General features: G+C 40.6%; 2 protein-coding genes across 6 annotated transcripts; both read right to left on the bottom strand.

Moving 5' to 3' along the window:
* Positions 1 to 32,309: 32,309 nt before the first annotated feature.
* On the bottom strand, positions 32,310 to 143,448 carry kitlga (kit ligand a). 5 transcript variants are annotated; one of them, XM_042108869.1, is made up of 11 exons: positions 143,037 to 143,446; positions 96,795 to 96,865; positions 48,949 to 49,056; positions 48,601 to 48,657; positions 38,770 to 38,925; positions 38,349 to 38,529; positions 36,121 to 36,171; positions 34,863 to 34,960; positions 34,649 to 34,761; positions 33,362 to 33,428; positions 32,310 to 33,256 (listed from the first exon to the last, which is right to left on the bottom strand). In XM_042108869.1, exons 3-10 carry the CDS (start codon positions 49,048 to 49,050, stop codon positions 33,389 to 33,391), a joined length of 798 nt encoding a protein of 265 aa, XP_041964803.1. In that variant the 5' UTR covers positions 49,051 to 49,056; positions 96,795 to 96,865; positions 143,037 to 143,446; the 3' UTR covers positions 32,310 to 33,256; positions 33,362 to 33,388. The 5 variants fall into 5 exon arrangements, with proteins under 5 accessions (XP_041964803.1, XP_041964805.1, XP_041964806.1 ...); XM_042108871.1 differs by lacking the exon at positions 96,795 to 96,865 and having other exon boundaries at positions 38,379 to 38,529; positions 143,037 to 143,448; XM_042108872.1 differs by lacking the exon at positions 96,795 to 96,865 and having other exon boundaries at positions 36,121 to 36,168; positions 38,379 to 38,529; positions 143,037 to 143,448.
* Positions 115,624 to 117,213, bottom strand: LOC121723323 (mitochondrial fission regulator 1-like). The gene is made up of 2 exons (XM_042108931.1): positions 116,223 to 117,213; positions 115,624 to 116,103 (listed from the first exon to the last, which is right to left on the bottom strand). Exon 2 carries the CDS (start codon positions 116,068 to 116,070, stop codon positions 115,627 to 115,629), a length of 444 nt encoding a protein of 147 aa, XP_041964865.1. The 5' UTR covers positions 116,071 to 116,103; positions 116,223 to 117,213; the 3' UTR covers positions 115,624 to 115,626.
* Positions 143,449 to 144,179: the final 731 nt, after the last annotated feature.

The following is a 144,179-nucleotide window of genomic DNA, read 5'->3' as shown; positions in this document are numbered from 1 at the left end:
CTGCTGAAAACAGATGACAAGAACTGGATGACAGTCTGAGAGGTGGCATGGGAAAGAAAAGCCACTTCAGGCCACTTGCTGTGGTAATCAATCAGTGTAACTGCAAAGCGACAATCTATGGGTGCCCTTTCAAAAGGCCCCACTATGTCTATTGCCACCTTCTCCCAGGCACCATCAGGATATGGCACAGGCTGTAGTGGAGGAGTGTGAGTGACCGCTGACTTGTCATGGGACTGGCACGTGATGCATGATTTGATAGCAGTCTCTACCTGAGCATCCATGCCAGGCCACCAGTATGCTTCTCTGAGTCTTTGCTTTGTCCTCACTATGCCTTGGTGTGTGTCGTGGGCCAGGGAGATGAATTTCGACTGAAGACTGTCTGGCACCACGAGTCTGTGTGGGCCACGTACCACACAATCACCCTGTAGGGAGAGTTCGTATCGAAGTTTGAAGAATGGCTGCAGGGCTGGAGTGAGGTGTTTTGCTGAAGCAGGCCATGTTGAGGTAAGAAGTCCACGCAACTGTGTTTGAACAGGACATGAGGTGCATGCAGCCTTAAACTCAGCATCGGTAACAGCTGTCAGTGTAGAGGTAAGTGCAACTTCTATATCTTCCTCTAAACTAGGCTCTGAGTGAGGGAGTGGAAGCCTGGATAGACAGTCTGCTGTTACGTTCTCCCGTCCTGGCTTGTACTGGAGGTCGTATGTGAATGAAAGCAGTCTAGAAGACCACCTGGCGATCCGCATGCCTGCTCTACCTTGGCCTTTAGATGCAAGCAGTGTAGTCAAAGGACTGTGGTCGGTACGTAATGTGAAATGTCTTCCCCATAAGTACGTTCTCCACTTTTCAGTTGCCCACACACACCCCAAAGCTTCTTTTTCTACCGTGGAGTATTTCCTTTCTGCCTGGGTGAGTGTGCGTGATGCAAAGGCCACAGTTTTCTCTGATCCATCTGGGTGCATCTGGGTAAGTACCGCGCCAAGGCCATAATCAGAGGCGTCTGTAGTGACAACTGTAGGTAGTTCTGGGTTAAACAGGGAAAGTGCAGGGCTATTCACTATGAGTTCTTTCACAGTGTCAAAACTCTTCTGAGCCTCAGGTGTCCATGTGAATGACTCAGAGCCACGGAGAAGTGCTCGGAGAGGCTCAACAACAGCAGCGTAGCCTGGTATGAACTTGGAGTACCAGGATGTGAGCCCCAGGAATGAGCGCAGTTTGGGAAGGTCTGTAGGTGGTGGTGCTTGAGTGACAGCTGTCACATGTGTGGCATCTGGCTGAAGGCCATTTTCTGACACTGTATGGCCCAGGAAAGAGAGTTCTTTTTGTCTTATATTGCATTTTGACAGATTCAGCATTAGTCCAGCCTCCTTGATGCGCTGGAGCACCACAGTCAGCCTTTGGTCATGTACCTCAGCTGTTGGTCCTGCTATTATGATGTCATCTAAGTAGCACTGGACCCCTTGTATGTCTTTCAGGATCGATGACATCATCCGCTGGAAGCAGCTGGGCCCGGATGCCAGTCCGTATGGCACCCGCTTGAATCGAAACAGGCCATCATGGGTGATGAATGTTGTCAAACTGCGGCTGTCTTTGTGAAGAGGCACCTGGTGATAAGCACTCTGAAGATCTAATGTAGAAAACAGTGTCGATCCTCTCAGCTCTGTAAACATTTCTTCCATGTGCGGCAGTGGAAAGCCATCCACCACTATAGCCTTGTTAGGCTCTCGCAAATCAACACAGAGCCTCAGTCCTCTGCCCCCTTTCTTTGTGGTGACAACTATGGGTGAGATCCACTCTGAAGAATCTACAGGCTCTATGACATCCTGCTCCACCAGTTTTTTCAACTCCTCAGACACTGCTTCTCTAACAGCAAAAGGCAACCTACGCAGTTTCTGGTGAACTGGTGTGATCCCTGGCCGTACTTTAACCAGGTGTGTAAAGCCCTTAGCACATCCCAGTGTGTTCCGCTTAACGTTCTGGACAGTGGCTGTAGACAGCTTCGTTGTAACTTGGCCATCTATCACTTGCATTTGTAATGCAGAAAACAAATCCCTGCCTAGCACTGCAGACCCGCGTTTTGCAATGTAGAGGTCTGAGACAGTACTACTGCCACCAAAAGTCACATTCGCTTTCAGGCAACCCAGCACAGAGATATCATTACCCCCATAGTCTTTAAGTCTGTAGGCAGGCTTTTCAAGTACAGCTGTAGTGAAGAGCTTTGTGTACACAGTCTCTGGTAAGATGGACACTGCTGAGCCTGTATCTAGCATTAAATCAATGTCCTGGCTCTCCATCCCTTGTGTACTCACTTTAACGGTGCACATGATATTGCAAGCATTTCCAACACTCACATTCAAAATGGTTACCTCAGGCACAGCGATCTCCTGAACCTGTTGGCTACCCCTGCATACTTTTGCAAAATGTCCTTTCTTTTTGCAGGCATTGCAAAGTGCTTCTTTAGCAGGACACCCCTGGAAATTAGCTGTGTGTTGAGCAGAACCACACCTGTAGCATGTTTTTCCTTGTACTTTTTGAAAAGACGGAGGCGGTTGACTTTTTCCCTTCCTGAACTTGCCATGCTGCTGTGAGCCTTCGACTTGAACTGCATGTACCGGGCCATCGGTACTTTCTGTGCACATAGCTTTAGCCTCTGTTACAGCCGTCTCAATCTGGCGTGCTATTGTTAAAGCTTTAGATAGAGTCAATGGTACCTCTAGAAGCAAACGCTCCCTGATGCGCGTTGAATTTGTCTTTTCGACAATCTGGTCCCGTAACATTTCCTCTTCCATTGCTCCAAACTGACATGTTGCAACTAGCTCCCTCAAAGCAGCCACGAACTGGTCTGTAGTTTCGCCCGTGCGCTGACCTCGTTGTCTGAAGCGGTAACGTTCAGCCACGACGTTTACTTTTGGTGAAAAGAAATCCTGAATAGCCTTCAAAGCCTCTTCGTATGACTCGTTTGCAACTGGAAGTGTGTAAAAGACTCTTTGGCCCTCCGTGCCCAAACAGTGAATCAACAACGCGCGCTTTCTGGCTGCAGGCAAGTCCTCATCAGACATAGCCAGAAGAAAGTTTTCAAACGTGCGAATCCATGCCTTGAAAGGTATCGGCGGTTCACCAACGTTTTGTAGAAACGGCACAGGCTGGCTTAAGTGCAAGGTCGTCATCCTCGTCGCCAATATGTTGTGTAGTAGAATAGCACGACTTACTTGCTTTACTTGCTTTATTCAAAACCAGCGTTAACAGCATACAGCCAACTTGAGCATTGCACAGTCTATCCTTATCACTCTACTTCTAGGCTAGGTAGCATATCCTTATTAACCAATACATGACTCCACCTAGTGGCATGGATGAGTATCACATATCTCACAACTTCTTACATAGCTCAATGGGTGCAAATGACAAATGGGGCAGGCTACATAGCTGTCATTGAGAACTTCAATTGACCAAACCTGGTCAGGGCCCAATCAGTGCATTTGTTTCTCCTGTGTCATCAAATAATACAAAACCACAAAGCATTACAGAAGCATCACTGTAGTTCTTACATCCATCCAAAAGCCTATGGGCATACGATCTTTATTAGGCTACTTGCTGGCGGCAAGCTTCTCTATTACATTTCTCCTGATGAGTAAACGACCGTAAGTGAACCTCACCAAATCGTATTGCACAGAAATCTTGTCAAAGAACAAAAAAATAACGGTGTTAACCGGTTACCATTATTTTAGATAAACGATTCTGTTCCGGAACATAAAAAAATGTAAATGTTTCTGGTTTCATTTCTGTTCCTAGCAAAACATCAAAAGTTTCTGGTTTTCGCTTTCGTTCCGTGAACCGGTTCAAGGCCTTGCTACAGGCTATAATCATAGACAGTAAAAGATATGGACAGAGTCATCACGTAGACGTCAATCGAGGTGGGTGAAGCAAATTTCAACCGTTTCCTGTTGGTCGACGAGGCTTTCTGCGCAGGCTCAGGGGACGTAAATGTAACATAGGCACATAGTCTGACTTGTGTAACTCTTGTGATAGCTGCACCGAGAGATTGGGTATGTAGCCACTTACTTCGTTACCACCATGTCTACATTACTGTTCTAAATGTCCTAGTTTTTCGTAGATAAATGTGATTTAATATAAACAGCACTCGCCACATTCATAGCCTAGGCTACTGTCAATCCATCAAAACTTCGCTGAAATGTTGTGCTCCGATGCTTTCGTTCTTATCCAGATAATACGGTTATTTTGCTCCTGTGCGACGCTTTCACCCGCTCTGGCTGTATGCTTATTACGTCACTTTAGCATTGATTTCGGAAAAAAGTTTATTACTCAGTCTCTAAGTCAGTTACGAGGTTATGACGCCAATCACACAATGTTGTATTACTCCGGAAATAGAAAAAGTTCATATAAAGGCTTAAAACGCTTCAGCTGTAACGTTATTTGATGTCAAAGTGGCGCCCAAATTGAATGGGCTTCAATGGGGGTGGCTAGGTGAACTGGTCTACTATTTAGCCTCAGATCCGCCATAGTGTCTACGCTCTCTGAACGTTCGCCTGCCCCCTTGGCTATAAACAATTAGGGACTGTTCGTTATTTATTTAGGGGGCTATCGGAGGAGTTTTGGGAGCGTTAGTCAAAAAAGACGTGACCCTCCCTCGCCAGCAAGAAATTTTTCTACGACCCTCCAAAGTGATTGAGAAAAAACGCATGACCCTCCCCAGTCCCAACAATTTATTGATGCCTTCTGTAGGCTACTGGGTCAATTTGGGAGCATGCATACGACACCTTCCTTGAAATGCCTTGAAAAGGCTGTCGTTTGCACAATTTCACAAATAATCACCGAGACCGAAACAAACCTGTCAACTTTTCCCGGGTTTATCGCGTATTTTAACTTTTTCCTCGCTGTCTTAGGAGGAGCTGCAGGGCTGTCGCAAGGGGGTGCGAGGCCCTGTGCGAACTTGACAGATGGTGCGAGGCCCTGTGCGAACTTGACAGAGGCATGAACTTACATGCATTAAATCATGCGATAGCTTACTTTACACATAGCCAAGGCTACCGTCAGTGCATTTTAGTAGCCTAGTCTAATAAGCTACACCAGCTTGTCTTTAAGAGGGGAAATTGTATAGCCTATAACATTAGCTGAGTCACATATTTGGCCATATGGTGTTTATCATAGGCTACATCACGAAACCAAATAGTGTAACAAAGGCGAACACTTTAACAGGGAAAATTAATTGGGCATGAATCATTGTGCTGAACGGTATGAGCAGAAACACACACGACATTCAAACTGTTGATAAGATGTGCACTATGGAAACTGGTCTGTAGGCTAACATTGGACAAATAAATTACACTGACTCGCCATATCCTGACTCTGAAAAAACATTGTCTTGCTTTGCCGCAAACTCAGCAATGAAATCATAGGCCAGTTTGCAGGTAGCCTAGCATAACGTCTTTTTCAATTCATAGAAGGGAGAGCCCAGTCTCCTGTGACATTGAGGTGCGCAAATAGTTTTTAATAGCCTGTTGAACTTCGAAAAGCTTCACCCAATGCCAGTCACTGATCGCAATTTCAAATTTCGGGAAGCTTCGTTCAATCTTTTTAAGTTTTAAGTGCAGTAGGCCCCTATCTGCCCCCTTTGGAATTATATCTCGAGCCTATTATAAGGTCCATGCGTTATGGCCTGGGATTCGGACGTGCTCAAAAAGAAAAGAAAAAACACTTTTTTTATAGATGGTTATGAGGAGCAATATGAGTCTGAACTCCGTGTCATTCAGACTCAACCCTCTTGTTGCTTTGATATCTTTTTCGCTTGAACGTCGGCAAGCAGGCATGTTGCGGTTGCAATTTAAGTGAAATTTCTACAGTAGGCCTACTACAACATGCAACATGCTTGTTAGGCTGGGCTACTGTCTTGTACAGGCTATAATCAATTAGCTACATCATTTGTCCAGCTGTTTAAAAAAAATCGTGCTACATTCAAACGCAAAAGGTGCTTTGATATCTTTTTCGTTTGAACGTCGGCAAGCATGCATGCTGCGGTTGCAATGAATGAGGATAATTGGTTTTATCTGCAGATTTATTTTTTTCATTATTTTGAATATGACTCGCTCCAGTCTCAACAGCACGTCTACTTTTTCCACACGCATCTAAGTTCTAACACACATCCCCTCTCGCTTTCTCTCTTTCCATCCCTGCGCACGGGGCTTTTTTAAAGGAGCTGCACCATTTTACAACAATTGCATCTACATTTTCATATTAGAATGTTTTGTCTGTTTAAGTGTAAGCTTAAACTACCGTGATCAATTTAAGTTCCCGTGCCCCCGCTGAAAGTCTCATGCGCTTATCGTTACACTATCACATCTATAAGTAACCGTGACAAATAGGGTATAAGATATATAAACTCACGCTATGGTATTATCATATGTGTTTGGTAATGGCTAGAGGATTTTATCATATGTGTTTGCTAATGATTACATCATTATCATATGTGTTTGGTAATGATTAGAGGACTTAATGAGACGAACAGCATGCCGATTCTATTTAACCCAAATGCTCCAGCAGCAGCACGGGAGAGGAGAGCTTATCTGACAGATCTGCATTGTCTAGTGAGGTAATGTTAGATTACATTGCAAAAATATCACAATGCATTCATAAGCTCGTGATTCAGTGACAGTGATCCCAAAACATAGGAAAGTGACATTTCTGTATTACATTTTGTCAAGAGGAAAAATCAATAGCAAACTGTTCACTACTGACTATAGCACTGTGAACCGTTCCTGGCAATCCGCTATGGAACAAGCGTGCCTGTTGTTAAAGGGAATGTGAGATGACGCTCTGATTGGTTTATTGCACGTTACGCCCAAACCACACCCATGAATAATGTACCTGCTACAGACCACCCCATTTTAGATTTGCGTCGGGCGCAACAGTCAATTTTCCGCCGGTAAAATGGAAACAGCGCCCAAGATCCGCCCACAAAGCGATTTGCGCGAAGTCAATTGCGTTAAAGTGCAAGATATAGCCCCATATGTCAGTTTGTGTGTAATGGTTGCTGCTGGACTACTGCAAGGGCTGGGTTGCAAGATGGCCCATCAGTCTATGTTGAGGTGAGCTGTAGAGAGCACCATAGACTCAGCTTTTGACTATGTGGAATATTGGATTGGATAATTCTGAGTTTGTAATTTATTTTGCCTATGATTAATATTTTGTTTCATTTCCTAGGGTTAGAGTTAATTATTGATTATTTAAATATTTTGGAAGTTTATTTTATTTTTACTTTTGGCTGAATAAAAGAGGGGAACCCTCATTTGGCCTCTTATCTGGCGCAGTCTTCCTGCTTTTCACCATACTGCACGGCTATCCCGGGCACAACATATATAAAATATATGAAAGGGACAACAAAAGAGAGAAATTGGTGAAAAAATCACTTACAGAGTGGGCCTTTAATATTTATGAAAAGCTAGGAATACCCTACCTACACAGCACATTATTTCATCAGGAAGCTTCTCCAACACTCATCCCCAACATACTTACAGTACACTGCCCCCCCCCCCCCCCCATACACAGCACATTGTCCCATGAGGAAGCTTCTCCAACACATATTGCACACTGCCCTCTCCCCACATACACAGCACACTATCCCATCTCCCCTGTCATCCCCCCAACAGACACACCAAGACCCCTGGCAGTTGGGTTAGCCCCTTGAGCCATGGATCTGCCCAAGGTTTCTTCCTGGGTAAGGGAGTTTTTCCTTGCCCCTGTTGCTCCTTGTTGGTGCCCCCCCCCCAATCCCAATCCTCCCCCACTTTTCTTATGCAGCCCTTGCCACTTAATCTACTAAACCCCTCTTCTACTGCACTTTTTACCCCCCCCCCCCCCCATAAATGCACAAATAGGCTGACACCAGACATAATTTCACTGCATTTCTTACTATATGCATGTGACAATAAACTTCCTTGTATCCTTGTATATATAATTACATTGTAACAATTTAACAATTCGTCCTGAATTGTTAAAATTCAGGTCTGAAAAGTCTGATGAAGAGCGTGTAGCTCGAAAACGTTCACTTGGTGAAATAAAAGATAAAGCAAAACGGGAGCAAGTGTGCGGACATTCAATTTTGTTTTTTTGATTGTCTGACCCTTTTGTCCTGCACCTGCGTTTTGGATGTGCGCACCTCTACCTTAGCTACAATTCGTCCTTATGAAATCCAATGCAGCACGGTTGTCTTGAAACGCAATAGACAGTATCGCCTAGCAGTTGAAAACATTCGGGGCTTAGCCCATAGAGTCTGGTTATCACTTTTGATAAATTAATCCACCGCCTCTAGCCTCATTTGCGCCACATTGATTGAATATTTTGTACAATCATATTTTGTCAATTAAAGAATGTAATGACCTGTTGCCATCTTGACATTTCTGTTTGCTATTAAAAACGAACTATATAGCCTACGGATGCCAGCTAGCTTAGCTGTGCTTGTGGAACGTTAAACCTCCGACGCCTCAAGAGTGCTGCTGGCATGCGAGCCACCTAGCAGAGTGGAGTTTTAAATAACAAGATGCATCGGTTCATGTATGCTTAGCTTAAGGAGAACGAGTCATTGAAAACTCAAATTCGATTCTACAAAGGCTACAAAGTAAGTAAACTCCAAACTGTAGGACATTACATTGTAGGACAGGACATTTATATACATGCCATTTAGGCAACCTTTATTGCAACGTTGGCCCGGCAAGATGTCCATATAAGTGCAACAGTAATTTTCGTTTTTTGCATCCTGCATGGCCTCGTCAGGTTGGACGTAATATCGCTTTCGATGTGAAGGATCGCAAGAGAAGAATACCTGGCTGCTCCCATCATCAACCGCAGCCCGTTCCTTATATTGTTGTTTTGTGTTATTTAAATTATTTTTAAATATCTGGTCATGCCAGACTTATTTCACAATTTTTTTAAACAATGCAATTACCCGTTTCCACCGGGGGGGGGGGGGGGGGCACTAACTCTGCGTACATGCTCATCAATCAATGTAAACATTTATAAACATTTCTAAACATTTGAAAGTAGATTACATAGTAGAGTAAGCCTGTGGAGAATACATAGGGCCCTATCATGACAGTCTAAAGCGCATGATCACTAGTCAAAAGCTTATTCAAATTTAGTAGGATGTCCAGTCCACACTGGGAGTGTTTTGTCGGGCGGATGGCGCTAAAAGGGGTTTCTAGGCACAGGCCACCCTTGAGATTCGATTGGCCACCAACACGCTTGCCTTAATAGGCCTACAGGCTACTGCTTGTGCTAACACGCAAAGATATCTATTTACCTATTGCATCTGCCAGTGCCTATTTATCTAATCACACACTTGCCGACATTTTCTAGGTCATTAAGTGTAGGCCTATACTTTTGTAAAAGTGTTTAATGACAATAATGTCCTAATGTAATGTTAATTGTATCTCTGTCAAAGCTTGCATGCTACCAGTCCTTCCTTTTCAAATGTGTTGCGCCTGTTTGCACAATTTCACAAATAATCATATGTGATTAATAGTATGACAAAAAATCCCTGTGCACGGGGACCGAAACAATGCATGCCAACTTTTTCCGTGTTTATCCCGTATTTTAACTTTCCCCGCTGTCTTGCCGTTTTAATGTTTTCCCGTAGAATATCCCATATTTTAATACTCTCATAACAGCCCTGCCATCGGGCCTGTCTCTGTGTTGCCCTGTTGCTACCCCTTGCCCTTCCAACGAAACAGATGTCTTCAAATCATCGTTTTCCTTGCTTGAAGGCGAACTTAGAGTGATGTTAACCTATTTAAGTTTAACATCACTCTTGCATGTTCGGCCTTATGTCTACGTGCGCACCTGAGGCTACTCAGCTGCAAGAGAAATAATTTTCCCTGTTTGTATGTTCACTGCAGGTTGGCCTACCATAACTTACCAACTCTGCACTGTAGACTGGCTATTTATATTTTTCTGTGAAATAAGCAAATGTATTTGTTCAACTTTATGAAGTAGAATTACGCATAGGGTACTTGGAACATAATACATTTGACAAAGGACAGATGAATGTTGCTAGTGACAAAATATTAACTTTCAGTGTTTTACGATGTCTTTGTCATGGGGAAGTGTTTTTCCCCATGCATTTATTCTAGGTTACTGTCAGTGACTGCCGTGAGAGAAGCGGGTTCTGTGTTTCGTTCATGTCAGTGACTGACGCAAGAGAAGCGGGGTCTGTGTTGTGTTGTGTTGCGTTGCGTTAATTTATTTTCATTGGGCATACCGTGCCGTGTCGTCCACAGCTCTTCAGTTCTGACAAAGCCAAAATGACTCCTTTTGAAACAATGAGTGCAGGAAGCGCGTTTGTATGGTTATATTGCTTGACGGGGGGGGTCCCAAGCAGCTTTCAGCCATAAGGCTACTTTGAGCACATTTCAATTCACCCGACACTAATATTCAAAATGTTGAAAACTATTTCGGCATAGCCTATAAAGCAGTTTAATTAAATGGAATGTTAGTTGTAAACAAACGAGCTACTTGGTGAGGCTTGGCCTCACAGATGCGCTCGTGCCTTAGATGGCAGGAAAAATCTTCACGATAGGCCTATTAACTAACCACCCGATTCACGTTGGCTGGGGGAAAGGGGGGGCCATCAGACAATTGTGCCCAGTTAATCCGGCCCTTCCCCCAAAAAATCACACCTTCCCACCTCTGACAGCTTAAAAGAAGTCAAGAGGACTCCTTACTCACAGACCTATTCACAAACCTGCGGTTTTGAAATCCTATGCAGCTACAGGAGCTTCCAATCGCGAGGAAGCAATTTTGCATTGTAGGCATAACTAACATGCAATAACGCCGCCAACAACAACCAAAACTAGGCTAATCATTGTCAACATGTAAATTAAATGTAACATTAGTGTGAATCAAATTAAAATGTTCTCTTTTGCAAACGTAGGCATAGTAACAGAATAATTTAATAATGTTACAAAGATACTACATCAATCCGTATGTTTCATTGGGCTACTAGGCTATTTGTTTTGCCTTGATTCATTTAGGCTAGGCCTTTTTATTCAGGGGCCCTATTCACAAAGAATTTTAAGGCTAAAAGTAGCTCCTAACTGGCGAATTTAGGAGCAACTCCTAAAAATAATGGGCGTGTCACTCCTAACTTCAGGACTCCTAATTTTTTCACAAAAAGTAATTCACGAAGCATTTTAGACCTAAATGTAGCACCTAAGTCTGGGACAGCTTAAGTCGAGAGGACTCCTAACTCACTAAGACCTATTCATAAGCAGCTTTTTTGTGGCATTTTACGTTGCAATGTTTTGAAATAGCCTATGCGCAACAGGAGCTTCCAATCGCAAGGGAACAATTTTGCATTCATAAAAGGGATGCAATAACGCCACCAACAACAACCAAAACTACTCATTGTTAACATGTAAATGAAATGTAACGTTTCATTGTGAATCAAATGAAAATGTTCTCCTCTTTGCAAACGTAGCCTAGGGATATGGTGACAGATTCATTTAATAATGTTGCAAAGGTAGGCTACTGCATCAATCCATAGGCCCATGTTTCATTAGGCTACTAAGCTATTTGTTTTGCCTTACTCTTTATTCATTTAGGCTAGGCCTTTTTATTCAGTTATTAATCATCTTCCGTCCTTCGCACTACTTGTGTAGCGCACACATTCTCCGACCTGTCACCTGTCAGTCATCATCGGAAGAGAGGTGTTTGGAATTCCCGCGTTACAATCGTCAGCCAATCAAGGTGGTCACTTCAGTCAAGCTCGTGCATGAGTAATGACGTCACCCATAGCCACGAAGACTCACTCCTAGTTTAGGAGTTGTCTGAAAGGCTTTGTGAATAACTTTTAAGAGAAAACTCCAATCTAAAATCTTTAAGTGCGATTTAGGAGTAGCCTACTCCTAGTAGTAAGATAAAAGCCTTTGTGAATAGCCTACGACCCCAGTTATTCATCATCTTCCGTCCTTGTGTAGCGCACGCATTCTGAGACCTGTCACTCATCATCGTAAGGGAGGTGTTTGGAATCATGCCCGCGTTACAATCATCAGCCAATCAGCCAATCAAGGTGGTCACGCTTGCCCATTTACCCAAATTAATGGTCGAATATTACTGATGATCATTGTTATTTAAGAACATGCAGTGTGCGTAGGGTACCAAAACATCTTGCTCGTAAAAAAGCATCATAACGCACATTCTGGCGGGTCTGTTATTTACTGTAGGCTGCGCAAACCACATGCCTTTATTTTGGGCAAGCCTGCATTCATTCATTCATTCAACCTTTATTTATTCTCGGAGGGTCATTGAGGGAAGCCCTCATTTTCAATGAAGCCGAAATTACAGAAGCGAAGCAAAGCGCTCCACAAACAAGACAACATTCGAGGCCTTCTGTTGAAGAATTTTATATAAAGCCTGCGCTGACAGTAATCCTCCTGCCCCTGATAGGCCTACCACAGCTGTGGATAGTGTGGAGTGTTCAAGTAATAACACAATCCAATGTATTTCTCAATTGTCCCCCGCTGACCACCTCACACATTTCTCTAGATTTTGCAACGAACTTACATGACACAATGCCATAAAATATGCCAGTTTTAGGACACAGAATAATGTTTGTAATGATACCAGGTAGGCCAGGTATTGTCGAAGGTGCATGGTGAAGTGAAATTCTTACTTTGGAAAACAAACATTTGCCGATATCATCGCCGATCATCAGAATATTGCAACGGATTCTGTGTTCTGGACTGTAGGTAACTTGTTAAGCCAGTGGTTCTCAAACTTTTATTTCATTCCCCACTTTGATCAAGGGGCATGACTGACGATAGTGGAGATAACGTGTTATCCCGAGGCTTTTGCAAGTCAGCATCTTCGACGGTAGTCTATTAAAAATATAAGTTTTCGATGTCCCAAACGGAGAGCCATACTTTATTGTTTTTAACGATCTCTATGTTACTCACAAAAATGTAGGCATGGGGACATGATGAAGTAGGTTATCCAACTGTCGTGTGTTAAATTATTGTGATTACGAGCCAGTGGTTTTCAAACATTATGCGTGACTCGGACATCTAACTAAATGCAACAGGCTCATATCGTCCTCGCATTCGCAAAATGAGGACCAGTGTTTTGTCAAATTGCAAATAGCTATTCGTTTTAACTATTTTTTTACAAAAAGCACTTAATACTATCTTAATCTTGGAATATGGGGAGGGAAGTGGCGCGTCTGCAGTCAGCCAAATATGAATGTAATTCTGCGGCATAAAGCAGATGTAATTGTTTATTGTACAGAAAAATAAAAATGACATGTCAAGCAGTCAATTGACTACATTGCAGTCAAGAAGTAGGCCAAATTAATTTACGAAACCAAAACGTGGGTCATAGTTGTCTAAGCCTCTATTGCGTAGCCTGTTAAAAACGTCGCCAGATAGTATTAAATCGGCAACAACATTGTTTTCTGCAGAAGCCTACCCAAGGCTACAGATTAATTCTGAACAGTTATTTCTCTACTGGCTCAATTATCACACCACTGTTTTGATTTGCGTAGTTGCGTTAACCCCAACACTGACAATAATGTAGACAGCAAATTTCGATTTTCGTGTAGTCAAGCCTTAAGCCATACCCAAGTAGCCTAAATCGAGGTAATGTTTAATTATGCCTGATTTATTTTGTTATTGAATTCGTAGGCTGGGATTACTCTCGGCAACAATTATGTAAGGGACGGCAGGCAGAGCGATGTACAGTGGCAGAGCGACGCACAGTGGCTGAAAGTGGTACTAAAGCTTCACGCAGCTTCACGCCGCGTAATGCGCGAATGAAGTGGTCATTTGAAAGCGATGCCCACTGTACCTCCCTGAAATGACTTTTGGCAGGTTGGGATGTCTGGTTTTTGTCAGTAAAAAAAATCCAATAATTTAAAGCCAAACTGTGTCTGTGTGTGTCTGACAAACCCCCATCCTTTACAATAATGGGACAGCCTATCAGGGTCTACTCTCTTCATGAAACATACACCTATCTTGGCCATAAATTCAACATTGCAGGTGAGTGGGGTGAACAGGTACAGGAGTTATCCTGTGCCTTTAAGAACAGGATCGATCTGATCAACTCCTCCCCCCTACCTGTAGCCATGAAACACTTCTTTGCAAACATTCACATCCCACAAAATGTCCTGCGGCAGGGTAGGCCTACCCGCGGAGTCTTAAAAGTATTAAAAAGTATTACATTTCATTTTCCTAAATTAAGGCCTTAAAAAGTATTGAATTTCACCTCAAAGTCTGGAATTTTTTCACGGAGGTCTTAATTTTTCAAATGATCAGTAGATTTAGTCTAATATCCTCACGTAGCGTAAATCAGACAAGGATTAAAGTTCTCCGTCGTACGACGGATTTCCGTCAATTTGATTTTAGAAATGTCATATTTGAGATCGATGCAGATCCGGTGAGAAAAACAAATAGGAGGGGGGTCTATCACCTTTTCTTTTCCTTTTTTTAAAACTACAAATATTAGGTCCGATGAATGAATGTGTGTGATGGTAAATGTTTAAATACCTAATAGTGTTCTTGAGAACTTTCTGTGTCTCAATCAGAGACCGCTCAAGAAGATACGTCAGCCATGAGTTTCGCTTTGTTTATATTGTAGCTACACGCTTGTCTCATTGGCCTGGGGCGGTTGCTTAAAAAAAAAAGAACACGTCTGGAGGACGGTCAAAGTTGGATTATAGTGACAACATCGAGACAGCTGATGAGGTTGCCCAATCCGTTTAACTTTTTTGGATATGATATTGTGAGCTCTATGTGCGAATTTGGAGGCTGTGTTCTTTCCGTGCATCAATGTAGACAATTTATTACTATCGCAAACTCTTGTCAGGGGAGGTCATTCATTTTGGGTGTCACCTATGACTTGAACAGATAGCCTGCTGCCACCCGATGTAGCCTACTATTATTGTTACAGTTTTTGATCAATGCAACTAACAGTATGTGTAAAGCGACGCAATATAAACCGTAGCCTATGCCTATCCCGTCTGTTTTTCACAATTTGCGACGGAAGGTTTTGAGCATGTTAACATAAAATAATAATATCGCGAACTGTTGAATAAGGGGGTCAGTCGTGTTTGTGACGCACAGACCACCTTGTAGCCTATTTTGCTTAGGCCTCATTTGAACGACAGTAGGTTGTGAGCGTATGTTGACAAAAAATAACCATGCAATTAAAATAGTCAACTTAAAACTTTGCTATTATTAATGTATAGCACAAAACCATAACCAGTAGGCCTACCAGAACCTTGCATATTAGCGTCATGATTTGTGTGCGTCTATTTGGCAAGGCCACTAGCTGTCATGGATGCGTTGCTAAAGTCAAGTCAAGTTTATTTATATAGCGCATTTCATACACAGAGGTCATTCAATGTGCTTTACATAAACATCAATGTGCTTTACATAAACAACAATAAAGGAAGGCACAGGTGTCAAAAGTTAAAAAATAAATGGAGATGGGCGGCTGTTGGAAACGGGGGAGAACTAACAAGCCATGGTGTAAAAAAATAAAGTGCCAGGGGTTTGCTTTTGCGCGGTTTGCTGCAAGAAAATTGTTTATGGATGCAATAGGAAAATGTTTTAGCACGCCAACAATCAGAAGACCGCCATAAGGTTAACGTTCCACCACTACAGAGGTAGGCTACGTTTATCTATGGCTGACCGTGTTTGCGCTCAGAAAGTAGGCTACGCATGTTCTTTCATAGCGCAACACGATTGTCGTTATCAGATGCGCAGACCTCCTGCATGAGCACACACAGTATTGCTGCTCATTGGAAAACTTGAGTTGTCTGTAAAACTCAATTACCATGTTTTCATTAAATGCAGATGAGGCAACAAATGGAAATATGAACAATATCTAGACTGTTCTGATTCGTTACTTTGATGAGGAAATGTGAAGTCTTGCAAACTTGATTTTATAGATTTTTACTTAGTGTTGAATTGCATATTAACAAGAAAAAAAATCTCCCCTTTAAACACTTTTGGCCTGAAGTAATTAAATAAGAGTGTGTTAAAGCCTTTCTACAATATTGCTGCAGTAGAAAAGAACAGCAATGGCTAATCAGCAATGGTCAGGGATGGTATTGAAATATTGTTTTGTTCAACAGGAAAACTCAATCTCAATCAAGAACACTCTCAATTTGCCTTATTCACATGGCTAAAACGAGGCTACAGGGTACACAAACCATAGGATTGTTATGTTCTATGCATTCACCTGTAGGTGGCATTAATTACATAGTAACTTAGTACCCTGTAGCCTCGTTTTGGTGTTTATTTGGTGCTTTACTTTGCTGTTTGCATCTTTTTGTACATTAAAAACCAATATGTCGCGATAGGGGTGCTATCTCTATAGGTAGATATGAACAACGTATGACTTATGACCTGAAAAAAGTTCAGTCAAACGATTTTTTTTTTCACTTTAATCCCTGAAATCAACTAGGTTCTATTCCGTGTAAATTTGTCCATGAAGCGGGACATTCAGTCACGTTACTACCGCAACAAAGCTTTGCGTTGCCACTGCACTGCTGTCATGTTCATGTTGGCATGTTCAAACACTTGTAAATAGTAATTATTTGAGGTTTAATCTTACCTTTAACATTATTTATTCTATCCGAATGGGTGCGATGTAGGTATTAAATTTCATCTGAAGTGGTATTAAAAAGGTCTTAAAAAGTCTTAAATTTAGGTCTGACAATTCTGGGGGTACCCTGTACGGGACATAAATAATAAAACAGTTGAGGCCGTCAGGAAATGGCTGGGACTGAACTCTCATTCCACCAGGGACATCTACCTTACCGCAATCTTCCTAGGGGTCCCAAATGAGGAATGGACTTACTCCACTACAAGACTAACAAACCTAATCAGCATGTTCAACAACATCAGCATGCTTTATGTACAGAAATGCTGCAATAGGAGAGGATATTCTTTGCATCACTGTTAAGGCCAGACTACAGGTGTTACCTACCAGATACAACCTAGCATTATGGTACCCTGAAAATCACTATCCACACTGTATAATGCATTCTAACTCTGATCACCTTGAATCAGTTGCTCATATTGTAAATGGTTGTAAAGGGTTATATACAGCACGCCATGACCGTATTGTTGATTTCATTGCCAGCTCTGTTCAAGACGTATTTCCAAAAAAATATGCCTATGGATAAACACTCACGAGTAATACCAGACTGGTTCAACAGCTCTGATGATGTGTTTTGTAACATCCCTAACACCCCTGATGTTGTGTGCGTAGATACAGACAGAAAGGAGGGGCTAGTCCTTGAAATAGGTTGTGTGTATGATCTGTATATGGACATGGCCTTTTTGGAAAAAAAAAATACTAAATACCAACCCCTCCTTGCAAAGATCAGTGACCTAGGCTATGCATGTAAGTTTGGGGCATTGATATTTGGCAGCCTGGGACATGTCCATCAACTGACTGTTACTGGACTAAGACTGGCAGGGCTACCAAAAGGAAAGTCTAAACAGCTGGCAAAATTCTGCTCCATATCAGCTGTGATAGGCAGCCTTGCTATGTGGCATAAGCGATGCTTTATGTACCCTTGAATGTCAAAGCTGTGTCATCTCTGAGAATATTTGAATCCTTTCTGTAAGAAATTTGATTGGCGGATTCAAATAAAGAAATCAAATGTGTGTGTGTGTGTGTCTGCGTGCTCTAACTACTGCACAATGAATAATCTTGAGCCTTAACTAGGTCTATTCCTATAATCTTACACGTTTTTAAGTATTCTCTATAGCCAAAAAGAAGACGCCCATGCAAGACCAACGGATGACTGCCCAAGAGGAGGTTCTCGCCTTCGAGAAAGAAAAAGTTATTTTAATGAAGGAGCAACTGGCAGTAGTGGGAGAGATTGACACTGGACAGGGAGAAATTTTAATTTATTAAGGCTAATTATAAAACTAAAGGGCACACTCAGTTAGATTTTTGTGAAATGTAAGAACACGTACAGATTAATTCATGTATATATTTGTTTAAATTAAATGATTGAAAATCAAATTATGTTTCATTGGCTTCAATATCTTATCTTGAGAAATAGGTTGCAATAAGATGTTGTCTAGTGTTACTGCCAGTCTGTGCATCATCGTTGCCTTCCTCCTCATCTCCAGCAATGGCAGCAGGGATGTCTTCAGGATCCGGGAGGTTACCCCTCCTGCAAATGTTGTGTAACACTGCAGTGGCTTTTATAAACATCACCACCTTCTTTGGGGAATACTGCAGATAGCCCCCACTACTTGTTCTAATTATTTGTATAGTCTCCCTCTCTACATACAGTATATAACCTGTGTATTTGTAGATGGCTATTGAAATGTAAAAGGAAATGTAAAACCTTCAGAGGTTGTACACCCACTTCCTTAGGTACCCCTTACAATTAAGGCTGCACCACACAAGTATTTTGCCTCACCTTCCTTTCCAGATGCCATATGGCCTCTCCTGTCTGCTACGACACTTCTTATGAGATACATTATATCTCCTCTCTGCCTCTGTCTGCTCATTAATGATCGGTGTCATTAGGTATGGCTTCAAAGGGTAGCCTGAATCCCCAAAAAGCCAGGCCACTTCGCCACCAGATGCCGTATGACCATGTTCTGGTCACTGATGGCCTGAACATTAATAGCATGATACCCTTTGCGGGTAACAAACGCTGGCTCATCAGGTCCACTCGGTGCTTTGATGGGGAAAAGTGAACCATCGACAAGGCCGATTACCCCTGGCATCCCACTCTGCCTGAAAAAATCTTCTTTAATATGAAGCAGCTCTCCTCCTTGTGGAAAGATTATGTACCGCGGTGCCAGATTACAAATGGCTTGGGTGACTTCCATGAGGTTGCGTGACACAAAAGGCTGTAACACAGAAGATAGATCTGCAACCTCAGTCTGGAAGTCACCCTTAGCAAAAAATCGAAGCACATTTATCACCTGTAAAATGACTGGCAACGCTCCATGCCTCCTTGTAGGCCTCTCCAGCATCGGACGAAGCATATCAACTAAATTCAAAATTAATTGACGTGGCAGTCGATAAATAGCAATTAAAACATGATCCAGAAAATTCAAGATATCATTATTTGGTCTGAGTAGCCTTTCAACCATTAAATTTATGTAATTATGGTTCTCTTCATATGGACCTGAGAATAGTGCTGCTGCCATTTTGTGACAGTTTTTGACTGTTATTTTGAACTTAGGACAGGGTCTGTTCCATCCTAGGTTAGGAAATTCTTGAGTTAGGATGGTTCTGTAATGGCCAAATTCCTATCTTAAGTTAAGATAGGACTGTAATACCAAACATCCTAAATGCCAACCTAAACTAAGATAAGATAGGATTTCAGAGTTAGGAAGTTTCTGTAATGAGGCCAAATTGGCCTACCATACCTTCCCAACTATGCACAGTATCCCATTAGCTGCATGCCATCAGGCTATTTACCATTTTCTATTACGTAAAGTTAGTGAACACGTTATCAAAATTAACGTGCACACATTTGAGCAGGAGAGAGAATACGTACGCAGGCACGCAATAGGCTACTTGTTGTTTTCTTTTACTCGGCTATCTACACTGTAGACTTCTCTGCATAGTCTGTCTGCCTCTTCACCCCCTCCATGTTTGGTACTGTCTGTCCACTAGCCACTTGTACCACTGTCTTTATGCCTCACTGTTTGCGTGCTATATTAGCGCATTAGCACATATGCATAACCCCCCCTCCATGCCACAGCCAAACTGTGGCCACACTTATACATTTTCTTAAATAGTTAAATATATAGATATATAGACTTTACTTTACTTTATTTCTGCATTAGTGCAAATGAGTAAGTCCAACAGTGCAACAATGCAGAAATAAAGTAAAGTAAAATGGTGATAGTGGTCATGGTGATAGTGCAAATGAGTAAGTCCAACAGTGCAACATCACCATGACCACTATCACCATTGCACTACCACCATGACACTCATTCACACAGAGCACCTTAGAGCACCTTACCATACCTTACTATGCACAGAGAATCACAGGCTCAGTCCCATTGCAAGCGCCTCTGATTGATTAATCACCACTATGTGGATACTGTTTTTATAATTTATTTAGATTAAGTGTTAGTTAGTATAATTTATATTTTTGTAATTTGTATTTTAGTATATTTTTATATATTGTATTAAGTGTTAGTTAGTATAATTTGTATTTTAGTATATTTAGCATATTCTTTATCTTTTACTGTCCTTATTGCTTAGTTGTGTTTTTATATTATATACTTTAATTAATCTTTCTGTTGTTAAAGAATGTGTTTGTGTTGTATGCATGCTGCTGAGACCTTGAATTTCCCCTGGGGATCAATAAAGTATCTATCTATTTATCTATGTGTGAAATATATATGGGCAGTTCCAGCATTATGGATGTGACAATTGGACTCATATTGGTAAACAAAATGTGGGGGCAAAATTAGTATCAGTGAATTAATTTGCATAACTTTTAATGTAACCTCTGTCCTCTGAATACTGAGAAATCCTCAAATTTCATATAATCAATTTCATCCTAAGAATACAAGGCATTTTTTCAGCGTTATGGATGTGACATGAAATGGATACACTTTTGTGAGAGATTACAGGTTTTCTACAAACTCTGTGAATTTTGAAGGAAACTGCCGAAACTATGATATATGTAGCATGAAGGAGACTTGAATGAACACAAAAAGTGTGTTTTTGAAGCTATGCGTCATTTTCGTAATGCATTATGTAGGAAAAACCTGCGTTATGGATGTGACGTGTCTGAACCAGTCCTCGACAAACTACATAAAACACATAATTAACCCTTAGAACCCGATTGACGCAGTGCGTCAAAAAACACACCCTTTCTTCTCTGTTACATTGCTCCGCGACTGTTCATCGCCATCAATGTTCATAAAACCTTTATTGCATGACAGAGAAGTGGGGCTTTCCAAAGAGACTACGCACTTGTCTGTACGATCAAGTATGAAAATAAAAAAAAATCATGAAATTAAATCAAATTGCATCATATTTACAGTCTATACTTCTCTGCGTTCACCTGCGCACCCATTACTCTCGTTTGAATTACTCGCGAACCCGTGATCGCATAGATATGGCAAGCATATCAGATGAAAGAGGAGAAACAGTGCTAAATAATAATCCCTGTGCAAGGGGACCGAAACAATGCATGCCAACTTTTTCCGTGTTTCTCGAGTATTTTAACTTCCCCCCGCTGTCTTGACGTTTTAATGTTTTCCCGTAGAATATCCCATATTTTAATACTCTCATAACAGCCCTGCCATCGGGCCTGTCTCTGTGTTGCCCTGTTGCTACCCCTTGCCCTTCCAACGAAACAGATGTCTTCAAATAATCGTTTTCCTTGCTTGAAGGCGAACTTAGAGTGATGTTAACCTATTTTAAGTTTAACGGCGTGATTGTCGTGAGAGCACGATTCATTGGCGCTTGCATGTTCGGCCTTATGTCTACGTGCGCACCTGAGGCTACTCAGCTACTAGAGAAAGAATTTCCCCTGTTTCTATGTTCACTCCAAGTTGGCCTACCATAACTTACCAACTCTGCACTGTAGACCCTAACTGGCTACTTGGAACATAACACATTTGACAAAGGACAGATGTATGTTATAGTGACAAAATATTAACTTTCAGTGTTTTACGATGTCTTTGTCATGGGGAAGTTTTTTTTCCCATGCATGCATTTATTCTAGGCTACTGTCAGTGACTGCCGTGAGAGAAGCGGGTTCTGTGTTTCGTTCATGTCAGTGACTGACGCGAGAGAAGCCGGGTCTGTGTTGCATTGCGTTAATTTATTTTCAATTGGGCGTGCCGTGTCGTCCACAGCTCACTGACAAAGCCGAATTTACTCCTTTTGAAACAATGAGTGCACACATTTGTATGGTTATATTGCAAGAGGACTCTTAACTCACAGACCTATTCACAAACCAGTTTTGTGGCATTTCGCCTGTTTTGAAATCCTATGCGGCTACAGGAGCTTCCAATCGTGAGGAAGCAATTTTGCATTGTAGGCATAACTAACATGCAATAACGCCACCAACAACAACCAAAACTAGGCTACTCATTGTCAACATGTAAATTAAATGTAACATTATTGTGAATCAAATTGAAATGTTCTCTTTTGCAAAGTAGGCATAGTAACAGATTAATTTAATAACGTTACAAAGATAATACATCAATCCGTATGTTTCATTAGGCTACTAGGCTATTTGTTTTGCCTTACTCTTGATTCATTTAGGCTAGGCCTTTTTATTCAGTTATTCATCATCTTCTGTCCTTGTGTAGCGCACGCATTCTCAGACCTGTCACCTGCCACTCATCGTAAGGGAGGTGTTTGGAATCATTCCCGTGTTACAATCATCAGCCAATCAAGGTGGTCACTTCAGTCAAGCTCGTGCATGAGTAATAACGTCATCCATAGCAAAGAAGACTCACTCACTCTTAGACTGTTAGTCAAAGATTCTAGAGCGCTCAGCTCCAGAATCTGTTCAGGAGTTGTCATTTTCCCTTACTAAGAGTAGCCTACAGTGGGCATCGCTTTCAAATGACCACTTCATTCGCGCATTACGCGCAGTCCCGGCGGCATGGGGGGGCTTTGGGGGGCCAGGCCCGTCCTGGAAGTCATCTGTGCCCGCCCTGGACGAGCTTGGCTGCTCCAACCAACCCCAATCCCATAGATTGATTTTGAACACTTATTAAATGTAGGCCTAGCCTATACGTTTGTCAATCTAGCAAGTAGCAAATAAAACTTGTAAAATCTGTATTATTCCGTAGCTAATCAATCAGGAACATTAGGTAAGCCCATCACCTAAATGGAGAGGAGGTTACGTGGCGCAGTGTACTTCACTTCTGCACTAACCCCTGTCATCCGATGACAAATATAGCTTATCGGCTCGCAGGTAGGCTATATCTCATATGGTAGTTAGTAAAAGTATGCCTAGCAGTTTCTGGGTTTGTTTGATAGCGTTAACCTTTACAGTTTTTTTTCTTCTGACCTAGTCGGAGAACAGGGAGCTTACCACTCCAGGGCCCACTTCCCCGAAAGCATCTTAAGCCTAAGAGCGTCTTAAAGTCCCTCTTACGAACGTCTTAAGATTTGCCTACTGTTTCCCGAAACCATCATAGCTTAAGAGCATCGTGAAAACACTCGTAGATCTACGAGTGCTCCAGAGTACTCGTTACCGGCTAAGAGCGTCTTAACAGTACTTCTCACTGAGGTCACCAACAGGACATACAGAGGAATTACAACTTATAATACATAATCCAATTTACTTCCCATTCTTTATTGTGTTTACCTGTGATGAATCAGATTTTAGCTGCAAAATAGCCTACATTTAATGGTCATAATAATGTGATGACAAAAATGCAATCAAGTTATGAAACGAGACGTTGCCAGAATAGTTTGACATTATCTTTGCTAAGTGAATATTTTATTAGCCTATGAGGTAAAAAGCAGAGAAAGCAACATGTGGTTTAGTCTGTAGCCTACTGCATCAAAATCTAAGCCTACACATTTCCTCTCTTTCTTACTCGACTGCTTTCTTATCTTCAAACGTGTTCTTAAGTGGCACCGCAAAAAAATATTGCATGGTGCAACAATCTAATCTTAAAATAATTACAATTATTTATGTCTATGTGTGGTATATAACCTACTTGGGATGCTTACATGCAGATGTCAAAGTGTTTCTATTTTCGTATTGATGTGAATTAATGTGTAGATCTGAAGTTTAAATAGTAGGCCTATAGCTGTGACGTGCAGTCACCTGACATCACAGTCAAATCAGAGGATATTTCAGAACTATTAACGTGGACAGCTCCCCTTAAGAGCATCTTAAGAGCAGTGCACGCGCGTTCACGCTACGAGCATGTTCGGGAAACAGTCGGAAAAATCAAACGAACGATCGTAAGATGAATCGTAGAAAACCCTCTTAAGAGCGTGTCTCCGTCGTTATCGGGGAAGTGGGCCCAGGGCCGAAGTTATCCGTAACTTCGGGGCTAACCCTAACACTCTATCTGAAAGTGGTTAGCAAATGAACGAGGATTTTGGTTTTATCTGCGGATTTATTTTTGCATTATTTTGAATATGACTTGCTCCAGTGAACAGCACGTCTTCTTCCACACGCATCTCAGTTCTAACACACATATTCCCTCTCGCTTTCTCTCTCTTCATCCCTGCGCACAGGGCTCTCTTAAAGGAGCTCCACCATTTTACAATTGCATCTACATTTTCATATTGGAATGTTTTGTCAAGTGTAAGCTTATACCGTGATCAATTTAAGTTCCAGTGCCCCCCCTGGAAAGGTGTAATGCCCGTCCGTGAATTTGTGTCTGCCGCCGGGTCTGATTACGCGGCGTGAAGCTGCGTGAAGCTTTAGTACCACTTTCAGCCACTGTGCGTAGCTCTGCCACTGTACATCGCTCTGCCTGCCGTCCCTTCTGAAAAAGCAGGATCTACCATTAAACATAATTGTTGCCGAGAGTAATCCCAGCCTACGAATTCAATAACAAAATAAATCATGCATAACTAAACATTACCTCGATTTAGGCTACTTGGGTATGTCTTAAGGCTTGACTACACGGTGGTAGCGAAAATTGAAATCGAAATTTGCTGTCTACATTATTGTCAGTGTTGGGGTTAACGCAACTACCCAAATCAAAACAGTGGTGTGATAATTGAGCCAGTAGAGAAATAACTGTTCAGAATTAATCTGTAGCCTTGGGTAGGCTTCTGCAGAAAACAATGTTGTTGCCGATTTAATACTATCTGGCGACGTTTTTAACAGGCTACGCAATAGAGGCTTAGACAACTATGACCCACGTTTTGGTTTTGTAAATTAATTTGCCCTACTTCTTGACTGCAATGTAGTCAATTGACTGCTTGACATGTCATTTTTATTTTTCTGTACAATAAACAAATACATCTGCTTTATGCCGCAGAATTACATTCATATTTGGAACTTACATAGTCCAATGCATCGTTCCACTACGTTAGTGTTTCCCAAAACCATTGTAGCAACGAACTACACCTCTCGACCTGTGGTAGAATGCTAGAAGCATAGTTCCAGGGATCTTCATGGCAAAGACGTCACTGACGCCAGTTATTTGTTTGCAAATTAATAATTATAAATATATTTAGGTTTCTAATTGATATTTACACTTCTAACCACCATACATCCATATTTTAAAATGCCCAAGGCAGAAAATACATAAATTAAAAGTCAATTTGCAGCCATGTGCACGTAAGTAAAAGTCACACACTTGCAGATAAGGTGGTGCGCACTTTTTGACGAGTCAGCTGAGAATATGTAGCCTTTGATTTTCATGGAGGGAGGGGTGGGGGGGGGTCCTAGTTAGTTTACGCAAACCAAGCCAAGAAGGCTGATTCTGATTTTGATAATATGATCTGCACAAAAGATAAACTTAAGTAAACAACGATGTCAATATTGTTGTCAACGTCTTAACCCAGATTCGAACTCTTGGACAGGGGACTGGTAACTGCTGTGCAACGGCGGCTGTCATCTGCCGGCCTTAACGCAATGCGCCACAGAAGTATGTGCAGGTGCCCGTTCACGTGCTACTAAACGTCATTAACCACCTTAGTCCAGACTACTGCAGTTTGGAAACTATCATGGTCCAAACTTACAGTACTATGTAAGTACGACAGTTTTGGGAAACAGTCGTAACTTACATGTTGGTTAGTTGAACGATGCATCCTGTTAGTAAAAAGCTAACCTCCGTAGTTGTACGGGAAACGCCCCCCAGATCAGCTTGTAGGCCATTAGCAATCTGTTTATTTTATTTTATGAAGCCTACACAGTATATCACATGCCACATTCTCACTTTCAATAGACAGATGCAATAGCCATTGGTCAAGTATTGAGTATAAAGCAATTAAGATAGTACCCTATACAAAAAGTACTTCATACTATCATAAAAAATCGTCAAAACGAATAGCATTTTGCAACTTGACAAAACACTGGATTAAATATCGTAGGCACAGGAGAAAACTTGTACATCCATTGGCCCGTGGGGAGATCACATGCCAGTTGCCTCTCCCTGTGTATGACTTGTTCGGCTGTGAGCTTGTTTCGCCCAAAAAAAAAAAACTATTGCAGATATCAATGCGTCTTTGTTCATGGGTTTGGTCTCACAGCAGAGGCTTAGACAACTATGACCCACGTTTTGGTTTCATAATTTGCACTACTTATTGACTGCAATGTAGTCAATTGACTGCTTGACAGGTTATTTTTATTTTTCTGTACAATACACAAATACATCTGCTTTATGCCGCAGAATTATGCACTTGGATAGCCTATAGAACGGGCACATTTTGGAGAGAACGCACGCAAGAATCTGTAGGCTATTTGTGGCTGGTTACCAGCAAACAATGTTTAATGCATTAACTCAAGACGTCAAACATTTTCTAAACAATACAAACAGAAAGGATGCAGCAGGCAGCAAATGTAGAAGAGTCATTTCCAGTGGAAGAACAAAATGCTGAATGAAGCCCAAATTTATGAAGGCATATCTGGCAAGTTGTTATTTTTTGAAGATGTAAATGGTTGGGCTATAGGCCTAGTTTGCAAGAAGGAGACATAAAGTGTGAGCATGCCACACTATCCACAGCTGTGGTAGCGGGGGTAGGAGGATTACTGTTAGCGAAGGATTTATATAAAATTCTTCAACAGAAGACCTGCCTTGAATGCAGGCTTGTGGTTTGCGCAGCCTACAGTAAGTAGGTCTAGTGCGTTAGGAGTCCTCTAGACTTCTTTTCAGCTATCTCAGAGGTGGAAAGTTGCGTTCGTTGGGGGCAGGGCCGGGTTAACAATTCATAGACCCTTGGGAACAAATGTCTGATGGCCCCCCCTGCCCCCCAGCCAACGTGAATCGGGCGGTCAGTTAATAGGCCTATCGTGAAGATTTGTATTGCCATTTAAGGCACGAGCGCATCTGTGAGGCCAAGCCTCACTAAGTAGCCCATTTGTTTAGAACTAACATTACATTTAATTAAACTGCTTATAGGCTATGCCGAAATAGTTTCAACATTTTGAATATCAGTGTCAGGTGAATTAGGAAATGCCTTATGGCTGAAAGCTGCTTGGGATCCCCCCTGTCAAGCAATAACCATACAAAAAGTTAAAAACAGATGACATGATGCGCATCACTGACATAATGCGCAAATAATATAGCCTAGATATTCCAATATATATTTGAATACATGTGTTTATTTTAGAGGGGATATTCAAACGTCATTTTTGAGCAATTTTGACAGCCCTAGTCCACTGTAGGCTACGCCAATCGTCTATTAACACCTTCCACTAACCCCGGTGAGTGGGGGCCGCTATAATGCGTGTGAAATAGCACCATTGAGTAGCCTATGCGAAATAGCCTTAAAATCGTTCCGGTGTTGTATGCCTTCTGGTTTTTCCACCTACTGGTTTCCTTGCGCGTGCATGCGCTGCAGCAGTTGTCAGACATTCACAAACAAGTTGTTTTAGGTGGTTTAAAGTCGCTTTTTTTTATACGCCATGAGCGCTCGGCTACATTACAGCCACTCGGACAAAAGACATGTCAAAAATATATGTTTTGAAAACTAGCATTAAACTGGATTCGATCCCGCAAGAGCAACACACGCGTGACTCTCTCCATCCTGATTCCCTACTCTTTGAGCCAACTAATATGTTACGCGAATCAATTAACTATTGTAGGCTACCATTAATTAATAATGTAGGCAACACCCAGGTAACATGTTGTCCAGGCTATCTGAAACAAGGGGTTGCCTCTCATCTACAACAACTGGTTACGTTGGGCTGCTACAGTCGTCAGTGCACTGTGCACAGTAGGCCTATGCTACTCTTACTCTTTGTGGTTGATCAACTAAAAATAAAAGATGTATTTGGTGATGACGTTATTGTAGGCCTAGTAGACCTAAATTCTGAGAAATTAAATGGTACGAGAAACGATCTACATAGCGCACCAGACCGCGATGTCTTCAAGGGTTGAATGAAGGGAGTTTGCAAAAATTAGTGTATTTTTCAAGTCAATAAACATTCTTAATTTTCGAATGTCTTTGTCAGGGAACATCTGACTTTTAAAAACCATAGGCCTGGTAGTCGCTCAGACAAGGAGTTATAAGATAAAGGCAATACCATTTGTGTCACCTAATGCAGTTCAGTGAATTAGCAAGATACCATCAGAAGGCAACAATCATAAAGCACAGTGTGCGCGCGCGCGCTCTCTCCCCTGCGCATAAAGCTGTCTGCGTGTTGTAGGCTAGATTTGCGTGAGTTCTTTCTATCTGCTTACTTTTGTGAGTTGCGACCACCTAGGCGTTCACCTCATAGACGTTCTATGAGGTACCAGTGTTTAGCTGTGTCACAAAACAATAAGCTTTGTCAGACTACTTTTAAAATGATATTCAGGGCTATATACATTTTAAACATTCGGGGCTGAAGACCCGACAAAGCCTTGCGTTAATTCTTCAAGTGGGAAGTGTCAGGAATTTTCATACGAGAGACGCTCTCATTGGTGGTTAGTATATGAAGTAGGGAATTGACAGCAACATATCCAATCACATTATGAGAGATGCTGAATTTAACATAAAGTTAAGTAAAGATAGTATTAAATCGGCAACAACATTGTTTTCTGCAGAAGCCTACCCAAGGCTACAGATTGATTCTGAACAGTTCTCTACTGGCTCAATTATCACACCACTGTTTTGATTTGCGTAGCTGCGTTACCCCCAACACTGACAATATTGTAGACAGCAAATTTCGATTTCGATTTCCGTTACCACCGTGTAGTCAAGCCTTAAGACATACCCAAGTAGCCTAAATCGAGGTAAAGTTTAATTATGCATGATTTATTTTGTTATTGAATTCGTAGGCTGGGATTACTCTCGGCAAGTCTCCTGCTTTTTCAGTAGGGGTGGCAGGCAGAGCGACGCACAGTGGCTGAAAGTGGTACTAAAGCTTCACGCAGCTTCACGCCTCATAATGCGCGACTGAAGTGGTCATTTGAAAGCGATGCCCACTGTAAGACGATTGGTCATCGTTAAAATTACAACGAATTTAGAATGGTCGGGCACAGAAAGGTTAACTGGTAGTGGAGGTTAGTTAGCTTGTCAGATAATTGGTTCACACAACATTTCAGACATGTTTTGGGATAACAATAACGGCTTTTTAGAATGTACAGTGTCTATTTCTCGCAAACCTTCACAAAATCCATGCAAGCATATCTACATAGGCATATAGGCGCCATCTTGATTTATTTTGAGAGCAAACTACTCGCGGAATGATATGAAAGAATCAGCTGCACAAAACCCATTTTCCATTTTTCTGTAATACATAACAATGGTCTGTAATACAGAATTATCAGACCTCCAAATGTTGGGATGGCCCATTTAAGTGAATGGTGCATTCTAAGCCATTATGAAGAGCCGTGTAATAATGTTTGAATAGTAGGCCCCTACACCCTACAACCTACCCTGTTGCTCACCGAGTTACACTTGCCACCTATTGAGAATGACTAGGTATGTCATGGTAGCTCAAAACATTTGGCAGCACAGTATCCCTAGAGCCTGAAGACAGTGATTTTATAACTTGCCAAAATTTAGAAGGGTTAGCTAAACTGTCACATATTTTATTGACATAAAAATCTGATTTAGCTTTACATATTTGACACATTTGTCACGTTCTTTTGCACTGTTTTTGTAATTTTGCACTGATTAAATGTATATTTGTTCTATTTATATTGTTCATGTTGTATGTCCTTGGAAATTTTTTTCCCCAAATGGCTACTTCCATATTACAGTTCTCAATAAATACTGTTAAGCCACATGAAGTTGTTTCAAGAATTTATTTTAACAGGCAACAGCAAGGAGGAAACAGTGACAATCTTGTCCAATGCCATTATGTTTTCGCCCTCACGCCTTTAAGAAGCATGTTCACAGGTACAGTTGAGTGTAAGAATTTAAATTTGTTCCACACGACACCAATCACCCTCTCTATGAATCCTGAGATGTGCTATGGCCCTAGTCTCCTCCACATCATTCGCCTCCAACTGTGCATGATCCCTTGTGAACGTAGGTATCTTAACCTCAGCACACATCATGCCCACACTTTCCCTGATATTAAATCCCCTATCTGCCAGCAGTCACCTGGCAACAGTTTGCTGAGGAAACCTCTTTGCTCTGTTATATGTTTGTCACTACGTCCTCCCCACCCTTCGGATATGAAAGAAATTACACCCTGGCGTTTAATCACAATTTAGTATTTCATGGTGTATGCGTGTTTATACTGAGAAAAAGTCTGTGCCCTTGCATGTACATTTGAGGGGTTTTTCGAAAAAAAAAAAAAAACAGTCCACAATGGCGGCCACATTTTTCCCGAACGATTCCACAAACTGATGTGGCATACTGACTAATAAACTTTCTCTGCTTGGCCAGTACACCAATGGAGACAGTCGTGAGTACCATGACACTGAGAGTCTGGTGAAAGGCATCACTGACTGTTGTCCTGTGCACCTCAAACAGAACGCCTAGGTGCTGTATTGGCAGGTCTAGTCTGAGGCACATTAGAGTCAACAGGACAAGCTGGAAAGGTGATCTTCAACCTACCTTGAGGCATATATGGCGTGAGACTGAGTAGAAGTGTCTGAAACATTATATAGTGCAGAAGTCCCGTGTAATACTTCACTCTGTTATCATCACCACTCAGAAAGTTCTCATTCATCCTGTACTTATCAAGCTCCTCAAGACAGTTGATAACATCTTGTCTAGATGTGCAGTGTGCACTTTCCTGTGCATGTTCCAGGTGCTGTGCTGGGGATGGTGGCGGCTGGTGCAGCTGCTCCTGATGCTGTGCCAGCGGCGGTGCTTGCTCCTGGTGCTGCGGCAGCAACAACTGCTGCTGGTGCAGGGTCCTGCGCTTAACTTGCCTCTGAAATCTCGCTTCATCTGTTTTCTTAACCTTTGGCCTAACCTAATACTGAAGCACTCTACAAGAAAGGGCAGAGCAGGGTGTACTTTGTGAGGAGGCTGCGGTCCTTCAATGTCTGCAGAAAGCTCCTTGGCATGTTTTACCAGTCTATTGTTGCCAGCGTTCTCTTCTATGCTATGCTGGGGAGGAAGCACAAAGAAGAAGGATGCTGGACGACTAGATAGGCCGGTAAGGAAAGCTGACTCTGTCGTGGGAGCCGAACTGGAGTGCATCACTTCAATATCAGACAAAAGGACCCTGAACAAACTGATCAGCATCTTGTCTTTCCTTACCGGTCTATCTAGTCGCCCAGCATCCTTCTTCTTTGTGCTTCCTCCCCCAGCATACCACAGCATAGAAGAGGATGCTGGCGCTCCTCAGATGGACGACGTCTGGCTCTGCCACCTAGCTTAGGGCAATCCAAACTTTTCTCATCTGTTGTTCCCCGTAGATGGAATGCACTACCAGTTCCTACCAGAGCAGATGTGTCCCTCTCTACCTTCAAAAAAACTACCTACAACTCCACATGCCAATTCTACCACCTGACTAGAACTGACACTTGACTGTATGGAAGTAGCACTTACTGCTGCACTAACTTCAGCCTCTAAACGCCACCTCCGTCAAAAATGAGATAACGATGGTGAGTGAATGCTCTCCACACATAGTATAATCAAATATTTCCGCTTCAAAACCTGCTAAATACCACTTTTTTCCTGGTCTGAAATATTGATTTGTAGGCAAAAACCTACAGGAGCCTGATAGAAAATGCTCAATGCAAATGATCAGATGGATTTAGAGGGTTTTGCATCTGAACTTTTCATTTGTTCTTCACTGATTCATTAACCATTGTACATTGTGACTACAGTATAATCATTTTGGCTCTAGAAGCATTCTGATTTCATAAACATTTAAACACGCAGGGTAATAAATTACAAAGACTTAATGTCAAACAGTCCAACATAGGTGCAGACCATAAATCTGATCTTAAGACTAACCATAAAAGGCCAGCAAGTTGGATGCCTGATATTACTTAATCATTTTGATATTTATGGTGATTAGGTGACTGTTTCTGATGTGTGCTTTGTAGACTACCAATAACTTTTATTTTCAAACCCTTGCTTTGCAAATACAAAAGTAGCTGCACTGTCTATCATTGGAAGTAAAAGACACAAGTCAATGAATGTATGAGTAAGATCAACACATCTACTGTATTCACAGAATATAGTGGAACTAAATAAACAATACATATGTATATATGTAAATGAGACATACATACAATTTATTGTAAAGTGTCATAGCATTGTAATGACTTTAATCATTCTTGCTTGATATTCCCACATCCACATTGTTCATTTATATCAGTTAATTTTACATAGTAAATAGGAATGCATCTTTATTTCATCACACTATACTGCACACAGTGCACACACTGCACACAGTGATTTCACTCACATCTATTTTTCAATCAAGAAAGTCCTTTTGTGTATTTTTTTTCTTTCATAAAATCACCACCGTGGACCATAGTGAAGAATGTACATGTAATTTAGAGAAACACAAGGAGAACATGGATGTAGATTTTGATTAAATATATCAAAAGTTCATGGCACAAGTTTGCAGTTTTACTACTACAAATACCACATACTGCCATTAAAAATGCACATATAACCAGCAAATTGTCTAGACAAACAAATAAATAAAATCCACATTGCTTGCTTAGTGATTCAACATGATACACAGAACAGATGAAATATTTCAATATTTCATAGCAATATTCCATTGTTATCCATGCATAACCCAGTTTAAAATAAGGTATTACATTAAAGATGGCGATTAAGACCAGTGCATGTGGAGGTAGTCATTTATACTTACTCCTTAAAGAAAAAAATGATTGTAGCCCTTCCAGAGTATTTTCTTCTGAGGTCTTCCAAATGAATGCTTACATAATGAGCATCTTTGCTTTTAACCATAACTCTCTCAGTATCTTTCAGGTGACTACATAGATTCCTCCAAGAGAAAAAAATGACATCATCCAGTCAGGGGAAAAAACTTGGCTGCTTAGTGAATATGTCAAGATCAAATCTGTAGATAATTGTGTCATGTCAGCTTGCAGTGCACACACATGCTCCTGCAGTGTTGTAGCAGCAGTATTTATAGGATCAGAAATGAGTCCAGAATGACATTCTTAAAAATGTAACCATCAACTGCTCTCCCAATCTGCCTTTGGACAATGATCTGTAATTATTAAATTAGTATAGCGTAAGTGTGGGTTAATATGCATAATAGACAACACAACACACTGTTATCTATACCTTATATGATATATTTCTTAAATCTTACCATATATACCAAGATTCTGTGACTGAATTATACCTCCTCAGTAATTTCAATGACGTTCAAACATTTTCTGTAACAAAATAAAAACAAATATTCAATTACAAAGAGATCTATGTGTACATAAATCTTGCATATTGCACTTAAACTTTCACTGTTCAAAAGCACATACTCTAGTGCAAGGGTGGCCAAACTTTTTGACTCAAGGGCCACATTGGGTCTTGAGAATTGGCCGGCGGGCCACACACAAAAAATGCAGCTGCTGCGGGGGCATTTGGGTTTAAATGGCATCGGCACATGCAGTTCAACATCACGTGTCCTTAAGTCCTCTAATATTTCCTCATCATCACATCCATGATTAATGAAAATGTTGTGTAAAACACAACATGCATCAAAGAATGCAGCAACTTTTTGCGGTCTGTACTGTAAAGCGCCTCATGACCTATCCAAACACCTGAAGCGCATCTTCAGTATGCCGAATGTTTGTTCAATTACACTGCATGTTTGTGTGTTTTTTTGATTAAATAACATTGCCAGGAGATGGCAGACATCTATCACAGCCTGACGGGTCAAGCGTAGCTTAAGCCTACATTCCTCCTCACTGAGGGAGAGATAGATCTGTCTGGGCCGGCAGACCATCTCCCTCCCACGTCTAATTCTCTATCCCAAGACGTACTCCATCTCACTGTGCAATTGAAAAATTATGAGCCTGGGTTGGCACCCGCTACATTATTGCCAAGCATGCGCCCTTAAAGTAGCATCTGAATAACGCGCCACTGACTTTAGACTAGGTTTTTCCTGGTCTGTGGCGGAATTGTTTTCGGAAACTGCAAAATAGCACCAGGGAACGTTTGCACCGGAACACGCCTCCTCTTTTCGCTGAACCACCCCCGAGAGTGCAAGTTCATTCCCTAATTTACCGACGCGCGTCTAAGGAGGGAAAAGCCCGCTGTGCATTGGATGCAAAATAGGAATGTTACAAGCGCCAGTGTACAAAGTCAATTGCGCTTGAGTGCAAGACATAGAGCCCTGAGACTGACTGTCCGATTCGGTGGCAGCTACTTTGAAGCGGTCGTTCTCTCTCCAAACTAGTTTTGTCAACATGTCGAATTTAATTTCGCCATAGCAAAAATATATTTTCTTCATGTGTGGCCCTAATGCTCCATTGTACGTAACAGCTGAAATAATCACGTGGATATTGTAATGCTGTTGTAAGAAATTAGCGTTTAGGTGTAAGGTTAATGTATTCAGTTGAATTTGGCATAGTCAAAATTAAATGTATAAATATCTTACTTTTCCTCAAGGGCTTCAGTTTCTAATTGGGGTGAGCTGCCATCCACTCCTTTGGTGACATCATGTGATGATGCTTTTTTGTCTGTCAGTGCAACATGTCTTCTAGATTTGATCTGTCAATAAAGTAATAATTTCATGACGACTTAAAAATGTCACATCAAAGAACACGCACTGACAACTCTGCTACAGAATATTGAAAATTAGAGGACCTTACCTTCCATGCAAATAGAAGCAAAATGGCAATGACTGGAATGAGTAGAAGTGACAGAAGGCTTTTTTCTATGTTTTCTGGAAGGACCCATGGAATCTTTTCTGTGTATAAAAATAAAGTACATGATAAGAGGAAGAAACATGCAATAACTATTGCTCTGGCTGCTTAAAACAGATCTATGGCATTACATAACCAATTATACATAACCAATTATAGAAGTAACTACAGAAGTAGCACTGTATTGTTCTTAATAGGCATCATTCCAGGGGAAAACACTTAAGAGCCGCCTTTAAGCCAATACACTTTTTATCACATTCCACCAACATCTCCATTACTCTAACTATCCATTGTGTGTGTGTGTTGGTACACAACCATGATTCTGTAAATGGGACACAAAAACAGGGGTGCAGCCAGTTACAAAAGAAGCAATTCACGCCAAACAACAGCTGGCGCTAGTGTACAGGCAAAACTAGCACTTTGTCAAGAGCACTGAAGGGAGAGATGCATTTCTTTTCTCATCTTTCCATCTTGAAACACCATTGCAACTACACTGACTATCATATTGAAACATTTACAAACATTCTTAAAACTACCTTATCAACAACTTTCACTGTGGGAGCACTATTTCTTAATATATAACCACCTCTTTATTTTTTATTTAATCCATATCAAACGGTTGAGGCTGCATTAGCTGCGTTAGAAGAAAAAGAAGCCTAGGAAGAACAGTACAGTGCATTTTCATGCACTGTAATAAGAAGAAGACTTCGGATAATAGAACAGTGCATTTTCATGCACTGTAATAACAGGCAGGTTGTGACAGGCAGGTTGAGAGTTTTCTGACACGTACTGTATAGCCTACATTGCTGGCACTAACATACCACTGACGCCAACTGTTGGCAGTCTCAGAATTCGTGAACATCCATATGCAAATAAATACATTGTATACATATTGCATAGGCCTACACAGAAATTAAATGTTTCATGTCTTCTTAGTTTGCATTAAAGATGAATGTTCATCTGTTCAAAATGTAATAGGGCCTACCGTTAAGAATTAGGCCTTTTGATTGCTTGTTTTTCATGATTAACCCCCCGCCCCCCCTTTTCTGTTTTTTTTTTACAAATCACACCCTGGGAATAAGGGCTAAAAGTTTGATAGCAGTGCCAAGATCCTCTTGTTGATCTCCTTTGATGTAATATTTCAGTATTCAATAAACCCATATTTACCAATTATTCATGTTATGTGAATGAACTGGTTTAATACCTTTATCTTTTAGTTGACCTGTTCCTGCAGAAGGTGGACTAACAGATCCTGCTGACAAAAATGAAAGAGTATAGTTGTGGGGGTAGAGAGAGGAGAGTTAAGTTAATGCCCTAAGAAAATGACTCCATGTAAGACATTTAAAACTCTGGCACAGCTTGCTGGTACATCTCACTTATGAAGACAATGAACCAAATTCTAACAAAGGTCATTCTGTGCTTAGAAGCATCTGGGGACTGAGCCGCAAAAAAAAAACCATATTAACAGCATTGGCTCATTTCTACCTTTTTCGATCTTTGTTGGAAAATGCCACTTTAAAATCACTACTATTATTAAAGCCAAGTATACAAATAGCCAGAAAATCACTATGCAAAATAATATTCCTCATCCTTGACAAGCTGGAGGCTCACAGGGCCAGATGTACTAACGCTTTTGCGACCACTGTTTCGCAACGTGCGCGTAAAATCATGGCGAGGTATGTACAAACAGGCCACACTGAGGTAAAGGCGCAGACTGCCTGTCGCTGGAGTTAAAAAAAAAAAGCAAATTGCGCTTTTCCGTGTCATGCATATGCATGCATGGGAGGGTCAAGGGGAAAGTGGGTGTTTAACGTAAAGAGATGGGAGATGAAGCATAAAGAGTGCCTAATGAAGTATTCCGCGGTATGTACCAAAAATGCCTGTGAAAGCGCACGTCTATTCTGCGCCTAAATATTTCCGCCTTGTAAAAGTAGGTGCTAATCCAAATTGCGGTTAAATGCGTCAATAAGAAAACCTTTCAACGACAACAGAATCGCTATTTAGATAGATAGATAGATAGATAGATAGATAGATAGATAGATAGATAGTGTGACATTCCGAGGGGACATGTTGTGGACGGACGGTACATTCCCGTAGAAGGAGGTCATGGAAGTCCCAAGATGGCCGCCTTCGTAGAAACTACATCTCCCATAATGCAATGGGAGGAGTGCAGGTGTTTGGGATTAATCATCAAGGCAGAAGGGAGGCCAACAAAAGGTGTGCTTGGTGGAAGACAAAGAAGCACACGGAGGAAGCCTTGGGAACTCAGCTCCAAGAAAGATACGTTTGTGGACTGGAAAGCTGGAACTTGAGTTTTGGACCTTGGACTTTTGAGTTTGGATTTATCTGGAGGACTTAAATGAATGTCAACTGTTGTTGAGACGGAGCTATAAAAGTTTTGGTTGAGTATTTTTCTGACCCTTCCTGAGTTACTCTAAAGAGTGAATTGTAGCAAAATAAAAGCTCCAATCTTCTGTTAACACAGTTTGTTCTTGTCCTAATATTGCCCACATGGCCTCAGAACTCAGAAAACCCCTCACAACGCTACAATAGATAGATACTTTATTGATCCCCAGGGGAAATTCAAGATTCAATTTAGAGCAGCAGTTTTGCGTCTTGTACTATATCAAAAGCAATCTTAACTTCCGTTGGCCTTTCAAATGTCTTACTTTCACTTTCAAGTCATCCACTTAAATTTGCTAGATTTGACCAATCTTCCATAGCCTACGACTACGTGCATAAGTAGTTTGAGTAGAACTGCTGATCTTCATTATCTCCCTGCTTGTTGACATCTTATCATGTATTGCATTATTTCATGATTGCTAAACGTTTGATTCTTTTTAATGTTGTCATCAGTTAACTTCATTCAACTGCGCTTGTATGTAGGTTATGCCCTTCATTTGTGGACGTTTTACGGTAGGGGGTGGAGAAAGGCGGAGAAAGGCGCAGATTACCAGATGAAGTGAAATTTTGATAAATACCACGTACCACAGCTTTCGATATCTGCGTTTTTTGGCGCTGATAACGCTATGTTCGCAAATGTATGTACATCTGGCCCACAGTATGTTACAACTACTTCTGAGCCTACATCAAAGTACAGGTGAAATATAAGAATTTGCAGGATTTGTATTTGGAAAGGCCCTAATTATTCAGAAAATATCTTTTGGAGCTGTGGCTATGCAGAAAAATGTCTCCATTCTCTTTCATTGGGCAAAAAAGACTGATAGAAATGTGGTCTTTTGTAAGCTAGTGCTTTAAATGTCAATGCATGTGTTTACTACTGAACCAAGATAACTGTAGCACATACAAAAGATGTTTAACATCAGTGACTTAAACAAGTTAAAACGTGTTTGGCACAGGCCATGACTATATGAACTTTCACAACTGATCAAGGAAAATAAGTGAATGGCTAATGAAATGATGCATTAGTACCTTTTGTGGTATATGAAGTTGTTGTGGTACCTTCTAATGTTGGGCAGGGTGGGGATTCACAATCTTCATCTTCTCTGGAAGAATTTGCCATTTTAAAGAAATATTCAACAAAATCAAAATAATCCCCTGTCGGCCACTTTTCTTCCCTGTAGTGGCACTGAAATTCCAGCATTGTATCATCCTTCAGAGAAATGGACAGGACAGCATTTTAACATATTACGTTGTAACTAGGAATATATCAATCCAATCTCTTAATAAGCTTGACTAAATTAAGTGTAGTTACATTGTGATAACACTTTTTCTGCTAATTAAGAGTCCAACTGAGTTCAAGTATGAGGATGTTGAGAGAATCCATTAGTCAGAGCGACTATTTGCCCTTTGTCTCCGAATCCTAAATGTGTAGCCACTTAGAAGTACTCACCAAGACATTGCCAATGTGATACCGCATCTCTCGTAGGATCTGTATAAATGTGTTTATATGGTCTCTGTTTGAAGAAATATTTCCAAATTTGCGGGCCAAGACTTTTAAACTTTCTTCCAAGTGAAATACATTTAGTCTCACCCAGCACAAACCACTCTGTGTGAATTAGCACAATGTAAGGCACGTTTGTAAATCAAATATATGCATCATGGAATATATATTTACACAAAAACAGAATACCTAGAATAGGCAATAATCATTTGTATTCCTACAGTGAAACTGGAAACTTTTCAGACCCTTTTAATTTTTCCATATTTTGTTTCAGACTCATCTTAAAAAGGAGAAATGCAGAACATTGTATCCTTCCCCAGATCTGTGTGTTCACAAAACCCTGTCTCGCAGGTCTACGGACAATTCTCTCGACCCTTGTGGCTTGGTTTTCACTCCGACATACACCATCAACTGTGAGACCTTATATAAAGAGATGTGTGACTCTCCTATTGTCCAGTGAATTCATTTAGGCACAGGTGGACTCTAATCAAGTTGTAGGACCACTGATAGAAGTAGGATGCACCAGAGCTCAATTGCAAGCATCATAACAAAGGGTCTGAATACTTATGTAAATGGAATATTTCAGTCTTTTATTTGTTATAAATTTATGAAACACTCCAAACACCTGCTTTTTTGTCATGTGTTGAGAAACAAAAATAATTGAATCCACTTTAAGAGGAGTCTGAAAAATAACAAAAATATGTAAAACTTGAAAGGGTCTGAAAACTCTCCGGTTGCACTGTACTTCCTATAGTGGCCATTGCCCAGTAGAGCGTTATTCCTATAAATATTGTTCTAGGTTGCATTTGCCAGTTTGAAAGTACCAACAAAGGCTCAAAAGTTACACCTTTTTGAAAGGGCTTCTCCCTTCATCAGTGTTGGTCGATTCTATAATAAACTATTTTACATGTAGGTTGAATTTACTTGAAGTAAATAAACACAGTAAAATATTTTTAAAATTGAAACTGATTGCTGGAAGATAATGTGTTGAAGGCTTTTAACTTAATTCATGTGGACAATTATGTAAATTGACATGTAATATACACTACTGTTCAAAAGTGTGGAATCACTGAAAGAAAATAAAACAAATGTTATCCATTAAATAAAGTACAAAATGTGATGAATTTGGATCAAATCAAGCATCAATTTAGTCCAGTCATACATGCTATGTTGTAATGGCAAAGCTCTCCTATATAAGATGCTTGATTATTTTGGAATAGGCAGTTACTTCCTCATGATTCAAAGGGCTTCTATTAATGACCAACAATGTGGTATCAAACTAGTTTTCTTTCCCTCCAGACGCACACAAGAAAGGAGAGAATAGAATAGATTAGATTAGATTGTCATTGTGCACAAGTACAAGTACAAGTACAAAGACAATGTGTAAAAGGACAAAATAAAATAGGAAACAAAATAGTTTATCATGTTTCCTGTCCAACTAGAAGGGCAAACACACAGAACAAGGATGAGTACAATGGTGCTGATGCTAACTGAATCCCACTCTTTAAATCAGATTATCAGTAAATCTGCCATTTTCTTGTACTTATATATGAAGGCTTGTACAAAAAGCTCAGAGGAGGTGATAGTTAAATGTTTGTCAGGGATAGCACTAGCCAGGGATGGGCAAAATACATCAAACTGTATTTTTTTTTTTAAATATCAAATACCCTAATGTTAAGTGTATCAAAATAAACTATAAACTAGTAGCCACGCCATGTATCAAAATAAAATACTGTGTCCCTTTGCAGACTGCAAGGAACATTCCATTTTTGGAGAACACATTTTAAAAAACATCTTCAAAATATAACCCCAAACAACTCGAAAATACCAGTTAATCTCCCCCCCCCCCCCCCCCCCCCAATTCTGTTGCAGATAGAGGAAAAACCTAGAGTGTATGAGAGATTCACAATTTTGTCCTCTACTCAGTATCACCTTTGATACTGAGTAGAGGACAATGCTCTTTAAAATGGTATACATCATAGTTAATACCTTTGAGGGTAACACACATAGTTTAAAACAATACCTTCAAAATTCAACCTCAAAAAAACACAAAAGTATCAAGTTGTCAAGATAAATCTCATTTGTTATCTAATTTCTGTTGTAGACAATAGTGTTTGAGAAAGAGACAATGTTGTGTTCTCCTCAGTAAAAAAAAAACAGAATCACTTTATCACCTTTGGTTCAGAAGTTTACTCATATCTGCAAGTCGCAGTAATGACTAGAATAACGACCATGGCAGCCTTGACAGGGACAACAAGGAGGCGGACATCCCCCCCACCCCCACACTACCCTTTCCCTTTCCCATCCATAGTGTCTATTTATTTACAAATGTACATACTGTAATTACACTTATGCATAGCCATATACTGCTCTTCATCCTGCACATACACTTATTCTTAATACTATTATAATGTTACTGTCTCTGCACTACAATGGTACTGTTACCACACTGCACATAGCTGTACATACTGTACATATCTGTTTATATGGTTCATTCTAAATATTCATATTTATTCAGTTTTTCTGTAATATATTCTGTTAATACGCTGCATCTATATTGTTTTTTACTAATAGTACTGCCACTACATTGCACATACTGTATCTGTACATGTTGTTCATACATTGTTCATATTACATAGCCATATTTATTTTGCTCTTATAAGGTTACTGCTAATACACTGCACATACTTATATTTAATTTATACTACTCTAAACCACCTTCTGAAAACAACTGTATACTACTGTCTATATCTATGACAGTATCTTTTGTCCTGTCTATGCACCACCTACTTTGTATATCACATTGCACTTTTTTTGCACTTCTGGTTAGACACAAACTGCATTTTGTTGTCTCTGTATTTGTACTCTAGCCTGGCCTCGGTCTGCCTATGTACTTCCGGTCGATTTCTTTTCCCTACAGTACTCCGTCTGGAATAGGTTGATTCGTACTCGTTTACTTCGGAGGTTGGGTAGCCAAACCAACCAGCGAACAGAGAGCGTCCCTGAGAGCGGTTACGTTACCCAGGCATGGTGTTTCAATTACTACGTCCCCGCCCCCGAAGCAGATCCCTTGGAATACATCAACGTAGGGAGCGAAAAGGGCTTATACTTATGAAATCTTTGAGCAAATGTGAATAAAAGGCGCAAATAAGGTTGGTGTGAGTTATTTCAGCTCTTTCTAGTTTAGCCTATTAACAGGAGTGTCACGAACAAAGTCACAGTGGAGTAGGATGTTATATCGTCAGCTAAACTTTAGTCATAGATTTTGTAACTTGAAATAGGCTACGACGTACCCGAGTCAAACTTTAGTTTAGTAGGCTACATGGTCGGGTCAAAATCGCTATTTTTCAAACACTAAGAAGGCTCGACATAACTTAAAACTTTGATCGAAGCATCATCAGTGTCTCTACATTAGGATTAGGGTTTAGTCAAAGTCAAAAAGTCAAAGTCAAAGTCTGCTTTATTGTCAATTTATTCACATGACAAGACATACAAAGAGATCGAAATTACGTTTCTCACTATCCCACGGTGGAGACGAGACATATTCTACCAATTTAAGTCCGCAGATAAACATAACATTCAAGTAAACAATAAAAAAAGTAAATAAAAAGGCACATACAGTGAAGAAATAAGAGCAGCCAAATTGGGTTGAAATTGTCCAATTGTGCATAGACAGTCAATATAATAGTGCAAAGTCAGGCCAATAAATGGCTGAGGTAGTTCTGTTTGACCTAAGTAAGCAAGTGGCATAGTGGTGCAAGTTATGTAAGAGCATCAGAAGTGTGTTGTGTTTTCAGGACAACAGGACAACAACAACAAGTTGCAAAGTGTACAAGTGGAGTAGTGCAAGGCAGCCATTGTGGGTCCAAAGTCCAGGATGTTATGTAGCTGAGGGTGGAGGGGGGAGAGAGTTCAGCATCCTAACAGCCTGGTGTATGAAACTGTTGGTGAGTCTGGTGGTGCGAGAGCGCAGGCTTCTGTACCTCTTCCCATAGGGCAGTAGATCAAACATGTGTCATAAGTGTCATGTGTTCATGACAGTGTCATGTCACTCTTATGTCGATACTGTCAAGTAAAGTGTTACCGAATTTTTATTTGACCCACAATTACAAAGATATAATGGTCATGTAACAAAAATGTGTTTTACCATCTAAGCAAGATGCATACTTAAATATGGGATGTCTTACTATATATACTCTGACTGTTGATTAAGTGGACAGTGTTTGCGAGCAACTGCTTTTCTCTGCCTACAAGACATGCCATAAATTTGCAAATAAATCTGTCATAAAACTGTCAACAGACTATGCTGACCTGCCTGTTACATCTCATAGCCTAAATATCCATTAGAGATGTACTCAAAAAAGTCACTACTGAACTTGTCAAGTGGTACAAACCACTGCACCTATTGAGGGCCACAAAACATGGGCTTTAAAGTAAAATAACTGCAACCCAATGCAAAGCTCAAGTTAAAACTCAACAATTGCGGAACCTTTTGAATAAACCACATAACTGGTTCCATGTGTACAGACTGGATGATAATGCTAATTTGCCTACTGATAATTAAAGTTCTCAAGAAAAATAAGTTGCCCAATATCAAAGGGGATGTGCCAGAACAACACTCATTGCCCAGCAACATTCCTCAGAAAGGTGCCTTGTGTATCATCAGCTTTGGAGGACACATCAAAGTCAAAGTCGTTCCAAAGTTCTACCAAAAACAGGCAAACCTATAAGTGTGGATGAGCAAGTGAAATGGGCAAATGAGCAAATGGCTGAGTGAGTGGATTGGTGTGAGGGAGGGAGTGTAGCCTATTGTGTGTGTGACCAACCTACACATTACTCATCTTGCACTGGATCATCTTCCTGAATCTAAATATTCTGGTCACAAGTCTGGGCAAATGACTAAGTCAGCACCAGTCAGAGTCTACATTCATTGTTTTGCACTTTTATGATGTCATCACATCACCAAAAGTATTGTTTTTTAATAAAAACATTTGGCAGTTTTTTAAACTACAAAAATACACACCAGTAAATATGTTGATATAAAATATGTAGCCATTTATTTATGTCCAGCTCTAAAAAAATCAGATTATATAACGCTACACAGCTGCTCTGAAATCTTTGGTCGGTGAAGTACTATATTTTTAATGTTCCGTTCTAAGGACTATGCAGACCAGCTATGTGGAATTCTGCAGCACCTATTTAAGATCAGTCTGTGTCAGGAGGTGTTCCAGTGCTGTGGAAGACATCCTGCTTTGTTCCGGTACCTTAGAAGTCTTCTCCATCTGTCCTCAATGACTATAGACCAGTGGCATTAACATCACACTGCATGACAGTCCTGGGGGGATTGATGCTGGCCCATCTCAGACCTCAGATGACCACATATATGGACCCACTGCAATAGTGGCCTACCACCCTCAGGTTGGTGTTGAGGATGTCATCATCTACTTTCTTCAGCGAGCCCACACTCACCTGGATGAAGCTGGCATTTCAGTGTTAATAATGTTCTTTGACTTCTCCCGTGCAGGTGAACACTTCCATGGATCATTGACTACCTAACGGACAGACCAGAGGATGTGTGTCTGAACAGGTGATCAGCAGCAGAGGAGCACCGCAGGGGACTGTATTCTCACATTTCCTCTTTACACCATACACTTCAGACTTTCAGCACAACTCAGTGCTGGGATGTGTTTAGCTTAATTTACATTAACTTAACAGCTAAGGAGTCATTGGAATGGTTATATGACTTTTTCCGGGTTGAATGGTGGCCGTCTCGCTTCCCCCTTGCGTTTGTGAGCGGATAAACCAGCCTTGTAACTTTGGTCCGGTGAGCCACCGGCCTCAGAGTCAGAAAGTCTCGCGATGTAACGAATTGCTTTACGGCACCACACACACATACACGCCAGGCACTGGCTAGAACAAGGTAGCAATGGAGTCTGTCAAATATTAGTCATGGCAGAGCTGGCGAAAAGAAGCAGAAAGTGAGTAAACCATTGTCGGAGGAACAGGGAGAGAGGAAACAGCAGTCTGACCGAGCGAGGAGTGTTGTAAATACTTTGAAGCTGTAGGCGGAGCTCTGTAGATAAAACTGCGAGCAAAAAGCGAAACAAATTTACAAAACTCTATAGGGTCCCTTTAAGGATGGGGAGGAGACTGAGTATAAAGAACTGGTGGACAGCTTTATGTGGGGTGTGGCCAAGACAAAGTTTAACACTGTTTCCATCATGGGGAAAGAGGTTGAGGTAGTGGAAGACTACAAATACCTGGGTGCAGGGTGTGATTTGTGTAAAAACCAGAGGGGGGGATGATTTTGAATAAGTTTGTAACTCCCCACCCCACAAACATTTTTTTTTAAAAAAAATGAACGAACGATTCATAGCCTAGTAATGTCATGGCTAATAATACCCTATATTATTTTTGCCACCTTTGTAACATTTTAGTTTTAGTTTACCGTGGTGTATGACTTTAAACAGCGAGTGTGCTTGGTATGATGATCAGCTCCTCTAATGCAGGGTAGGACTACGTTTTGACAAGCATACAAATTCACCTTGTTCTTGCCCCATCTGAAATGACTTCTCTACTTTTGCTGCCTCCATCCTTTCTGTATTTGTTGTGTAAAAAAACGTTGTATATGATGGCACTGAAGTCTTAAGTTAGTGAATTGGCTAATCGTGTTAGTTGGTAACCAAATAGCCTACACATTGCGCTACACGCTGCGTAGGCTACGTGCATTCTCTCCTGCTGATTTGCGTTCAGTAGCCAAGTGCGTAATATTGAAAAAGTTGAAAAAATAAATGTGTTTATTGTAGCCTACAGAAAATAAATAGCCTATCATACTGCCAGTTAATTGCCTACAGTGCAGTGAAGAGTTTGGAGAGTAAAGTTATAGGGCAACTTGAAGTTTTATAAAAATAATTTACGAACCAGAACATAAAAACCGTGAAGCTTCTATTTCTTGCAGCTGTTAAAACACCCGCTAGATAGTTTAAATACCCACCAACATTCGTTTTTGCAGTACAGATTATTTCTAAAAGTTATTTGTCTACTACTGGCTGATTTATTAAACGAGTGTTTTCTCGTTCGTCCTCCGCAAACTACAGGTGTTTCGGTAGAGAGCCATTGAATAAGCGATGCCAAGCAATTTCTGTAACACTTTTTGTGACATTCAGCAAATATCTCCTCATTTAATGTAAGTTCCTTCGGACAATAGGCCTACGTTCTACTCTACGTGCAGTTGTCCTCCATCTCAGTTGCATCAGTTTTCTAATTTTGAAGGTTCTAAAACATTATTATGCTTCACTGAATCCTTCTCGTTTTCTTTCATTTGTCCAGCTAACTTTTCCATTGAACCTAGCCATTTATGATGGATTACACACTCGACATTCTGAAATGTCCTGCACGATCAAGGCCAAATTAAGTTATCACGCAGCCACTGTGTCAGCAGAATAGTACTGACGGTGACGGTGCGTTTCTGATGTCAGATTATTATGTAGGCTAGCCTACTAGACTGTTCTCATGTTGCAGCGCTTTACTTATATGAAGTAGTATTAATCAATATGAGGGGCAGAGGGGGATAAATGTTGTCCCCCCCGACGAGAGGTAGGGATAGCAAAACCAGAGGGGGGGGGAATCCTCACCATCCCCCCCCTACAAATCGCACCCTGCCTGGGTGTATACCTTGACATCAAACTGGACTGAAAGTGCAACACTGTGGCTGTCTACAGGATGGGAAACTATATTTCGCCTTGCCAACAGGCGAAAATGGTCCATAGACGATGCAATAGCATTTGCTTTGAACACTGCTCTCTCTCACCTGGTTAAGAAAAACACCTATGTACGGATGCTCTTTATGGACTACAGCGCTGCTTGTAACACCATAGTTCCATCCAGGCTTATCTTGAAACTGAGAGACCTAAACATCAGTTCCTACCTCTGCAGTTGGATCCTTGACTTCCTGACTGCCAGGCCACAGGCGGTATGGCTGGGTAACATCATCTCCTCCACTCTAACACTCCCCGCAGGGATGCATGTTAAGTTCCCTGTTGTATCCGTTGTTCACTCATGACTGTATGGTGTAACTTAGACCTCAAACACCATCATTAAGTTTGACATTAGGTGCACCAGTGCAACCCAGGAAAAAATTAGTCGCACCCTTAAAACCCTTTTTACTCGCACGTGCATGCAACCAAATTGGACATACTCTAGAGCCCTGAGGAGGGATGTACAGTATATTAGGAGATTATGGAATAAGAATAAGAAACGTTACAAAATTTTAATTATGCTTATTTTTTTCCACCTGTTAATGTGGAATTTTTTATTTTTCCATTTGTATGGGCTGAAATTCTAATGTAATAGCACCCACAAATAATGAGCTTGCTGTCTTTATCAAAGAATCAAAAGTTGGTCGTGGCATACACTCTTACAGCTCTTACCTGCTCTATTAGACATATCAATTATTATTCTGCCCTATAAAGCCAAAAGGCAGTGTCAAACTGAGAAAAATGACTTTAAAGTTTTTGTTTTGTCTACACATACAGTGACTTGTTGCCCTGATGAAGAAATGTGTGTATATAAAAAATCTTGTGCTCAAAGTTGGCCTTTGACCTTTATTTGTCAGATACTGTACTCTGCCTTTGTCTTATGTATTAAAAAATAAGGAGTCGTGCAAAGGCAAAAGGCAGTAACTGACATATAATCAATATTTGCTTACCACCATATAGAAGATCATTAACTGAACACCTTCATTAATATCATGGCATTTGTTTTAGATGACACACAATTACTTAGACATTTAGTTGTTGCTGGGAGTGCATTCAGTTGGAGTCAATGCGTAGACTCCACTTAACAATTTTGTGTCCAGCAAAACCAACAGGGTAACTGCAGATAGATGACACAAGAGTGTACAGTATGAATAAATACAACTCTGATAATTAAAAACAATAATTTATTTGAAAGAGAACGCAAAGATAGCAAATTAATGGATGGTTTAAAATTCATGTATGGAGATAAAAAAAGTGACCCATTCTTTAAACTGAGGTTTCTTATGACTGTGGGCATAACATAAGCAATGTTATTTCCATTGTTTTGGATGCAATAAACTTGACTTGAATTATGCTGTCACTCCTCCACAAGAAGTGAGAGCCAGAAAGCCTTTCTATTGGGGGGCATAAGAGGACAAAGTTTTTTGTACAATGTCTTCTTTCTTTGTCTCCTCAATGCCCCAGTTACTGCCTTTTGCCTTTGCATGACAACTTATTTTTAGTACATAATACAAAGGCAGAGTACAGTATCTGACAAATAAGGGTTAAAGGTCAACTTTAAGCACAAGATTATTTATATACAAACATTTCTTCATCAGGGCAACAAGTCACCAGATTTCCATTGTTGTACCTATAATACCTTTGTGTAGACAAAACAAAAAAAAACTTTGAAGTCATTTTTCTCAGTTTGACACGCTGGTCAGTTACTGACTTTTGCCTTTGTAGGGCAGTATGGTTTTGGGAGTTACTGTGAACACAACCCTCTATTTTTTCATAAATTCATATTTTCGTATTTTTTCAAATATCCCAAAAATGACAATAACTCATTTTCGACCAAAAATACAGTTACTGCCTTTTGCCTTTGTAGGGCAGTATTGATGTCTGTTATTTCAATTAAAAATTAGGCTCAATGATTCCAGACTTTTGAACAGTAGTGTATGTCCCCAAGGGTCTGAATGCCTGATTTAAGTATCCCATTTTAAGTGTTTACCAATTATCTTTTTATTATTGACAAATTACTCACCTCTTCCATTGGAATATATTTTACAGTGATCTTGTAATCTTTTGGTATGTTTTGCTTCTATTGATGAAATATAAAAAGAGAATGGCATTTAATATGCATGGTATTCTTGACATAGGTCTATTTCCTTTTCTTCAATTCACAAAGGATCTGCACATTGTTAAATGCTAACACACACACACACCACCACCAGCACCACCACCATCAGGTGAAAAACCTTCCTACAACATTTCTTTATGTGTAGTAAGAACACTGAACCTTCAGTGGGTTCATGACAGATTTGTTCAGACAGCTTTTTGCACTCATAAAATGTCTACAGCAAAATTGAAATATGCAAAATAGATGACTTACCAATATAGATATTTTTTTAATATCATCAGTTATAGGGTTTCCAATTTCACTTGAATGGGCAACAACAGCAATGAATAACAATAAATGGAAACAGGTGTGCATCCAAATCTGAAAAAGAGACAATTTGCTATTAACAATAAAATACATATTTTGAGTTGGAGAAAGTGTTTGAACCTTTATTATAACGGTGGGAAAAGGCATGGAATTTTGCACATTAGCTTTATTCTCAGACAAGGGATTATAGAACCCAAACATGTAATAATTTCCTAATAATGTAATAATAATATCCTCTTAACTCAGTAATGTAATTATCGCTCAGAGACACAAAATACTATTTTCTGATTGGCTGACAGAGGGCTATTAATTTGGTATATTGGGAGACCTATTAAGTAGATCTTGGTAAAAAAAAAGCTTAATCATTGTCTCATATCAATGCCATTTTGAATGGTAACTACAACAACCCTAGTAAACGATGGTTGAACCAACCAACAAGAAACAGGCTTTGCAACAGTGGTATCACTTGTAACCATGCTAACTACCCACCATCACTCAATACATTTACATGCACAGTTAGGTTATTAAAGAACTGAGACTGGCCAAATCACGTTTTTTATCTTTAAATTATGAATGAGGCAAAAGGTAATAAATAAATTTGAAAAAATGGGAAATTATGACATCAATACAAAACCTGCTATAAATATCTCGATACTCAATACTGAAACAATACCTCCTCCAAGTGTGTTGAGTCATTTGTGTTGTATTTGGTGCACTTTTGTGGTGTGCAGGTCTATTCTGGGTTCTAAACTTCTAAACTTCCTCCATGTTTATTATTTGTATAGTCAATAAATTAGTAGTTTGTGTTTGATTAAGTTCTTTATTGTTTGTTATTTTACATTGTGTGTTGTGTTTTGACAATAAACCAAACTAGGCTAGATTAAGGTCAGTATTCAAATTACTGCATGCAAATCACTAAAGGCTATGCAGAAGGGCCTAATTACTGTAGTAAAATAGTAGTTTGTGTTTGATTAAGTCCTTTATTGTTTGTTATTTTACATTGTGTGTTGTGTTTTGACAATAAATTACCTTTAAATAGCCAAATTAGGCTAGATTAAGGTCAGTATTCAAATTACTGCATGCAAATCACTAAAGGCTATTCAGAAGGGCCTAATCCTTAGGCCCTCTGATGTAGGCTACCCTAGGCCTTTCTGTGTTTATGGGATTTCTTTGATAGTTGCAAAGGGGAAAAAGTGAAGATATCTGCCCACTCTCTTCTTTGCATAGCCTAGAAATCTAGACACACCCTAGCAAAATGTAATTTGCTGCCAGGGTAATCTAGCAACTCTCCGTTGGCTTGCGAGCTGGAAAAATTAAACTTTGATCAGGCCAATCACATCGTGTAAAGAGTCGGTAGGCGGGCTTAACATAATGATGGCAGAGTTGCCATGGTTTTGCATGAATTCCCTGCTACTTGAAAACAAAAAAGATGGATGTTGCTGTTGGCGAACAGCGTGACATGAGTTAATCTTTTTTTAAATTGGCAAAAGTTTGAACAACTAGCCAACTAGCTCCGCTGGTGGGAAAATGCATGGGGCTGATGAGTTGTAGCGCTATCCTATTGCATGCAGAGGGAATTTGAAAGACAACCGTTTATCGCGCCCCTCGGACTGAGCACTGTGAATGGTGAGTCCCCAGACCATACATCTTGATGGGAGTCTGGCTCGTCAGGCTATTCTTTGCTCCCAGTGTGATTTAATAAGTACAACGTTTCAAGTTACTGTATAATGCTTCACTCAGGTCTTCGTCAGATACACCATTACCTGTTGCAATATATCTCTGTGTGGATTCCTACATTACGTCTATTTCTTTGATAGTTAACATTATTTGCTACCACATAGCCTAATAAGCTGCTATTATGATTAGGACTCAGCCAACCAAAAAGTGTATCAGAAATGTTCTTTACTTAAAATGAATGGTCTCAGGTTAATATATATTATGATTATGATATATCATTGCGCCCCCACCTGGCCAACGAAGTAAATGTGCCAGAAAATAACATGCAAAAACAAATAGCACATGCATCAAATATGCACATTTCACAAACGCCCTATTGTTTTTGTAAGGATTACTATTATTATTATTATTTATTATTATTCTACTTTTTTGCTTTCCTTTTTTTGAGGTAGTTAACATGGTCGAAAAGTCTTGAAACTTGGCACACACACCAAGTGTCACGCAACGCAGTTAAGTACAAGAGCTTGGCCCCAGGCAAAAATCCAACCTTGAAGGGAAGCAAATTTATTTTGAGAAAAAGGAAAATCTCAAATAAATATTTTTACCAAAATCACATCACTCACAATAATTGGCACCCCTGCTTGTAATACCTTATTAAGCCTCCCTTTGCCAATAAAACAGCTTGTAACATTCTCCTATGACACCCCATAAAGCAACAAAGCAAGGGATTTAAGACCGTTCGTCTTTACAAAATCTCCCCACATCGTCCAGTGGACATCGTCCACTAATAATACTTATCAAAAATGGTCTATTCAAATGGAACTAGACACTAAACCACAAGTGCTAATAGTGTACAAATAACTCATAATTAATTCAACACATTTTGTATATAAGATTTTTCAGGGGTGCCAATAATTGTGAGTAACGTGTTTTTGTTAGAAATATTTATTTCTTTATGAGATTTTTCTCAAAATAAATTTGCTTCCCTTCAAGGTTGGATTTTTCCTATTTTTTTCCATTCTGAGATTACAATAAATCACCAACAGATTATTTTTTATACCGGTTTTTAGTCAACTTTAGCAGAGGTGCCAATAATTCTGGAGGGTACTGTACCTTGGATACACAGGGAATAAGGCTTGCCACTGGGCGTGGCCCAGGAACTCCATAGTGCCCCCTTATGTCACTGTGACTTGTGGTTGGCATATAGTGGTTGGCATATAGTTTTAGGTGGGTGTGTGTAACTCCCAAAAACAAACAACTTTTGTATTAACATGCCATTAGCCACACCCACAGGAAGTGAGGTAATTGGGATTTTGTGTGTTGTGGACATGATAAATTTTAACATACTCCTCATAGACGGTTGATCCAATTCATGTCAACGTTGGTATACATGATGCCAAGATGCTCCTGATTCTAAATGGTGAAGCTTTTTTGATATGTTGTGAAATGCAAAATTATAAAATTTTAATACCCTTCCACATAAACAATAAAAATGTCATTGAATGGTAATGATGATATTCACATGCCTATAATGCATATTTGGCATAGCGTTATCTACTGGCAACAGAAAGAATGACAATTGCACTGATGTCAAATGATAGATTTTAACATACTCCTCCTAGACGGTTTGTCAGATTCATGTGAAATTTGGTAAACACAATGCCAAGATGTTGCTGACGTTGAATTGTGTAGGGATTTTTGATATGTTGTAATTTACACAGACACACACACACACAGACCCACATACACACAGACAGAATATTCCAATTCAGTTTTTTTGTTAAATAACCCACACATTGCTGAACATGTTATAAACTCTATACCTTGTAGAGAAATATGATGAAAATTAATTTTTATGTGTATAAAATGAAATTTCGCCAAATTTTGGATATACATATGGAGAAGATTTTCAAAGACTGTTCATTACTATATCAACATTGTCATATGTATTTTACATTATTTCATAGAACTGGTCCTTCTGATTCAAATGGTATGTATATCCCATTAATGGTATGTAGCATTTTTGAGTGAGGTCATCTAGCACTAAAAATGGAATGTTCAGCACGGACACAAAACGGCTAATACACCATTGTTATCAGCTTCTTGATGTCAGAGGCTTGCTTGATTGACTTGAAAATGGTACAGACATGCTTCACACTGTAAATGTATTATTGCTGTCTGGCACATTTTTCAAGTCCTTGAAAAACAGCTGTTGTAAAACTCCTTATCAAGAACAACAACAACCTGGATGCCTCCATGCTAAACAATTACAGGCCCATATCAAATCTACAATTTATTGGCAAAATTATTGAAAAAGTGGTCAACTAACAACCTTTATAACATCAAATGGATATTTTAACTACGTTCAGTTGGGTTTTAAAGGTACACTATGCAAGATTTTCACTTTAATATAACCTTTCCGAAGGTAAACGAACTTGAGGTGAATCAATCACCCAGCATAGCGATACAGCATAGAAGTAACGAGTCACTATATAGATCACCAGCAAAGAACGGCGGCCCGACAAATCTCACAAGAATCGTGACACATTACCTTGTCAGTAGATATAACTCTTTAGTTTTTGCCTGTTGTTAATCCTTCACCTCTACAACAAAAGCATTTTCATTGTGTAAAGGGGGGACAAGTCATGAAAAGTTAGCTATATACAATGGCAGAGTAAAAAATAAATATATTGCAACTAGAGGGAGCTCTACAGTCGCCAAAAATACCTGAACCTGTACCTTTAAAGGAACCGTCTGTAAGAAATGTATCATAAAATGGCCCTGGTATGTTACTAGACATTAAGAAATCATGTTCATTTCAAATACTTATATCACTGACAACAGCAGTCCGGCCAGGATATTGTCATTTTAAAAAGTGAAGTTGCAGCCCTCAACTGATGTTGATGTTGATGTGTTTTATCATGTCATGTTGTGTTTTGGCCTGATGCGCCACCCTCCACCTATGTACTAATCACAAAGTCAGAAGTGTTTCGGCATCCGGGTTGGCAACCTGGAATCAGGGGGGAGGGGGAGGGGATACACCACTCTACAGTAATTTGAAAGTGATTGCAGTACCGGTTTTGGCCACAATCTTACATATGGTTCCTTTAAATGACATACCCCTCAAAACAGATGCAAGAAAAACATCAGTCCTATTTCTCTTGGACCTTAGTGCAGCATTTGACACTATTGAGCACAACAAATTACTACACAGACGAGAACACTGGGTTGGATTTACAGGTATAGTTATCAATTGGCTCAAATTAACAAAGAAAAGAGCTTATTTACTGCATAGGCAACCGTACCTCAACAATGATGTCTTTGTGGTGTTGACAAGGGTTGATCTTGGGGCCACTATTATTCAACTTTTATATGCTCCCACATGGACTAATCATCAAAAAACAATTTGATTTCCTTTCAGAGCTATGCTGAAGACATCCAAATTTACTTAGCTGTGGAACCTTATGGTGGTGCTGAAAGTTCTCTCTACTGCCCCTTCAAGCCCCTGGATCAGATTGAGTTTTAGATTATGTTGCTCAAGACAGCTTTCCTTCTTGTGCTGACCTTAAAAGCAAGTAAGTAATCTAACAATCTTGTTGGTGAATCTGGCATGCCTGCATTTCGCTATAGATGACTCCACAGTCATCCTCCATCCAAATCCCTGCTATCAAGCTATGGTGCTATTCTCAGCTCTTGGGAGTAGTGTTATCGAACTGCCCACTTTCTGCCCTGACATGCAGCAGGAGGAGCTGTGGCTTCACAAAACAAGAAAGCTAGCTCGCACCTCCTTCCCGTGCTACTGAAACTTTCATGTAGATGCATAGAGGGGCAGCCGTGGCCTACTGGTTAGCACTTCGGACTTGTAACCGGAGGGTTGTCGGTTCGAACCCTGACCAGTAGGCATGGCTGAAGTGCCCTTAAGCAAGGCACCTAACCCCTCACTGCTCCCCGAGCGCCGCTGTTGTTGCAGGCAGCTCACTGCGCCGGGATTAGTGTGTGCTTCACCTCACTGTGTGTTCACTGTGTTTCACTAATTCACGGATTGGGATAAATGCAGAGACCAAATTTCCCTCATAATTTCCCTGATATAGACCCGGGGTATATTTTGAATGCATTTTTTATTTCTCACAGTTATTTTGGTTTATTAGGGCTTCATGGCTATACAAAACTAGATGTACCGCATAGTGGTACAAAATATGACCGCCGCTCAGTCCTGTACATCCGTCACACTAATCAATTTGTCTCCATATTTTACTCCATCCCCCACTCTTGAAACTTTTGTGTATGCTTGTTTGGCATGCCTGAGTGTGTGTGTGCGGCTGCACAGAGAGTAGCCTACTGGTGCTGAAAAGGTGAATAGATTATAGAATAGCCAAAGAAGATGTAGCATTGTTATAAAACCTTTAACATCTCTAAACAATCACTAAAGTAGGGCAGTTCATCACAGTTCATCCATTGCAACTGGATTGATGAAAGGTCACTTACACCTGTAGGCTACATTGTATTTGGGAAAAGCAAAAGGTATCAGCATAATGTTATTTATTTATTTATTTATTTATAAACAAAAACATCTCTGTCAGTTCCGTGCCGTTTTCAACAGCTATCAAAAACAAAGGTCATTTTTGGATGGATGTATTTTTTGTGAATGTTTCTTCTTCTACATAAGATTTTAGTCATCTTTAGTTCATGTAATACTTTATTGTCAATACACAAATTAAGTAACAGTAGTCTGAAACGAAATGCTGTTTTACATCTAGTGGTGCAAATAACTGACATGTCCAAATGGGCCTTGATGAAATGCGTCGCTAGACTGTTCATACACATTTTAACGGGCCAAAGTTGAAGAGCTGTTGTCCGTTATTGTTCGTGCAAATATAGGCTGATTCATGTTCCCTTGCATTGTGTAACTGAGGTCCATGGCTAGTCTGGCTTTCACCAGACCAACCTCAATCTTTTAAGAAATCAAAAAATAAATAGCGGGCAGATCAGGCTGGGTTCACCAAGCCTAGTCCATAGGCACCCGATATTGTTCACGCTCTGGCTATTCTAAATGCAAAAATGCATCAGGGAGTTATGACAAAACTGTAACTAACACACTAGATCCTAATAGAAAGCTGTTAGCTTCCCTAAGCTACAGGTAGGCTTATAAGGTAGGCCTATTTACAACATAAATTGTCAATAGGCTATGCTGGCGACACAAATAAAATCTCCTTTGGAAACCAATGGCTTACGCCTTACAGTATCAAGCGGACTTAAACTGCCATATCGTGGCGAAAAGTTGTAATAAAATTCACGCAGCTCCATGAGTCAAGGAAAGCGCGAATGAAGTAGCCACTTCTAAATGGGACCCACTACACAGTAGCTTAAAGTGTGTTGCTAAAGCAGCCATAATGAAATGAAGGTGTCATTGTTTGGATACTTCACACACACGTGCTTTTTAATTTCACAGACTACAACTACCAAGCTGGAATCAAAGCACATCGACACAAAGCACATTCCCCTCTCACACCCTGCACGCACTTAAAACAAAATAAACAGGCGTCTCAGTCTCACGCATGTATAGGCAAAACTGTATCAGACCAGTGTAACGTTGGTAAATCTTCCATTGCACAGAATGATTTTTGTAGCACATGCAACAAATGACAGTCGAAAGATACAGTTATAGTGCTGCTATCAATTTGCTTGGTGTAACCGCATTTATAGTTTTCTACAAATGCAATCAATCAAATTGGCCTCCATCATCACTCAACCAACGCTAACGGTAACATTACCTAGGTCCTTATTGATATTATAAGATTAACGTACCTGCAGTAAAAACCAAGCATGTCCGATAAACATCCTCAGATTTATTTCGGCTTCAAGAAGAAATGGAAATTACATTTCATGTGAACATCATCCTATCCTTATTAGACGTTCTCTGCGGTAAACTATAGTTCTTGTAGGAAGCGTCCATTGTTTTTCCAACCCACGTTTAACTTCCAACAAAATTACGTCTCACTGCAACGATGCGCCATCTAGTGGACAAACGACTACTTATCGCCAATACTGGAAATGCAGCCATGATGATGATGATGAATATATATTTTGGCTTTCTTTTAATCCTACTGAATTTGTAATTATGTATCGGCCGTTCTAATACCGATAGTATGTGGGTGCCTGTGTGTGTGTGTGTGCATGTGTATGTGTGCACCGCCATCTACAGGCCAATGAGTGTACAGTCACTAAATGTACACATAATCTATTTTTTTAAGACCCCCCCCCATGGATGAAATTCTACGAAACTTGGCATACCCCCAGAGAATGCCAGGTCAATCATACAAATAAAATTTGGTGCAGTTCTGAACATCTTAACTGATGCACGGGGGGTGAGTGGACCCCGGGGACGAAACGAATTTTTTCCGTAAAAGTCTAGTGGGGCTACATACCCACCAAATTTCATGTGTCCCGGTGGTTCGGTATCCCGGGTATCGTGGACCAAAAATTCAGGAAGTAGATTTGACAATCCCTATATGACCGCTTCGCTAGCGGCAGTCATAATAAATTTCACCTCTGTACATCAAATAGTTTTAGAGAAAAGTGATGTCATCACCATTGTGTAACAAAGTGTAACAGAGTTCAGAGTAAAACAAAAGTACAAACTGTGTGTGTGTGTGTGTGTGTGTGTGTGTGTGCGCGCATACACACACGTACATGTGCGAGAGCGCGAATGTGCACGTAAGCACATATGTATTTCAATTGTTTTTTTTTTTTTTTTAAATCAAGTAACAAAAACATAAACAATGAAATTCAACACTAAATTCAAGGTTGTGCAAAAACAATGCAAACTATGTGTGTGTGTGTGTGTGTGTGTTAGTATGGAAGCCCGGAGGTGTCATTGCAAGATATTTTTGTGTATATCAAGAGAATGTGCACTCATTTTATTCAAATGTGTGCTCATTTTACTAAATCACGCTCTCTGAATTTAGAAAATGATGTGCTCAGTTTCCTAAATCATTTTACTAAATTGTGGGCTCAAGTAGCTAAGTTGTACTTGCATTTAGCTAAATTGTGCTATTTTTGTAAAATGAGCTCACAGTTTAGTAAAATGAGTGAACTATTTACTAAAAAGAGTGAACAATTTAGTAAAAATGAGCACACTATGTACTAGAGTGAGTGCACAATTCAGTAAAATGAGTGCATGATGTAGTAAAATGAGCGTACCAGAAAACTTCAAATAATAGCGGAGTCCCAGATAGACGCCGGTCTCTTTTAAATGCCTGGCGTGGCTACAGGTTTGGGTTAAAGGCCGAATGAGACGAAACCGTTGCAGAAAGGAGTTGCAGTGGTGTGAATTAGATGTTGCACGTCGTTGCAAGCCGTCGCAAAGCATTTGACCATGTCTAGTCACAGTTGCAAGGTTTTAGAATGTTGCATCAAGTTGCTGGTTAATAGAATGTTGCAGCTCATCTCGTCGCAAATCTTTGGTGTGAATTGGGCTTAAGCCAGTATGGTGCAGACTGCGCACGCCAACATTAAGATTTTTTTTTTTGACCCACCTCCACCCCCCTCATTGGGGGACTTTTCCTTTCTTTCCCTATTTTTTTTTTAATTATAATTTATTTATTTATTTATTTATTTTTTAAATGTGTTTTTTGGTGTCTGTTTTAGTTATCTGTTGAAGCTTGAAACGGGTACAGAGTAGCCCTTACATCTTTACAAACTGAATACAATAAATAAAAAATAACAAAATCACTAGTAACAAAGAAAAAAATATATAAAAGGGGAAAAACAAACCAATGAAGAATGAAAAAAAAAAAAAGTCCCTCCATCCAAGCCACATCCTCCCGACCACCCTCAACCCCACCTCCAAATCCCCCTCCCCCACCACACACACTGCAAAAAACTGCTTATCTAATAAAATCTAACCAAGATTATTAGTCTTATATCAAGATAAAAATAACTAGTTTGTTTTGTTTTCAGTATAAAGAGACTTACCTAGCGCTTTCTCGTGAAATCATTTGACTTAATTTAGGAAAAGTTTGACTTATTTTAAGACATCTCATCCTGAAAACAAGCATATTTTTCTGCCAGTGCGTTAAGCAAATTTGTCCTAAAAACAAGCAAATTTGTCTGCCAGTGCGTTAAGTAAATTTGTCTTGATAAGACTCCTTAAAATAAGTCAAAGTCTTCTTAAATTAAGTCAAAATGGTCTTACGGGAGAGCACTAGGTAAGTCTTTTCATACTAAAAACGATACCAAATAGATTTTTTGATCTTATTACAAGATTAATAACACTTGGTTAGATTTCATTTTTTGCAGTGCATACACGCATACACACATACACACACACACACACACCCTACTCCCAACCTCCAAGACACAACAAATTCCTGAATCATACAGCAACATGTTGGAATATTCATTCTTTTCTACCTGCTCCATCCTTCCACTTCCTTTATTTTACTCCATCTTTCTGCATAATGCACTTCCTTGGATTCATATATCATACTTTCAGTTTCACAGTAAGCTTTAACATGGTTTTTAAGTCTCCCTATACTCAATTAATGTATGTCTGTTGTTTTGAAGATTAAGATTTTCCCTAACAAAATAATGATGTTCTGAAGAGCGTGAGCTTCCACTGAAAGATCACCCAGAAGCACTGTGAGAAGATCCAATCGCAATATTACATCATAACCCAATAACCACCTTTCCACTTCAATCCAAAACAAAGCAACTGGTGAGCAATACCAGAATAAATTATCTGTTGTCTCCTCCTCCTCCTTACAGAATCGACAACTTGGTGTTGACTCCTTCCCCCAAATCCATAACATTTTTTTCGTAGCTAAATACTTATAGATTAATTTAGATTGAAAATATCTTGCTCTTGTATCTATTATTGTTCCATACAAACTGGTATGTCTAGCATGCTTTCCCAACTGTCAAAAATGTTATAGGGTATTGCCACCAGATTTTTAGCTTGTAGATAAAAATTATACAGTTCTTTATTAACCTTTGCTTTTTTTAGCCACCTGGTCTGTTTTATATCTGGTCTACAAACTGAGTATGAACCTGCAATCGCATTAACTTTTCTTTTCCATTGTTGTGGTAAGGCTCCAATTAATTGATTAACATTATGATTAGATGGCATTAAAAGACTGTGGTGGGGAAAATCTAGAGTTCCAAATTCTAGTCTATAACTTTTTTCAATATGAACTATGCCTATATGTCCGACTTCGTCATCATTCAATTCATCCCTTTTGTTTAAAATTTGCGGATAGGCCGATGGTAAGCTTGTTTTTATGCTGGCAATAAAACAATAGGGTTTGCGAACATTATTCTTAATTCTAAATGCGTATCGCCATGGCAATAAAGAAAAAGAGGTAGGCTATGATTTGAAATGTAAGCTGACTGTCAAATAAAATACGGGAGAAACAATATGGTTCATGCTCGCTCATGCTGTTGTTTCATTCGTACCAAAAAAAGGTTCCACTTTTGCATAAATAATTCCTGAACGGTTTTGGTCAGGACTGATAATGCAACTGTATTTGACAGAGGACAGATATAGGCTAGGTTGCTAGTGACACAATATGAGCTTTCAGTTTGATACGATCTCTTTGTAAATTATGTTTGATTAAAACGTGTTTCATCTGTTCTGGTTATCCCTGACTGTTTCGATCATCTCACTCAATGAACAACATCTCAACACTAAATGAATGTTGATCCGTAATTGTCATCAGATAGCCTAGTCATATGGGTAGACATTCAGTGTGTTAGAAATAATTCATTTGATAATATTTTCCATCTTTGCAGAGCAAACGCTTTGTGTAAAGGGAACTAAAGGCCCGTCTCATATAGACGCCTGTCTCTAATACTAGCCGGAGCAGTTTGGCAATTTGGGAAAATAAAAGCCCGGGCTATTATTTGGAGTTTTACGGTATATTCATTGGAACATATAATTAAAAAAATATATTTAACAGTTCATTTGACAAGACTGTGTGAAAACAACAGTGCAAAATGCAAAAAACAATGCAAAATGTCTGAGTGTGTGCATGTGTGTATTGAAAACTGCTAAACATTTAGAACTAGCATCATAGGTCTATTATGTGGACACAATCTGGAAGCACACATTTAAGTCCCGATGTCCTCTAATGAAAAAGTTGAGCTTTTTAACATTTTTAATCCCCTATTTCTCAAAAAAATCTAAAATAATAACTCTCTTGCCCCACTCCAGACCTACACAACGGTTATTTCAACATGTCTGTACGTTAATCGGTTAGAGTCGCATTTATTCTTGAAAAGGTAAAAAGAAAAGGTTCTAATAAGAAGAAGCAGCCAGGAGATTTTAAAATAGTGGATTCCATCCAATCCAATTATACCCGACCAGTGATCCGACCCGCTTATTTACAAAATGTTTGGTTATAGTCTACCATGCAGTGTGACAATAGGCCATTTCTATAAAACAAACAAATGTATTTGCGAAATTTTATGCAGTAGAACTACACACAGCTAGGCATGCAGGACATAATGTTTGCGCAGAATGAAAATAAGAGCGCAAACATCCTGAAAAAGTTAAAAGCATCCTGATATGTTACAATAACAAATAAATGTGAAAAATGTATGCCATATCATACTAGAAGTGTTAATAAGCATAAATAAACAGGTTCCAACCCCATAAATTACAATGTTACTCTACCATGACAACAGTTGTCATGTGCCCGCTGATAAAACACGCCATCTTGTTTTTTCCCAATACAGTGTAATGTGCTTTTATTACCACTAACTGTCATTTATTACAAATTACTGTCATGATATCAGGGCAACATAAATGTATTCAGAATATTGAAGTAGAAAGTCCTGCAAAGCCTAAATGTTATGTCCTCAAACGAAGACGCAGGGTCTCAGGAGTTGGTCAATCTAGAATAGTATAGCATTTTATCATGTATTTGCCCTTAACTTATTCAGGAGAGACAGAATATGATTGTTAGACAGGAGACAGAATAGGAGACAGAATATGATTGTATTTATTTATTTGGAGACAGAATATGATTGTTTGTATTTATTCATTTGTTGTGGATAAAATGAGAGTTCTGACTGTTTATGACAATGGAATGGGATGTTTGTATTGTTCTATTGTGGTGTTTTTGTATATCTTTGAATAAAACAATCACAGAAACTCCATACCACCTACAAAATTGGCTAATGTAGTTCCATTTAGAAACACAGGTAATCCGGATTTTGGATCCGGATCTCAAATTGCTTTGAAAAACTGGCATAAAAGTAAGATGGATTACCTACGACGGAGTATTAGGGCCACACATGAAGAAAAAAAATATTTTTGCCATGGCGAGATTAAACTCGACATGTTGACTTTAAAATCATCATGTTGACATTAAACTCGACATTTCGAGAATAAAGTTGAAATGTAATGTTGACTTTAATCTCGACGTGTCGACTTTAAAGTCGACATGCTGACATTAAACTCGGAATACAGTTTAAACATAGCATACACAGTTTAAGCTAGCCTACACTAACACACAATATGTTACATGAATATGGGCTTCAAATCAAATAGGTGTTATTTCAGATAGATTGCAGATATTCAGATAGATTGCGTCTTGTCTGTTAACTACTCATTGCCGTCATCGTGAAGTGCTGTATCTCGCGGTTGGAAATACCATGCACTATGCCGTTTAGGCTATATAGCTAGAATAATACATGTATCCAATGAGCTGTTTCTATACAAAATGCTATTTCACTCTGTTTTACGTGGGTAAGGCCACCGCACATTCAAATAACTGCCCTTCATGAACCAGGCCGTCACTCTCCATAGGTTAACTAATTTCTCTAAAACTGCTTTTCCTTGTCTCACCTGCAATAATAGGAGGCTATAAACACAGGTATAGCCTAAGCATATATACTATTTTGATCCTGTGAGGGAATATGTGTGCATGTATACTTTATTTATGCACTATGTGCGCATATAGGCTACTAGTACATGGGGTGGTCGGGAGGAGGACAGCTTCATTCGTCCCTAGACATTCAGCAATAGGCTGTTTTGCATCCATTACAAACAAGCAATGTGAAATTCTAGGATTGGGGAGAGCGCACTGTCAGAACACAGATTGGGAATCAAGAGCAGATCCGGTCAAACTCGCAGAGAAACAATTTATTTAGTTTATAACTCAATCGGCAGGCAAAAACAATCCAGACAGGGCAGAGAGAGGACTTGGTCAGAGACAGGCAGAGCTCACAGGCAGGCAGACAGGTTCAGGCAAACAATCCGAAACGACAGGCAGCGGGCTAGGTCAAAACAGGCAGGGTCCAGAACTGGTAGAAAAGTTAGTCTTTCACTCACAAGTAAGTCAGGCAGCTAACAGCATAAACTGTGACGATCCGACAAACTAAACTAAAAAGGCAGGGTTTAAATACCCAACTGATTGACACAATAAGGGACAGGTGAACAGACAAAATGGAGGGAAAGGAACAAACACAGGAAGTTGCCCAAATAAGGTTATGGGCGTGGCATCGTGCACATGTTAGCACATGGCTAGATCAAAACAAAACAAAGAATTGTCATCACATTGACAGGTAGGGGGAGACAAAAACCAAAGTCCAGGTGAGGATCCTGACAGTACCCCCCCCCCTCTACCGACGCCTCCCGGCGGAGGCTCCGGGCGGCATGGGATGCTGACGATGAAAGTCTGTGATGAGTGTGGGATCAAAAATGTCCCGGACGCAGACCCAGCACCTCTCTTCAGGGTCGTAACCCTCCCAGTCCACCAGGTATTGGAGGCCACGACCCCGACGGCGGACATCAAGCAGGCGACGCACTGTATACACCTCAGACCCATCAATGAGTCGGGGGGGTGGTGGGGGCCTGGGGGTGGGACCCAAGGGCTTGCAGACAAAGGGCTTTACCCAGGAGACATGGAAGGTCGGTTGGATGCGACGGAGGGTAGGGGGAAGGTTCAGGCGAACCGCAGAGGGGTTGACCACCTTGGTGATTGTGTAGGGGCCGATGAAACGTGGGTTCATCTTGGGAGAGGTCACCTTCAGGGTAATACCGCATGTGGATAACCAGACACGCTGGCCCTGGATGTAGCGGGGAGCCCTGGTGCGGTGACTGTCTGCCTGATGTTTGGTCCTGGTCTGGGCGCGAAGGAGAGCAACCTGGGTACGCCTCCATGTCCGACGACAGCGGAACGGAGACAAACCAGTCGAGGAGGACGGTAAGGAGTTCATGGAGTATTCCACCCATGGTAGCTGATGACTCCAGGAGGCAGGATCCTGAGACGTCAGGCAACGCAACACTGTCTCCATTTGTTGGTTGGCCCGCTCTGACTGACCATTCCTCTGGGAGTAAGTTAGTGCGAGAAGAAGACGCAGGGGTGAAGCTTTTGATCTGCCTCAGAATGCTGAGAAAGCACTGCCCCCACTCCAACATCTGAAGAGTCCACCTCAACTACAAACTGACGAGCAGGATCAGGGCGACTCAAAATAGGAGCCGACGTAAAACGTCTTTTCAAATCATTGACTGCTGTCTCTGCAGCCGGTGACCAGGAGAATCTCACCTTGGAGGAGGTTAGGGAGGTGAGAAGTGACGCCACTGTGCCATAATTCCGAATGAAACATCGGTAAAAATTTGCAAATCCCAGGAATCTCTGCAACTCCCGCCTAGATGTTGGACGGGCCCAGTCCGTGATTGTCTCCTTGTGAAAATGTCGTTCCTGGGCCATGTTATCACAACAGAGGGAATACATATGGATAATCTGAAGGTGAAGGCATTCACATTTCTCCGCCTTGACATATAACTGGTTCTCAAGGAGACATTGCAGGACATGACGGACGTGCTGGACATGCTGGGAGGTAGACTGAGAGAAGATCAGGGGCCTGTACTACGAAGGGAGCTTAACCTACCCAGATGTAACCCAGGGTTACTTTGTTAAACCAGGGTTGACAAAACCTGGTTATCTTAAGTGGTGTTAATCGGTACTACGACGCTGATTATGAAGTGGATTTGTTGAGCCGGGGTTAACCTAATTGGAGTTTGTGCGCATTCACATAAAAGGGGCAGGTTGCAGCGCAAGTCACCACTTTCAATGAGGACGCGATCACCTTATTTTACGGATGAGGAATGCACAATTATTATGACAAGTTATGAGGAATTAAAACCCACTCTACGACAAAAATCAAAAACGTCGGCAGTGAGCAAAGCTGCAGATCGGGTAGCCTAAATGTAAAGTTTTATTCCCACATGTTCTTCAAATATGTGTTACGGAGGATTAGTAGCTTGCGGAATGTCTGAAATGAGTTGAAATAATGAAATAGCCTATTTTGAGTTCATAGAAAGGCCTACAGATGCAACCCAATTCAGAAGTGGGCATATAGATTACAGTAATAAGGATAATTGAATGTTTAAGTAGCCCACATTGACTAATTTAGTGTGCCTAATCCTGTGAACATTTCAGATGCAACACCATTGCCAAACGCACATGGCAGCAGGTGAAAATGATACACAAAAACATTATTCAGAATAGTAGGTTTATATAGTTATAGATTGCATTAATATTTCTTAATTATGAAAACATGTAGGCCTAGCTTATAGCCTTCACTTGGCCTCTGTTTTACAGCTAACAAGAAACAGGTGTCTTCGAACACTAGGCCTACTGTAGGAGGAAAGGCACCAGAGTGTTTTACAGTAGCAGAGGAGTTGGCCATCGCAAATAATAGTGGAAGGCCGATTATGGAGGGGGTTGAGGGAGGCATTCGGTCGGATTCTGGTGCTGTGGAAATGTGTAGCCTTTATGTGCAGGGTACATAGGCTAATATGACATTCAATTCAACAAGTTTGTTAAAATGGTGATTTTTATTTATTAGGCCTACTGTAGGCCTATGTCCGATTTATTTTCAGACATACAGTATTCTTGCATCACCGATTGAATACACGAATGTCCACGTACGGGCATTGCTATGAGACGTCTTCCTAGGTCATCTGACAAAGATAACGAATTCCCTCGGCTGACAATCTATATCTTCATAGAGAATATCGTCCAGGCAGGCTATATATATATATATATATATATATATATATATATATATATATATATATATATATATATATATATATATATATTTTTTTTTTTTTTTCTGGCGGTCTCTAAAACCCCTCGCCCTGCGAAGAGAGTGCCTCACGATTTGCGCTCCAATATCGTATGGATCATCCAGGTACGCCGACATGTCTCGGGAGAAATTGTTAGTGGAGGGGTGGTACTTATAAAGGGTGTGGTTAACAGAAACCTCGGGTTATCCAAGAACATAACCTGGTCGGAGCAGGTTTGAGATGCAGCGTAAATTGCCATGGCAGCATACCTCGGTTAAAACCTATCCACCTTTCGTAGTACGGGTTAATCGGGAAGTTACGCCACACGTGATCAAGTTACCCTCGAAGTTACCCAGATAAGCCAGAAACCCCGCTTCGTAGTACAGGCCCCTGGATGTCATCCAGGTAAACAGAAACAAACTTATTCAACATATCCCTCAATACATCGTTAATCAGGCCCTGGAACACGACAGGACAATTGGTGAGGCCGAGGGGCATTACTAAATACTCATAGTGACCTGAAGGGGTGTTAAAAGCAGTCTTCCACTCATCCCCCTTCCTTATTCGGACAAGGTGGTAAGCTCTGCGGAGGTCAAGTTTAGTAAAAACCTTGGCACCTTGCAACAGCTCAAAAGCTGAGGACATCAGAGGGAGTGGATAGCGATTTTTTACAGTGATGTTATTTAGACCCCTATAGTCGATGCAAGGACGCAGGGAACCATCCTTCTTCCCCACAAAGAAGAACCCTGCACCAGCTGGAGAGGAAGAGGGTCAGATGAGACCAGCAGCCAATGATTCCTCTATGTATTTACTCATAGCCTCCATTTCGGGAGGAGACAGGGAGTAAAGACGGCCCTTAGGGGGCAACATACCAGGCAAAAGGTCGATGGCCATGTCATAGGGTCTGTGCGGAGGCAGGGAAGTTGCTCGGGCTTTGCTGAACACAGCCTTGAGGTCCAGGTATTCAGGCGGTACACCAGACAGGTCCAGGGATTCCTCGGAAGCAGGCGAGACTGGTGACAGGGGTGCAAGAGCATTGTGCAGGCAATTAGACATACAAAATGGACTCCAGCCTAGAATGGTGTTATTAGACCAATCAATGTGGGGATTGTGCTTGACTAGCCAAGGATGACCAAGGACAATGGGTGCCTCGGGCGAGTCCAGCAGATGAAACACTATGGTTTCCTGATGATTGCCAGAAATGAGTAGACTCACCGGTGGTGTGACATGAGATATCTGGGCAAGCCTTACTCCGGTTAGTGCCTTGGCCTCCAGGGGTGTCTGCAGCTTGGCTGGCGAGAGGTGAAGTTCAGAAGCCAGGGAGACGTCCATGAAGTTGCCATCAGCCCCAGAGTCGATAAGGACAGAGATAGTGTGGCGGTGAGTACCTGTAACAAGTATAGCAGAAACCAGAGTGCGGATGGCAGTGCGGATGAAGAGGAGTGACGCTCACCAGTAATCCCACCTCTACAGGCGAGCTCTGCCTTTTACTGGGCACTGAGCAAGGTAATGGCCGAATTGCCAACAATACAGACAAGAATTGGTCTCTCTTCTCCTTTGTTTCTCAGACGGAGACAGGCGAGTAGTAGTAGACATGCTGTAGTCTGTTGGTGCTTGTTGGGACCGAATGGGAGCCTCCCCAGTAGATACTTTCAGGCCTCGCCTGGAATCTTGTTCACCAGTACGCAGCTTCAAGCAGTTGTTGATCCGAACTGCCAGATCCACAAGGTCATCAAAGGTGGGCGGTAATTCACGGGTGGAGAGATCATCTTTGATGCCTTCAGAGAGTCCATTGAGGAATGCATCATACTGTGCCTCAGCATTCCAACCACTGGTGGTGGCGAGGGTGCAGAAATCTATGGCGTAGTCAGAAGCGGATCTCCTTCCCTGACGGGCCTGCAACATCATCCGGGCGGCTTCTCTCCCCTGCACAGCACGATCAAAGACCTTCTTCATCTCATCTGTGAAGGCCCGGTAGTTGAGACAGACTGGAGAGTCTGCGTCCCACACAGCCGTTCCCCACTCTCTTGCACGTCCAGTCAGGAGGGTTATTACATACGCAATCCGGGACCGATCAGAGGGGAAGGTGGCTGGCTGCAGCTGGAACACGGAGAGAGAAATGATTTGCAGGTTCCCGGCTCCCCAGCATAAAGCTCAGGAGCCGGAAGCCGGGGCTCTCGAACAGGGTTTAGAGATGGGCCGGGTGGACTGGGCTGTGGCTGCAATGGAGACACCAAAGACAGTTGGATCTGCTGCAGCTGGGCAGATATGTCCGTTATGTTGGTTGTCATGGCTTCTAGGGATCTTTGCACAACATCAAATTGATATTGATGTCGACCGAGGAGCACTCCTTGCCTCTCAAATCACAGCTTTCAACTGCTCAAGATGTGCTGATTCCATCTTGGTCGGATCGTACTGTCAGAACACAGATTGGGAATCAAGAGCAGATCCAGTCGAACTTGCAGAGAAACAATTTATTTAGCTTATAATTCAATCGGCAGGCAAAAACACAGTCCAGGAACGGGCAGAGTTCAACAGGCAGTCAGGTACAGGCAAACAATCCAGATGGTGCAGGCAGAGGACTTGGTCGGAGACAGGCAAAGTTCACAGGCAGGTAGGCAGACAGGTTTGGGCGAACAATCCAGACAGGGCAGGCGGAGGACTTGGTCAGAGGCAGGCAGACAGACAGGCAGACAGGCAGACAGGCAGACAGGCAGACAATCCGAAACGACAGGCATCGGGCTAGGTCAAAACAGGCAGGGTCCAGAACTGGTAGAAAAGTTAGTCTTTCACTCACAAGTAAGTCAGACAGCTAACAGCATAAGCTGTGACGATCCGACAAACTAAACTAAAAAGGCAGGGTTTAAATACCCAACTGATTGACACAATAAGGGACAGGTGAAAAGACAAAATGGAGGGAAAGGAACAAACACAGGAAGTTGCCCAAACAAGGTTATGGGCGTGGCATCGGGCACATGATAGCACATGGCTAGATCAAAACAAAACAAAGAATTGTCATCACATTGACAGGTAGGGGGAGACAAAAACCAAAGTCCAGGTGAGGATCCTGACACGCCTAGTATGCCTAGTCTAGTGCATAAGCATGAAGTTGAACCTTTAGATGAAAAACACTCTTTAATAATAGGCCTACAATAAATAAAAACCGCTAATGATGTTTAGGCTACTTTTGACCATCGCATTTATCGCCTGTAACTCTGTGATAAGGACCTACAGGAAAGTATTTGGCTGAGCAACGGAGGTTAATGTTTTATGTTTTGTTCACATGATATAGGCCTATGTCTAATCATTGTTGCAGTCGAAGAAAACTGGAATGTTTAATTCGTCCTCCCTTTCAATCGTTCTGAGCGGTCGTTCTCTCTCCAAACTAACTTTATTCTCAAAATGTTGAGTTTAATGTCGACACGTCGAGATTAAAGTCGACATGATATTTCAACTTTATTCTCGAAATATCGAGTTTAATATCGACATGGCGACTTTAAAGTCGATACATTGAGATTAAAGTTGACATTAAATTTCAACTTTATTCTCGAAATGTCGAGTTTATTTAGTTCAGCATTCAACACGATAGTACCTCTCACCTTGGTCACAAAGATGAAGGCCTTAGGACTGAACACCACCCTGTGTCACTGGATATTTGACTTCCTCACCAACCGTTCACAAGTGGTTAGTCATTAACCATCAGCACTGAGTCCACTGCTGTACAACATATACACACATGACTGCAAAGCCAACAGTAGTCATACCTCCATCATCAAGTTTGCAGATGACACAGTGATCTTGGGCCTGATTAGTAACAACAATGAACAGCTGTACTTGGATCAGGTTGATGAGGTGGCACAGTGGTGTAAATCTAACAGCTTGAATATCAATAAAACCAAGGAAATGGTAGTGGATTACAGAAGGCAGCAGCAGAACTACAGTTACACCCCACTAATGATCAGCGGGCAACCTGTAGAGAGAGTCACAAGTTTTAAATACCTTGGTGTCCACATTACTGAAGACTTAACATGGACTCAATATGTTCTGAAAAAGTCCAGACAACGACTCTACTTCCTTCGTCAGCTAAGGAAATTCAAAGTTTCTACATCCATCATGAAGGCCTTCTACACTTCAGCGGTTGAGAGTGTTCTAACTGGTAGCATCATCACCTGGTATGGGAACTCCACAGTTAGAGATTGTAGTACTCTGCAGAGAGTAGTGCGCTCAGCTGAACGTACTATAAGAACTCAACTCCCTGCTCTACAAGATATCTATTCCAGAAGAGTACTCCTAAGAGCCCAAAAGATTCTGAAGGACTCTTCTCATCCTAACAATGGATTATTCCTACCGCTGAAATCAAGAAGACGCCTATGTAGTCACAAAGCCAGAACTGAGAGACTCAGGAGAAGTTTTTATCCCCAGGCCATCCGAACTCTGAACTCACACTATACTGACTTTGCACACATTCACTCCTCAGCACTCTCAAACATTTCCCAACTCTGAACTCACACTATACTGACTTTGCACTCATTCACTACTCAGCACTCATGACCCCCCCCCCCCCCACACACACACACACACACCTACAAGACTTTTAGCACTTTTACATCCCTCTCCCTATGCTACAGACCTTTTATTTATTTTCTTATTTCATCACACGTCAAAACACACACACACACACACACACACACACACATATCTGACTTTCTCCAACTTTTGCACATCTCCATAGAACTTTTTATTTATTATTTTTGATTTCTCCTCCATCTACCCATGTCCTTGATTGCCTAGCCTTTCTGCTTCTCCAACACACATCCCCAACATACTTACAGCACACTGCCCCCCCCCCCCCCCAACACACAGCACATTGTCTCATGAGGAAGCTTCCCCAACACGCATATTGCACACTGCCCTCTCCCCACATACACAGCACACTATGTCATCCCCCCAACACACACACCAAGACCCCTGGCAGTTGGGTTAGCCCCTTGAGCCGTGGATCTGCCCAAGGTTTCTTCCTTGGTAAGGGAGTTTTTCCTTGCCCCTGTTGCTCTTGGGTGCTCCTTGTTGGTGCCCCCAACCCAATCCCAATCCTCCACCACCTTTTTTATGCAGCCCTTGCCACTTAATCTACTAAACCCCTCTTCTACTGCACTCTTTACCCCTCCCCCCCATTAATGCACAAATAGGCTGACACCAGACATGATTTCACTGCATTTCTTACTTCCAGTAACTATATGCATGTGACAATAAACTTCCTTGTAAACTTGTAAACTTTAATGTAGACATGGCGAGTTTAATCTTGTCATGGCAAAAATATTTCTTCCTTCATGTGTGGCCCTAATACTCCGTCGTAATTACCTGATAGCAAAACATAGGATTTCCAAATCCGGATCATTTAGATCAAGATTATAAACTTTTTGAACAACTGGGCCCTGGACTCTGCTTGTGCTAGATTGTTGACTCTTCAATCAAGGATGTTTGTGCCCTTGAATTGCAGTGATGGAGAATCAGTAGAGACGGGATAATTTATATTGGGGCAGTAATGCTTTGCAGAACTAGATGTACCGCATAGCGGTACAAAATATGACCGCCGCTCAGTCCTGTACATCCGTTCCGCGAAAATAAAGCACACTTCAATTTGTCTCCATATTTTACTCCATCCCCCACTCTTGAAACTTTTGTGTATGCTTGTTTGGCATGCCTGAGTGTGTGTGCGGCTGCACAGAAAGTAGCCTACTGGTGCTGAAAAGGTGAATAGATTGTAGAATAGCCAAAGAAGATGTAGCATTGTTATAAAACCTTTAAAATCTCTAAACAATCACAAGTAGGGCAGTTCATCACAGTTCATCCATTGCAACTGGATTGATGAAAGGTCACTTACACCTGTAGGCTACATTGTATTTGGGAAAAGCAAAAGGTATCAGCATAATGTTATTTATTTATTATTTTTTTATGTATTTTTAAACAAAAACATCTCTGTCAGTTCCATGCCGTTTTCAACAGCTATCAAAAACAAAGGTCATTTTTGGATGGATGGATTTTTTGTGAATGTTTCTTCTTCTACATAAGATTTTAGTCATCTTTAGTTCATGTAATACTTTATTGTCAAAGCACAAATTAAGTAACAGTAGTCTGAAACGTTATTGTTAATGCACAAATTAAGTAACAGTAGCCTAGTCTGAAACGAAATGCTGTTTTACATCTAACCAGTGGTGCAAATAACTGACATGTCCAAATGGGCCTTGATGAAATGCGTCGCTAGACTGTTCATACACATTTTAACGGGCCAAAGTTGGAGAGCTTTTGTCCGTTATTGTTAGTGCAAATATAGGCTGATTCATGTTCCCTTGCATTGTTTAACTGAGGTCCATGGCTAGTCTGGCTTTCATCAGACCAAGCTCAATCTTTTAAGAAATCAAAAAATAAATAGCGGGCAGATCAGGCTGGGTTCACCCAGCCTAGTCCATAGGCACCCGATATTGTTTAATTTTCCGATTGAGATATACACGCTCTGGCTATTCTAAATGCATCAGGGAGTTATGACAAAACGGTAACTAACAAACTAGATCCTAATAGAAAGCTGTTAGCTTCCCTAAGCTACAGGTAGGATTATAAGGTAGGCCTATTTACAACATAAATTGTCAATAGGCTATGCTGGCGACACAAATAAAATATCCAATGGCTTACGCCTTACAGTATCAAGCGGACTTAAACTGTCATATCGTGGCGAAAAGTTGTAATAACATTCACGCAGCTCCATGAGTCAAGGAAAGCGCGAATGAAGTAGCCACTTCTAAATGGGACCCACTACACAGTAGCTTAAGGTGTTTTGCTAAAGCAGCCGTAATGAAATGAAGGTGTCATTGTTTGGATACTTCACACACACGTGCTTTTTAAATTTCACAGACTACAACTACCAAGCTGTAATCAAAGCACATCGATTCCCCTCTCACACCCTGCACGCACTTAAAACAAAATAAACAGGCGTCTCAGTCTCACGCATGTATAGGCAAAACTGTATCAGACCGGTGTAACGTTGGTAAATCTTCCATTGCACAGAATGATTTTGTAGCACGTGCAATAAATGACAGTCGAAAGATACAAACAGTGCTGCTATACATTTGCTTGGTATAACCGCATTTATAGTTTTCTACAAATGCAATAAATCAAATGCCTCCATCACTCAACCAACGCTAACGGTAACATTACCTAGGTCCTTATTGATATTACAAGATTAACGTACCTGCAGTAAAAACCAAGCATGTCCGATAAACATCCTCAGATTTATTTCGGCTTCAAGAAGAAATGGGAATTACACTTCATGTGAACATCGTCCTATCCTTATTAGATGTTCACTGCGGTAAATTACAGTCCTTGTATGAAGCGTCCATTGTTTTTTCCAACCCACTTTTAACTTCCAACAAAATTACGTCTCACTGCAACGATGCGCCATCTAGTGGACAAACGACTACTTCTCGCCAATACTGAAAATGCAGCCATGATGATGATGATGAATATTTATTTTGGCTTTCTTTTAATCCTACTGATTTTCATTTTTTACCGGGGGGGGGGGGGGGGCAAATCACAAATGAGTGATTATGAGCCAGGTTGATGTGGGCCCTTGAGACCAACATACCATAAAAGATTCACAGAGAACTGTGTCTGCCCTACCCTCCTTTCGGGGGGTCCAGTCCAGCGGGGGGGGGGGGGCTACAGATCAAAACGAAGAATGACGGTTCCATGCTATCCATGTGGGGGTACATGCCCACCAAGTTTTGTGTACCCCGGTCTTTCAGTGTCCCGGGAATCCTTGTTGGTGTACGTCACTAAATGTACACATAAATTATTTTATTGTAAGGCCCCCCATGAACGAAAGTACACAAAACTTGGCATGCATTCGGAGGGTGTCATAATGATCCTACACTTTTAATTTCGTGCAGTTTTGACCTTGTCAGCCAGAGATATTGTGATGAAAACACCTAATTTTTTGCTTTTTAATTTTTAACTAGGTGGCGCTATACATGAAATGAGTGGTTATGGAATAGGTTGACATGGCCCCTTGAGATCAACATACAAAAAAAAAATGGTCCTCCTAAACCCTACGGTTTTCGAGATATTCACAGAAAACTGTGTCTGCCCTACCCTCCTTTCGGGGGGTCCAGTCCAGCGGGGGGGCTACAGATCAAAACGAAAAACGATGGTTCCATGCTATCCATGTGGGGTTACATGCCCACCAAGTTTCGTGTACCCCGGTCTTTCAGTGTCCTGGGAATCATTGACGGAAATTTGGGCATGCGAAAAAGAAAAAAAAAAAAAAAGAAAAAAAAAAAAAAAATCTGACTAAACCTATATGACCGCCGCTTCGCTGCGCGGCGGTCATAATTATTACTTTTAAAATGTGCAGGATAAAATAAGCTATATTACTCATTGGTGTGGTTTGGGCGTAACATGCAATAAACCAATCAGAGCTGCATCTCACATTCCCTTTAAAAGCAGGCGCGCTTGTTGCATGGCGGATTGCTATTATGCAATGGGGGATTGGCGCAGCGAGGAGCGGTTCACAGCGCTACAAGGATGTCAGAAGACAGGGAAGTCCAAGCTTGCTGGCAACAATCGGACACGTCTTTTCAATTTTTAATTTTCCTTTTGTATTTTTTTTTGTTCAGTTGTAGTGACAAATTCCAGAGTGTATGTATTTTAACGTTTGTTTTGATCATCGCCACCCAAGGCCTTTTGATTAAGCCAATCCAAATCGCATGCATACAGTATGTGACCTTTGTCACGCCACATGATGGGGTCAATTAATCATTGTTGACGAGTTTTTCTCTTAAAGCAATCATTGAAGAGTGCTACTTGCTTTAACATAATGCTGGCACCTCAAGAGACAAGGAACGACCGGAGAAAGGGCTCACGTGAGGCGACGGAAGGGGGATCACTAGAAATGAGTTTATAATATTTCCTCATGTCATCAATACATCCATGATTCATGGAAATGTGTACGCTACATGTATGCCTATCTTTTCACATCTTCATGGACACTACAATGATTTCCCTCATATGGTAATATTTTTTCTTGGTAATTATGTATGGTTTGCAAAAAATGAACTGCTGCATCCGTGTAGATGAGAGGAGCAAAGTGTATGTGCGTTGTGCACACGCTACATTATTGCCAAGCAGGTGCAGCTGCAGGTGTACGGTCGTACGCACTGTGCTTACCATCAGGCAACTCAACAATGAGAGACAATTTCCTCTGTGTGTGTATTCACACCAGTGTTGCGTGGTCTGCCCGTAATTAAGCGGTCACTCTCGGATAACCGCGGTCACCCACGGTTACGAACCATAAAATAATATTTTTATGATATTCGGGTCATTTGTGGGCGGGTCAGTTCAAATTAATTAAATATATATATTTAAAAAAATACTTAAAGTATCACGAGAAGGCTAACATCAATACATTTGCATTTGATAAGGGATGTCATGGGTAAAGGGCGCCTGCCGGAATAAATGTAATGTTACTCAGACTACACACAGCTATGTATAGGTCATGCCATGGAAGGTTCGCGCATTGGTAGCCTATGTGTATAAAAGTGACCTTAGTTCATTGTGTCTATGACTTTAAACAGTGCTTTAACTTCAGTAAAGCTTTGTGCTTCATTCAGCATTATAAACCAGTTCTTAGGCTGACGTTTTGACCAATGTTTTTTAAGAAAAATGTATGTCCATGGCCTTGAAGTCTTGTCTTAGTGTTTAGCTAATCCTTAGCTGGTTGTGTGCGTGCTTGCGCTCTTATTTTCATTCTGCGCAAACATTATGTCCTGCATGCCTAGCTGTGTGTAGTTCTACTGCATAAAATTTCGCAAATAAATTTGTTTGTTCTTAATGTACAGACATGTTGAAATAACCGTTGTGTAGGTCTGGAGTGGGGCAAGAGAGTTATTATTTTATTTTTTTAAAAGTTTATACTTTTTGGGCTCTATTTTGCACACCAGCGCAATTGACTTTGTATACTCGCGCTTTTGTCTTTCCTATTTTGCAGTCTGCGCATACTGCGCAGTCCATTCATTGTTATTCTCTCTCCTGCTCAAACAAAAGTTGTGCGTGCATTAAGTTGAGGATAAGGTGTTTACAAACTCTACTTTACATAAAAAAATATTGTAAATAGCCCACTGTCATGCAGTTAATGGGATACTATGCAGAGTTGGAAAGTTAGGTCAACTTGGAAAGTGTTTCTAGTTGCCTGTTGGTAAGGTACAGCCGTAGCTTACACCTGCAGGAGCGCTTGCTTGGGCGCCTGTGTTGCGAACACATTTCCACAAATCACGGATGTGTTGATGACTTAAATTAGGAAATGTTAGAGGACTTAATGAGACGAACTGCATGCCGATTCCATTTAACCCAAATGCCCCAGCAGCAGCACAGGAGAGGAGAGCTTATCTGACAGATCTGCATTGTCTATAGTGAGGTAATGTGAGATTACATTGCAAAAATATCACCATGCATTCATAAGCTTGTGATTCAGTGACAGTGATCCCAAAACATCGGAAAGTGACATTTCTGTATTACATTTTGTCAAGAGGAAAAATCAATAGCAAACTGTTCACAACTGACTATAGCATTGTGAACCGTTCCTGGTTGCGCCTGCAAATCCGCCATCATATTAGCAATCAGCTATGAAACAAGCGTGCCTGTTGTTAAAGGGAATGTGAGATGACGCTCTGATTGGTTTATTGCACGTTACGCCCAAACCACACCCATGAATAATGTAGCTGCTACAGACGCCCCACTTTAGATTTGCGTCGGGCGCAACAGTCAATATTCCGCCGGTAAAATAGAGACAGCGCCCAAGATCCGCCCACAAAGCGATTTGCGCGAAGTCAAGTGCAAGATATAGCCCTAAGTGTCATTACACTATCATGTAGGTCCTATTTCTGTACATTTTACATTTCTGGAACATTGAGTCTAATTTCAACTATAATGACAACAAATACCATACTAAGTCATGACTTAAGAGTTTATTTCAGCAATGCATTTTGCAAAACCATAATACATGGACATGTTACCATGCCAGCTAACCTAACTGTGTATGTGCACGCATTCAACTATTCACATACTATACTTTAAGCACCATTTCATTGCCATCATTTCTGCAGCTTTTTTAAATCTTGCACGAGTCTACCCAACACACCATTACGATGACGGATTCCTAACCAGTAGTACCATTCAATCATTTTAAGGTGTGTTTTGAGGGACTGAGGGGTTCGATTCCCCCTGAGACGCCATATTTGTCTGTGTAAGGGGCACTTATTTTAATGTAGAGTAAAGTGCTGCCTTTCTAAGGAACTTTTCACAAGAGGAGTAGACAAATGAAAGTACCAAAATAGTTTACCCAGAACATATAGCCCGCATTTATTAAACATCAAATATCAAACAGTATGACCTTGTTTCTCTTTTCTGTCCTTTTAGTTGTGAAAATCCTCAGTATTTCTCTTAGTTTTCAACCTTTTCACACAAGTTGAGAAAAATTTAAAGTAAAATTACCTCAGAGCTCTGATAAAATAACCCCAAAATAATAAACCAAAGTCCATCTACCCGGGTTTTTTTTTTAATGTTCAACATATGCTGCGTAGGCAGCCATCTTTATTGAATGAAACATTCCAACAGCATTCTGGGTGTAATATGTAATGCAAGAAGATAACACAAGGTGGCAGGATAGGGTATTACTAACACAGACCAGTGATAGGTCTCAGACCATTATCAACTATTACAACATGCCCCTTTTTGAGCGGTGCTTTAGAACACTTCTGAATGAGGTACAAAAATACAAAGTGTTCAAGACCGAATTCGACTTAACTGGGAACAATATCAAAACATACATGAGTGAGGTATTGTCCACACTTATAACTAATTGACACTTGTAAGACAGAGGTCCCAGGACATGTCTTACTATGAGGCTAGGTCATCAGCACCTGCCTTTGTACACAGCACTTTTCATTAGGTGTACACAAAGTTGGGGTCTTTTGTAGGCCTGGTCTCCCGTCCGGATCACCTGGGTGCCAGTGATTGTGATGGCGGTGATGGCTTTAATGGAGACACAGTTCTCGAAGGGACTGGGACTTTGTCAGGAGGATCATTAGGTGTGGCTGCCTGAGAAGTTGACTCGGTGGCAACCGGATTGGTTGCATCACACTTGGTGGTGTCAAGTGGGGCATCCCCATCACTGTCAGGGAAGCCGAGATCTGCATAATGAGCTGCTGATTGTAGCTTGACTGGATATCGAATCTTTAGATCATGCTGGTTACGCCTGATTCGACGGTTTGTTTCTGTGATGATCCAGTAAGAATCTGGATGTTTGTCTGCAATGTCTATGTAACCCGCTTTCCACTCTGATGAGCTGTCCTCAGTGTACCAGATATGCTGCTGTGGAGCATAGCGTCCTTGTGGTGCACGCTGAGGTTTTAGATGGGCTGCTCTTCTGTCTGCGAGGTTGAGTTTTTGCTCCTCAGTGAGGTCGGTGGAGTGAAGTGTTTGACCAAGGCGAGTGTTTATGCGCCTGTTGAAAAATAACTCAGCTGTTGATGGTAGGTTTGCACTAATTGGGGTGTCGAGATAGGCCAGGATGGCTAGTGTGATTTCAGCATCAGTCTTGCACTTCTTCAGAATGTTACGCACAGTTTGGAGTGCACGTTCAATCCTACCATTACTATGGTGGTGGGAAGGACTCGAGGTGGTGTGATGGATCTCAAACAGCTCACAAAACTTCTGGAACTGATCAGAACGAAAGCATGGACCATTGTCAGATATAATTCTCTCAACAAGACCGAATCGCCTAAAGTTGTCATTCAGACGGGCAGTTACAGCACTGGTGGTGCTGCTTCGTAGTGAGTCTATGATGACATACCCAGAAAAATAATTAATGGACACAAAGATAGGCTGCCCTTGAAAGTCCATGAGGTCACAACCCAAAAGCTCCATGGGCCTAGTTGTGGATATTTGCCTCTCTGGTGGGTGGGGTTTCTTTGCACTGTGCATTTGGCATTCACTACAACTATTGATAAGATCAGTGATGTCATCCTGCATTTTTGGCCAGTAAACTGTACGGCGGGCTCGCTGAAGCGTGGCAGATATGCCTTGATGACCATCATGTAAGCGCTGTAATGTGTCTGCTCTCATTGTTGAAGGGACAATTATTCGACTACCTTTCGTTATGAGGCCATCCATGAATGAGAGCTCGTCCCGGAAACACCAGTAGCATTGTAATGTGTCTGGGAGGTCTTGCATACTTTCAGGCCAGCCGTTGCTGATCAGTTGGCCTAACAGGGAGAGCACAGGATCACACTTAGTTTCCTCCTGCGGGTTTGCCAGGCGGGTGTGCCTTATCTTGAGGACCTGAGCAATGCTGACATCTAAGTCTGGAATTGTCGGGTCTGAGCCAGGTTTGACCAGCCTGGATAATGTGTCAGCGAGAGGCACATGTTTTGCACCGACATACTTGACATGGACATCATAAGTGCAGAGTCTCAGAAGCATTCTCTGTAGATGTGGCGGAGCTAGGCTGATCGGCTTGCTGAAAATGGATTCTAGTGGTTTGTGATCAGTGTGGATGTCAACACGTCTTCCGAACACATACACATGCAGCTTCTCACATGCAAAAAGCACTGCCAAGAGTTCTCTTTCAATGTTTGAATACTCACACTCTGTTGCGGTCAGTGACTCGCTTAGAAACTTTACTGGGCGTCCATCTTGCAGGAGCACCGCACCAAGCCCTTTGAGTGATGCATCTGTCTCAATAACCACCCGTTTGGCGGGATCAAAGTGTGTGAGCTTCATTGCTTGTGATATCCCTGCTTTGACACTCTAAAATTCAGTTTGCATTTCAGCAGTCCAAGTATATCGGACATCTTTTTTCAAAAGACCACGCATAATAACAGTCTTCTGGGCCAGATTTGGAATGAAGTTAGACATGAAATTGACTGTCCCCAGGAAGCTCTGCAGTTCCAGTTTGTTTTCTGGGGCATTCAGCTGTAGAATGGCTTTCACCTTTTTGGGGCAAGGTTCTATGCCGTCTGGTGAGATGATTCTTCCGAAGTACTCAATTTGTGCTTTCTTCACCTGGCATTTATCTGGGTTGAACTTAATCCCAGCATCTCTGGATCGGCTCACTGTCTCAAGTAGATGAATGTCATGTCGCCCTTCTGTTGAGCCCTGAATTTTCACATCGTCAGCGCAAGGAAAGGTACCTGGGACGCCAGAGAGCTTTGTCCATTTGGGCACAGAAGATTTCTGACGACACAGATAGGCCAAACGGTAAGCGAATGAAGCAATATTTTTTTAATGGGGTGTTGAAAGCTGTCAATGGCTGGCTCTCTGGGCTCAGCTTCTGTGTCCAGTAGCCACTCTTAGCATCAAGAGTTGAAAAATATTTTCCATTTTTGAATGTGTTTTGAGCATCTTCCCATGAAGCAGTGTAATGAATGTTACGCACTAAGCATTTGTTTAAATTCTTGGGATCGAGGCACACCCGTGTATATATCACCATTTTTCTTGACGACTATCACCAGGTTGTGAACCCAGCTGGTCGTTTCTGGGCATGGACGGATGATTCCTTCTGCCTCCATGTGGTCCAGTTCATCTTTGAGTTTGGGAAGTACACTCACAGGGACTGCGCGTGGGGGAAGTTGTACAGGTGTAGCGCCTTGTGTCAATTTCAACTCTGCTTCGCCCTCAAACAAACCGACAGTTCCATCAAACATTTCAGGAAATATGCGCTTCAGATCCTCTAGGGGATCACCCAGAGGGAAATGATGTTGCCATTTCTTTCGTAGGGACACATAGTCCACATCGGACTCCTCTGTGACATCCTAAACATTGATATTTCTCTGAATACACACATCAGATATTTGGACAAGCTTGAACTGTTCAAACTCTAGCCCAAGTATGAGCTCTGTACCCACATTTGTAATGATGATTTCAACAGTGCGGGTGATGCGATTGCACGTGACTTTTGGTTTAATTTTGCCACAGACTGGTATGCTTACTCCAGTCACACTACGTCTTCTGTGGTGTGAAATGTGACATTGGCTATAACCTCACGTGCATTCATGTTCGCGGGCGTCATGTCATATTGGTCACATCCATATTCATCTTCACTTGATCCAGTATCTGTCACATGAACTGCACTGGTTGTTTTAACAGATTTTTTGAGCCTACATACTTTTTCAAAGTGACCACATCTCTTGCAGAAATTGCATTTAGCGTCTTGAGCTGGACATTTATCACGAGCATGAATTAGTCCACCACACCATCTACATGCCTTGCTCGAGTCAGCTGTTGCAGGCTTGTACTCACGTTTGGTATCCCGGGGATCAGTTGCTGAGAGCTTCGTTTTCGGTTTACCTCCCCGTTGCTGGGATCTGCGAGATGGATCGTGTGTGTACGTCGCATGCACTCGAGTGTCAGTGAAACGCTGCATCGTTACAGTGGGTCCCAGTTAAAAATTGACACTTCATTCACGATCATGGTGAATGGTGAAATGTAAGTACAACTGCAGCCGCTTGGGGGCAGCATAGTCCGCTGTGGAGTTCCACGGTCGAACCAGACGGCGCATTCGACAGCAAGGGCTGTGATTGGCCGAGTTTTCAGTGCATTTCTCTGTGTTTTTAGCAGCCCCTGGAACATGCTAGTCCACTGTAGCCTAAGCCTTGTACATAATGTTAAACATAGTTTTGGATTCAGTGGCAAGATTTCTTGATTGTACAGTGCCTGTCTCTCAGTAATGTTTTAAAATGAGAGCTTCGTCAGCTGGCAGTAGGCTACTTTGTCGGTAGTCATGAGAAGTTTGCTTGCTAACAGAACATAAATATGCTGCCCAGAAACCTTGTGAATAGTTCTGATTTTTTTACTACACTAACAAGGTTGAAATATAGACTTTGCCTACAGCATCTCCTTAACAGTAATGTTAACAAAATGACAGCATTCATATGACAAAGAAAAACGAATTCGGTCACTCAAGACTGTGCCACAGCAACCAGTGTAGGCTACAGTCCTACCCAATAGGCCTACTCAAAGCAGATAGCGTTGTCTGACGGTCGAGTGGGTTAATGCATGTATTTCCAGAACAGGTCTGCAACTTTCAGGCAGTTCTGAGTTCGAATCTAGGCAGGAGCAGAGCCATATGAAGGCGTAGGCCTATTGTTATCATTTTTTGCAAGGTGTTGCTCCTGGCAATACTTGTTTATAAGACGTTTGGTGATTAATTGATAGCTGTTTTTGGGACACGTTAAACGTTCTTTATAATGAGCGCATCCGGGGAGTAAAACGACCGTTACGCGCTGTTACAACTGTAGGCTACAATGATTGCAATACAAATCGAAATGTTAGTCAAAGTTTAATAATGTTCTGCACCTTTTACTGAAAACTAAAGAAAATTAAGAAGACATCTGAGCTGCACCGGCGTCTCTCCTCTCTAAAATATCTGTCCTGGCCTGGTTGCAACGGATTGTGGCCAAACGACAGAAGCGCGGAGAACCCTCCTTTGTCTTCCAAAAAGTGTTACTTTGTGCCCCGCGCTCCCCCACTGCTTGTGAAAGAAGGGGATGGGGGAGGGGGGCTTAACGTGAAAAAGCTTAATGTCACAAAACGGCAACGAGTCGTTTTAGGCTACAGGCCTTCATAATGGTAGGCTACAGGAAGTGGGGGGAGGGTATGGGATGACCAGAGCCGTCATCTATCGTCTTTCCAGGCACACAGCTCGTTATATAGCCTATCGACTGCCTTAACAGATAGGCTTTGCTCTTGGGTTTGGCCTCACAGCGAACTCAATGCTCTTGTTGCTTGCAGTTTGTTAAATAAAGCGATGCAGATTACATTATTTATTTCTGATTAATTGCGTCTTTTGATGTATTTTGCAACCTTTGCTTGTTAGGCTGGGCTACTGTCAATGTCCTGTACAGGTCAATGTTCAACAATTGCTGGTGTAGGCCTAGGCTATTAATCAATTAGGGACTGTTCGTTATTTATTTAATTAAGGGGCTACCGGAGGAGTTTTGGGAGCGTTAGTCAAAAAAGACGTGACCCTCCCTCGCCAGCAAGAATTTTTTCTATGACCCTCCAAAGTGATTGAGAAAAAACGCATGACCCTCCCCAGTCCCAACAATTTATTGATGCCTTAGGCTACTGGGTCAATTTGGGAGCTTGCATGCTACGACTCCTTCCTTGAAATGCCTTGAAAAGGCTGTCGTTTGCACAATTTCACAAATAATCACCGGGACCGAAACAAACCTGTCAACTTTTCCCGGGTTTATCGCGTATTTTAAATTTTTCCTCGCTGTCTTAGGAGGAGCTGCAGGGCCGTCGCAAGGGGATGCGAGGCCCTGTGCGAACTTGACAGATGCAAGGCCCTTTTCACTTACGTGCATGAAATCATGCGATAGCTTACTTTACACATAGCCAAGGCTACCGTCGGTGTATTTTAATAGTAGCCTAGTCTAATAAGCTACACCAGCTTGCCTTTAAGAGGGGAAATTCAATTGTATAGCCTATAACATTAGCTGAGTCACATATTTTGCCATATGGTGTTTATCATAGGCTACATCACGAAACCAAATAGTGTAACAAAGGCGAACACTTTAACAGGGGGAATTAATTGGGCATGAATCATTGTGCTGAACGGTATTTGTCAATGAGCAGAAACACACACGACATTCAAACTATTGATAAGATGTACTGGTCTGTATCTATAGGCTAACATTGGACAAATAAATGACACTGACTCGCCATATCCTGACTCAGGAAAAAAAACATTTTCTTGCTTTGCCGCAAACTCAGCAATGAAATCATAGGCCAGTTTGCAGGTAGCCTAACGTCTTTTTCATAGAAGGGAGAGCCCAGTCTCTCCTGTGACATGGAGGTGCGCAAATAGTTTTTAATAGCCTGTTCAACTTCGAAAAGCTTCGTTCACCCGATGCCAGTCACTGATCGCAATTTCAAAGTTCGGAAAGCTTCATCTTTTTAAGTTTTAAGTGCAGTGGCCCCTATCTGCCCCCTTTGGAATTATATCTCGAGCCTATTATAAAGGTCCAGTGCGAAAAGAAAAAACACTTTTTTATAGATGGTTATGAGGAGCAATGTGAGAGAGAAATTTGATGATCATTGATCGTTGTTTTGGGACGTTAAGCCTTTTCCATAGGCGTCAGTGAAGGAGATTGAAGAATGACCATTTTTTTATACGAAAATATTTCTAAACTACAAAAACTCAGTGTCTAAAAACTCAGTGTCATTCAGACTCAACCCTCTTGTTGTTTTATTATCTTTTTCGTTGTCGTTTGAACGTTGGCAAGCAGGCATGTTGCGGTTGCAATTTAAGTGAAATTTCTACAGTAGGCCTACAACATGCTGTTAGGCTGGGCTACTGTCAATGTACTTGTACAGGTAAATGTTCAACAATTGCTGGTGTACAGGTTATATAATCAATTAGCTAAATCATTTGTCCAGCTGTTTAAACATTTTTTCGTGCTACATTCAAACGCAAAAGGTGCTTTGATATATTTTTCGTTTGAACGTCGGCAAGCAGGCATGCTTTGGTTGCAATGAATGAGGATAATTGCTTTTTTTTTTGCATTATTTTGAATATGACTCGCTCCAGTCTCAACAGCACATACTTTTTCCACACGCTAAGTTCTAACACACATACTGTAGGCCTATCCCCTCTCGCTTTCTCTCTCTCCATCCCTGCACACGGTGCTTTCTTAAAGGAGCTGCACCATTTTACAACAATTGCATCTACATTTTCATATTAGAATGTTTTGTCAAGTGTAAGCTTAAACTACCGTGATCAATTTAAGTTCCCGTGCCCCCGCTGCGTCATGGAAGCAGTAAGTCAGTCGCATCAAAAATAGTAGTGGCACCCAAGTGACACCTTGTGGTTGTTTGTGTCAACTGCACAACTGATTCATGAAGGAACCCGTCCAAACTTAACGGGGACCCACTGTACATCAACGGACTCATATCGCCGGAGCGCCTCTAAACACACTTTTACTGTGACCGTCTTATCCTTTGCCATTAGCTTGCGTTTGCATTCAACATTAGTGCTACCATGAATTAATTTGTCAACAATGAGAAAATCAGACCCCTCAGGGAAGTCAGCTTGTTTATGAAGCTCAAGAATGCGACTGTAAAACGCTGTAGTGTTCTCACCAACATTCTTTTTGGCATTGTAAAAGTCCTCTCTGGCTTCGCGAAAGTGCGTTGAGTGCGTGAGGATGCCATCAAGGCATGTGAGCAGCTCCTCAACTGTGGTTACTTTACAGCCAGGGTCTTCAGCTTGCTTGGCCTCAACAAGTCGTTCAACATATGCACCTGCCCATATGAACACATGATTTAGCTTAACTTCGTCATCTTCCTCATGGAGGGGGCCGTTAACAATTCGCAAAACCTCTTTGCGCCACAGGCGATATTGGTTATACACATCTCTGGAACTCCAGTCGACTTGTGTTTGAGGTTTGTAGGGTCCGGGGCGGCCATGGTTGACTTGCTGACGAATTTATAGGATATTCCTCTTCGAGACACTATAGAAAGTCTACATACCCATAAATATCACGCACAAGTTTGTACTGTTACCTTCGCCGTAATGTTCAAGTTTCGGGGTCACCATGTTCAACATATGCTGCGTAGGCAGCCATCTTTATTGAATGAAACATTTCAACAGCATTCTGGGTGTAATACGTAATGCAAGAAGATAACACAAGGTGGCAGGATAGGGTATTACTAACACAGACCAGTGATAGGTCTCAGACCATTATCAACTATTACAACATTTAAGTGGTGAGATCTCGCGCTTATCTGTAGGCTACGATGAAATGAAGAAATATTGAGTAGAAGCAGTTCATGTCGCAGGCAAGATTATCATTCTCTGCTCTTCTGCCTCCCGTGTCCAATGGCGAATTTGTCCAATGGAACACTCTCAAATCATGCATCCAAACAAACAACCTGCATAGCAGGGCAACAATTCAATTCAATTACTCGATACATTTTAGCAGATCTGGAAATATAACTCATATTCATGAACTGTAGTAGCTTATTCTTATTTTTAATCTATACATTCACTACATAGCCTAAATGAAACTTCAGCACTAGCATATCACGTTGTAACATGGCTTCAACATAGCATGAAATAACACTTCAAATCATTAAACTCATGTTCAACTCCGATTGGTTTTTAGCTTATGCAGTACCTACCATCCATCAATACATGTCCAAACAATGCATTAAACAACTGAGTTACAGCGAAATACAACTTTTACGTGCTTAACTCATTAAACACATCCATCACGCCATGTCTGCTACTAACATAAATGACGAACACGTGTAAAACACTCACCGGAGAAAACTCATACAAGTAAGTAAACTCCTTGTCGTAATTTCGACCCTTTGCTGTTATTCCTTTCTTAGAAGTAGGTTTGGTGGGAAAACCCCTTTTAACTAGCTCTTCAATGTTATTTTTAACATTTCTTCTCAGTGTGGAAAATCCAAATATGGCTTCAGCTCACTATCGTTCTGCTGTCCTGCTGTTTGCGATTTCTGTCTTCTTCTCTAAGAATCAGTGTAGCAGTTTCCCCTCTATGCAGCGCCACCACTGCCACCTACTGGACAAATATGGTGTGCAGGGAAAACATAACTAAAAGTAATCAAGAAATTAGATAATAAACTAGAATAATGTAATCCTATTAGTAGGCTATTTTCGAGTGGGTTACATCTGCAATGCACCTTCAATATGTTGAGTATAACTAATTTATAATGGTGTCATGACAGCCAATTGTTCAGGCTCATCACTTCATAAACCTAGAAGATAAGTCAGGCCAAACACAGTTATATGTCAAGTGTCATGACAATATCATGCCAAGGAAAGTATTCATGACACAATTATAATGGTGTCATGTCAATCAATTATTCCGGCCCACCACTTCACGAACCTAGAAGATGAGTCAGGCCAAACACAGTTATATGTCAATTTTGCATTTCTTTCTTGGCTAATGTCAAGGTGTCATGACAGAGACACCCTCAAATAATGTCATCTTGCCTAATGTCAAGTTGTTATAATGATGACACCCAAACAATGTCAACTTGACATTCCAAAAACCGAATGACACTTAATGACAACAGTCATAAACATCAATACTATGTCATTAATGTGCATGACATGTGTCATGACATTCTTATGATGGTTACATGTCACCCTTGTGTAGACCCCTTCAAATAAAGTGTTACCCAAGGTTTTTTGGTACAACTTTTGTTTAAGGAGGAGAGAGAATAACAATGCACGGATGCAGCAATTACAGAAGTTGTAGGCTAGGCTACTTGCTACTTTCTTTTACAATCTATGGTTGTTGGTTCAGCACACAATAAGCTGAGTTAAGCTAATTTACTAACTCAAGACTTCAAGGCCATCATGGATATGAAAGATTTTTGAAAACAGCGAAAGGATAGGGGCCCTATCATGACATTCTAAAGTGCATCGTCACTCGTCAAAAGTTTATTCAAATTTAGTAGGATGTCCAGTTCACATTGGGAGGGGTTTCATTATCAAACGTGGAGTGCATGGCGCAACAAGGTGTTCCTAGGTTTTTTAATCAGTCATATGGGTGTGTTTGGGGCGTAACATCATTTAAACCAATGAGAATGACATCTGTCATTCCCTTTAACGGCGCAAAGCGCGATATGTCAAATAAATGCATCGGTATTTTGGCATTCAACGGCGCATTTGAAGGAGGCTCCTTGCGTGACCGTATGGAATAGTCATTCCTAAACCACGCTTTACTAAAACCTAGCATAGCCTTCACGCATTTGCACTCGTCTATTATTTGAACTCATTGGCAAAGTGAAACTAACTTCACCAAGGTGTCAGTCAACGACAAGACAGTTATATGCAGTTACTTTCACTATTGACTGACAATGGGTTACCATCGAAAACATAGGCTGGAAAAAGCAACACTTACCCTAATATTGCTCAAATAACTGAATAAAACAACATTTATCCTGCAGAGGAGTTGCTTATATCTCGTGAGCGTGCGTCTTCAGCTCTGCTCCATACGTGTCTCTTGCCTCTCCCCTAATCACTTTTAACCGTCATTACCAATTTGCAAATGATGGTGAATAACTACTCATCATGAGATGTACAGTATTTCATAATATCTTTATTCTAATTATGTTTCCCATTGTAATCCTGCAATTTGTAATGTTTTGCATGGACGTGCGCTGGTGTGCGTTCATGAATGATAGAAGGTGTACCTGCCAATATGACTGTTGACAATGTGCTCTTAAAATAACATATAAACAACTTGCCATAGACTTCTGACCATTATTTAAAAAATAAATGTGCAAAATACCGAATTAAAGTTTGCGCGGGTGGAAAACGAGTTTAACGCCATGCGCCAGAGTGCAAAATACAGCCCTAGGAGTTATTTCAGATGTGCAAAAACAAGGTAAGAAAAATTGGGATGCTTGTCAAAACATTAGCGTTACAGATGGAATAATGCTTAGGCTGATGTTAAAGCGCACACAATGTTTAAAGCCATACACAACAGTAAATTGGAATAAAACTAAATTTAGCCTTTATATGGCTGTATAAAGTTGTCCAAATGAGTAGGTTGTTATTAGGCATTGATGTTGTAAAGATATTACATGTGGATGTTGTACTAAATAGGCTACTTTTTAGGTGACCAATGCACGAAAGAAACCGGGAAACGGACAAATATTATCAAGCGCTTTGAATGTTTTGTTACACGCACGGGGGTGTCTGTAGATGGGTGTGCATAGTATTTATTTCTGCAGGCGCCCCTGTGGCTATGCATGCGCCCTTAAATAGCATCTGAATAACGCGCCACTGACTTTAGACTAGGCCTTTCCTGGTCTGTGGCGGAATTGTTTTCTGAAACTGCAAAATAGCACCAGGGAACATTTGCGCCGGAACACACCTCCTCTTTTCGCTGAACAGGAGCCCCCAGGAGCACAAGTTCATTTTCTAATTTACCGACGTAAGTCTGTGGAGGGAAAATTGTACCCTCAGGTGGCTTTAAAGACCATGTTCTATTCTCTATGTAACAGATGCCAGCTAGCTTAGCTGTGCTTGTGGAACATTGCTAAACCTCACTCCCCGATGCCTCAAGAGTGCTGCTGGCATGCGAGCCAGTAGCCTGGGCTATTGGCTCAACTGTCAGCACGCTCGCCTCCCGATCCGCCCCTGTTACTCATGTTTTAACACTCTGTAAAGCGCCATGAGACATGTGTAATGTTTTGGCGCTCTATAAGTGAAATTAAATTGAAATTGAATTAAAAATTCCAATGTGTGTCGAATCCAAATAGGAATTATACAAGTGCCAGTGTACAAAGTCAATTATGTATGTTTTATAATTGATTTTGGAGCATAGTCTATGATCCAACCATAGTCCCGACATAGATCTTTTTTTCCCTCTCGTGCATGACGATAGAATGAGTGGCTTAACTTTGTAACTTCATAATACATGTTTAGTATCCAAATATCTATTAGTCTTGGCTGATTCTCTTATTGGTGTTTTAAACATTTTAGTTTTAAACTGACACTTGTCACAAAAAACTGAGACATTGGACTAATTTACTGACGTGCGTCTGTGGAGGGAAAAGTCAGTTGTGCGTCACATGCAAAATAGGAATGATATAACCGCCAGTGTACAAAGTCAATTGCGCTTGAGTGCAAGATAGGGCCCTAATTGTTTATGAGAAGATTAACTGGAACTTCAGGCCATAAAAAAATTTCCTCTAGAATTCTGAGGCTAGGCCACATTGTCCCTGAAAAATTTGGCAAAATGTATGGGTGCAGCACCTCAAGTTTTAAGACCTGAGTAGTGGGGGGAATTAAGGATCATGTTGTGAAGTTTCATGAGTTCTGGCCTTTTAGTTTTTGCCACACAAACATGTTTACATAAGAAAAATAGGGAATAATAATCCTAAAGGCCCATTCACAACGCTTGTGTAATTCCAAACATGTCCTCTAGAGGTCACTGAGCCCAACTAGATCGGCACGTAACTTGGGCGTCCATAATTGATGACCGACTTAACATAATTGATGATCGACTTATACTCTGGTTCTCTGAACCAGTCAACAGTCAGTATGCGGCTTCCCCAGCACCGGCGGCAAATTCAAACAGAAAGGCTAGCCTACAGCTTGGTTAGGCTACTTCAAGTTACTTGGATCTAAGAATATGGTTTATAAACAACACACCCGCGATTGTTGGCGCTCATTCCTTCTAGAAGAGGGGACCTTGAAACAAGCACTTCCCTTTGCTTGGAGGAATGGTGAGCGTTGGATCATCTAGTGCCAGACGAATGGTTACTTGTAGCGCCAGGAGAATGGACATCAGCTGTCGGGAAATCAGAGCTGCGGTAGCCTTCAGCCGTAGCCTACCAGGGTTCACTCGGAGACAAATTGTAGGCGCTGCGAACCTGAGCAATAGTAAGATTTAAAGAATATGCTTTCATTCTGCTGTAGGCTATAAGGAAATAGATAGGCTATAGGGACATCAGGCAACATTTTTGTGTTAATTAATCATCTTCGTAAGCCGGTATATGGTTAAATGACTCATTACAGGGCGAATGAAGACTCTCTTGCCCGCCCCTACTGCCTGTAGGAAGAATATCCCACTTGCAAGTTCGGTGTATCCTACCCACAACCTTCAGTCTCACAAAGTCTCAGACATCGCGAGAAGCAGGATCAGTTTACATCCTGCATCCCCAGCACAGAGACAGGCTAACGAAACCTGGCTAGCGATTGTTGCAAACATGTGTATAATGGCAGAGCCGGCGAAGAAGCAGCGAAAACCCTTGACGGAAGATGCAAAGAAAAGGAAAAGAGCTTCAGACCGAGCGAGGGCTCGCACACGTATCGACACGTACAGACGCTAGGGGGAGCTTTGTAGAGAAAAAGCACTCAGGCTTGCTGCAATGCATATGCTAATTAGAGCCATTAGCACTCCGATAGTTCTCCACATACATCATAGTTTGTATCCGACCATATGTGGCACAGACAAACGAAACGTTCGCAGGCTGTTAATTGTCATTAACTGCCGACAATAAGGGAGATTTCCAAGCGTTTACGGGGATGAAAATTACACTTTTCAATCCATACCATTTGCCTAGTTAGTTTACAAAATGCAAGTTTTTTTTCTATAAATATCTGATGGGCTTGAAACCAGACCCGGCGGCAGACACAAATTCACGGACGGGCATTACACTTTTCCAAGGGTGGCACAAATTGATCACTGTTGCTGGAACTTAAATTGATCACGGTAGTTTAAGCTTACACTTGACAAAACATTCTAATATGAAAATGTAGATGCAATTGTTGTAAAATGGTGCAGCTCCTTTAAGAAAGCACCGTGTGCAGGGATGGAGAGAGAGAAAGCGAGAGGGGATATGTCATATGTGTGTTAGAACTGAGATGAGTGTGGAGAAAGTAGACATGCTGTTGAGACTGGAGCGATTCATATTCAAAATAATGCAAAAATAAATCCGCAGATAAAACCAAAATCCCTGTTCATTTGCTAACCACTTTTAGATAGAGGGTTAGTTAGCCCCGAAGTTACGAATAACCTCGGCCCTTGAGCGTTAACAAGCTTCCCTGTTCTCCGACTAGGTCAGAAGAAAAAACAGTAAAAGCTAACGCTATCAAACAAACCCAGAAACTACTAGGCTACTATTTGTCATCGGATGACGGGTTAGTGCAGAAATGAGGTAGGCTAACCTAAACTGCTCCACTGAATAAAACCTCCTCTCCATGAAGATGATGGCTGGTTTTACAGAATGTTCCTGATTGATAAACTACGGAATAATACAGATTTTACACGTTTTCTTTGCTACTTGCTATATTGACAAACCTATAATATTAGACTACTTTAAATCAGTGTTCAAAATCAATCCATGTGATAGGGGAAGTGGGTTGGTTGGTGCAGCTAAGCTCGTCCAGGGCGGGCACAGATGACTCCCAGGATGGGCCAGGCCCCCCAAAGCCCCCCCATTACGCCAGGACTGCTTGAAACTGCCAACAAACAAAAATGTGTTTAGGTGAAATAGATTTAGTTCACGTGAAAAAAAAACAACCTGCCTCCTGCTCGGTATCGATGTTCTCAGAAATTAAAGCAGATAACAGTCCTTGGTCCACCGTCTATTAATACTGACTGTATTTGATACATAAAAGTTATAATATTATTGTTGTAGTGTTTATTTTAACTCTTTAACAACCATTTTGATTTTACTGTGTGTTCATTTTCAACGCTGCAGTTTGTGGTGGTGGTGAATTGTATTACATTGTACTGACAATTCTATTATTTTATTCACAAAAATCTATAGTTCTGCATACTTATATGTACACTGCAAAAAATGAATTCTAACCAAGTGTTATTGATCTCATATTAAGATTAAAAAATCTATTTGGTATTGTTTTTAGTATGAAAAGACTTACCTAGCGCCCTCTCAAAAGAGCATTTTGACTTAATTTAAGAAGACTTAAATTAAGTCTTTTCCATGCAGAGGAGAATACACAGGTTGTTGGACAACCTGTGTATTCTCCTCTGCATGGAAATATCCTCCATCCAAGGCTACCAACAGTTCAGTTGTATTCTCAGTTATCAGATTTGAAGGTTTCTAAAATATAACAATAGGTTGCACTGAATCCTTTTAATTTTCTTTAATTTGTCCAGCTAGCTTTTCAGCTGAAATAAGCCATTTAAGCTTAGTTACACAATCTGCATTCTGAAATGTCATGCATGATCAAGGCCAATAGAGCCAGTCAACACGCAGCCACTGTTTCAGCAGTGTGAGCTCTGACAGTGACAGTCCATTTCTGATGTAATATTATTATTTGCACTAGACTGTTCTCATGTTGCGGCATTTCACTTATATGACGTAGGATTCATCAATATGTGGGGGGATTAACATTGTCCCTACCAGAGATGAAAAAAGAAAATAAGCAGAGGCAGGGATATCTGACCATGACAACCATCCATTTCTTCGGAAGACCTGATGCTATCAGATAGAGATAGACAGCTGCCGACATTAGAGAGTGCTTTAGTTCTTTGGTTGCTGAGTGCCAAGAGATGTGTTATAGGAACTGGAATTGGACACAGGCCAGAGTGAAACTGGAGATATATGGATTCTGTATATATGGAGTCTCAAAAAGAGCATTTTGACTTAATTTAAGAAGACTTTAACTTATTTTAAGGAGTCTTATCAAGATCAATTTGCTCAACGCACTGGCAGACAAATTTGCTTGTTTTTAGGACAAATTTGCTTAACGCACTGGCAGACAAATTTGCTTGTTTTCAAGATGAGATGTCTTAAAATAAGTCAAATTTCTTTTAAATTAAGTCAAATGATTTCACAAAAAAGCGCTAGGTAAGTCTCTTTATACTGAAAACAATACCAACTAGTTTTTTTTTATCTTGATATAAGATTAATAACACTTGGTTAGATTTGGTTAGATAAGCAGTTTTTGCAGTGTATGTTTGGAACTTTCTGCTGCTCTATGCCCACAGTTGCCATTTAAGTAAAATGGTGCATCTTCCTATTCAGCTCTGACATAGCCTTTCTGGCATATGTCCTTTCAAATAATTACCAAATTTATACTGTGAAGTTTGAACTTCGTTCCTGGCCTAGGGAGTGTGTCTATTACATTGGGCAATATACAGTACAGTGCTTTAAGAGGGGTTAATCAGGAGCTCCAGTCCTACCAACAAGCCTACCTCAACAGTAAGGCCCACATCATGACACAACATCTTTTCATTCCTCTGCAGAAAAGCAATCTGGTTGTTAATTATTGCACTGACTTTCTTCCTTTCCAGCAGTAATACACAAATAATAATAATAATAATAAAAAAATAGCTGCAAGCAGCAATGAGGGGGCCAAGTAGATAGGCTGGAGTTGCCATGGCAACTCAATGCTGTTACATCAGACATATGACCATAAGCTTTCAGAGTAAGTTTCATGTCTAGCAAGCAAGGAATGCCTGAGATATAAGGTTTGTTTGGTGGCATCGCAGCGGATTTCGATTGGCTGTGTTGGGCAAACGCTTGTGAATATGGCTTAAAAAATCAAGTCATATTTAAGGCTCAGTCTGAACAGTATTAAAATACACTACTAGTAAGTTTTAATTCCAAACACATCCTCTAGAGGTCAAAGGTCACCAGATTTCTTGAGTGTTCTCCTGATGGGGTCATGAGTCTATGTACTAAGTTTGGTTTCAATACATGCAAGGGTTGCTGAGATATGAGCTCACTTCCTGTTTGGCGGCTTAGTCCCAAATTTCAAAAACAGTTTTAGATATGGGTACAAAAAGCACACATTTTGAGAGTCTTAGTCCGAAGATCATGTGTGTCAAGTCCGAAGATCATGTGTGTCGATCGGACAAAATGTGTGACCTATGAACATTTAGTTTCACTTTCGTTAAATGTGTTGAACTCGGCTTGGTCAAAGGATTCCAATGATACTACATTTTTGAAAATCAGACCAACGGCTCAAAAGTTACATGCATAAACACACGTCCAACTTTGATCTGCTGATGGTGCTAGAGCAGGGGTGGGCAAACTGCGACCCGTGCACCGAGCATTTCATTTAGTTATCAGGCTGCTCGCTATTTTTTGACTGAGAAGACGTTGGTTAATGTAGCTTTACTGCAAACTGCTTTTCACTCTTCTTACAGAACGTTTACAATGTCAATATCAAAACATCATGTTACATAGAGATGATAGGCCTACTCGTTGTCATCTCCTTTGCAGCAGATCTAACTTGAACGTTATGCTCCTCCATTTAATTGGGATCGCGTTTAAGCACTCACGAGAGGGAAAGAGAGCGGAACGTTCCAGCTGGCTTGTCATTGTTGATAATTGATATCTCCTTTTATAAGAAACTTTTAAAAGGGAATCATGAACGCAACAGTAGTTCCCACTACTGACCATTTATAAACGGTGAGAGGGCACAGCCATAGGTACAGAAGCCATAGCGGAGCAGAGCTGGGAGAAGATCATTGGGAACTAAACGTGAAATGTTCTTAAAGCGACAGTGCACAATTTATAAATTTGTTAAACTGCACCAAATTAGCAGTATGTTTTTAATATTTTTAATCAAAACTACATTTGATACTAAATGATAGGATATAAAAAAATTTCCACCGACCAATTTTCAAAACCCAATGTGGCCCTTGAGCCAAAAAGTTTGCCCACCTCTGTGCTAGAGCCTATGAGGTGCCGACATGAAACTTGGTGAAATGAATCATGGGACTGTCCCCAATCAGTGTGCCAAATTTCAAAACTTTTTACCAGACGGTTCTATGGGCTGCCTGCCATAGACTTCCATGGCGGAATAATAATAATAATAGGGAAGAAAACGTACACGCACAATAGGTTCCCTGAAGCTTCACTGCTTGGCCCCCAATACGACTAAAAAATCGTGTGGTAAGAGTAGGTTCAAATGTTGTTATGTGCAATGCCAGAAAATGCTTTATGGCTTATTTTTCATTTACTACACATCTGATTTTATTATTATTCACCATTACAAAATTGCCATGTGAAAAGTTTTGAGGGGAAATGTAAAAATATATTTTATTGCACAGAAAGGATTAAATACAATCTATGTACTTCATAATAAGGTTTGTTAACAAACCATTTATGAGGTGTTACTAAATTGTTAGTTAACTCTGAAGTATTCCTTAGATAATGTTAGTAGATTTACTAAGAAGTAGTTTATGTACTTCTGTAAATGCTTAATAAAGCATTCTTTATACAGTATAAACCATCATGTATTTATTAGTCATTAGATAGCACTTATAGATTACTTAAAAATAGTTCATGAGACATACAAATATTGTATGCAATATTTAATTTGACTAACACGTTTATTAAGCCCATAGCTGATAAAAATGTCAAAAATACCTCATGTAAACAATAAACAATATTTATTACACCTTTCTTAACAGTTGTTAGGCTGTTTTGAACCCAGGTCTTCTGCTTCAAAGGCTAGATTGCTACCCATTATGATACCTTTGATATAGTACTGACCTACCGGAACACTTACATTTATTATATCAGCCCAGAGAGGATGTAATTGTTTTAACAGAAACAAATATCTTGTCTGGAAGGCAAAAGCCACGTGCAAAATTTTAAGTGTTTGGAATAATGATAAATTAATATTCCCTTATTATTATAGAATAATACATTATTATTCCCATATTGTAAAGGATAATGTGTAGAACCCTGGTCTTTATAGGGAAAATAAGTCCCGACAGGGCAAACCGGGTCTTGCTTCGCCCTGAAGGGACTTATTTCCCATTAATGACCACCGTTCTATACATTATCCCGCTTATTATACGGCTGCTTGCCAAAACGAAAAAAAAAAAAAACCTCCACATGATATGTCTCTTCACATTTATTTGTTGCCGTTTCGTGGTGGCTTTTGCTAAGAAACAAATAGTTCGCAACACACGCTGAACTTGAATCAAAGATTATTTAGAACACAACTAATCAACCGTTTGCTTTCACTTTTGAATGAAGTTCCATTGCAAGAAGTGACCGGACTTCTTGTGGCGTGATGTGAAAGATGTGAATCTGAAGCACAAAACCAGTTGCCATTGACAGTGGTCATTATATGTTTCAATGGTCATTATATGGTGCATATTTGACCGTAGAATGTTGAGAACTCCATTCAAGTCAATGGAGAGTTCTACTAGCATTGTGAAGAGCTGTATAATAAATACAAATAATTAATATACATATGTGAAGCATTCCACATTGTATGTATAACCTATGAGCATTGCCACAAGGATTCAGTGAAGCTGTAAATCAATGGAGGTCCAAACGTAAACAATAGTATTGTGCTCCAAAAAAAATATCTTCCCTTGACAAACCAAGATATTTTTTGGTGTAAGCATTCCTCAAGATTAGAAGGTAAAATTGACCATATTCATAACATACAATATTACAAAAATTGGTTTAGAAAGGTATATCTATAAAATTATACCTGTCACGGTCTGACTCGGCAACAGGTAGTGGTTGTCAATGGCTCTTGTTGTTGGGAATGGAGGTTGGTAGCTGCAAGGGAAGTGTAGCATATTTATAGTTCCAGCTGTGCATAGAATGTCGTTTACTGCACAATAGTACAGTGAGAGTAAAGCTTAAGAGCATACACTCGCTCTCTCTCCAACAATGTTGTCAGATGGAATTTATACAGTACAACAATTTGGATTAAAGTGGAGTACACATGCAATTTGACTCCATCCCAAACCACCCTGTTCATGCAAACTACCAGACCACTAATTTTGTAGGCTAACCCTCATAATTAATTTAACAGGTACCGAAATAGCCTTATAAATTTATAATAAAAAATGATACCTAAAAAGTAAACTGTTAAAAAGACCTAGCTTACCTAGCTAGCGAGCAAAAAACCAAAGACAACTAGGTTGGAGACCTGTAATGTCTGAGACCTGACTCTGACACCTAAGGGTGTCCTAATATGAAGAAAGCAGTGGAAAAGTAGACAGGTATTTTTTATGTGCGGCAACTCCAATACACTCTCATGATTGGTTTCACTGTCGTGCCTCCTGTTATTAGATATTATCTTACATAGCCTACCGATAACTGCTGGCTATCAGAGGGGGGATGCTTTTGAAATGTTTTATAATCACTTCTTTGGTGACCCTTACATTTCCACTTGAAACCCTGAAATATGTTTTCCCTGAATAAAACTTCAAACCCGGTAAGAAGTTTGTCTAGCCATCCACATCCTATATTCCAATAATCTCAGTTTTCACAAAAATAATTTACAAACCAGAAAATAGTCCATACAGTTGACCATGAAGCCTCTATTTCTCACAGCTGTTGCACTAGATATCTTAAATAGCCAACAACATAAAGGGAAAGTGTAGTCAGCTGTTCATTTGCGTAGGCCTATTACAGATTATTTCTTTACTGCTAGTTGATTGATCAAACAAGTCCTTTCTCTTCATCCTCTGCAAATTATAGGTAGTTTAGAAGAGAGCAATTTTAATAAATTATTGGTAGGGTAAGCAATGCTAAGAGATTTGTAACATGCAACACTTTTTGTAACATTCAGCAAATATTTCCTCACTTAATGTAATTTGCTTTGGACAACCTGTGTATTCTCCTCTGCATGGAAATATCCTCCATCCAAGGCTACCAACAGTTCAGTTGTATTCTCAGTTATCAGATTTGAAGGTTTCTAAAATATAACAATAGGTTGCACTGAATCCTTTTAATTTTCTTTAATTTGTCCAGCTAGCTTTTCAGCTGAAATAAGCCATTTAAGCTTAGTTACACAATCTGCATTCTGAAATGTCATGCATGATCAAGGCCAATAGAGCCAGTCAACACGCAGCCACTGTTTCAGCAGTGTGAGCTCTGACAGTGACAGTCCATTTCTGATGTAATATTATTATTTGCACTAGACTGTTCTCATGTTGCGGCATTTCACTTATATGACGTAGGATTCATCAATATGTGGGGGGATTAACATTGTCCCTACCAGAGATGAAAAAAGAAAATAAGCAGAGGCAGGGATATCTGACCATGACAACCATCCATTTCTTCGGAAGACCTGATGCTATCAGATAGAGATAGACAGCTGCCGACATTAGAGAGTGCTTTAGTTCTTTGGTTGCTGAGTGCCAAGAGATGTGTTATAGGAACTGGAATTGGACACAGGCCAGAGTGAAACTGGAGATATATGGATTCTGTATATATGGAGTCTCAAAAAGAGCATTTTGACTTAATTTAAGAAGACTTTAACTTATTTTAAGGAGTCTTATCAAGATCAATTTGCTCAACGCACTGGCAGACAAATTTGCTTGTTTTTAGGACAAATTTGCTTAACGCACTGGCAGACAAATTTGCTTGTTTTCAAGATGAGATGTCTTAAAATAAGTCAAATTTCTTTTAAATTAAGTCAAATGATTTCACAAAAAAGCGCTAGGTAAGTCTCTTTATACTGAAAACAATACCAACTAGTTTTTTTTATCTTGATATACGATTAATAACACTTGGTTAGATAAGCAGTTTTTGCAGTGTGATATTTAGATAGAATATACAAACTATTGTGTGCACAAGCACATAGCCTCTCTCACTAAACTTGGCTCTTGAATGATATGCTGTTTTGCTTGGCAACAAGAGACGCCAAGAATACGATTGGAACTTTTTTTGGAGGCAGAGAATGAACAAAACAAAAATCAAAATAAAAGATAGAAAACACAATTTGATGACTTTAGTCTACAACCCCAAATTAGAAAAAGTTGGGCCGTTGTGTAAAAGGCAAATAAAAACAGAATGTGAAAACCTACAAGTCTCTAAAGCCCATATTTAACTGCAAAAGGACATAGACAACATATCAAATGTTGAAAATGACAAATTTGACTATTTCATGGAAATATGTTCATTTTGAATTTGATGCCAGCAACATGTTTCAAAAAAAGTTGGGCATTAGCCCTACCATCGGACCTGTCAGTCTCCGTACTGTTGTCCTGTTGCTACCAGGCTTGCCCTTCCAACAGATGTCTTCAAAGCATTATTTTGCTTGCTTGAAGGCAAACTTACAGTGATGTTAACCTATTTAAGTTAGCGGTGTGGTTGTCGTGAGAGCACGATTCATCGGCGCTTGCATAGTGTACGGCCGTAGGCTTATGTACTGTGTGTCTACCATCAGGCTACTCAGCTACGAATAGAGAAAGAATTTCCCCTGTTTGTATATTCACTCCAAGTTGGCCTACCATAACTTCCCAACTCTGCACTGTAGCCCATAAACTGCATGACAGTAGGCTATTTATATTTTTCTGTAAAATAACCAAATGCATTTGTTCAACTTTATGAAGCAGAATTACGCACTAGGCTACTTGGAACGCCACACACTTTGTTTGTGCAGGAGAGAGAATGACAGCGCACGGGGGCAGTGATTACAGAACTTGTACTTGTTGGTACTTGCTGGTTACCAATAAATACTATAATTTTTTTGCAAACAACAAAAACAGAAAGGATGGAGACAGCAAAGCTAGAGATGGGCAGGAACCAGGTCAATTGGTAGGCTATGCTTGACAAAACGTTAGGAGGAGCTGTATGTGTGGATGAATGAAGCACGATTCTGCTTTACTAATGTTAAAGCCTGCACACTGTTTAAAGTCACAAAGTGGTAAACTAAAAGTAAACCAAAGGTAAATATAGCCTGTATAAAGTTGTATAAAGTTGACCAAATGAATATGGGCTGTTAGGCATGAATAAAGTATTTTGTTGGCTACATTATTAGCTGACCAATGGATGGACTTGCAATTGCAAAACGGACGACTAGGCCTACTGCAACCCGAATGTTGACATTTTCCTGTATTTACAGCGCGAGGCCTTTATTTTACTCCCCCTACCCTGCAAGAAATAAGGAAATTAAGGATAAACGTGGTGTGCAGAGGGGTAGGTGCCTGAAGTCTGAAGACTGAGAGCTACATGGAAAAATATGCACCAAAAAAGCCACTTTGAAATTTTGCTGTTTTCATGAATACAAAAGTTGGGTGACAATCCCCCCTAGACTAGAAAAACAACAAAGAATAAAAAGACATGACCTTCCCCTATTTTCCTTACCTTCCTAACCTTAGTGCTGTCAATCACACGTGCTGCCACTCAATTAGTTAGCTTAAGTATCTATCTATAAATTACAGGAACGTCTGTGTGTTAGTGTGTGTGTTAACTGCATAGCTGTCAAACCGTTTATCCAATTGATTTCAAACTTGGCAGGTCGCTACGGGCACGAGTTAGTGTAGTGCCAAGTTTGACATTGTTTGGATAAGAAATGCAAAAGATATTGGTAAATATATCAGTAAAAGCAGCACACATTGGCTTTCGCCGCTCTACTGTAGCCACTCCCTCTCTTACACAGCACTGTAGGCTACCAGAGTAGATATACTGTAAGCAAGGCTTTGGCAGATCTGAATCAGTGTAGGCTACACGGCTTAAAAGGTGTGCCAGATGTGTGGATGATTATCATGCCTGACCTCAACAGTAAAGACTCCCTGTATACGGTTTGCTTGCATAAAATGATTCTGCGGATTTTGCAACAACACACCAACAAACACATGTAGTGGCTATTCAAAACGACATACAAACACTTTCAATAGCCCAGGCTACTTTGGACTGTCCGTAATCTTTGAATAAACAAAAAAACAATTCCGACTGCAAGGTCCCAAATTGAAAGAGCGATAATGATCCCAAATACCACACATTCAAAGCATGACCCACTACAGACAAGGAGTGACAGACAGAGCGTGATGTCACTTATAGGCTACCAGAGACTGTTAAGTCACATCGTTGCAAATTTCTGATGATGCATCATTCCACAAAATGGTGTGTCTTCTCTAGCATCAAGTTATTCAATAGACATACAGCAACATATAGCCTTGACTCAAAACAGCTGTTTGATCTGTCATTTTGATCTGTAAAAAAATGTCACCTGCAGCCATATGCTCACTGCACATTTATTATATTAAAGCCTGATATAATATTCATTATTCATTACTGAATGCTTAGCTGGAATTATGTTTTTCCCTATCATACAAGGATACAAGGAAGTTTATTGTAACATGCATATAGTTACTGGAAGTAAGAAATGCAGTGAAATTATGTCTGGTGTCAGCCTATTTTGGGCATTTATATAAATGTAGCGTGACAAGTGTGTTTGCATTTATGGGGGGGGGGGGGGAGGGTAAAAAGTGCAGTAGAAGAGGGGTTTAGTAGATTAAGTGGCAAGGGCTGCATAAGAAAGGTGAGGGAGGATTGGGATGGGGGGGGGGGGGGGGGGGAGGCACCAACAAGGAGCACCCAAGAGCAACAGGGGCAAGGAAAAACTAGATAGTGATAGTGTGCTGTGTATGTGGGGAGAGGGCAGTGTGCAATATGTGTGTTGGAGAAGCTTCCTCATGAGACAATGTGCTGTGTATTGGCAATTGGGGGGGGGGGGGGGGGGCAGTGTGCTGTAAGTATGTTGGGGATGTGTGTTGGAGAAGCTTCCTGATGAAATAATGTGCTGTGTATTTAGGGGAGGGGGGGGGGGGGGCAGTGTGCAGCAAGTATGTAGAGGAGGCTTACTGTATAGCAAGCAGTGTGCTGTATGTATGTGAGGTGATGACAGTGATGATGTAAGTGTGTGTGTTTTGTGTGTGTGTGTCATCATCCTATTTTTAAAGCAGGCCTACCTGCGGGCATGTAATTGGGCTACAGGTTTTTCTACAGGAATATCATGTTTGAACGGGCACTTCATTAGTACACATAAATTACAATTGGACATCTCTATTCTCCGATTCTGTAATGTTGATAAGTTTTGAATTCTGTGCACCAAAATATCTTGCTCGACAATTCTCTTTGTATCTTTATTAGTCTAAAGTGATTTGTTCTGCATGTGTTTTCTCTTATAATGTACATGATGTGGCATAAGCTACAAGGGGCCTAAATTCTCCTTGGGAAACTAGGCTATAATTATCTCCCAATGTGTGTGTAAAAACATAGTATGGTATGTATGAACAGGCCGCACTTTGGTAAAACCACAGATTGCCTGCCGCAGAGAATGGCAAGTTGCGATTTTCTGTGTCATACATAGGTGTTGGGTGGGTGTTTGGGTGTTTCATGTAACAAGATGGGAGGAGAAGCGGGAAGTGAGCCTAATTAAAACTGACAGTGAAAGCCCACCTTGACTTTGCAGTGAAAAATTGCTGCCTTTTAAAAGTAGGTGGAATCCAAATGCCATTAAATGCTTAATAAGAGAAACTTTTAGACAGCAGAATTCAACACGTATTCAAAGCATCAGTTTTGGTTTTTTGTATTATGTCAAATTTTGTTTGCCTATCTAATGACTTATGTTCACTTTCACATCATTCACTTAAACTTTCCTATCTAGACTAGGCTATTAAATCTGTATAGTGTACATGCACAAATAGTTCAAGTAACTTTTTCTTAAGGGGAGTAGAACTACTGCTCTGCGTTTCTCTGCTTGTTGATATCTTCTTATCGTGTATTGTACTATTTCTTGACCGCTAAACTTTTCTTTCCTTTTAATGTTGTCATCAATTGACTCCAATGCTTGTGATTGAATTATACTGTTCAGTTGTGGGCACCTCAAATCATGCTAGAGAGTGGAGAGAGGGCGCTGATTGCGTGATGAAATGCAGCTAATGAAGAAGCAAAGTGGGCGGTTTCTGCGAAACGTGCTGATTACGCTGCATTTGCAAATGTACATCTGGTCCTGAGAATAGGGCTGTGATGTTTGTTGCTACCTGTTATGTTTGACATGACTGTGACAATGACACATTCTGATTGGTTTATGTCTGTATGCCAGGATGTGAGTGGGGAAGTTAGTTTAGTTAGTTTGATTTATTGAATAAATGGAGTAAGCTTCGATTAGAGCTCTGCATGTCAGTCTGTTTATTCCTATAACATTGGTGACAAGGATGGCTGACTGTTCTCATCCTCTCCTTTCTTGGCTCAGTCCTGAGAATCTCCTGTACCATGGATTCGTTGGATCAATTCGTTTGAAACATATCTCCTAGCGGCCGGCTTGGAAAAAATGAGTCTGAAAGGAGGAAGTGCACTGCTGCATTGCTGCAAGGCAATAGCTTTGTCAACAACCATACAGCAAACTATAGTAAAAAAAAGATAAAACAGCAAGCCAACTAATGTTACTTACTAGTCCAGTAGAAAGAGGGCCACCTCAGTGTATGTCTTGAATCCTGTCAAAGAGAGAGCTCTCACCAAATGTATATGTCCCAGGTTAAGTCTTTCCCAGCTTTTTGCTTGGTCACTTTCTCTTTTCCCCTTCTTCAATTCCTTCATCAGAATTTTCTTTGGTGATTCACCTTTACATGTGCACACTAGCTAATTTGTTATCTTGAGTAGTTAACTAGACTTCATACTATGACTTAATTTATTGAGGTTAAAATTGGTGGTACATTCGAAAAAACAAATTATATGCTGTTCACTCACTCTCATTCCAATGTAAAATATTTGCCTCAAATCATTACCTCACAAGGACAAGAAATAGAGAAGGTGTCAGGGTACAAATACTTGGGTTTTTTACTAGACGAAAATCTTTTATTTAGCCCTGATGTAACCAATTTGGTAAAACTTATAGTCAAGCTAGGTTTCTATTTTAGAAATAAGGCTTGTTTTAATTTAAAAGCTAGAAAAGAACTTGTGGCAGCCACATTTTTATAAGTACTAGATTATGGTGACACTCTTTATATGCATGCTGCAAAGTCTGTGTTGCGCTCGCTGGATTCTGTCTATCATTCTACGTTACGTTTCATAACTAAAGCAGAGTACTCTACACATCATTGCAATTTATACACTTTATCTGGCTGGCACCCATTATCATTGTGTAGGCAGCGTCACCATCACTGGCTCATTTGCATTTATAAAGCAGTTATTGGATTGCTACCATCTTATTTATCAGTTTTCTCCCTTGCAGCTAACAACAGGTATATCCTCAGGTCTAACAGTAGCATTCTATTCAATGTGCCTACTGTTAGATCTGATTTTGTCAAAAACAGCATTTAGTTATAATGCCCCTTCACCTGGAATGCATTTCAGAAACAGTTGAAACTTAGTATGTTCATTACACTTTCTGATTTTAAAAAATGTGTCTCAGACATTTTAAATTATCAATGTGAATATGTTTAGATTGTCTTTTTAACCCATATATGTTACCTGTTTTGTTGCTTGTATGGTGTTTACTGTATGTGTTGTACTGTACATTGTGTGTTTTAGTTTTGTATGTAATGCCTTGTGTTGTAGATTGTGTGTTTTAGCTTTATACTGTATGTGATGTCTTTTTTAGTTAAGTGTTGCCTTTCTTGGCCAGGACTCACTTGGAAAAGAGGCTATTGTCTCAATGTGACTACCTTGGTTAAAATAAAGGATAGGTAAAAAATAAAACAAAAAAATAAAATACATGGTGATGTGGTACTGTTGTTTCAAAAAAGGCTTTCAAATTTCTTAGAGCCTAGCAGAGCAAAACTACATAGTGAGAATGTACTTCAGGTACTCAGCCTGAAACACAGATGTGTCACCCTATAACCTTACTTTGTACCATAAAATGAATGTGAAACTTTTATATTGTTAAATAATTCCACTTTCAAATAAGAGCATTATCACCAATAAAAAAAGCCATAGTAAAAGTGTGGATTGGATTACAATAGAGGCTGATATTGAACAGAATAGGACAAGGAGGAGAACCATGAGGTGAAGTAGGAAGAGGTAGGGGGAAATCAACAATGTGTCAGTAACACAATACAGTAACCGATGATGACATCAGAGTGACTGAGGTTGCCTATATGTTGTCCTCAATGGGATGAACATAAGCAAGTCTTGGCCAAAGGTTTCAACCAAATCTGAGCTGCTATACAGATGCAGGTGTCTGAAAGGAGACCTGGGCAACATTAGGCCCATAGGCCAGACCCGGCCCGCACAACACTTTCATCCGGCCTGCAATGGGAAAAACAACTGCGCCACACTGTTATTTTATGCAAACCTTGATGTAGCCAATGCTACTGCTATTAACTTCAATTCAACATTGGGCGCTGTCCATAATTGAAATTGTTGAGGATCTATAAACATTACTCTTCACAAACTTAACAAAACAATGAGAAATCGAAATGAATATGGCAGAATTTTGCGTGTGTAATACAGGAGACATCTCAGTTTTTTGTGACAAGTGTCTGAAATGAAAATGTTTAAAACACCAAGAAAGTATAAGAGAATCAGCCAAGGCTAATAGATATTTGGATACTAAACATGTATTATGAAGTTACAAAGTTATGCCACACATTCTATCATCATGCACGAGAGGGAAAAAAAGATCTATGTCGGGACTATGGTTGGATCATAGACTATGCTCCAAAATCAATTATAAAACATACTGGCAAGACTCTATCTTGCACTCAGGCGCAATTGACTTTGTACACTGGCGCTTGTATAATTCCTATTTTGCCTTCGACACACATTGGAATTTTCCCTCCACAGTTGCACGTCTGTAAATTAGGGAATGAACTTGCACTCCCGGGGGTGGTTCAGCGAAAAGAGGAGGCGTGTTCAGGCGCAAATGCTATTTTGCTGTTTCAGAAAGCAATTCCGCCACAGACCAGGAAAAACCTAGTCTAAAGTCAGTGGCGCTTATTCAGATGCTATTTTAAGGGCGCATGCTTGGCCATAATGTAGCATGTGCACAATGCTACATGTAAACACTTTGCTTCTCTCATATACACGGAAGCAGTTCCCATTTTTGCAAACCATACATAATTACAAGGAAAAATAATACCACACGAGGGAAATCATTGTGGTGTCCATGAAGATGTGAAAAAATAGGCATAAATCTAGCATACACAGTTACCCAAATTATTCAGGCTAATTCTAGTAATGACGGATCAAACTAACCTGCTTAACCAAAAGTGGCAAGACACATAGGTATATAAGGACACCTGACAATGTGGGTTGTCCGTCAAGAACCAGGAAACAAAATTCTGAAGACGGCAAAATCACCTTTACCATCATGTAAGTTCATTAAAAACCTTACTGTTTAACTTCAATGAGATGGGGTTTGGCGTTAGCCAGGCTAAGAAAATGCACTGATATACAGTACATCAACCACAAGGGAACCCATCCGATCAACATACAAGTCATTTGTGATACTACTTGTAAAATCACCCTAATTGCGAATTACCCTGGCTCAAGCCACGACTCATTCATACTGGCAATCTCTGCCTTCCCTGCCATCTTCAAGGGGAATCCCCCCTTTGATGGATGGCTGTTAGGGGACAACGGCTATCCGTTAAAGACATGGCTGATGACACCATTCATTATGCTAGTAACAGTGCATGAAAACACACAGAAACACGCAGTGTAATTGAACGGACATTCGGCATACTGAAAATGCACTTCAGGTGCTTGGATAAGTCAGGAGGCACTTTACAGTACAGTCCTCAAAAAGTCGCAGCATTCTTTGTGGCATGTTGTGTTTACAACATTTCCATGAATCGTGCATGGGCGTAGGTTTAGGGTGGGACGCTAGTGACTAGTCCCAATCAGAATTTTGAGATGACAATTTAATTGTCCCCACCAACATTTTAGCGAACTCCTTTGTGCTATTTGGACATTGAGCGAGTGAGTGTGTATGCTAAATTATCAGGGATGTCTACCAATACATAACCCAAAAAAGGCCAGTGTAAAACATTGTAATATTCCCTTTGCCCTTCAGCATGCACATTTTGCCCCTTTTTGAGCTTTGAAGATCAGCTATGCCACCAAAGAAGAAAAGGAACATTCAAAGCTTTTTCATTATGCAGAGTCTAAGTAGGCAAAGTAACTACAGACTGTGGCAACTGGTGACAAGGCTTTCAAATACGGATTTTACTAAGGAAAATAGCATTAACTGTTAGAAATAGCAAATAGCATTAACTAGGGCTGGGACAACGCGTCAACATAATCGATGACATCAACGCAAAAAATACGTCGACGCAAAATATGCGTGTCGATTCTTCAGACCCAAAACACCGCGCAGGAGTGTAGTAGCAACGCGAGTGGGTAAATATCAAGCATAATGCGTGCCGCCAAATATTTTTATTTTTACACCTTCAGTGTTTCCCATACGTTGACTAATCTGTGATGGGGCGCCACGAAATCAAAACCTGTACTATTTAGGCTAAATTAAAGAAAAGATAAAATCCTTTCATTGAGTTGCGCTTTCTACGCACGCAGCCTTTCCTTGGCCCGCCCGCTCTCTCTCGTAACGAGCCCGCTGCCCCTCCTCTGCATGTGCATTTCACAAAATATTCTTTCACGATTGTTGAAGGATTGCTGTTGCCACATAGAAGCATTGCATAGGACACGGTGGGCTAAATTGCTATTAAATCCGCTTAGCATTGTGACTATTTGTTCAAAACTGCTGCATTAAAGTTAACTCTGCTAAGGTCTTATCACAACATACAGTAGTACATTGAGGAGCCTAAACCAAGTTAAGTTATGCAATCAAGCAGTATCTCAAAGCTAACGTTAGAATACTGTTTGGATGTCGAGTTTAACATGCTTACTTACAGCTGCTTGTCAATTTCGTTACTCGTTACTCATGCAGGGCTCATTTTATTGACTCTGACACTGAATGTTTGTAAAATCCCGATGTAAATGGCAAAAGTGTTTTCAAAGACTCAAAAGTGCTTGTCCCAAGGAGAAGTACGAACTGTTATTTGAACTAACTACATTATAAATTTCATCCACACATCAGCAGCCTTTTAACTGTGTTTGTGTTACAATTGCAAAGGTTCCCTCACAAACGTCTTAAAGTGACAGGCACTCAGTTAGACCATACACTACTGATCTTTATTGAATGCTATCTCTGACTAAGAATGCATTACTTTGTATTTGTATAGTCTTTTATTTTGGAATTTTAAGAGCAATAAACATATATTGCAATGTTAAGGAATTCATGTTTTCTTCATTCAGATACAGTGGCCATTGCTTTGAAATGACCACATCATTCGCGCATTACGCGGCGTGAAGCTGCGAGAAGCTTTAGTACCACTTTCAGCCACTGTGCGTCGCTCTGCCACTGTACATCGCTCTGCCTGCCGTCCCTTACATAATTGTTGCCGAGAGTAATCCCAGCCTACGAATTCAATAACAAAATAAATCAGGCATAATTAAACATTACCTCGATTTAGGCTACTTGGGTATGGCTTAAGGCTTGACTACACGAAAATCGAAATCGAAATTTGCTGTCTACATTATTGTCAGTGTTGGGGTTAACGCAACTACGCAAATCAAAACAGTGGTGTGATAATTGAGCCAGTAGAGAAATAACTGTTCAGAATTAATCTGTAGCCTTGGGTAGGCTTCTGCAGAAAACAATGTTGTTGCCGATTTAATACTATCTGGCGACGTTTTTAACAGGCTACGCAATAGAGGCTTAGACAACTATGACCCACGTTTTGGTTTCGTAAATTAATTTGCCCTACTTCTTGACTGCAATGTAGTCAATTGACTGCTTGACATGTCATTTTTATTTTTCTGTACGATAAACAATTACATCTGCTTTATGCCGCAGAATTACATTCATATTTGGCTGACTGCAGACGCGCCACTTCCCTCCCCATATTCCAATATTAAGATAGTATAAAGTGCTTTTTGTATAGGCTACTATCATAAAAAAAAAATAGTTAAAACGAATAGCTATTTGCAATTTGACAAAACACTGGTCCTCATTTTGCGAATGCGAGGACGATATGAGCCTGTTGCATTTAGTTAGATGTCCGAGTCACACATAATGTTTGAAAACCACTGGCTCGTAATCACAATAATTTAACACACGACAGTTGGATAACCTACTTCATCATGTCCCCATGCCTACATTTTTGTGTGTAGCATAGAGATCGTTAAAAACAATAAAGTATGGCTCTCCGTTTGGGACATCGAAAACTTTTTTTAATTTGTAATAGACTACCGTCGAAGATGCTGACTTGCAAAAGCCTCGGGATAACACGTTATCTCCACTATCATCAGTCATGCCCCTTGATCAAAGTGGGGAATGAAATAAAAGTTTGATAACCACTGGCTTAACAAGTTACCTGCAGTCCAGAACACAGAATCTATTGCAATATTCTGATGATCGGCGATGATATCGGCAAATGTTTGTTTTCCAAAGTAAGAATTTCACTTCACCATGCACCTTCGACAATACCTGGCCTACCTGGTATCATTACAAACATTATTCTGTGTCCTAAAACTGGCATATTTTATGGCATTGTGTCATGTAAGTTCGTTGCAAAATCTAGAGAAATGTGTGAGGTGGTCAGCGGGGGACAATTGAGACACACATTGGATTGTGTTATTACTTGAACATTCCACACTATCCACAGCTGTGGTAGGCCTATCAGGGGCAGGAGGATTACTGTCAGCGCAGGCTTTATATAAAATTCTTCAACAGAAGGCCTCGAATGTTGTCTTGTTTGTGGAGCGCTTTGCTTCGCTTCTGTAATTTCGGCTTCATTGAAAATGAGGGCTTCCCTCAATGACCCTCCGAGAATAAATAAAGGTTGAATGAATGAATGAATGCAGGCTTGCCCAAAATAAAGGCATGTGGTTTGCGCAGCCTACAGTAAATAACAGACCCGCCAGAATGTGCGTTATGATGCTTTTTTACGAGCAAGATGTTTTGGTACCCTACGCACACTGCATGTTCTTAAATAACAATGATCATCAGTAATATTCGACCATTAATTTGGGTAAATGGGCAAGCGTGACCACCTTGATTGGCTGATTGGCTGATGATTGTAACGCGGGCATGATTCCAAACACCTCCCTTACGATGATGAGTGACAGGTCTCAGAATGCGTGCGCTACACAAGGACTGAAGATGATGAATAACTGGGGCCGTAGGCTATTCACAAAGGCTTTTATCTTACTACTAGGAGTAGGCTACTCCTAAATCGCACTTAAAGATTTTAGATTGGAGTTTTCTCTTAAAAGTTATTCACAAAGCCTTTCAGACAACTCCTAAACTAGGAGTGAGTCTTCGTGGCTATGGATGACGTCATTACTCATGCACGAGCTTGACTGAAGTGACCACCTTGATTGGCTGACGATTGTAACGCGGGAATTCCAAACACCTATCTTCCGATGATGACTGACAGGTGACAGGTCGGAGAATGCGTGCGCTACACAAGTAGTGTGAAGGACGGAAGATGATTAATAACTGAATAAAAAGGCCTAGCCTAAATGAATAAAGAGTAAGGCAAAACAAATAGCTTAGTAGCCTAATGAAACATAGGCCTATGGATCGATGCAGTAGCCTACCTTTGCAACATTATTAAATTAATCTGTCACTATATCCCTAGGCTACGTTTGCAAAGAGGAGAACATTTTAATTTGATTCACAATGAAACGTTACATTTCATTTCCATGTTAACAATGAGTAGTTTGTGTTGTTGTTGGTGGCGTTATTGCATCCCTTTTATGAATGCAAAATTGTTCCCTCACAATTGGAAGCTCCTGTTGCGCATAGGCTATTTCAAAACATCGCAACGTAAAATGCCACAAAAAAGCTGTTTATGAATAGGTCTTAGTGAGTTAGGAGTCCTCTCGACTTAAGCTGTCCCAGACTTAGGTGCTACTTTTAGGTCTAAAATGCTTCGTGAATTACTTTTTGTGAAAAAATTAGGAGTCCTAAAGTTAGGAGTGACACGCCCATTATTTTTAGGAGTTGCTCCTAAATTCGCCAGTTAGGAGCTACTTTTAGCCTTAAAATTCTTTGTGAATATGGCCCCTGAATAAAAAGGCCTAGCCTAAATGAATCAAGGCAAAACAAATAGCCTAGTAGCCCAATGAAACATACGGATTGATGTAGTATCTTGTAACATTATTAAATTATTCTGTTACTATGCCTACGTTTGCAAAAGAGAACATTTTAATTTGATTCACAATAATGTTACATTTAATTTACATGTTGACAATGATTAGCCTAGTTTTGGTTGTTGTTGGCGGCGTTATTGCATGTTAGTTATGCCTACAATGCAAAATTGCTTCCTCGCGATTGGAAGCTCCTGTAGCTGCATAGGATTTCAAAACCGCAGGTTTGTGAATAGGTCTGTGAGTAAGGAGTCCTCTTGACTTCTTTTAAGTTGTCAGAGGTGGGAAGGTGTGATTTTTGGGGGGAAGGGCCGGATTAACTGGGCACAATTGTCTGATGGCCCCCCTTCCCCCCAGCCAACGTGAATCGGGTGGTTAGTTAATAGGCCTATCGTGAAGATTTTTCCTGCCATCTAAGGCACGAGCGCATCTGTGAGGCCAAGCAACATTCCATTTAATTAAACTGCTTTATAGGCTATGCCGAAATAGTTTTCAACATTTTGAATATTAGTGTCGGGTGAATTGAAATGTTCTCAAAGTAGCCTTATGGCTGAAAGCTGCTTGGGACACCCCCCCGTCAAGCAATATAACCATACAAACGCGCTAAGGAGTAATTTTGGCTTTGTCAGAACTGAAGAGCTGTGGACGGCACGGCACGGTATGCCCAATGAAAATAAATTAACGCAACGCAACACAACACAACACAGACCCCGCTTCTCTCGCGTCAGTCACTGACATGAACGAAACACAGAACCCGCTTCTCTCACGGCAGTCACTGACAGTAACCTAGAATAAATGCATGGGGAAAAACACTTCCCCATGACAAAGACATCGTAAAACACTGAAAGTTAATATTTTGTCACTAGCAACATTCATCTGTCCTTTGTCAAATGCATTATGTTCCAAGTACCCTATGCGTAATTCTGCTTCATAAAGTTGAACAAATACATTTGCTTATTTCACAGAAAAATATAAATAGCCAGTCTACAGTGCAGAGTTGGTAAGTTATGGTAGGCCAACCTGCAGTGAACATACAAACAGGGAAAATTATTTCTCTTGCAGCTGAGTAGCCTCAGGTGCGCACGTAGACATAAGGCCGAACATGCAAGCGCCAATGAATCGTGCTCTCACGGCAATCGCGCCGTTAAACTTAAATAGGTTAACATCACTCTAAGTTCGCCTTCAAGCAAGGAAAACGATGATTTGAAGACATCTGTTTTGTTGGAAGGGCAAGGGGTAGCAACAGGGCAACACAGAGACAGGCCCGATGGCAGGGCTGTTATGAGAGTATTAAAATATAGGATATTCTACGGGAAAACATTAAAACGGCAAGACAGCGGGGAAAGTTAAAATACGTGATAAACACGGAAAAAGTTGGCATGCATTGTTTCGGTCCCCGTGCACAGGGATTATTTGTCATACTATTAATCACATATGATTATTTGTGAAATTGTGCAAACAGGCGCAACACATTTGAAAAGGAAGGACTGGTAGCATGCAAGCTCATGGGAAAGATTGATTTAAGAATGTTATCACAAAGTGTGTGGTTGTGGCGCGGGCGGAAGACAATTGGCAGGGGAGGGTCATGTCTTTTTTTAACAATTCTGTCGGAGGGTCATTGAACAATTTCTAGCAGGCAAGAGAGGGTCATGCAACTTCCAACTGAAGCACTCAAAATTCCTCCGGTGGCCCCTTCAATAAATAACGATCAGTCCCTAGATTGCTGCTGGGCTATATGTCTTGGTTCTGTTAACAACTTATTGTCAAACGCATAGCCTATCTCGCGGTTGCATCCATTACAAACAAACATGCAATGTGAACGTCTGGGATTGGGGAGAGCACTAAATGCTCTACTGAATAAGCACGAAGTCAAACCTTTAAATGAAAAACACTATTTAATAATCCAAAAAAATAAACCGCTAATGAAGTAAACTTGTGACCATCAAAAATCGTTTATCGCTCGTAACTCCGTGATACCAGGACGTAACAGGAAGGCATTTGGCTGAGCAACGGAGGTTAATATGCTCCATGTTTTGTCCAAATGATGACTGTCTATCATCGTTGCACTCGGAGAAAACCGGAATGTTTCATTCGTCCCCGTTTCAATCGTCCCGGTTGTACCTACTCAAAACGCAGATAGAACCTTATTATTCTAAGGTAGCGAAATAGCGTTCAGCATGATTCATGCCCAATTAATTCCCCCTGTTAAAGTGTTCGCCTTTGTAGTTTGGTTTCGTGATAGCCTATGATAAACGGCTTATGGCCAAATATGAGAAAACGTTAAAATACAGTAGGCGATAAACCCGGAAAAAGTTGACAGTGATTTTTTCATAATCACTTTGGAGGGTCATAGAAAAATGTATTGCTGGCGAGGGAGGGTCACGTCTTTTTGGACTAATGCTCCCCAAACTCCTCCAGTAGCCCCTTAAATAAATAACGAACAGTCCCTAATGAAGTAAACTTGTGACCATCAAAAATCGTTTATCGCCTGTAGGCCTAATTCCGTGATAACAGGACGTAACAGGAAGGCATTTGGCTGAGCAACAGAGGTTAATACTCTATATTTTGTCCAAATGATGTCTGTCTATCATCGTTGCACTCGGAGAAAACCAGAATGTTTAATTTGTCCTGCGTCTCTACGGCTGCAAACGGGATTCACTCGCAGTTAACCAAATATTTCTTTATTAGGGCAGGCATATTTCTGGCTATTACATTATTTCTAAACCAGTCTGCTAAAGTCTGTAGTGAAGTCTGTGTAGGGTTTTCCAGGCTCCATTTCTTTTTACGAGACACCCTGCTCACTTGAGCCATCTACCGGTTGTTTGGGTTGTTGCAGCGTCTCACTGGAAAAATACAAATTAAAGTCGCGTGATACCGCGTGATCCCACGCGCGGACCGCGAGTGAAGCTGGCCAATTCGAAGCACTGCCCACTGTATGTAAATCAACATGTATAAATTGCTATTAGTCAATTAATGGGGAGATAATCAAATCGAAATTGAATCGGACTGGGAAAATGAATTGTTAGATTAATCGATGCATCGAAAAAATAATCGCTAGATTAATCAATTAGAAAAATAATCGTTTATCCCAGCCTTAAGCTAAACCTATCTTCTGTAAACTTTCAACCAAGGTTAGGAGTCATGTTGAATAGGGGTGTGCCGCACAGACAGTCGCATATAGCACAGAATAGAAGTCACCATCACTGACTGTTAATTGGGCTTGCAGTCACAATAAACAATAGATCTGATACATTTTCCTGTTCCTATATTCTCTTTATGCAGGCTAATGTATTTATGAATGTAGCCTGCACAGTGCAAAGAAATAAAAGATAAACAATAGTGCATTTCCATACTCATAGAAATGAACATTGCAAGACACTTACGTATCTCCTTTTATGATCTCATTCAAGAAAGATTTTCTTTGACTTGTTAGTTTTTTGAACATTTATTTTATCTAATGACATAGCAAACATGATGAATTGAATCCACATATCCTTGCACTATGCAAAACTATTTTCCACTAGCCTAAAACCGTGAGTCTAAAATCCAATTTGCGTTCGCGTTCTCCTTAAAGTGACAGGCACACAATTGGACTTGCACACCTTAATGTGATGATATTGAAGACAAGTGTAGACTAATAATTTAAATATCAATATGATGTATTCAAATTACCAAATATGTTTAGCTATTAGTAATTATGCAGATCATAAAATGCTATAAGTAATTATCACTGTCTGTGTGTGTGTGTGTGTGTGCGTGTGTGTTTGGAGGGTCAATCAAATTCTATGATTGCCACTGATGTGAATGATCACACAATATTCAATATTACTGATGGCGTCAAGGTGGTGGGGGCCCCCAAACCAAATTAAATTTTAAAAAATCGCAAAGGTATCGAAATCGAGATTCTTCACTTGGTATTGGTATTGAAACAATAATTGGTATCGTGACAGCAGGATTTGGGGTTGTGTACCAAAGCTGAGACCAAACCTACGCCCTTGGAATCGTTGATGACATAAATGAGAAAATATAACAGGACTTCAGGAGACGTGATGTTGAACTGCATGTGCCAATACCATTTAACCCAAATACCCCAGCAGCAGCACGGGAGAGGAGAGCTTATTTGACAGAAGAGCTGCATCGTCTATAGTGAGGTAAGCAAAGTAATCTCGGTCTAATGTTAGACTACATTGCAAAAATATCACCATGCATTTATAACCTTGTGATTCAGTGAGAGTGAGCCCAAAACATTGGAAAGTATGTCTTTGTGACATTTCTTTATTTACATTTTGTCAAAAAGAAAAATCAATAGCAAACTGTTAATAAATTAATAAATAAAAAAACACAACGGAAAAAAACGGAAAATGAAAAGTTGAAAAGATTTAAACTCATTTTTTCCCCCTCTGATGGGCATGCCATGTGCGCTACGGCGGGATTGGACACGTGAGGGTCCTGGCAATGCGCGATGTGCTCCTGGTGGAGCAGGTGGACGGAGATGGAATGGGGGGAGGAGGAAGAGGCATAACAGGAGGAGGAACGGTTACAACAGGAGGAGGAAGTGGCACAACAGGAGCAGGTGGTGCGTTTGGAGGCCCACGCACCATGGCTGCAGCAATCCTCTCCAGATTTGAGGGGATGCGCCTGAGACGCCGCAGCAACATCGCCACCCGGTCAAGACGGTCATTAATACTTTGCCGCATTCCAGACAGCTCCCGCTGTACCCATGTCCCGCTGGAGCTGCTGGAACGGGTGGTCCTCCGGTCTGACGATGCTGCCAAGGTGTGTAGTGGGTCTGGATCCTCTGCACCTTTGTGTTTGCGCTGCTCCCTCCTCAGCTGGCCCTTGTGCACTGCTCTGCCTGTGCGCATTGCTATCGAAGCCAGGGTCTTCTTCTTGCAAAACTGCATTACATTGTTTTGAATTATTATATGGCTGTGTTACATTTATTTTAATATCAATAATGATTAAAACGATTTTCATGAGAAATGTCTTTGTAAGTGAACTTGATTTGTAAGTGTACCTTGGGGTTGGACAGCTAGTGTATCGATTTCCAAGCCCCCAAATCCCATGCTTTCAGTGGTGATGGTGAACGCAGCGATGTCCTCTGCTGGCGTCAGGTCCTGAGTAGAAGTATATCCACCTCCAGTTATACGGCCTGTCCGATGGTTGCCAGCAAGCTTGTCTTCTGTCTTCTGACGTCGTTGTAGCGCTTGCGGCACTGGTGCGATGTCCTGGGGATGCCAGCCGTAGAAACAATTGTGGCAATTTCCTCCCACGCCTGTTTAACCAAAGCTAATTTGGGTGGGTTTCTCCCATCCCTATACAATGCCATTTCTCTGTCTTTTACGGCCCCGACGAGAATGTCGGTCTCCTCAGCTGTGAACCGCTCCTGGCGTGCGTGCGCCTGGCAAATCTGCCATTATAATAGCAATCCACCATGGAACAAGCGCACCTACTTTTAACCTGTTGAGGAGTACGGTCACAAATATGTAATGAGATGCAGCTGGGCCCCTGGGAGTACGATCACAGATATGTGATTAGAACGTTTTCGAAAAAGGTTCTATAACATGACGCAACAATTACTCTCAGGGACTTTTCTGCCATTAAACAATTTTAAGAACACTGAAACTATAGAACGTTCGCGTAGAATTCTAGAAGGAGCCAAGAAAATCATTCACTCTCTGGGGAACGACATTGTCTTAAATAATTCACTCAACAGGTTAAAGGGAATGTGAGATGACGCTGTGAGTGCTTTATCGTATGTTACACCCAAACCACACCTATGAGTAATGTAGCTACTTCAGACCAACCCATTTTAGATTTGCGTTGGGCACAAGAGTCATTTATCCCGCCGGCATAATAGCAACAACGCCCGAGATCCGCCCACAAAGCTACTTGCATTTTGCGTTTGAGGGCCCGTATTCACAAAGAAGACTAAAAGTAGCTTCTAACTGGAGAATTTAGGAGAAACTTAAAAATAATGGATGTGTCACTCGTAAGTTTTGACTAAGATTAATTCACGAAACATTTTAGCCCTAAAAGTAGCACCTAAGTCTGGGACAGCTTAAAAAAAGTCGAGAGGACTCCTAACTCACTAAGACCTACTGTATTCACAAATCGCTTTTTGTGGCAATTCACGTCGCGATGTTTTGAAATGCGTATGCGGCTACAGGAGCTTCAAATCACGAGGGAACAATTGTAGCCATAACTAGGCTAAGGGATGCAATAATGCCACCAACAACAACCAAAACTACTCATTGTCAACATGAGTTGACAGTTGTTGACATTGTTAACTAAATGTAACGTTTAATTGTGAATCAAATTAAAATGTTTTCCTCTTTGCAAACTCTTTGCAGTCATGGAGAGATAAAGGCATGCAAAATGTTCTTTGTTTCTTAAAAGTTATGGTATCTGTTATTTGGTAAATATGGCAAAGGTGATAAAAAATGATTGCAAAAGCTTTTATGGCGTGTCTCTAAAAAGGTAAATCATTGTCAAACCAGATGCCATGTCAGAATTTGTTCCGCTGGGAACCAATTACAAGGATCTCAGTTTTGTCGGAGTTCAACCAAAGCCCTTATAGGCAAGTTCCACCTCTCGGCAGCCACCTTGGTACCGCACTATGGGCAGCTATCAGGCAGCTTTCCTATTCAAGTGAATACGTGGAGACGTGAGGGAGATCATATGGACATAAAAGTACATCAGGCGAATCTGTGTTTAAATCTGAACTGAATGGTGAATATCTCCCCCCCAAAGCGCTAAAATAAGGCTTAAAAATGTGATCGGTTACTTGCATTACAGGAAGGGGTGGGGTGTGCAGTCTACTGACATATTGGCGTTGCAAACTAACCCCATATACTGTATTCCTGGATTCTTTGAGTGCTGCTGTGTCTCCTCATTAGAAAGTCTCAACTGAAGAAAATTCTTTCACTTTGAGTTTTTGACATCACAAAGTCAGTCATTAAAGTGTAATTCCACCGAAAATTGACCCAAGGGTGTTTTTCTGCATTAAAACACATCAAATAAGCCTTGGAGACAGTAATTTCCATTGATCAACCACTACAGAGCTTGGCATGGTATATGCTATAGACTCAAATCGCAAACAGTGGAGTAGCTATGGGCAGTAAGCTAAACGCTTCCCAAATAGCATTTTTAACCAGTAATATTGTTCAAAACAGCACTAAACCTTTTCAGTAGCTTGCTTAGGGCCTTTACACATTAAACGAAGCACCAACAACCTAGTTAGTAAACCCGGAGTTTATTACAGAAGGCAAAAAGGCAATCATTTGTAGGGTTGCCAACAGTTCCGTAAAATACTGAATCGTCCAGTATTTGAAAGGAAAAAGATGTGTTCCATATTAAACTGATACAGAACACATTTTGTTCTGTATTATTAAGAATAATCTCAGTGCAAATCCATGACAGATCAGTATAATAAGTTAGACTATAGGGGTGTGATAAGATCTCAAAATGTCACAATATTTCTCGTCAAGGTAAACATCTGTCTTGTGGAGAAGTATCCAGAAAGTTGGCAACCCTAATCGTTTGCACATTAGCCTACTATATATACCAACAAAATGGTGTATCTTACATTGAAAACAGACGGTGGGAATATAGGCTACTGATAGACCAACACTAGCAAGCAGTAGCCAAGACGTATCATTATAATATTCTCATGAACTTGAACTGTCAATTTGGTTTTGTAAGCCTATAGCGATCTTCACACATGAAGTTGAGATTAGAGATTAGTTTGAATAATGACATGAAACCTCTCTGAACTCCAAATATCAATTCAGCACATTACTTGTATTGATACAATGACATATTTATACTGTTGTGGACACCTTGTCATGACGTGGTAATGATTTATTGGCTATTTGCAGCCAATATTGTCCTGCTTAGTTTTTCACATAGGACAGCAAAATGTTAGCCTAGAAATCTAGACGCACCCTAGCGGCAGCAAATTACATTTGCTGCCAGGGCTAGTCTAGCAACTCTCCGTTTGGCTTGTGAGCTCGAAAAATTAAACTTCTATCAGGCCAATCAAATCGTGTATAGAGTCGCTAGGCGGGCTTAACATAATGATTGATGGCAGAGTTGCAATGGTTTGGCTTGAATTCCCTGCTACTTGAAAACAAAGATAATGTTGCTGTTGGCGAACAGTGTGACACAAGTTAAGCTTTTATTAAGTTGGCAAAAGTTTGAACTAGCCAACTAGCTCCGCTGGTGGAAAAAGCATGGGACTCATAGCGCTGTCCTATTGCGTGCAGAGGGAATTTGAAAGACAACCGATTATCCCGCCCCTTGGACTGAGCACTGCGAACGGTGAGTGCCCAGACCCTACATTTTAATGTGGGTCTGGCTCGTCAGGCTAGCAAAATGCCACATTCTTACGAATTTGCCAATAGACAGATTAGAACAGCTGGTTGCATATGATTGGTTTATTTAAATTCACTTCAACAGAGAGGTCTCACCCATTTCAGAGTCCCCGTCTTGACATAGGTTAGCTTCCCGTTATCGGCATCGCTTTGCTGCGAAACTCGCACCCAAAGCTTATGAATAATGTGACCAAGGAGAAGCATTTAGTATATAAACTAGACTGCATTTCCACAGAGGAAATGCAAGGTGTGCTTGCTCAACAGTAGTACAGGGTCAACAACAGTAACTGAATCCGACTTTGGAATAAGTAAAACAGTTCCCTGAGTTGTGCATCACAAAGTTTAATTACGCTGTACTTATACCTTTACTGTCTGATTACAGCCTAATTACACTTTGTGATGCACAACTCAGGGAACTGTTTTATTTATTCCAATGTCGGATTCAGTTACTGGAATAAATAAAACAGTTCCCTGAGTTGTAATCAGACAGTAAAGGCCCTGGTACAGACATTTTTCTGACAACATTTTCACACATAATCACATAGGTAATTAAATAATGTCAGTCTTTACACACTGGGAATGAAATTTGTCACAATAAAACATATATTTGGATCTCATTTGATGAGAAATTCAAAAATGAGTGCCTAACCAATCAGGTTCCACTGATGTAATAAATAGATCTACTATCAGAAAAAGCCAGCAGAATGGGTGATGTTGCTGTCCATGACCCCATGTCTCATTAATAGGCCTATTTGCCAAAGTCACAAAGAGTTTATGTTACCTCAGACTGTCCCAGTTGTTTAAGAGTGCAACCTCCACCACAGAAAGTCTATATATATATACAGTGGGCAGTGCTTCGACTTGGCCAGCTTCACTCGCAGTCCGCGCGTGGGATCACGCGACTTTAATTTGTATTTTCCCAGTGTGACGCTGCAACAACCCAAACAACCGGTAGATGGCTCAAGTGAGCAGGGTGTCTCGTAAAAAGAAATGGAGCCTGGAAAACCCTACACAGACTTCACTACAAACTTTAGCAGACTGGTTTAGAAATAATTTAATAGCCAGAAATATGCCTGCCCTGCCCTAATAAAGAAATATTTGGTTAACTGCGAGTGAATCCCGTTTGCAGCCGTAGAAGAAACGCAGGACAAATTAAACATTCTGGTTTTCTCCGAGTGCAACGATGATAGACAGACAACATTTGGACAAAATATAGAGCATATTAACCTCCTTTGCTCAGCCAAATGCCTTCCTGTTACGTCCTGTTATCACGAAGTTACAGGCGATAAATGATTTTTGATGGTCACAAGTTTACTTCATTAGCGGTTTATTTTTTTGATTATTAAAGAGTGTTTTTCATTTAAAGGTTTGACTTCATGCTTATTCAGTAGAGCATTTAGTGCTCTCCCCAATCCCAGAAGTTCACATTGCATGTTTGTTTGTAATGGATGCAACCGCGAGATACGCTTGTCATAGGCGCCGATACCGTGGATGCTCCGTCTCTCGGGCACCCACTGAAAACATCGAGCACCCACGTGTGACAGCTTACAGTCCCGGCTAAATTTACATTAATTTAAAATCAAACATCGCAGTTTATGTTAAATTCAGCATCTCTCATAATGTGATTGGATATGTTGCTGTCAATTCCCTACTTCATATAGGCTACTAACCACCAATGAGGGCATCTCTCGTATGAAAATTCCTGACACTTCCCACCTGAAAAATTAACGCAAGGCTTTGTCGGGTCTTCAGCCCCGAATATTTAAAATGTATATAGCCCTGAATATCATTTTAAAAGTAGTCTGACAAAGCGTATTGTTTTGTGACACAGCTAAACACTGGTACCTCATAGAACGTCTATAACAGACAGCTTTATGCGCAGGGGAGAGAGCGCGCGCACTGTGCTTTATGATTGTTGCCTTCTGATGGTATCTTGCTAATTCACTGAACTGCATTAGGTGACACAAATGGTATTGCCTTTATCTTATAACTCCTTGTCTGAGCGATTACCAGGCTTATGGTTTTTAAAAGTCAGATGTTCCCTGACAAAGACATTCGAAAATTAAGAATGTTTATTGACTTGAAAAACACACTAATTTTTGCAAACTCCCTTCATTCAACCCTCGAAGACATCGCGGTCTGGTGCGCTATGTAGATAGTTTCTCGTACCATTTAATTTCTCAGAATTTAGGTCTACTAGGCCTACAATAACGTCATCACCAAATACATCTTTTATTTTTAGTTGATCAACCACAAAGAGTAGCATAGGCCTACTGTGCACAGTACATGACGACTGTAGCAGCCCAACGTAAACAGTTGTTGTAGATGAGAGGCAACCCCTTGTTTCAGATAGCCTGGACAACATGTTACCTGGGTGTTGCCTACATTATTAATTAATGGCAGCCTACAATAGTTATTTGATTCGCGCAACATATTAGTTGGCTCAAAGAGTAGAGAATCAGGATGGAGAGAGTCACGCGTGTGTTGCTTTTGCGGGATCGAATCCAGTTTAATGCTAGTTTTCAAAACATATATTTTTTACATGTCTTTTGTCCGAGTGGCTGTAATGTAGCCGAGCGCTCATGGCGTATGAAAAGCGACTTCAAACCGCCTAAAACAACTTGTTTGTGAATGTCTGACAACTGCTGCAGCGCATACACGCGCAAGGAAACCAGTAGGTGGAGAAACCAGAAGGCACACAACACCGGAACAATTTTAAGGCTATTTCGCATAGGCTACTCAATGGTGCTATTTCACACGCATTATAGCGACCCCCACTCACCGGGGTTAGTGGAAGGTGTTAATAGACGATTGGCGTAGCCTACAGTGGACTAGGGCTGTCAAAATTGCTTAAAAATGACGTTCGAATATCCCCTCTAAAATAAACACATGTATTCGAATATATTGGAATATCTAGGCTATATTATTTGCGCATTATGTCAGTGATGCGCATCAGGTCATCTGTTTTTAACTTTTTGTATGGTTATTGCTTGACGGGGGATCCCAAGCAGCTTTCAGTCATAAGGCATTTCCTAATTCACCTGACACTGATATTCAAAATGTTGAAACTATTTCGGCATAGCCTATAAGCAGTTTAATTAAATGTAATGTTAGTTCTAAACAAACGGGCTACTTGGTGAGGCTTGGCCTCACAGATGCGCTCGTGCCTTAAATGGCAATACAAATCTTCACGATAGGCCTATTAACTGACCGCCCGATTCACGTTGGCTGGGGGGCAGGGGGGGCCATCAGACATTTGTTCCCAAGGGTCTATGAATTGTTAACCCGGCCCTGCCCCCAACGAACGCAACTTTCCACCTCTGAGATAGCTGAAAAGAAGTCTAGAGGACTCCTAACTCACTAGACCTACTTACTGTAGGCTGTGCAAACCACAAGCCTGCATTCGAGGCAGGCCTTCTGTTGAAGAATTTTATATAAATCCTGCGCTAACAGTAATCCTCCTACCCCCGCTACCACAGCTGTGGATAGTGTGGCATGCTCACGCTTTATGTCTCCTTCTTGCAAACTAGGCCTATAGCCCAACCATTTACGTCTTCAAAAAATAACAACTTGCCAGATATGCCTTCATAAATTTGGGCTTCATTCAGCATTTTGTTCTTCCACTGGAAATGACTCTTCTACATTTGCTGCCTGCTGCATCCTTTCTGTTTGTATTGTTTAGAAAATGTTTGACGTCTTGAGTTAAACATTGTTTGCTGGTAACCAGCCACAAATAGCCTACAGATTCTTGTGTGTTTTCTCCAAAATGTGCCCGTTCTATAGGCTATCCAAGTGCATAATTCTGCGGCATAAAGCAGATGTATTTGTGTATTGTACAGAAAAATTAAAATAACCTGTCAAGCAGTCAATTGACTACATTGCAGTCAATAAGTAGTGCAAATTATGAAACCAAAACGTGGGTCTGCTGTGAGGCCAAACCCATGAACAAAGACGCATTGATATCTGCAATAGTTTTTTTTTTTTGCCGAAACAAGCTCACAGCCGAACAAGTCATACTGAAGGGAGAGGCAACTGGCATGTGATCTCCCCACGGGCCAATGGATGTACAAGTTTTCTCCTGTGCCTACGATATTTAATCCAGTGTTTTGTCAAGTTGCAAAATGCTATTAGTTTTAACGAATTTTTATGATAGTACCCTATACAAAAAGTACTTCATACTATCTTAATTGCTTTATACTCAATACTTGACCAATGGCTATTGCATCTGTCTATTGAAAGTGAGAATGTGGCATGTGATATACTGTGTAGGCTTCATAAAATAAAATAAACTGATTGCTAATGGCCTACAAGCTGATCTGGGGGGCGTTTCCCGTACAACTACGGAGGTTAGCTTTTTACTAACAGGATGCATCGTTTAACTAACCAACATGTAAGTTACGACTGTTTCCCAAAACTGTCGTACTTACATAGTACTGTAAGTTTGGACCATGAAAGTTTCCAAACTTCAGTAGTCTGGACTAAGGTGGTTAATGACGTTTAGTAGCACGTGAACGGGCACCTGCACATACTTCTGTGGCGCATTGCGTTAAGGCCGGCAGATGACAGCCGCCGTTGCACAGCAGTTACCAGTCCCCTGTCCAAGAGTTCGAATCTGGGTTAAGACGTTGACAACAATATTGACATCGTTGTTTACCTAAGTTTATCTTTTGTGCAGATCATATTATCAAAATCAGAATCAGCCTTCTTGGCTTGGTTTGCGTAAACTAACAAGGACCCCCCCCCCCTCCATGAAAATCAAAGGCTACATATTCTCAGCTGACTCGTCAAAAAGTGCGCACCACATTATTATCTGCATGTGTGTGACTTTTACTTACGTGCACATGGCTGCAAATTGACTTTTAATTTATGTATTTTCTGCCTTGGGCATTTTAAAATATGGATGTATGGTGGTTAGAAGTGTAAATATCAATTAGAAACCTAAATATATTCATAATTATTAATTTGCAAACAAATAACTGGCGTCAGTGACGTCTTTGACATGAAGATCCCTGGAACTATGCTTCTAGCATTCTACCACAGGTCGAGAGGTGTAGTTATAACTACACAACTTTACGATAGTGGTTGCGAACGTTCGTTGCTACTATGGTTTTGGGAAACACTAACGTAGTGGAACGATGCATTGGACTATGTAAGTTCCAAATATGAATGTAATTCTGCGGCATAAAGCAGATGTATTTGTTTATTGTACAGAAAAATAAAAATGACATGTCAAGCAGTCAATTGACTACATTGCAGTCAAGAAGTAGGGCAAATTAATTTACGAAACCAAAACGTGGGTCATAGTTGTCTAAGCCTCTATTGCGTAGCCTGTTAAAAACGTGGCCAGATAGTATTAAATCGGCAACAACATTGTTTTCTGCAGAAGCCTACCCAAGGCTACAGAATAATTCTGAATAGTTATTTCTCTACTGGCTCAATTATCACACCACTGTTTTGATTTGCGTAGTTGCGTTAACCCCAACACTGACAATAATGTAGACAGCAAATTTCGATTTCGATTTTCGTTACCACCGTGTAGTCAAGCCTTAAGCCATACCCAAGTAGCCTAAATCGAGGTAATGTTTAATTATGCATGATTTATTTTGTTATTGAATTCGTAGGCTGGGATTACTCTCGGCAACAATTAGATCCTGATCCTGCTTTTTCAGAAGGGACCGCAGGCAGAGCGATGTACAGTGGTAGAGCGACGCACAGTGGCTGAAAGTGGTACTAAAGCTTCACGCAGCTTCACGCCGCGTAATGCGCGAATGAAGTGGTCATTTGAAAGCGATGCCCACTGTATATATATATATATATATATATATATATATATATATATATATATATATATATATATATATATATATATATATATATATACACATACACACATATACTGTATCCCAGTTCCTAAGAAGCCACATCCCAGTGAGCTAAGTGACTTTAAGCCAGTCGCTCTAACATCACACATGATGAAGATGATGAAGCGACTGCTAGTTCACCCAGGTCAGCCATTCACTCGACTGGCTCCAGTTTGCATACCAGGGTGGGCGTTGAGGACTACAATGAATTGAGGAGTGCAATCTCATCTGGACAAGGGGAAAAGTGCTGTGAGTATCATGTTCTCTGATTTCTCTAGTGCCTTCAACACCATTCAGCCTGTCAGATTGAGAGACAAACTTGTGCAGATGCTCACCTAACAGACTACCTGACAGAGATACCACAGTTTATCAGGCTGAAGGACTGCTTCTCAGAGACTGTGATCAGCAGCACTGGAGCGCCTCAGGGGACTGTGCTTTCACCGTTCCTGTTCACCCTGTACACTTCTGACTTCAGCTACAACAGAGTCATGCCACATGCAGAAGTTTTCGGATGACACTACAATTGTGAGTGTATCAGGGATGGACAGGAGGATGAGTACAGGAACCTGGTGCAGGATCAACCATCTGCAGCTGAAGAGACCGCAGGCTCAATATATTAGACAATTTTGCTTTATGCTTCATAACTAAGGTAATGTGGACTTTACACTGTGATACGTGGATACATCCCAGTGGATCTTATATATGTATGTATATATCTTATATAAGCCTACTGGTATCATTATTAGATTTTCGTTTTGTGTTGGTCATTAGTATGCAGGTTAACAAGTTTTAACCTCTTGTTGCAGCAGACTGTGTGTTGGCATATTGTTGAGGGCCAAGCAGAAAAGCTGGGAAGGCACCCATTGTGTTTCTTTTTCTCTTATTATTTACATCTTTTCTCTGCCATTGAAGTCTATGGCAGCCCATAGAACCATCTGTTGAACCATATTTTGATGTGTTGTATAGAGCAGTGGTTTTCAAAGTGGGGGCCGCGAGGGGGTGCCAGGGGGGCCTCAGCAAGTTGGAAGGAAAAATAAAAGGAACAACTGTGTCCTTCCTTGGTGTGTCATTTTGTTCTTTTGATTTCATTAGAAACTTTTTGTTCCTCCTGTACACCTGCCCCTCAGGTGTCTGAACGACATAAGATCTTGGCTGCTCAGAAAGTCCAGTAACTGCAGCTGGATTCCATGTGCCATCTTGCCACATTGTCTGAAATTACTGTTTCAGGAATTACATGTCTGACGAATTGTGACTTCAGATGGGTAATGAGGTATTTTGTCTCCGGTGTAAGTTGACAGTTTCACATTTGTGGGTATGTTTTGTTTTCTCATTCTTTGCAGCAGGCAGTAAGGGATTACATTGGCTTGAGCACCAGTATCTAATTTGAATTTTACATGTTTGTGCTCCAATTTCAAGTCAACTGTCCATTCATCTGCTCCTGTCTGTGTTTGCACTGCACCAACGAACAGACTTGGTCTCTGATCTATGACGTCATCATCATCATCATCATCAACTGCATGCACTTTCTTCGATCTACACATCTTAGCAAAGTGATTTGATTTAGCACAATTCTTGCACTGTTTGCCATACGCAGGGCAATTACGCAATGCATGCTCCGTTCCACATCGTTTGCAATTAAAAGGGCTTGCTTTGTCTTTTTCATTCGGTTTGAATTTATTTTGTTGCTCGTTTTTCCGTGTCTGCTTATGTTTCACTGCATCTACGTGCTTGCTTTCACGTGCAGAGGCTTGTGCATTGTGATCCTCATCATGCATTTGCTTCATTTGAGCTTTTGTCATTTCTGACGCGATACACAGCTGGGTAGCTTTGTCAAGATTAATGTCAACTTCTCTTAAAAGTCTCTCTGAATGAGAGTATAGTTCCAAGTTAAATCAACCTAGAAAATCGCCACGTTTCATTTTCCATTAGTATTATTACACTTTCTAACTTCAGAAATTACAAGTTTTAAATTGGAAAATTACCGGAAATCTTAGTCACTTTTAAACGTGATGCTAGCAGGCTAGATGCTAATGGTCTAATCTGATTCAATGATCTATGCTAGGCTGGAGCTAAAAGTGGTATCGCCAGACTCAGAGAACGGCTGGATGAACTTGAGAAAGGTAAAAATCAATTGTTTAACTCAAGGGGAGGTGGAAAATGAGTGTAATTCCCCAAATGGTGGAATATCCCTTTAAGCACGTCAAGTTCAATGAATGGTGTAATGGATCCTGACAGACTCAAAGGAGATTATAAACAACAAAAATGCCTGTGACGGCCAAAGTCCCATTCACTAGTTCACATTCCTGAATTTGCATAAAGACATAAAAGCATAATACATAAAAGCATGATAGAAAAGTATGTTTGGCGAGGTCTGTGGCCATGGTCCTGAAGGGCTTCGCGGAATCGTGCCGGAGTCGACTGCGCAGGCAGGAGTCGGGCAGGATTCCGCCATACACCCCAAAAATTGCGTTTGAAGATGAAGGACTCTATGGCCAGAACCACGCTGAGCAAATTCAATGGGAGTGCGCAAGGTGCTCTTTCCTCAGATCAGAGATTTGATCTGATATGAGTGATAGGCGTCGGAGAACCAACGGGCCGAGAGTTTTGAGGGCTTGTCGGACAGACCGTTATTTGCCGCAGTGGTGGCTGTACCAATCCTAAAAGAATAAGTTGAGTAACGGTCTGCTGGGATTCCGACTTGCGTTAGTGAGCTGCCTTTGAAACCAGAAGCAAGTGACGGAGCGTCCGTCGTCTGTAGCAAAGGAGGGGGGATCTAATGGGGATGCGATAGAGGAACGACTTGAATTAAGACAGCCAGGGGCACCGGTCATCTATGGGAGAAGGAGATGTAATGATGATGCAAATGCCAATATACGAGTTCACATTCAAAACAGCAAACTTGTTTGGCAAGATCCTTAACCTGGGTGAAGGAGTGCTTAGCAGATTGGTCAGACCACCAGCTGCGGTGGTGGCTGTACCAATCCTAAAATAATGGGAAGATTGAGGGCTAACTTAACATGCATGCACTTGCACACATAACATGTACTTAACATGACATGCAGGGCAATGAGCTTGCAGTTGCAGAACTTGGGGTCAGTGCAGGGGAGTACAGCTTGCAGTTGCAGAGCTCCGGGTCGGTGCAGGGGAGTACAGCTTGCAGTTGCAGAGCTCCGGGTCGGTGCAGGGGAGTACAGCTTGCAGTTGCAGAGCTCCGGGTCGGTGCAGGGGAGTACAGCTTGCAGTTGCAGAGCTCCGGGTCGGTGCAGGGGAGTACAGCTTGCAGTTGCAGAGCTCCGGGTCGGTGCAGGGGAGTACAGCTTGCAGTTGCAGAGCTTGGGGTCAGTGCAGGGGAGTACAGCTTTCAATAGCAGAGCTCGGGGTCAGTGCAGTGGGAATAGAAGACTGATGTAGTTGCTGATGCTCATGACATGTGATTTTAAGATTTGTGAGTGATTTTAACATTCCAAATTATGATCTACAATTCTGCTGTTTGGCAAGATCCCTAGCCAGGGTCATGGAGTGCTTTACAGGGATCTTGCAGGAGTGTACTGCGCTGGCAGGAATCAAGCAGGATCCATGTGATCACCCCAAAAAATGCAACCCGATTGAAAAGACCCTGGCTAGGACCATGTAGGCTATAGATAAGGTGACATGAACGGTATCTAAGGCCCCTGGAGTATTTGAGCAAGTGCTCGGGTAGACCCTTATTTGCCTGAATGAAACCTAAAACGGTCTGTGCCAATACCAATATGCGTTGGTATATATCCGAGTTGCCCTTAAACCAATGAAGGTTACATGTGCAAAATGTCAAATATATGCTATAAGGGGAACTTAGACATAGCATGTACACATGGTCTGAATATAAGGATAGTTACTGAAAGGTGATAAATTACAGGTTACAGGTTTCTATTTTGCTGTATTAAGTTTGTAGAGAACACTGAGCTACCTAGCATTATGGTAGCCGATCTAGAGAATAAATATGAACCTGTAGCAAACACAGTAGGTTAGGCATTGACATGTAGATTAGTACAAGTGAAGAGCCTGAAGAGCCATTTGAAGCCAAAACTGATTAATGGATGTTAAGAAACCCATGCTTGGCAGAGTCTATGGCTCAGCCAAATTGCTCTGGGGGGATCGTGCAGGAGTCACTGTGCAGGCAGGGGTCAGCAGGATCCGTGTATACAGCCCAAAGATGAGGGCAACTAAGGCACCTTAAAAATGAAGCAAAAGGGTTTGTAAAGAGCAAAACATAACAAGCAGAAAGAGAAACTAAAGTTTCAATAACGTCCATGGATTGACCTGGGTGTGATCTGGAAAACATTGTTAGAAGGATGCGGCGACCAGTGTTTCCCACAGAATTGAAATCCAATTGTGGTGGTTGGTTTGCAGAATTAACTTGAATGGAACGTTTTTTTACAAATTAGCGTGGTCATGATGCTAACCAGATTTAAGCACAATTTAGTACAACCTGGAAAATCATTGGGTGGTGATCAATGTTGATATTGTGGTAGGCCGCTACAAATAAATTAATGTATGGGAAACACTGGGTGACCACATGGGTGGTGGCACTAATCCAGGAAAAGAGGGGTGAGGGAGAACCAGGGATGCGGTCCCTGGCTGGGGAAGAGACACGCTGGTGTAGGTGCTTGCATGGTCAGCTAGGAGTGTAACAGAGCAAAGCTACACGCAGGTGTAGGTGCTCCCTTGGTCAGCTAGGGAAGGCTTTAATATGCTGGCACTCTCAACACAGAGGAAGGCGAAAAAACTCCCAAACACTTTAAAGGAGAAAAAATTCCTTCCTTGCCCTCTTAGCAATGAGCGACAGAGCAACAGCTCCTGTGTATCAGCTGCCTTACGGCCAAAGCCGGCATTGAGGTGGGGGTAAAAGCGGCAAAACTGACCTCAACTCCGCATCGCTCACACACGCTCACACACAGGGCCTCCATATTTGCGCATGTCTGGATCAGAATGATACAGATTGTTGCGTCACAGAATCTGGCCAAATGACAGTTCATCTAGGTGTTCATTAAGGTTAGCATCATGAACACCGCAACACAATAGCGTTCAATACTCATGCATATTAAACTTAAAACTTCTTATCACGCAACAAACGCCGAGATAAGACTCTTTAAACAGGCAAAGTGGTAGCAGTCAGCAACATGTGGCTGCGTTAGCTGAAGAACGTAGCTGGGTTGGTTAGCTGTTTGTTATGTAGGTCTACTTGTTAACTTTAATGAGCTAGAAACTCAGTCACAGCGACTTTAAAGTTATTATTGAAATCATGTAGCAGGAAATAGCCTACAAGCTAAGCTAGAACCCACTGCATAGCCCACGGTGACACACACGCTGACTATAGCAGGAGTAGGCTAGTCAGTAGCCTACTAAAATCAAACACAGTAGGCTAGGTAATTTTAGCTATATAATTACCCTTGACAAACGGCAGTAGTTTGTAGCATAGTAGGTCAACAATTTCATGTGTAGGCTAACTTTTAGCCATCTGTAATGAGGGAGAGCTAGTTGCCTGCTAAAACAAACGAAGTGGCAAGGATGTAACGTGTTAGAAGTTACAAGCTGGGACCCACGCAAAAACGGAATACAGGCACACCCCATACAAAAATGTGATAGATGGCAATATATTGTAGCGATCTCTCCCTCAGACAAGATTCACCTTTGGCCAGGACGGCCACTTATTGGAACAGGAAGACTCAGACGCAATCAGACAACTACATAGGGCAACACTAAGTGTGTCAATTTGTGCCACTTCCATAAAGGGGAAAAACGTTTCTACCTGGAGAGTGTACTCACTGTTTGTGTGGAAAAACTAAACTTTAATAAAAGGTTAAACAAATATTTTGTGTGTTTTCTTTGGAACATCAACAATGTTACATTTCTGATACATATATTGTAACATATTTCTATAAATGTGACATAGCAGAACATTACATATATTTTGCAATATTTACCTTATGAGTGCAAATATATGTCCATAGATATTTAGCCTAACGTTACACTGACCTCAGTTCACCATATGCCTCCAGACAAGCAGTAGTGGCTGCCTGTAACCATTAACACACCCAATGCAACCGAAAAGTTGTTAGCTAAACACAGACAAATAGCAAAACAAGTGCCTTCATCTAGTAGACTATACGTGTTTGTGACACACATCTCGACATTCCGCAGGAACGAGTGGGCTTTACAAACAGCTCTAATACAAAGCAACAAGATAAGAACTACCTCCCTCCAGTAGTTTCCCCACGCAACCTAGACCATGAAGGTCTGAAACAGATCATGGGCAGCAGGTTCTGCTTGAGACAAGAGAGCAAACCGGTAGTCACTGCGAGCGGAGTAACACCAATGCTGTAACTTCGGCAGGTAGACTGCAAATAAATAACCTGACTGATTGAAGGAGGCGTGGCAAATTCTGTCACGCTCCTCCCGAACTTCCGTTTGTAAAACGCCATTAATTATGAGCAACCGAGGCGAAATAGGGGCCAGGGAGAGAAAAGGGGAAGGAACGACGGGCAGAAGACAAAGGTAGGCCTAGAATTTTGTTGAGTGACTCAGTGATAACAGTGGCTAACGCTGTGTCTGCGTCTATTGACATTATCTTGATAAAGTTTAAAAAATCTGCTTTAGTAATACTTTTAACGTTGCTGTTGATCAAACATCCATGTAGATTGCTTTCATTTTAAAAGACCTATTGGAATATTCACAATACACACCCCAGGGGGCTCGATTTACAAGTGTCTAAAGCAGTTGTCTGGGCAGTTTAAATGTGTGTTTGCCCAAGTGGAAATAACATAACATTACATACAGTATGTTCTTGTATGTTACAGTGTATGTTATGTTACGTTATATTATGTTTGATTCAAGAGCTTTATGACAGATAAGATGATACAGTAAACACCATTTTGTATACTGAATAATTATTGTTTGAAATGTGTAATTACTGTATATCCAGTTTAACTTAACTTGATGTCAGAGTTCAGCCTGATTGACCAAGACACACTTGAAAAAACAGTACAGAATCTAAGCTCTTCCACATGTGGCTTAGACATTTTGCCAACCAATTTCTTTAAAACAGTTTTTCACCTTAACATGGTAGATATATCACTGCTGTCTGGCATTTTTCCTAAATCAATGAAAACAGCTGTTCTAAAGAATAACCTGGACGCCTCCATGCTAAACAATTACAGGCCCATATCCAATCTACCTTTTATTGGCAAAAAAAGTAGTCTTTAATCACCTTCCTAACATCAAATGGGTATTTTGATTACTTTCAGTCAGGTTTTCGGGCAAATCACAGCATTGAAACAGCTCTCCTTAAGGTTTTCAATGGCATACGCCTAAATACAGACTCAGGCAGAACATCAGTCCTAGTGCCACTGGACCTTAGTGCATACCTGTCAACACTCCCGTTTTTCCAGGGTTCTCCCGTATTTCAAGGTCATCTCCCAGCACCCTCCCGTTTTGTTATTTCTCCCGGAAAACTCCCGTAATTTGCATGGCCAATTTCCAACTTCATTTTAAAATCATTGATCCATTAATTTTTTCTATTAGTCTGACATCTCACAGGTTGCCAGATTGTGTATGAAATACACCCTACACATACACGATCACTTAGTTTCAATTTCAACCGTTTTGTCTTAAGGAAGCGGGTGCCGACTGCGCAGCCTGAGTCTCGTCGTGCAAGCGGGCTAGTTGAATGGCCTAGGCCTACTCCAGAACTAGCTGTTGTGAAATTGTTGGGAATTTAATTAACACATCACATAAACTGTTATTGAGCGTTGTTGATACACTGAACTTGTGCCCTCGGAACCAAATCTGACAGCTGCAGCTTTGGAGTTTTGGAAGTAGGCTGCAGGCAGGCAGCTGGTGGATACATAACTGGCATGCGTAATGTAATGGTAAGGTAAAAGCAACGACCGAAATGCAGTGTTGAAACACCCTCCCCCCCCCCAAAAAAAAAAATTCTCCCGTTTTTGGAAAGCTAAATGTTGACAGGTATGCCTTAGTGCAGCATTTGACACTGTTGATCACAATATTTTAATACACAGACTAGAACACTGGGTAAGATTTACAGGCATAGTTATTTACTGGCTGAAATTATATCTACAAGAAAGGAGTTTCTTCGTTGCCGTTGAAAACTGTACCTCAACATCAACGTCCTTGACCTGTGGCGTTTCCCAGGGGTCAATCTTGGGGCCACTATTATTAAACCTCTATATGCTCCCACTTGGACAAATCATCCAAAATAATTTGATTTCATATCATAGCTATGCAGATGACACACAAATTTATTTAGCTCTGTCACCAAACGACTTAGTCTAGAGGAATACGCCTGGATTCAGGGGAAAATAGGGCGGGATGAATGTCTCTGATTTCGAAAAAAGCTTTTTTCAATAGCCAATCGCGGAGAGGTGGCAGACCTTGTGAGTATTTACATGTACTGGGTGTTTCATGAAAATACCGCCGACAGTGAACTAACAACCAAAACGATGGCGTTACCTTTGTAGCCATCTCTGGTTAGCCTTTGCTTAGGCAAATGAGACATAACTTCTGCAGAGGTTTAAAGCAACTGTTGTTCCGAACTTCAATTTATTCAAAAATCGACTCTAAACATGCTTCAATTATGTTTGTATCAGCAGCTATTTCGCACTGGTTTCAGTATTGACTTTTGCCCATAAACACAACGGAAGTGACATCAGTGGGCGTCTCTGAAAGTAGCTGTTTTCCGGTTGTGAAGGTTTTGGCCCAGAAGTTCGTTCAGCATGATGCAAACTTCTGGGTAGTCAGATTACAAACGACTATTGTCCCCTTGAATCTCTGTCAGTGTATAGAACAAATCAACACCTGGATGTCTCAAAAATGTTTTCAGCTGAACAAAGAAAAAAAATGAAGTAATTATATTTGGTAAAAAGGAGGAAAGACTTAGGGTTGCCACTGTCTTGACACAAAAGGGTTGAAAGCAAAGGATACTGTTAAAGATCTTGGTGTATTAATTGACAGTGATCTAAATTTCAAAAGCCACATGAAAGCGATAACTAAATCAGCTTTTTACCTACTCAAAATTATTGTCAAACTTAGAGGGCTGATGTCAAAACATGATTTAGAAAAACTCATTCATGCATTTATCTCCAGCAGGGTTGATTACTGCAATGGACTGTTCACAGGCTTTCCAAAAAAGACTATCAAACAGCTTCAGGTGATAAAAAATGCACCAGCTAGGGTTCTCACAAAAACTAAAAGAACTGACCACATTACTCCAATTCTTAAGTCCCTGCACTGGCTTTCAGTAAGTCACAGAATTGACTTTAAAGCACTACTACTTGTTTATAAATCACTAAATGGAGCAGGACCCAAATACCTGTCAGACATGCTTCAGCAGTACACAACCTCCAGACCTCTCAGGTGTCAGGAGAAAAACCTGCTGTTAGAACTAAACATGGTGAACCAGCTTTAAGCTGCTATGCGGCTCAGCTCTGGAACCAACTTTCGGATGACATTAAAAAGGCCCCAACTGTAGCCAGTTTTAAATCTAGACTTAAGACCAAACTGTTCTCAGATGTTTTCTGCTAACTGCACTGAGTTACAAATTCTGAATCTGCCTCGAAAATTATTCTACCTTGTGTCTTTTATTTTATCTTTTTTAATTATTCTTAATTTTTAAATGATTTTACCTTGTGCGTTTTATGTTCTTTACCTTTAGATCTTTACCTTTTAAACTATTCTTTCACTATTGCCCTTTTATATGTTTTTATTTGTTATTACTGTCTGCTTTTGTTTATGTAAAGTGAATGAATGACCTCTGTGTATGAAATGCGCTATATAAATAAACTTGACTTGACTTAAGTGACGTCACAATCTGTCTATGTTACTTCAGCTGAAGTGCCTGTAGTAACCTGAATAATCTTTAAGAGTGTGACACCCTGAAACTGTTTTATAAATTGGGGGTGCTGTCAGAATTGTCGTTTGTTTATTGAAAGTGTCAGAGAATACTCAGGATGCTCAGAGTGGCTTATGAATGAACACATTTTTTTAATCTAATTTTCGGACAGACACAGTCCTGGTGTTTGTCAGCATTAAAGTCAAGATTCACTGCATATTTCCCTACAAAAAAGAGGTAAGTGAAGAATGCCTCCTAAATGCTGTGTATATGTCCGTGATGTATCATGTTCCTGCTATGTATCTGTTCAGTGGAGTCTATGACATCTGTAAGGTGTAATAGTATCTTTTACTTTACCTTTACCTACTTTTACAAGTATTTACTTGTTACCTGACTTTTTACTTGATTTACTTGATTTTAAAGTCATGATTCGATTGGATTTTCAATCTTGTTTTTAAATATTACTATTAATGCATTCCTTATGTTGTTTACTTTTTTTGACCTTTTCCTATTCTGTTTGGGGGGGGCTTTTATTTTGAAACCACTTTTTATTTTGAAACCGTTTCAACCGTGAGGTTGTAAACAGAACAAACATTAAACATAGACGTGAACACAGTGAAATGAAACAACACAAAATTATAATTTTATTGTCTCAGCACACTCCAAAGAGACCAAAGGTTCATGGAATATGCATTATTAGCATTTTATGCCTTAAAGTAATTTTGGACTGTAATCTGTAATCTTTTCACTTGCTAAGTTGAGTATGTTAGTAATTGATGTCAAAATACTTCCACGTCGATGATTTCAGAGTGCCAAGAAGTCGGTTGACGTGTATTTTTTAACTGGCTGCAGCCTAAAGTTTGTGTTGACGCCACAGTTTACACATGTGCATGCGTGTGTTTTTGCGTCTTGGCATACATGCTGTACATTTGGGATGTGGCTACATCGTCGAATCTACCTTTGAAGTTCGAAATTGAGATGTAATTTTGATCGATTTCGACTTAAAAATCGAAATCGTGACACCCCTATATCCCAGGTGCCGTGGCACTTAGGGTTGGGTATCGTTTGGGTTTATCCAAATTGGAAAACTACCAGTGCTAAATCGATACTTTTAAAATGATGCCGTGCCAAAACGGTGCCTGAACTGGTACTTTGTTTTTAAAACAAAATGCCCAAACTAATGGTCGAAAACATGAAATTGCTTTTTTGATTGATGACAAATTTGTAAAATATGAAATTTAACTGTATATTCAATTTATTATCAATACCTGTAGTTTCATTGCTTCTAGGCATAATTCTAATTGCAGATGGCTTGCCATAACTTTAAATGTAAGAAACTGCTTGCCATGGATGCACACAGAGGGCCCTATCATGACATTCTAAAGTGCATCGTCACTCGTCAAAAGTCTATTCAAATTTAGTAGGATGTCCAGTTCACATTGGGAGGGGTTTCGTTATCAAACGTGGAGCGCATGGCGCAACAAGGTGTTCCTAGTTTTTTTAATCAGTCATATGGGTGTGTTTGGGGCGTAACATCATTTTAAATCAATGAGAATGACATCTGTCATTCCCTTTAACGGCGCAACGCGTGATATGTCAAATAAATGCATCGGTATTTTGGAATTCAACGGCGCATTTGAAGGAGGCTGCTTGCGAGACCATATGGAATAGTCATTCTTAAACCATGCTTTCCTAAACCTAGCATAGCCTTCACGCATTTGCACTCGTCTATTATTTGAACTCATTGGCAAAGTGAAACTAACTTCACCAAGGAGTCAGTCAACGACAAGACGGTTATATGCAGTTACTTTCACTATTGACTGACAATGGGTTACCACCGAAAACATAGGCTGGAAAAAGCAACACTTACCCTAATATTGCTCAAATGACTGAATAAAACAACATTTATCCTGCAGAGGAGTTGCTTATATCTCGTGACAGTGCGTCTTCAGCTGTGCTCCATACGTGTCTCTCGCCTCTCCCCTAATCACTTTTAACCGTCATTACCAATTTGCAAATGATGGTGAATAACTACTCGTTCTAGATGTACAGTATTTCGTAATATCTTTATTCTAATTATGTTTCCCATTGTAATCGTGCAATTTGTAATGCTTTGCATGAACGTGCGCTGGTGTGCGTTCATGAATGATAGAAGGATGGTGCGTGCACCTGCCAATATGACTGTTGACATGCGCTCTTAAAATAGCATATGAACAACTCGCCAGTGACTTCTGACCAGGTTTAGGTGGTGTACGATAGCGATTTTTACCTGCCAGGCCCCTCCCTAGGTTGTTAATTTCCACACCCCTGGGCGCAATGTTTAAAAAATAAACGTGCAAAATACCAAATTAAACTTTCCGCGGGTGAAAAATGAGTTTTACGCCATGCGCTGGTGCCCAAAATACAGCCCACAATGTCTTTCCTCCTTTCCTCTTCTTTATCCAGTGCAGATGGCTGGCCATAACTTTAAATGTTAAAACGACTTGCCATGGCCCTGCCAGGTCATATGCTGGTCATGGACAACGGCAATTGCAACCTACTCTAACATCGAGGGACTCTGCTTTCAGGTTTATCCAGTGAGTTCTCAAATGCTTCAATACATTTGATGTCTTCCCCCTTAGTTCGTTTTTCAACATGTTACATATGCTTGTGAGTATTTTGATTCACAGAGGGCATTTTAACCGCAACTGTGCGCTAACATTAGGTTATCTCCTTGTAGAGCAGCTTAATTAGCGATAATGTGCAGTGATGGTTCCGTTCCATAGCGTCTTTGACAGCTCCAGAATATCAATGCAGAAGTATGTTTGCTTTTCAATGTTTTCTATGTAGTTAGTTAGAATAAAAATTTGTAGTTCTTCTCCTTGGGACAAGGACCTTTGAGTCTTGGAAAGCAAATTTACAATGTCAGAGTGTTAGAGTCAATACAATGAATAGAGCCCTGCACGAGTAACCTAGTCGAAATTGACAAGCAGCTGTAACTAAGCATGCTAAGCTCAACATCCAAACAGTATTCTAACATTATCTTAGAGATAGAGCTTGATTGGATAACTTAAACTTAGTAAATTGGAGAGACTAAACTATGTTGTGATAAGACCTTAGCAGAGTTAACTTAAATGCAGCAGTTTTGAACAAATGCTAAGCATGGTCATGATGCTATGCGGATTTAATAGCAATTTAGCCTGTCGTCTTCTATGCAATGCTTCTATATGTCAACAAAAATCCTTCAACAATTGTTAATGTTTTGTTAAATATACATGGAGAGGAGGGGCGACGGGTTCGTTACGAGAGAGAGCGGGGTGGGGCAAGGAAAGGCTGTGTGCGTAAAATGCACAGCACAATGAAAGGATTTTCTCTCATTTAAATAGTACAACATTGAACATTATTGTGTGACGGCCAGTGTTGATCTTGTGGTGGCCCGCCACAGATTAGTCAATGTATGGGAAACACTGATGTTGTTATGAAGTTCGGAAGATTTCCGAGATGTTTTCACATCACAACTTCGCTGATAACATTTCAATTAAATGCCAGCTAGTGCATTTGCAAGAATTTTGTGTAAACTAGGCTATTGATGTTGTTTCATGGCCTTTTGCTTGTGTATAGTTATGGCTAGAATTCGACTACAGCTCGTGCTTTGAAGTGGACAACTTGGCATGGGCTCACATGAGCTGTCAAACACAGTCTACTAGCCTATGTGGCAGTGTTGTGCAAAATTCAAATTGCAATTCTGCTTCCTGTTTGTTACCTCTATTGAAATGCAAGTGAAATTCAAGAATTGAATTGGGATTTAAGAGCCAGTTTCAATTCAATTCTGGAATTTTGCACAACCCTGCTATGTGGTGCACCCCTCTGCTTTAAGCAAATACATCTTGAAGTGTTTATGTTAGCTATATACCTGTATAGGATGTGGTGCTATGAGAGCAAGACCTTAGAGATGGCACATGACACGCAGTGATGCCTCGTATAAAAATAAAAATAAAAAAAATCAATGTTGTTACGATCATTTGCATTGGCACCAGTGCTATAATAGAACCGAGTTTCGGTGCCCAACCCTAGTGGCACTGGAGGATCAGGAAAAACTTGAAATAATTTTGGAAGAGGATTCCAACATCTGCATAAAAGCCGAACAACACAAAACTGGCCTCCACCCAAGTCTGTTTTCTATACCATTTCTTCTGTTTATTTCACTTGTTTTATTTATGCATACAAATGAGTAAATTGTATCAATTGATATTTTGAAATATTTTGTTAAGGTGGGATTGTGTGTGTGTGTGTGTGTGTCTGTCTACTTATGTTTTAAGCACACATACTGTTCATAATTATGTTATTTCTATTATGTTCAGTCATTCAGTGTTCTGATATTCAACATTGTATTGTATTTGCTTTGGCAACACCATTTCTTTCCAAATAGTCATGCCAATAAAGCAAATTAACACGCAAAACCCACAAGCCCCCTTACTAAAACGTGATAAATACTGTAACAGTGCCATACTGCTCTCTCTCTCTTTCTCTCTCTCTCAATTTTCCATTCAATTCAATATGAATAGTTTGGTTCCAAAACACTATCTCTCTTTTTAAAAACATTAAAAAGTCAGGCTGTAATTATGTATTTCAGGTAATATCAATCAAATTGCAGTTGTGTTGTTTTGATTGAATAAAGATGCATCAAATAACAATAGCCAATTACAGTTCTACTGAAATAACTGAAATAAATAATGATTTATGAAAATTCATTAACATGGATATGGCGTTTTGGAACCAAACTCTTCATATTGAATTGAATGGGAAATTGAGAGACAGAGAGAGAGAGAGAGAGAGAGAGAGAGAGAGAGAGAGAGAGACAGAGAGAGCAGTATGGCACTGTTACAGTATTTGTGCAATGATAATAGCTAATCAAAATTCTTAGTATAACAGATAATGAATCAAAGTCCATTGGTTGAAATCTAAACTACTTTCAGTATAACTAAGAGAATCACCTAAAGTGACCAAACCAGTTCTTCACCATGGTTGAAACTATGGTTTTGGCAACATGATCCAGTACAAAAAACAAACAAAACTTAAAAGCAGTTGCCACTTAGAAGTTTATTTTCTTTTGTTTTTAACAATTTTCTTTAACTTTGCTATGTTGCTGTTTTAATTATTACTGTTTATTATTTATTCATATTAACTTTATATATTATTAACCCTCACTCACACCTACTGCATCTCTGATTCTTTGCATGACAGAAAGAGGAGGGGTGCTCTGATGTCCCCTACTACACCTAACAAGCAAAAATCACACTCAAGAATATCGATGTCAACATCATTTGCAGGCACAAATTATGTTGTGCTACACAGCATCAAAGAAAAAAAACTTATTTGGAGAAAGCTGATGGAACAATAACAATGGGACAGGAAGAAGGTAATGATGCCAATATTGACCACATATGAGTTTAAATTAAGTTTGGCTATGCTATCCAGTTTCCATCCGGATACACTGACAGAGCTGCTACCGGTAGTTAACTGAATTAGCACATCATCATAATGTTATCACTTCTTTCTAAAATGACTGTAAGACACACTTGTTATATATACAATCTTCCCATTTACATTCTTTGAAAAAGCATGGAAAAGAGAAGGAAAAAGATCTTTACTATAATTATTATTATTAATTGTTGTTCATAAACCACTATTCTATAGACTTCACAGAACTGCAGAAAAGCCAAATGAAAATATAGAACCAAAAAACATTGTAGAGCTGCAAGTAACCTATACATTATTTTCACAACTGATTCATCCTATACATTAACCTATACATTATTTTCACAACTGATTCATCTGTTGATTATGTTCCTGATAAATCGATAAGTTGTTTGGTCTTTAAAATGTCAGAAATTGATAAAAAAAAAAAAGATGCTTAGTGATTCCCAAAGCCCAAGATGAAACAATCAAGTGCCTCGTTTTGTCCACATGCCAAAGACGTTCAGCTTACTTTTCTATAGCAGCAAGTACTAAAACCTTTTTTTCTGTAAGGAGCTGGAAACAGCATTTTGAGTCTGTTTTCCTAATAGAAATGAGTCAAACCAGACACTAAATTGCTGAAGAAGTTTTAATAGTGGAAGACTAATTGATAAGTCAATTAGCCATTTGTTGCAGCCCTAATCCGTTGCCCCCATAAAACAGCAACAACATGGCTTAGATTACTTCCTTACCCATGATGTAAAAACATAGTGATATGCTGACGTGACAGCATTTGTGACTGCATTTGATGACAGGAATGTGATTCTGTATGATTCCTACTTGTTTGCTGTAGTTTTTTCCTTAAAAATCAGATGATTAGACAATCTTGCACACTGTGTTTTTGCAGGGATTTATACTAGATGTTTAAAGATAAGTAGTATTTAGAAAAGTTAATTGCATAAGCCAAAGGCATTTGACAAGGACACATTATTATCCTAATCTATTTTACTCTAAACGGATATTTAACAAACCCCTCTCGTAATGTGAAATCTGGCTAAACATGACTTGTTCATGGAAGAATCTTGCAAAATCACACTATTGAATATTGAAAAATCATGATTAAATATTAAAGACATGCAATAAAAATCTCTCTGTCAGGGCTTGAGATATTGGAATGTCTGGAATAGGAACAAACATCAAACTGAGGTCATAAGGAAATGTTTTTCTGATGAGACAGACTGATAAATTGACAGACTGATATATCACTGAACAAGTAGCAGTTTTTGTCGGCACACCTGTTTTTGGTTTTCTTGGCATTTTCACCTAGCCCATATGAAAGGGGAAATCACTTTAGGACAGATCCAGACACATTTTTGTCTCAATCATAAAAATATAGACAAACCTAAGGTAAACAAAACCTAAGGTAAACATTTGAAACTATTTTACTATTTGAAAGTTCATAAAACATTCAAAACCAGGCCTATGTAGCCCATTGAATAGGCTAATGATACTGAATTCAATCATTAACATCAAGCTCATTAAATGTCATGTGGATTAAATAAAAATGGTTGTCTTAACTATCTCATTTATCTCTCTCTCTCTCTCTGTGTCATTCTCTCTCTCGCTCATACACACACACACACACACACACACATTTACACACACACACACACACACACAAACAAGCACATAGCCTATAGCCTTCAAATGGGGGATGGGGGGTTCTCTAATGGCTGTAAAAGAAACACGTAGCAGGAGCGTTTGAGAAATGTATAGCCTACTCTAAAAAACATCATATCAACAGCGGACATCCCAACACAACAAGTTGAGCAATGTCAAGAAGACATCGCCTATGCCAACGTGGGAACCTATTTTCCATAGCCTCTCACTCCGCCTAACCTACTTCCTTAATCACCGACGAAACCTGTCTCAAAGGCTACTCAGCCCCAATGGAGTAAGTTGTCAATTGTCAGTGGGCATTTAAATACAGCGGAGAATTTCGTTTTCATAGTGCCTTTACAAAACTGACCCAATGCAAGCAATGCATTTCAATATCCAGTGCTGCCTTCCAAAAGACTTTGAATCACATGCAGCAGTGTCAATGTGTCCTTTCCATTAGATTACTACGGCCGTAAAAACTTTCCCGCACTTCCTTTATGTCAGGCCACATTCCATACAGAATATAGCCTAGTCCTAGGCCTACTTGTAGCCTATTAAATCGCACTGCCATAACTAAGAATTATGAGAGTAAAAGCACACTATAGTTCACTTACTTTTGACTTCTTCATAGGGAATGGGAGAAGTAATTCCAGTATTTGAAAATCCCTATTTTATTTTACTTCGGGTTGAAAAAAGGTTTTGTTTCTTCATCCCGCTTGCGCATATCCTAAGTCCTCATCCACAAAGTATGGGAAAACAGACAAAAATGCGATAGTCAACCGCGGTGAAGGTAAGCATCCAGTCAGACATAACATAGTCAACACTGTTCCTAGGATTGTAGGCCTAACCCTTGCTGCGTAGCTAACTGAAGCGCTTTTATCCTTGCTGCATGAAGCGCCCGCCCACACTATTGCGGAACCCTGCGCCCGACCGCATCATATAGGTTAGCCTACTGTTCCGCCAATATCTGCATGTTACTTCCTTGAAAAGGAAGAGGTACCCTCTCAGTGTAATCCATGAGCATACTTGAGCTCCTCGCGTTTGAGGGATAGAGATAACGCACACCGGTGCATTCCGGCCTATGTTGTGTAGGCTATGCTATAGGCTGCTTGACATTAAGCACTTCAGCATCACAGTGATGTCAAGACGGCAACGGTATGCTAATGTCAAATGCTGTAACTTTGTATTTTGAAGATATCCATAAACTAGGGACGGTTCGTAATTAGGTCATGGGTAGGCTAGCCCAGTCATTTGAAGTTCAGCACAATTCCATGCAATGTAAGCTAAAATGACGTGGAGTGTTCTCAGACAGTTAATGTAATATAGAAAAAGTTCTATTCACTCCGCTCTGAGAGTATGGACAGTTTCTGGAGTTTCACTTCACCTAGTGGATAATCAGGTGTACTACTTTTAGAGAAGTGGTGTGTAGCTTAATCTTTTAATGCAAGTCCATCTGGAAAATAGTCTACAATGTGAGAATAGATACATGATAATAGATGATAATATAATAGATTACAACCCATTTTTCACCTTTTTAGCTAGCCTATAGATATCATGGGACATAAATTAAGCAATTTGCATAGTGCAGTCATGTTTTTTTGTAAACAAGTCCCTCAAAGCATGTCTATCTCTAGTAGCCCAGATAGCAAACAATCATCGAAACCATCTTCAGTCAACGTTCTGCTGCCAACATTAACTTTATTGAATCAACATTGAACTCTGTTGTTAATCCGTCAACAATTTGCACCCTCAAGAAT

The sequence above is a fragment of the Alosa sapidissima genome, chromosome 11 (assembly GCF_018492685.1).
Source record: "Alosa sapidissima isolate fAloSap1 chromosome 11, fAloSap1.pri, whole genome shotgun sequence".
NCBI lineage: Eukaryota > Metazoa > Chordata > Actinopteri > Clupeiformes > Clupeidae > Alosa > Alosa sapidissima.
Note: the sequence above shows the minus strand (reverse complement) of the source record. Positions and strands in the feature narration are given on the sequence as shown.

What these genes read in the sequence shown, in the direction of transcription:
- LOC121723323 (XM_042108931.1), bottom strand. Translation starts at nt 116,070, where the DNA reads ATGCGCACAGGCAGAGCAGTGCACAAGGGCCAGCTGAGGAGGGAGCAG.
- kitlga (XM_042108867.1), bottom strand. An exon ending in ATCACATTGGCAATGTCTTG is followed by an intron (nt 38,530 to 38,769) that starts GTGAGTACTTCT and finishes ATTTCTCTGAAG; the next exon opens with GATGATACAATGCTGGAATT. An exon ending in ACTGAAGCCCTTGAGGAAAA is followed by an intron (nt 33,429 to 34,648) that starts GTAAGATATTTA and finishes ATTTTGTTACAG; the next exon opens with AAAATGTTTGAACGTCATTG.